Source organism: Acomys minous (genome assembly GCF_964271855.1).
Source record: "Acomys minous genome assembly, chromosome: 14".
Classification (NCBI taxonomy): domain Eukaryota; kingdom Metazoa; phylum Chordata; class Mammalia; order Rodentia; family Muridae; genus Acomys; species Acomys minous.
This window is the reverse complement of record NC_140496.1, coordinates 54,855,916-54,999,643: the sequence shown is the minus strand read 5'-3', so window position 1 is coordinate 54,999,643 and position 143,728 is coordinate 54,855,916. Positions and strand designations below refer to the sequence as shown.

Here is a 143,728-nt window from a genome sequence, read left to right as displayed (position 1 = left end):
CATAGGGGAGGGGAGTAAGGGGAAAATGGGAAGGAGGAATGGGAAGATACAAGGGAGGGGATAACCATTGAGACGTAATATGAATAAATTAATTTTAAAAAAAAAGAAAGAGAATGTGGGTCATTCAGTTAGTGACAGATATGCGTAGAATGCATACGGTGTATCAGTGATCAAGTGGGAAGCACTGAAGAAGAGCAGGGCCAGGCCATACCTGCAGCCTCCTGCAGCATGAAGAAGTAGGAGTGGAGAACAGTTATGACCCAAACTTCAGAGTATTTTGGGTACAAGAGAACATATACATCTGACGCGGCCAACGTCACCGGACAGGAAAGAGAAGCTAGGACGACTCCTTGGTCCCTAGGTCTTTGGATGTGATCCCTTGTCAGAGAAGCCATGTTGATGGATTAACATTCCTCTACACCCAGGGACAGCAGAAACAAAAGAGACGCTGCCTCACTCAGCTAGCCTCACTACACATGAGGTTGGGAGGAGGTGGTGGATGGTAGATCTGGGGGGAGTTAGGGGAGAAATGAGAGGTGAATATGATCAAACTACATCCTATGCACACACATGAAATTCTCAAAGAGTTAATAGAAATACTAAATGGGTCTTTTTTTTTAAGTTGACCTCTACATGTGTGACATGTAACGCCACACACATCAGCATCACCATCAAACACTCAAACCTGTCACAGTGATGAACCTCTAGGCCAGTGGTCCTCAACCTTGCTGATGCTGCGGCCCTGTAATATGGTTCCTTATATTGTGGTGACCCACACACACACATAACTACCACCATAAAATTATTTTTGTTGCTACTTTATAATTATAATTTTGTTCCTGTTATAAACTTAAGTGTAAATATCTGTGTTTTCCAACAGTCTTAGGCAACTCTGTGAAAGGGCCATTCGAACCCCAAAATGGTTGTGGCCCACAGGTTGAGAACTACTGCTTTAGCGGTTTGCTGAGGAAGTGCCACACACTGATCTGAGCTTCATTTGGGGCTTGTTGGGATTGTAAGGTTCTGCCATCAGACCACTTCTAGTTTACATGCAGACTTGGCCGCCTTTCAGTCACCCAGTCTCTCTAGGCCTCATTTTCATTGACTGTGACGAGGGGACAATATCCATGCCTTCTTCATAAGGTTGCTGAAGGTACAACTGAACTAAAGCACATATGACCTACATGAGAGAAGAGTGGTTCCAACGATCTGTGGCTACTTACTCCTGAGCTGGTGCGTGTGAACCAGACTGCCAGGAAGCAGCCATACTGCTGTCTCCTCATCATCACAGCTATTGCTTGAGGCTTCCTTTTATTGCTATACACAATTTCTCTCATTTGGTCATTAATGACATCTGAAGAAGTTCATTTAAAAGTCACGTTTAGGGCATCAACTGTAACTATAGCAGGTTTTTAGAAGTTGTGGCCTTTCCCTGGAGAAAAGCATGCTGGAGTAAAATTTCAAGCAACAATCCACCATTTATTAAACCTATCAGGAATCCTCGCACGTGTTAATCCATTTCCTTTCTATTAGACTTTGAAGAGATAAGCGTCACAGATGGGCATAAAGGGGCAGGCAGCACTTACCACCTGTAGCATACCTTCCTATAGGGCTAAGTAGCCAGCACAGGAGAACAAGTTCAATTATCACTTAGACCTGGGCCTTGGTGTGTAAGGAAAGTGGTCTGGTTCTGAGACATTTTAGGTTCCAAGCACTGACAACACTTTTTGATTTGGGTTTCTGTGGAAATCAGTTGAGGAAAGGGGCGAGAGGTGAGAAAAGACAGACTGGAGCTGCCTGGGCTCTGGAAGATGCTATGTGAACAAACTCTCACAGCGTTAGCACAGAACCAGAGCCCAGGAAGCAACACGGAAATACATGCAACATGGATGGATGCAGGAATAATAGCAGGAGAAAAAGAAAGTATTTATTTCCATATAAAAAAGTGATTGTGGGGAAGCTGGAGAGATGCCCAGTGGTTAAGAGTGCTGGCTGCATGTGTCTTTAGCTCAGATAAACATCTACCCTCGGGGTCCAAGAAAAACAGGAACCAAGGACTGTTCCAATGTGATTAAGTCTGAGCTTACCCCAGATCTGCCTATGCAATTTGCTGATGTTCAAATGTTTGAAACAACCAATCGTGTGTGGCCGCGCCAAAACTTCCCACTCACCCCGACCCTTGCCCATATAAACCCCTAACCCCTGGGCTTCTGGGTCGACCCCTCTGTCTCCTACGTGAGATACGTGTCGACCCGGAGCTCCGCCAAAACACTGCCTCATGTGTTTAGAGCAAAAAAAAAAAAAAAAAAAAAAAAAGAGTGCTGGCTGCTCTTCCAAAGGACCCCGGTTCAATTCCCAGCACCCACATAGTATCTCACAGCTGTCTGTAACTCCAGTTTTAGGGGATCTGACACTGACACACACACACACACACACACACACACACACACACACACACAAAACCAGGCAGAACACCAATGTACATAAAATAAAAATAAAATAAGTCATTTTTTAAGAAAGTGATTGCTGTCATAAGGCATAGCAGAAAACAGTGTAAATCTGTAGCTCACAGGCATGCAAGATGGCTCATGTGGTAAACGTACTTGGCTGTGGAAGCCTGATGGCTGGCGTTTAAGTCCCACAATCATCATGGAGGGTAGCGGGGAGATATTGCAGGAAGCACGCCAACAGCAAACGGGTTGTATAAATAGTCAGCTTTAGGATCCTCAGTGAGCACTAAAGGAACTGCGATGAGGCATTATGAAGAAGGTTGAGGCAAATGTGCACAGCACTTGTGCAAACAGGAGAGCTTAAGAGACCCAACAACACCACACCGTCAGAGCAGATGGGTTTGCTTCCACATAGGAGGAGAAGGTTCCTTGAAAGGTACCGAGCAGCTTTGAAAAGGCAAGGACACCCACTTCATACCGTGAGGCTATTTAATTTAAACAGCATCTTACCTTACAGAAGTGGGAACTTGAAGGTGAGGAGTAAGTTCCAGTGTTGCTTAAAGCATTCTTATTGTTGTTGGCTCCTCTTTTTTTTAACCTGTGCCCATACTTGCTGTGCACCTACTGTGTGCTGGCACCCTTCTAGCCTTCCACTTTAGTTGCTTTCCAATTGCTGTGACAAAACCCATGACCAAGGCAACTTACAAAGGACAGCATTTAATTTGAGACTCATGGTTGCAGAGGGTGAGGTTCCACGACCATCCCAGCCACTGGGAGCATGGCAGCAGGCAGGCACAGTGCTGGAGGAGCAATGGCTGAGCCCTTACCTCTCCATCCACAAGCATGAGGCAGAGAGCACTAAGTGGATTGGCTCGGGCTTTGGACACGCCCAGTGACACGCCTCCTCCAACAAAGCCATGCCCCCTAATCCTTCCCAAATAATTCTACAAACTGGGGGATAAATCTCTCTTGGAGGCCATTCTCATTCAAAGCACCATGGGACTTTCTGTGGCACTGCTTTGTATATGGGTGCACATCTCATGATGGTAATAGTTCCTCTCTATTTCTCAGGTAATGAATGTAGTGATAAATAAAAGAGAAGACGTCCCCTCTATGGGCCACATAAACAAGCAGTGGCGTACCCACACAGGAGCCACAAGAGCGCTAGTGAAATGGCAGCTATTGGAAGCTATTGGCTCCGCTTGCCTGAGTTTTGAAAGAGGCACGGAACTCAGTCGCGGAGATGGCCACAAAGGAGAGAAAATCCCACCATGCCAGACTATTCCCAACCTGTCACAGACAAGGTGGGAAGAGACTGCCAATGGAGTCTAACGCACGGGGTTATTCTCAGATGTTGTGAAAGATCCAACTTAACTCTGTTTTAAAGCACGGTCAGAAAAAAGACAGGCCTTGAGAAATTCCATCCTGCAGAGCTGACAGTTTTAGCTGGCACAAACAGGAACTTACCCCACTGGTCCCCACCCCAAGACAAATTACCTCCAGGCTGAGATATAGTTTTAGAACTACCCAATAGAATTAAAGGTCATGTTAGATTGTTACAAATCTGCCTTCAAAAAAAGTATAAAAACTCAGTGCTTTGGTTACTCGAGGTCGCCTCACCCTTGGGTGCAGGTGGACCCCGTCCCATTGGACCAAAAAACTTCCTCTTGCATTTGCATTGAACCAGCCTCTGCCTTTCATTTGGTCACTCCTGGAATAGACTCTCCAGATCAGAGTCTCACAGTTGCGTTTCACCAGAGCTCATGCCCTTTAACACTGCCTGACACTGTGAGAAGTAAGTGCTGCAGGTTACACTGCATCCTTGCTATGTCACCAGCCAAGCTGCCCCAAGTCCAAGCTGCTCAGGCAGAGGAAAGCAAAGTCATCCTGCTAGCTGGAGAGCTGGTTGGAGGTGTGTGCTGAAGACAGGCTCTGTGTGTGTGGGAGGGGGTGTCTTCGAAGGCTTTGGTTCCTTCTCCCATTCTCTCAGCTTTGCTTATTCTTCTCGCAAAGCCCTGGTTCGCGGTGCTAAGGCGTCCCATGCGTAAAACATAGAAGATAACATTTCTCACACTTTCAGTGAGGCTTCACATTCTAATATTTGTAGAGCTTCTTCAGCAAAGGGCGACAGGCTGTAAGCACCTTGAACTGGCACTGACAACTGGCATCTATGGAGTACTGATTTTAGATCAGACGTCCTACTGGATTTTTTGTTTTGTTTTGTTTTGTTCTTTTGAGACACGGTTTCTTTGTGCACCCTTGCCTGTCTTGGACTCGCTTTGTAGACCAGGCTGTCCTCAAACTCACGGAGATCCGCTTGCCTCTGCCACCATGTCTGGCTCCCTACTGGATTTTTTTCTGTTTGTTATGCCTCTGTGGCTTCACAAGAGTCAACTGCACTGGGATTTCTGTTTCTACCTAAAAGAAAAGGAATCTCAAGAAAGCTAAGAAGCCCTTGCCTAGATGCATGCAGGCAAACAACCTAACTGGATCTAACTTAAAAATTTCCCAGTACATAGCTTAGCTCACTCACAGTCTTACTGAAGCATCCTCAGAGTGGGAACTCATTCACCCAATGAACAAGTGGATGTTGGATATTCTGTTTATTTAGTCAGCCTGTTCTAGGCTTCTGTAACTGTATGTTGGCTTCTCCACACCTTTCTACATCTTTTGGACACACACAAACAGAGAGAGAGAGAGAGAGAGAGAGAGAGAGAGAGAGAGAGAGAGAGAGAGAGAGAGAGAGACAGAAAGACAGAGAGATACAGAGAGGGAAGAGAGACAAACACAGAGAGGCAAGGAGAGAAATAAAGACAGAAACAGAGATAGAGCGAGCATGAAGAGGAGGCACTTTGCTCTCAGAATCACTTGTAGGCCCCCCTCCATCCACAAAGGCTCCTTTCCCTTCCCTTCCTGGGCACCTCAGTGCCTCTTTATGTTAGTGGGGCTCATTCACTTAAATGAAAGTATGTGTGCTTTTGGTAATATCTGAAGAATTTATCCAATCACTACATGCTACAATCCATGATGGGGTTAAGCAGTGCTTTGCTTTGGGGCAGGTCTCCAGTTGTTGCCTCTAGCAGCCATTTCACACTGAAGTCTTCCGGATGGGTCCATCTCATCCACGGAAGCAGATATTGTTCTTATCTTTCATCTACAGCCCCTCATGCTGGACACGTGAAAAGCATTTGGTTTATTTGTTGATTTTCCATCCAGTGCCCTCCACGTGGTGGGAATTGGTCTACCCAGTTATCCCCCTGGACATATTCTGTTCCTTGCTGGATTCAAAATGAGGTCCCAGGATGTGACTCCCATGGAGACTGATGCAATGCTCTCACACTCTGAGGCTCCTTTCTGATCCAGGGAATATTTAGATAATCACCTTACATACTCTCTGTTAGTTCTGTTCCCTGTGTGGCTCAGTCAGGGGCGGCTTTCAAAACACTACAGTCATTCTACATGCAACCTTCCATACTTAAACCTCTCTTACGGTCCAAACCAATCCGGGCCTATAGGCCGGTTCTTCCCACCCATTCTACCCTTAAATTCAACAGAACTCTTAGGGCCTACCTTTGCACCAAGGGTGAGGCCTTCACTCCATCCAGCCTAGTTGTCCCTCTTGCTTTTTTACTCATTACTTTAGGATACAGAATATACTGATATAAGGCACTCCTAGCCATGGAAAAGCAGATTTGGAGAATAATAGAGTATTGACAGTCTTTTTTTTTATTGTTGTTGTTTTCTTTTCTTTTCTTTTCTTTTCTTTTCTTTTGTTTTTTGAGATAGGATTTCTCTGTGTAGCCTTGTCTGTCCTGGACTTGCTTTGTAGACCAGGTTGGTCTTGAACTCACAGACATTGGCCTGCCTGTGCCCTGCTGAGTATTAACAGTCTTTAAATGCAAACTTTTTATCAAGGGTCTACTGAGTGAGGAAAGTTGAATTGGACATGAAAAAGGGAGACAGAAAACCCAGGAATCTACGTGAAGGTTAAGAATCACTTGGGCTGGGGAGGAGGGAGGTGGAGAGATGGCTCAGAGGTTAAGAGCACTGACTGCTCTTCCAGAGGTCCTGAGTTCAATTCCCAGCAACCACATGGTGGCTCACAACCATCTATAATGTGATCTGATGCCCTCTTCTGGCCTGCAGGTGTACATGCAGGCAGAGCACTATATACATAATCATAAATAAATATTGAAAAAAAAAAGAATCACTAGCTGAAAGTCAAAGTGTGCTTGCTGACTGCTACAATGGTGGCATGGCTGTTATTGAGGTAACCAGCCACTTTCTGATTGATTTTGAGGCCTGTCCCATAGTAAGGAGTTCATGGTAATGCTATAAACCTGGGGAGGTTATAGGTCCTAGCCGGGAACTTACTACTGTTGTTTTCCTAAATGGACATGCTGTCAAACATTCTTCTAAATATTTAGGTTCATACGTATAGATTAGTGAGATCCTCAACCTCAGTCAGAGAAACTTCTTTAGTAACAGGAAGCAATTAATGCACACAACCAAGTCAATCAATGTTCGAGCATGGATAAAGAAAGCACTTCTGAGGCACTACCCTTCACAGAGGAGCCGCTGGGGGCAGAAGGCTGCCTGCTGGTAGACTATCCACACTCTGCTGAATGGCCCCAAATATGTGCCTTTAGGCTGCACTAATTGACCTCAGTGGATTACCAAGGAAAAAAAGAGGACATGAAGGTGGGAGAGGATATTTGGGGGGGTCTGGGGGATCTGAGGGAGCAGTTAGGGATGAGTATAATCAAGACACACTGTATAAAACTGTGAACACGTCTCTGGACGTGGTGGCACACACCTTTAATCTCAGCACTTGGGAGGCAGAGGCAGGTGGATTTCTGTGAGTTCGAGGCCAGCCTGGTCTACAAAGCGAGTCCAGGACAGCCAAGGCTCACACAGAGATCCTGTCTCAAAAGCCAAAAAACAAACAAAAAAACAAACAAACAAACCAAACCTAAAACACACAAAACGAACAAACAAAAACAGAGAAAGAAAAAGGTGTGAACATGTCAAAGAATGAATAACAAATAAAGAAATGAGTTACTAAGTTAAAGAGAGAGCTAGAGATTGAATCAGCCCTCCTTGGACACACTCTCTTCCTTCAATGACAGCCCATCTTGCCAAAGCAGGACAATTCAATTCTAGCCTGCTCTAAATAGCCTGGATGTTCCTTCCGATCCAGTAAAATCCTACACAGCACTCATTTGCTGTCTCATGACTCAGCTTGGAAAGCGGGCTGCTTATTCAGAACTGTTTCTGAGCTTAGAAGCCAAAACCAGGCATCATCTCTAGCAATTTCTTTTTGAAATCACTACCAGGAGTAAATCCGCCAAATCTGCCTGTGGTTCAAAATTATAACAGCCACAATCAAAACAGAAAAGCCTCGTTAGATTATTCACATAAGGGGAGAGTGTAAATGCCCTTCCCTCCACTTGCTAGACTAACACCCTTAGTGAATTCTTGAGAACTTGCCGAAATGTTCATTATCCTGATGTAACCTGTGTTGGGGTGTTAGGAGAAAGCACCGAAAATCATCTGTGCTGGACCATCCTGGTGAGACTGCATTGCAGCAAGTGCTCAGTACACTCAGGATTGTTGTCTGTGAACCTCAACTCTGGAGGCCTCCATAAGGTGCATACTAAGCTTCTTTCTTCCTTTCTTACTCCCTCTCTTCCTTCTTTCCTTCCTTCCTTCCTTCCTTCCTTGTTTAGTCATTGTGTAATTAGCATATTTAAATTCCAGAGGAAGTATTGATTGTGCAGTCGGTGGGAACACTCTTCCCTGGCTGCCACCTAGACACGGGCATCCTCCTCCTGGTCCTGTCCGTCTGTCTTGTCAGTTGACTCTTGCTCCTCTGACTCCTGGGTGCAGGAAGTCTTTCACTGTCAGCACCATCTTGGGCTCACAGCACCTTGCTTCTACAGCATTCGGAGCACTAAGCTCTCCTGGGTGTCTCTCTTTACTGTGCGCTTGAGGAGGAGACCATGCACATGATTAAGCCTGGTTTTTTTGTTTGTTTTTTAATTCAGCACGGAAGAAATGGGGCACATAAAGATGAGAAAGTTAGCAGACAAGTTTTATAAGTTTTCAAGGAACCGATCCTGGAGCCGACCTCCCCCATCCAACCCCCAAAATATCTCTGCATAATGACTAGATAAAATCATAAGCGGTGGTGCCTTGGGAGGCAGCCAGGCTCGTGGCATTAGGAAGATAGTGTGATTTTAGTACTGGAGGGGACCTCAGACCTGATTTGGTCCAACACTATCATGTCAGGATTAGGACAGGACGGCCCAGAGAGGCGTTGTAATTTGCTCAGTGTCAGACAGGGAGCTCACTTCAGACCCAGGGCCCCTTGCTCCTGTTGCCTCTGGGTAAATTCCAGGGCCTGCATGTCAACAACAGAGCCAGAGCAGAAACCTGAGGGAGACCATGCTAAAGGGAGTGAGGCTTTGGGTGCTGGGGGCAAAGAAGCCAGGGAAGATGGGGGAGGGGCCACCTCAAGCTGAGTGGTCCAGCTGAGGACATCTTGGCCATGAGAGGTGCAGATAAGCTGGAGACACGCAGTGATCAGGCACCAGCAGAGGCTCCGGCAGTCAAGGCAACCAGAAGAAGATGAGTCAAAGAGGTTGATTTCTGAACACCACGGGCTCTGCATATAGTAGCTCCAGCTGCAAAGCCAAGGCCAGCAGTGAGATTTATGAGCACGTGGATAGGATGTGTGGGTCAGCATCCGTCACTTCAGCCAGGCCTGTGAATCACAGCCAAATCTAGATGAATTGTGTTATTGACCATGATAATGGGTGGATGAATGGTGGCTGCGATTGCCTCAACTGCAATCAACCCTTAAGATGGCTGGGAATCCTCATCCTCCTACCAACTCCTCGGCCCAGGGAGAGATGTCCCAGAGAGATAGTGATTGCTGTGAACAGAAGCAGCTTCAAAGACAAAGGCCACAGGGCACAGCCCTGTGATCGAGGAGTCCACTTTGTCATGGGTCACAGCTCAGGTTAACACAGACCTTGGGTGGTGGGCAGCGAGGAAAGCAGAGAGCAGGAGGACGGAGGGAAATGGATGGACTATTTCCATGTGTGGGGCAGAGGCAGAGCATTTGCGTTGGCGACACCAAAATAGCAAAGCTCTACGAGGTTTTATTGCCAGTATACTGAGAAGATTTTGTCATGAATCCTGAGGAAGTGACTTAACTTTGCTATGTGTCAGGCTAAATCAACACAGCGCAGAAACATCTGGATGAAAGGAAATGTCTCTGTCAGTTATCTGTGTGTTCTGTCTACCTGACATCAAACAGCTGGGTTCTTGTAAACATTTGGATAACATACTGAATTTTTTTTTCTTTCTTTTCATTCAGATCACAAAATGGTCCTCTCCAGCTCAGCAGGAACACAGAGGTCAGCTAATCTCTGATATTTGGCACATCCTCAAATGACCTATTTGTATTATCATGCAAATCAAATGCTAAGACAGGCCTATGTGTTGTGTCTAATTATACACAGTGTATCTTATTTGAACACATGTTTATTTTAACATTTTATTCTCCTCAGTCGTTTAATTGAATTGTAAATGAATCATTTGTAGATAAACTAGATTATTATACGTATGAAAGTACAACAAAATACCCTGATTAGGGCAGATGGCTGCAATAGTGGAAATGCTGAGCTGGAGAGGTGGCTCAGAGGTTAAGAGCACTGACTGCTCTTCCAGAGGTCCTGAGTTCAATTCCCAGCAACCACATAGTAGCTCACAACCATCTATAATGAGATCTGATGCCCTCTTCTGGTGTGCAGGCGTACATGAAGGCAGAGCACTGTATACAAAATATATATATATATATATATATATATTTTATATATATCTATATATATTTTATATATATCTTTATATATATATATATATATATATATATATATATATATATATATATATATATATATATATATAAAGAAAAGGAATGTTCCTGAGCTGTGAGGCTGCTCGAGTCGCTTGCTTTACTGATAGCTACCAGTGGCATCAGCTTTATCTCTCGTGGCCCTCTGTACTGATCCCTGTCAATTAAAACACTCATGTCAGGTGTCTTTGCCATGACTGAGACTAAGGCAGAATGAGGGCACAGGACTGTGAAGTGCATGAGCTCCACAGATGGGTTCCTACATCTGAGTCTCCCTCCTCCACATAGCCAGGGCGTCATCCTCCCCAACCCTCTCCTCTGAATCTCCCTCCTCCAATTGGCCAGGGCTTCATCCTCCCCAACCTCTCCTCTTGCTGAGTGCTTTTAACACCATCCACCACAACACGGCTGCCCAGACAAGAGGCACCAAGGAAGTTTCTCTCCACCGAGTCAGTGCCTGGCTCCACAGAGTCAGCGCATATTCAATTACCCTGCACAGAGCTTTTCATCTTTGATAAGTCACACTTTGAACTATTGTCCCATTTATACTGGTAGGCAGCACAGGAAATGGGTACAGCTAATTTAAGCTATAGAAGCAAGGGGGAAATATTTCCTAAAACTAATGCATATCTGTGTGCTGAGTTTTAAAAAAAATGACAGTCTAGGGAGGAAAATGAAACAAAAAAAAATCCAGAAATAGGAAGCGAGGGTGAAATGAGATGGTGAGTCGATGAGGCAAGGGAGATGTGGGAAGACTGTTCTGGATGGCGGGAGAGGTGGAAAAGGAACTTCTTGTGTTCACTGCAATGAAAGCTCAGAATAGCGTGGAAGGGGGGAACCAGTCAATAAGTCAGCCAGGTGGCAGCATCTGCCTGATGCCCAGTGTATATCCTTGCTGCTGATAGCTATAAGGGCACCAGTTGGGGCTACAAAAGACCTTCCAAGATGAGCTTGAAGACTATTGGAGAGCACCGCAAACAACACCTCAGCGAGCCGACTAGGAAAGCCAAAGCACAGCTGATAATGAAGATAGCTGTCATCCACGAAGGCATCAATACAACCCTAAGCACGAAAGCTGACTCGTGCAATCCAGGTAGCATAGGTTTAATACATATGAATGTCAGCATTAACACTGGCAGAGTGCTCACCGTGCAGCAGGCATTGTATGAAGCACTTTATATGCATTACGTCTTATATATGGGCAATGTGGATGGGCCTAGGAAGTCTAAACATCAAGTAATATGGCTGTTCATTTTGGTATGGAATTTAATAAATGAAAGGAGATGGAGTGGCGGCATTAAGCACGGAATCCAGCAGTCTAGAATTTGACCTAACTTGGTTGTGACTACCAGCTCTTTAAAGGTTAGGAGGCCGTTCGTTTCCTCAGACTTGAGGTTGACTTGCGGTAGGCAATGATCCTCTCTCAATTTTAGGAGAAAGCGACTTGTTGTCTGTTGTTGATTCTCAATACACCTTTACTAGTCTTTAGTTTCATTGAGTTTGTAGCCAGTCATTTGAAATCCTGCTTCATTTCATTGCTGGCTGGATAATGAAGACATCCACTGTAGCTCAGGCTGCCCTAGAACTTACTATGTAGCCCAGGCTGGCCTTGGTCTCTGATGATATGTCTACTCCCACATGCTTAGACTGTAAATCCAAACCGCCATCCCAGGTTTTAGACGCTCTCGGGCTACAGAGATGGCTCCATTAAAGTGGTTGTTATGCAAGTATGCGGACCAAAGTTCAGGTCCCCAGAACACACAGAAATGCCAGTTGTTTGTGGCATCATTCCTGTAAGTCTATCCTGTAAGTCTAGGTGGAGGCAAAGGCTCTCCAAAGTGAGCTACCGACAAGACTAGTCATATCCTTGAGCTCTGAGTTTGACTGAGAAACCTTGCCTCAGCGTGTGGAGGAATGATAGAGGGTAATTCTCAACATAGCCTCAGGCCTCCACAGGCGTGCACACACACTACCACACATGCAAACACATATATGTGCACAGCCACATATAAAGGAGGAAGAAACTCTCCTGTTTGACAGAGAGTTTCAAGGCTTGCAAATATCTTTAGAAGTAAGCTTTACAAAGATCAAGGGTCTCCTGACTTAAGAGACAGGTTAAAAAAAAAGAAAAGAGAATAAAGGGGTTGTTGGGGTAGAGAGATGGCTCAGTGCTTAAGAGCATCAGCTGCTGTTCCAGAGGACCAGAGTTCAGTTTCCAGCACCCACATGGCAGCTCACAACTGTCTATAATCCCAGTTCCAGGAGATCTGGCACCCTCACACGGACAGACATGTAAGCAAAACACCAATGCACATTAAATAAATAAATAAATTGAGAGAGACAGCATGAGAGAGCACCCCAGTGGTCCTGGGCAGGGTTTCCAATGTCTCCCTTTAGTCTTATTCTAAGACAGAAACAGGGATGGGAGGGCCCATCCCACGGTTCCGTTGCACTCGTGCTGTGCCAGACAGCGCAACAAGCATTCTCCGAGAAAGTGGTCTCCAGGGATTAGTGCGAGTTTGCAAATAAAGATTTGTAAACTGTACTCTGGATGAGGACCCACTTTTTCCTAAAAGCTGTCTTCAAAGGCAATCTCCCAGTGGCTACTTCCTCCCATTGTCTTCTGTGCCGGAGGGCAGAAGCCCATAGCTGTTCCTTGCAGGAAAGAGGCCCTTTCTCTGTCACAAAAGCCTATTCTCCACTCTCTGGCTGCATACAGCCAGCTCCTGGCCTGGCAAGCACCTGATCTGGATTGTGGCAGGTAACCCTCGTACACCAGCCACATTCGGCACGACAGAAGCGGCTGTTGTGGCAGGCAATGAGGGCCTCTCACAAACTGCAAGTAGGGAGGCAAACAAACAACTACAACAATACCACCGGCCACATGAAAAAGATTAACATGAAGGCCAGCTCGAGAGGCTGCTGGGATGACCCAGTCAGCAAGGTGCTTGCCACACAAACACTGACTTTGGTCCCCTGGTGCCCATACACGCGTGTGCACACACAAAAGCCAGGCGTAGCTGCTGGCATCTGTGGTCTTAACACTGGAGAGATGGGAACAGGATTTCTGGGGCTTGCTGGCTAGCCAGTCTAGGCAATTGGAAGAGCTCTAGGTTCAGTAGCAGATCAAGGAAAACACCTGGTGTCAACCTCTGCCCTATATGCATACACACACAGACACACACAGACACACACAGACACACACAGACACACACACACACACACACACACGCATGCACAATTGAAAATGAATCTTTTCAGAAAAGGAAATAAGACATTGCCCCTACATCCAATTTTATGTCTAATTGGTCTAATAAGGAAAAAAATGAACTTATGTTCTGTAGCTCTGCCAGAGCCTTCCCCCTGCATTTTTGTAGTAATTTATTTTTATGTTTTATAAAATATCAGTCAGTATCTGAAAAAAACAGATATGGTAAAATATTTTAAAGCTGGTGTTTCACAGAAGCTAGATTGAGGAACACTGGTCTAGCTCCTTGCTTTCAAACAAGAACCCTTGGTTGGTAGTGGGTAGTGATCCATCAGTAAGCAGCAAAATTAGGTCAGGCAAGATGGCTCCGTGACTGAGATTGCTTGTTGAGTATGCCGACTGGAGTTCAAACCCCAGGACACATGGTAGAAGGAAAGAACCAATTCCCAAAAGTCCTCTGACCTCCACACACTAGCTGTGACACATTCATGAACACCCTCCCTACACACACACACTGTGGTAAATATTTTCTAACTTACATTAAGATATGCAGTTAATTTTAGCAGATACAAAATTAGATCAGTAAAAGCCAGGCACAGATACTATGATAAGTATTTTTTTATTTATAATAAGTTATGAAGTTAATTTTAGCAGACACAAAATTTGACCAGTAAAAGTTGGGCATGGTGGTGCACACCTTTCGTCCCAGCACCAGAGAGACAGAGGCAGGCAGAGCTCTGAGTTCAAGATCAGCCTGGTCTACAAAGTGAGTTCCAGGGCAGCTAGGACTACACAGAGAAACCTTGCCTGGAAAAGAAAACAAAAGACCAGAAACCAAAGGATAAATGAGAGAGTATCTGTGTGCATCACACGTAGCAGAGTGAGTCCCATTTTATTAAGCTTCCATTTGGAATAGTGTATGTAAACCCATGCACACGTGTACTTTGTATATCTTTGTGTGTGCCGCAGGGAAGGGGCCTGGGTGCCTCCTCTTTCATTTGCAGCACTGACCTCTGCTTTTCCAGCAGACTCAGGTAGAAGTGTGTGCATCTTTGGGAAACCGTACTCTGTCTGGGGCATGCTTTCTTCCATGTTATCTGATTGAGCTTCCGTAGGAGCTATTTTACAACTCTGTAGACGGTAGATAACTGATAATTTTGCAGAATAATCTCATCTGCAGGCATGCAAATCCTGCCGTGTGTCGTGCAGCTGCAGCCGACGGGTTTGTCCTCTTGTGTACACGCATCTCAGTACCTCTGACTATCAGCAATGAGTCTGTTCTTTGGATCCTCCTTGAATCGGTTATAACATCTGCCTGGTTCACTCATTGATCGAGTTCAATCAAACCTCTGCCCTGTGTTCATTTAAATCTGTGTGAAAGCTGGGATTTGGCTTTAGAAAAAAAAATGTTTTCTGTTTAATGCAGGTGGTGGTGGAGCACTAAGTCATTACATGGTGGTGTCTGGTGAGACTTAGGTCAAGTGTGATGACACGGGCCTCTCCACACAAAGGCACGCCTTGGTGTTAGCAGGCCTGAAGGGTTCCTCTCTGGGTCAACTTTCAACTGCTGCTTGTTAAGAAATCAAAAGAGGGGAAAGGATGTCACTGGGGGATGATTTGAATTCCTGTTCCTCGAGAGGTCCTTGCTTCCATGATAACTGCAAGTACAGCTCTCTCTTTTACTACGGTTCAGAAGAGGCTGAAGAAAGAAATATTGGCCACATAAATTAAAAGTACAAGCTCTCAGCCACGGCAAGAAAGAGTTCTGGCCTGAGGATCAGAACGCTAGGTGTGGACCCAGCTTGATCACTAATTAGCAGGACCATCTTAATGAAGTCACTTGGCCCCTCTTGGCCTCAGATTCTTCATCTTTGCGTTTTCCTTAAGTCAATCTCTCCCTCCCCACCCCCACCCCACGTCTGTGTGTGTGTGTGTGTGTGTGTGTGTGTGTGTGTGTGTAAAAGCTAACGCACAATTCATATTTGCAAAGGAAGGCAGCCACTCTGGTTTAGTATCTGCTTGGTTTCCAATCCCCCACTAAGGTGGCCTCCAATTATAGGGACCCCTTGGAACTCTGAGGATTCTGAGTGACACAGCCTGAGAGGCATAGGATCCATGACACTATAGCCTCCTCCTGAAGTTGTGATGATACAGTCAACTATTTTGTTTCTGATTAAGAGTCTTTAAAAAGAAAGAAAGAAAGAAAGAAAGAAAGAAAGAAAGAAAGAAAGAAAGAAAGAAAAAAGAAAAAGAAGAGAAATAAAAGTACTTCCCGCTAACACTGAGGCAGGAGGATTACATATTCAAGGTAAACCTAGGCTATACAGTGAGATCCTGGCTCATAAAACCAAAGCCCCCTCCCCCCAAAAAAGCAAGATATCTTTCCCCCTTCCCCAGCTGGTCCATCCTTCCCTTCCTTGTCCTTTTCCAATTAGCGGGGTCATCTCTATTCATCAGAGTCCTTGTCCTACCTAGGTTCCCTCAACCGCTGTGATTGACAGCTCCAGTGCAAACCTAGCGGCCGTGTTCTAATAGTCAGATTTCCTGCTCTCTCTAACAGGGCTGACTTCTCAGAGACAGGCACGTACATCCCATTACCACCTTCGTTCTCTGGGTCCAGTGCAGTTCCTGGTCCTCTCTGAGCTCAGTACACCCCGCGTGGCTTCTCTCCTCCATTCCTGCCTGCTCTGCCCTGCAACCCTCAGGAACTTCAGGCTCACATACACCGTCCCGTGCCCGACCACTCTATTCCTGCCCCTCACAGGCTCTTCAAAACCAACAGGTCAAAAGCGGAAGGTGGCTTCTAGTAGGTAACATCACTTCCTCCTTGCAAAGCCTTAATTTACCTGCTGCCAAGACTGAAAACCCTCTTGTTTCTCTTTCCTCTATGTCCGCCTCAACCACTCACCACGTCCTCCCAATTCCCCCTTCTGACAGTTCCTGACCCCATCTAGGTTTTTCCATTCCTGCAACTGTTGTTCAAGCTCAAACCACACGGATAACACCATTCCCATGGTGCTTCTGGTGTGCCATGTGCTACAAGAATAAAAAGGCCCTTCTGGTGTTTGTGCCTACTCTAGTTATGATGTAAAAGGTCAGAGAGAACATGCCTTGGCTGGTAAGCCTTGGAGCTGACATTCAGCCTGTATCTCTCCAATATGGTGGCTTGTAACATTACATCACACCTGAGACATTTGCCAATGCTGGGTCCTTTCTGCATATGACACTTGGGATTCTTCTTCTTCTTCTTCTTCTTCTTCTTCTTCTTCTTCTTCTTCTTCTTCTTCCTCCTCCTCCTCCTCCTCCTCCTCCTCCTCCTTTTTTTCTTATTCCTCCTCCTCCTCCTCCTCTTCTTCTTCTTCATTAGGGTCTTATTGTGTGATTTCCACTTTAAACTGTCCATTATTTTTCCTTTGTTTGATGGTACAGTGCAAGCTTATGACTAGGTCACTCAGCCTTTCATAACCTTCACCATATTAAATCTCTCTTTCCTTGTCACTGCCACCCTTAGCTTCATTACGCAGTTTGATGCCTATACCTTAGTATCGTCCATCTAGATTTTTTTTTCTTTTCCCTCTGCCTGGTGAATCCTTTGACCCACCTTTTGCACTAGCCCTGTGGTTCTCACTCTTCCTAACCCTTTAATATAGTTCTTCATGTTGTGGTAACCCCCAGCCATAAAATTATTTCCTTATAATTTGCAGCGCTTCGCCCAAAGTCTGACTGCGAGTTCCAGCATCTGTCCGGATCCCCCACTGGGTGGAGTCTCTCGGAGGACATCTATGTTGGGCTGATATCCACTTATGAGTACATACCCTGTGTGGCTTTCTGGATCTGGGTTACCTCATTCGTGATGATCTTTTCTTGTTCCATCCATTTCCCTGCAAATTTCAAGATTTCCTTGTTTTTGACAGCTGAGGTGCCTGTGATTTGATCACTACCCTTTAGTGGAGAGGCCCTGTGGGAACACAGAAGAAGGGAATGCAGGCTATCCACATGAGACCTGATAAGCTGTGGTCAGATGGCAGGGGAGAAGGTCTCCCCCTGTCAGAGATCTAGGGGAGGGGAATAGGGCAGAAGAGGGAGGGAGGGTGGAGGAAGATAAGGGGGATTACAATCAGGATATAATGTGAATAAATGGTAATAAAATAAAAAATAAATAAAATATTATTTTAAAAAGCATTTCATTGTTACTTCATAACTGTGATTTTTGCTACTGTTATGTACTGTAATTTAAATATCTGATATACAGGATATATGACTTGGGACCCCCAAAGGGGTCACTTCCCACAGGTTAAGAACTGCTGCCCTAGGCAGTCCTTAGTCACACTTGAGTTCTCACCTTGAGGGAGCACACAGTAAACCCCTCCCACTGCAGAGCACAGTATGTCTTCAGGCTGTGCCACCATTGCTGGACACCATACGTACCTGTGTGTTTGTCTGTATCTACCCCAGAAAAGCCAGCGGTGGGGGCTGCCTGTGTGATTCGGCAATGCTCTGGGTCTACTCAGTGGTGACTTATTAAAGGGACAGCCCCAGGCAGCACAGGTGGAAGGAAGGGATCTAGGACGGGGTCCAGCCTAATCCTAATCCTAATCCCAGGAAGGGCTCTCAAGCTCAAGCCATACTAGATCTGTTCCATTGGAAGTAAAAGGAATGAAGTTTGGTTTTCTGCAGTTCCAACCATCAGTCACTGGCCTCAAGGTGACCTTGACCTGACAGAGTGTTTGTGGTGAGAGCAGAAACACAAGTGTCATACCCCACTAAAGAGTTCTTATCTTCAGCAAAGGAGCATCTTAGAGTCCTTGGAAGTCAAGGTGGGTGCCACCACGGGAGGGTAACGACCTACACACTGGCAGCCAGAATGCCTCTTGCCACATGGCCGTCAACAGATAAGCCAAGGTGTAAAGGACATTCGTTGTTCATCCTCTTACTCTGCAATCTTGTTTTATGTCCAGTTTAATGATTTCTCTAGTGGACTGGATTCCCTCATTCTCCCAATCTTGACTTCCTGAGGACTTTCCTTTTTCTTCTGCCTTCCCTAACTCTAACCACTTGTGACGGTTTCCACTCTAGTTTCTTACCTCTTGTGTTTTGTTAAGACCCAAACGAAGCCAGGCCGTGATGGCTCATGCTTTTAATCCCAGCACATGGGAGACAGAGGCAGGTGGACGTCTGAGTGCAAAAGCCAGCCTTGTCTACAGAGGGAATCTCAGGACATCCAGGGCTACACAGAGAAACCTCTTCTCGAACTCCCTGAGGGGATGAATTTGACCGTGGTCGTTAGTGTTTCCACAACTTAATTAATTTTTAAAACTCTGATCCTTATTATTTTTAATTAATATATATGTGTATATGTCTTTGTGTAAACGAATGTATGGTGTGTGTGTGTGTGTGTGTGGGTGTGGGTGTGGGGGTGTGTGTGTGTGTGCGCGCCCTTGGAGGTTGTAAAGGGGCCTTAGATCCTCTGGAGTTACAAGGGGTTGTGAGCTTCCCAACAAGTGAACTCCAGTCCTTTGGAAGAGCAGTAGGTATTCTTAACTGCTGAGTCATCTCTCCAGCCTCAATTCAATTCATTTGTACAGATCTGATTAATCCCAAGTCTTCTCAAAATAAAGTGACTTTGTTATAAGCCAAATCAAGTTTTATTACTTATGTATTTGTGTGTGCATGTGCATGCCTGTGTGTCACAGCTTGAGTGAGGAGGTCTAAAGACAACTTGTGAGAATTGGTTCCCTCCTTCCACCATCTGGGTTCTGGGGATCAAACTCAGTGGTCAGACACAGTAGCAAGCCTCGCTACCCACTAAGATATCTCCCTGGTGTTTGTTTAATTTTTTAAACCATTATACTAGAACAGATTTACTCCATTGAAACAAAAAACAAAAACCCACCTCTGTATGCTTGAGGTCCACCCAAAGATATCTTTCAGTTTTCCATAGTTTTAGATGCAGACATTCATGGATTCAAGTACCCGAAATATATTCAGGAAAATGACTGCTGATGCGGAGCATGTACAGTCTTCCACCAGTATCCTTTAAGTGATGTGGCAGAGCATCCACCTGCATGGCACCCACTTTGTATCAAGTGTTAGAAATACTCCCCAGAGGCTTTAAGGACTGATATTATACACAAATACTATGCTGTCTTAAGTAAGGGCCTTCAAAGATTCGGGTGTTTGAAGAAAGTTCTAGAAGCAACCTCCCTGGGCTGGTTCAACTGGGTCACGAGTGAGATCTGAAATCATCTAGACCACAAACTTCTGGGGACCTAAGAGGACACTTCTAGGTTGAATCAATCCAAGTGGGAATCAATCCAAAGTGTGAGAAGTCATTCCCTGGGTTGGGGTGTTGGCCTGAGCTACATTGGGAAACCAAGCTGAATGTGACTGCAGCTGCAAAGCGAACCGAAGTCCTCAATCTCCTCTGGAAACTTCCTCTCCAGGACTGCCAAAAAACAAACGTTCCTTTTGTAAAGTTGCCTTTGTTGGGTATCTTGTTGCAACAGTGAGAAAAGTAACAATTACCCGCTACAGCTCTGGTCCCAGGCGAGCACTCAACACATACCTTCCAAGGTCAAATGCTTGCTTGAAAGGCAGTGGCTCTCAACCTGTGGGTCTCTGTCCCCTTAGGGGTCGCATGTCAGATATTGTCCATATTAGATATTTACATTACAGTTCATAACATCATCAGAATTACAGTTATGAAGTAGCAACAAAATAATCTTAGGGTTGGGGGGCAGCACAACATGAGGAACTGTGTTGAAGGCTGAGAACCAGTGCTGCTCGGGGGCTGGCTGCTCGGAGTCCGGCTGCTCGGAGTCCTTATGGAGTCCTTACTGGGAAGCTCCTGGAACCATATGGAGGGAAAATATGATTTCACAAGAAGGTTCTTTTCTCCAGCGAGCTTGTACCCTCAGCTTGATTGTTTTTGTTTTATTTTTGGTTTGTTTTTTGAGGCAGGGTTTTATGTACCTCAGGCTGAAGTCAACCTTCCTATGCAGCAGAGAATGACCTTGAACTCCCCATCTACCTGTCTCTAACCCCCCGAAATGCTAGGGGTACCGGGGTGCATCATCATACCCGGTGTACGCAGTGCTGGCTTTTGATCTCAGGTCTTCATGCCCGCTAGGCAAGCACTACCAATTCAGCTGCATCCTCAGCCTATTCCCCAAGCCAAGTTTCTTCCTGGGAAAAATTCAAATCAACCAGACTCAGTCAAAGCTTGAGCCTTGGGACTGCTTAGGAGCGCTTCCAGCTCCTCCAGAGGACCAGAGTTAAGATCTCAGCTTAGGCAGCTCCTACTGCCTGTAACTCGGTCTCCTGGAGAACGGATGCCTTCTTCCAGCATCCACCGACACTTCTTAGTCCCCCTCTCATTCCCCTACCCCACCCCTATCTTTTAAAAAAAATTTGTTAAATCTTTTTTTAAAGTTGAACTCTAAGGGTAGAGATTGGATCTTGTTTTTTTGTTTTTTGTTTTTTGTTTTTTTTACAGATAACTAGTAATATTTCACACTCAACTATTACAAGTGTTTTCACACAAAGTATCTCATTTGACACACATATGCACACACACACACACACACACACACACACACACTTTTTGAAGTGGAAAAAGAATTACTGTTTGTTGTACAGAGAAGGAAGTAGATATCTGGAAATCAAGGGACTCCCCTGAGGCTACAGAGCTATCAAATGACAGGGCCCAGGGTTCAAACCCAGGCTTTCTGATGCCTCCTGTGAAGGTGTTTCGGAGAGCCCTGCTGCGGAGCCTCGCATGCTCAGTACCACGCCTTCTGGTACTCGTAGCCAGTGTCCCCCTTCTTTTGGTAAGGAGAAGTGTATGATAGGCTGTCCTGTATCAGGTAGCACATGGTGTCAAGGAGGTCAGGTCATCGGTTTAGTTCCACCAAGGATAACCTACATTTGTCTCTGGCAGCAAGCTGAGTCTGTGACCCAGGCCACTGTCTTAGATAGCGAGGATCAGCATTGGGGATTGGGCCAAAGAATTTGGAAGGAACAGGGCAAATGTATCGCCAAGTCTAAGGGACAGGAAGAGGAAAATCTATTTTTGCCAAGGAAAATTAAACACAGGTGGACGTTTGTGGACCTGAACTCTGGGTCTTAACAGGATCTGCCTCAGAAAGGCTTCTTGGGGGAAGGTCTGGGAGGTCCATCCAGGGACGGTCAGGAAGCGCCACATTCCGCAGAACTCACCTGCTGCTGGAGAACTGAAAGCCCCGGAGATTAAGGAATGTGTCACGGCTCAGACAGCCAACCATCGCATTCAGGACCCCAAACCGAACGCTCTGCTGAGCTCTCATCTTCCGGTCCTACAGCTTGGCCTGGGGTCCTAATGGAGAAGTAGGTATGTGAAAAACCGAAGCGCTCTCCTTGTTGCTAATAGTTTTTTACGCCTCTCAGGGAGTGCTGAGTGACACCCCCTGCTCTATGTCCTCTCATCTAAATGGCACTGCAGGGCAGTTCATGGAGTCCTTCCTCAGGTGTAAAGAGTGAAATGACTGTAGTATACCTTTTGAAGACGAAGAAACAGTCCTAGCTTCAAGTTATAACGCTGTTCCTGACCCCTGTGTCCTGAAACAAGGCATCTGTAATGGACCCTTCGACCTGGCCTGTGGATGAAGTGTTTACGAAACATACAGATCCTCACATATAAGGCCCCCTCCCTGGCCTCTTCAGGCAACATGAAATCGATGGTGGAAGCTCTGCTACGGCTGAAGGCTGAGCTGATGATGAAGTATTTGGGGCTGAAACTAGGACCAGTATTAAGACTGTCAACTACACTGAAAAACTTGAAGAAGTAAAATATAACTGAAAGTATGCAAATTTAGTTTAGAAATAATTCTCAGGCATACTGAAAACATTTTACTTTAAAAGCAGTATCCAATTCCATACTGAATTGTTCACGAGCCACCGGCCAGAGGTACCAAGCTGGTGTCTACGTTTGGAGACCCATCTGGAGTTGTAGGATCTTACCTTTTACTATGCCTGACTGGCTGATATAAATGCAACATTCCTCCCTGAGGAAGAGAGACAAAGACCGCCTCTTCCTGCCTTTAGCCAATCTACTCCTCGCCGATTTTGTAGCACTACAGCGGCCAGTCAGTCTATTTGGTTCTGGAGGGTGAGGATGATCCGAGCCACACTGTGGAGACCCTGACCGAGCTGAGAGGAAACCCCACGGGGAGTAGATAGAGAAATAGCCGGCCCTGCTCTTCTAGCGGCAGGTACACCCAGGATGGCAAGAACGGCAGGATCCGAACTGCTTGCTTGTTAAGTCTTGCTGCTCTACGCCCTGTGATGGGAATTGGCAAGGGTTCTTCACTAGGTAACCACCCCTAGCTGTGGGGAAAGGAGCAGCAGGGCACAAGCCCCAGACCACTCAGGGTGCCTCGGAGACTAAGGAGTTGTGAATGCTGGGGCATAGGGACTGGGTACTGGGGTTAAGGGTTAAGGTGTTATTCCAGTTCATGGGATCTAGGGTGCCCACAAAGTGTGCCCCAGGAGGAGTTAAAGCAGCCTGCAATGGCAAAGAGGGAAGTGTGGGAGAAATGTGGGGTGATGGGAACCCTACTGGACCACTTCCTGTACTGTATTGAGAGAGGAGGGTGTGTACCCTTTGTAGTTTGATGGTGCCTGACAGGTGGGCGGCTGTAAAGTTTACCAATGACTCCTGTCTCCCACCTAGGGTGCCATAGGGCCTCATCTAAGGTATGAAATTTTCCTATTCTGCATAAAAAAAAAAAAAAGATGCTTTGCTGAGTATGCATCATGTCTCCTACAGGACCTATAAGGACAGCCTCCATAAGTCTCTGGCCAACAGTAATCCCTAGTTTGATAATAGAGAAAACGGGCACATGGGACATGTGCTGTGGAAATTGACTCAGGCTCTCCTTCTGGCAATGTGCAGGTAAAGCACTCTCCCCAGACCCTGTCACATGAATGGTCTGGTTGAACCACTGAGATTAACCAGTGGCTACGTTCTCCCAGGAGCTGAGGCAGCCACTCCTGGATTTGCCCCTCCACTTCCTGGACCCTCCAATAAGTCTCTTTTATGAGATGTGCTGCCTGGTGTTACTCTCTCATCGGAAGAAGCCAAGAAGCAATGAAGAGCAGAAGGGAAGAAGCCAGGAAGTGGAGAGGGGCTGAGGGTCCTCAGCTCCTCAGCTCCGCTGGGGATACCGTCCCTGGGGAGCTACATTACCTCTGCTGAGGAAGCCCGGTCTGCTTCCTGGGCCTCCATGTCTCAGGAGGCCCTTCCACTGGGACACTGTCCCACCTCAGAGCTGTGTGGTTCCTGTCCTCCCCTTTCCCCTCCCCCTTCCCCTCCCCCACCCCCAGTGTCTCAGGAGGCCCTTCCACTGGGACACTGTCCCACCTCAGAGCTGTGTGGTTCCTGGCCTCCCAAGTCCAATCCAATGAGGAAGGCCAACAAACAGTCCCTTGGGGAAGGTTCGTGCGAACAGACCGGTCCGAGCTTTGAACCATCACAGGCTCTGTATCTGAGAGCAGAGGGAGAGGAGGGGAGGGTCATCTCCCTCCAGGCTCCCTACTTCTGCTGGATTCCCCTGGAGCCACCACCCCGCCTGGCATCTGCAAGTGAGAACAGTGGTACAGAAGCTGGGTGCCCAGAGCCTTCACTTCCTGTGCACTGGGGTTCTATCTCTGCTGCCAGTTGGGAATCTGCTCAGCTATTCTGCTACACGTGAAAGCCTGGAGGAGTGCGAAAATTAACACCCGAAGACCACAGTGGATCAACAGGGAGCAGAGCACCGCAGAGTCACGTTTCCTCCCTCCATGCTATGGGCTGTTGGGTCAAAGACACATCCTGCAGGGGTTCCTCAGCTCCTCCAAAGAAAGGCTGCACTCTGGCTGGCCTCAGGGATGATCAAGACACATAAAGTAATCGCAGCCTGACCTGCCCTGTTCCTGGTTTGTCTTTACAGGTGCAAACCCCTACCCCCCACTCCTCTTCAGGCATCACTTCCCAAATCGACCACTTGCATGCGTGCCTTTGCTTGCAAGAAAGATGGATGGAGACTAAGAATTAACCTGTGGCCTTTTCTCCTATATCCACGAAAAGTAGTGTTCCAGAGGCAAGAGAACGTCAAGTGATAGTCACAGGAGAGGGTACAGGATCTACCATCGGAGAGATGCCAGGGACCTTCTGGGAGTGATGGGTTAGCTCACAACTGTATGGTATGGGGACACTGGATTGAGGGCAAAGCTGCCAATCTCCTCAGACATCCATCATGTCCTAGGCATGGGACTGGAGAAGGCAGGATGGAGAGGGAGGAAGACAGGGGAAGAGAGAGAGAGAGAGAGAGAGAGAGAGAGAGAGAGAGAGAGAGAGAGAGAGGTTGACAGGCAGAGATGGGGGCACATCTTCAGCCCACCTTCCACACTGTGTGGGCCTCTTGTCCACAGCTGCCTTTTTAGGTCCCAATCCTAGCACTGGGTGGGGAATCCACTGCTGACAGCCAAGCTAGACAAACCACTCCGCTGCTTCTTGTATTCCCTAAGCGTTCCCGCTCAGAAAGCACAGGCAACCGCTTGGCTTGATCCTGCCAGTGGGACTGACTGTTGAAGAACATGGATCTGGTTGCGTTTAATGCCACACAAGTCAGATGTGATCCCTAGAACCTTGGGGGTTTCTACGGCAACCACAGGGCTAAATCAGTCTGAGAAAAGCTGTGGGCTGAATGCTTAGAAAAGCCAGACCACTGAACTTCGTGAAAAAGGGGGGGGGGGTAAACCTCCCCCACCCCCATCCTACAGAAGGGAACAGCAAATGAGAGATGAAAGCAAGACAGAGTTTTCTCCCTGTGAAGAAAATGAAGCCTTGAAATCTGGTAAGAAAGTGGGCGTGGATGGGAGACTGAAGAGAGGAGGGTAACCAAGCAGTTTGGGGTGTACTAAAAAGTACTCAGCCATTCAAAGACGTGTTAAACAATCCCCAGGGTGAGACTTGTTCCCCTCAGTGATTTCTCTGGTCCAGAATACCCTTATCAAAGCTAAACTCTACCTTGTGCAGCACAAGGCCTGGGAAAAGGGGAAAGGCGAGGGGACGGTGGGAAAGATGAGGTAAAAGAATGGCGGTAGTAATTGCTAGTACCATGTCAGTGCAATCCCCAATTCCCACCGCCAGCGTCCTCACATCTCCTTAGGAGCCTGAAATTTAACCTGTCTTCACCGACAGTAGAGTTTGGGGTTCAGAACTCAGGGGGCCAGAGCCACTGTTTACAGGCTGGCCAGTCCTTGTTGGACAAGTATTTATCTTCTCTCCAGCCTCAGTTTCCTTAACTACAACCGAATACCATAAGTGCAAGGGCTTCATCTGCCCTACTTGCTGGAGTATATACTCTAGGGACTCCCGATGTCTCTTCAATATCTTTGGATAAATCAGTAAATGTATAAACCCAGAATAACACTGACACTACTCCAAAGCGAGGAGGTGCAGTGCTAAAGAACACGGAACCTGGAGCTGAACCCGCTACTCCGAAGTGGGATTCAGGGGTTGTGGGGATGGCTCAGCAGGTAAAAGCATTTGCTGTGTATAATAAGCATAAGGCCATGAGTTCGATCCCTGTCACCTGCAGTAGAAGAAGAGAATCAGATCCCCCAAACTTCCCTTGTACCTTCACACATACCACAGCAGGACTGAGCCCTATTCACACACACACACACACACACACACACACACACACACACACACACACAATTATAAGTCAGACTATTTAAATGCTAGGATTCGGCCACTTCCTGTCTCTTTTACAGGGTAGAAAATCTTTCTTCTTCCTCACTGGTAAAATAAGAACCATAGCAGCACATTTACCCTAAGAGGCTGTATTGAGGCTTAAAACACTTTACTAGAAATCAAGTACAGAAAACCAGAGCAGACTGGCTGTGGCATCATATATCTTTTTTTAAAAAAAATTTATTTATTATTTATACAGTATTCTACCCACACATGTGCCTGCCCATCACAAGAAGGCACCAGATCTCATTACAGGTGGTTGTGAGCCACCATGTGGTTGCTGGGAATTGAACTCGGGACCTTCGGAAGAGCAACCGGTGCTCTGAACCTCTGAGCCATCTCTCCAGCCCATGAGTCACATATCTTTAATCCCAAGAGGCAGAAGCAGGCAGATCTCTGTGAGTTCATGGCCAGCCCGGTCTACACAGAGAGTTCCAGGCCAGTCAGGGCTACACAGTGAGAGTGTGTCTTAAAGCAACAGCAACAACAAAGAATCAAAACAAAAAGAAAAGACAAGCATAGCTGGGGCTGGAGAGATGACACAGAAGCTAAGGGCACTTGCTGCTTTTGCAGAGGACCCATGCGGTGGGTCACAACCACGGCTAACTCCAGTCCCAGGGGATCCGATGCCTTCTTCTGACCTCCGTGGGAACAAGACACAGACAGCACACAGGAATACATACAGGCAAAACTCTTACGTACATAAAAAGATAAACCTGGCTATGTATTTTAGACATGGTTTCTATTATAAGAACGGACAAAATCCAGAGAAACGGCATAGCATCTCACGTTTAATCCTAATCCTCTCAACTATTACACTTTATCCTACCCTGGCAAACTGACTATTATTTGTCCTAAATATAGAGAACGCTTTTTAGCAGCCACCAGGTGACCAGCTACATGCCAGCTCATACTAAGACACAGCCCTGCAGGAGGATGACAAAGCCAGAGGTTTTTTTGGGTTTTTTTGTTTTTTGTTTTTTGTTTTTTCCTTTCCAGATCGGCTCAGCGCGGGAGCAGGCAATGGGGGCGGAGGGAAGGAGGGATCCCCAGGAAAACTGCTGTTGGCAGGAACTGAATGAGCCGAGTGGGAGCCGAGCTGACTGGCGGGTTCAGCTTAGCCGCAGGCTATAGAAACAGACTTGAGTAAGAGCAAACAGGAGAAAAGCGTCGGTGTGAAGCAGCACGCAGGCCGGCTAGAACTGGCTGATGATACACCAGACCAATTTCTTCTGTATTGTTACTTCCACGCCTGGTCAGAGGGACAGGTGCAATTCTTCAAGAAGTATTTATGAGTCTCTTTCGCTGCTCAGCACTGGCACGAGGAAGGCGAGAGACGGGGGAGCCAGAGGCTGCTCAGGTTCTTGGGCTGACGATCTCTTGCTGAGAGAATCCATTAGACACCAGGGCAGGATTGTTTACGATTACACCCTCAGCTAACTGCAAGGGTCAGTGAAAGCAAGGGAGACATCACTTCATTTGCTCACCCTTATATAGACACATTCCTTTACAGACTTGTGCATGCCTGTATGGGTTACTACAGAGCAAGCTCAGGGTCATGCACTACTGTGCTATGTTCCCACCTCTTGCCTTTCTGGGGTAATGTTTCATTTTAGTGAAGGCTGGCTTTGAACTTGCTGTGTAGCCCAGAGTGGCTTTGAATCCACATTCCTCCTGTCTCTGCCTCCCAAAAGCTGAGATCACTGTCCTGTGCCATCAAACCTGAACACACAAACTCCTCATTTAATTACAGCAGCTAAGTTGTGGGCCGAGCATAAGCCTGCCTGTTCAAAGAGTCAATGTGTATGAGGGCAGCTGCAGCACAGGGCAGAACGGGATGGTGCCCAGTAAGGCTGGAGGCCTATCGGTGTTCACAGTCTGAGAGTGGGCCTGTTTGGTGAGAGTCTGGAACTCTCCCTGTAGACCAGGCTACACTGTGCTCCCAGACATCCTCCTGCCTCCATCCCTGAGTGCTGGGCATAAAGGCATACACCACCATGCCCAGCTTGCATTTTCTTGATTAATGACTGAAGTGACAGGGCTCAGCCCACTGGGCTGGTGGTCCTGAGGGACATAACACAGGGCAGGGACGCCATGGGGAACAAGCCAGCAAGCAGAGCTCTTCCGTGGCTCCTCTGTGGCCTGTGCTTCAGTTCCTGCCTCCAAGCTCCTGCTCGAGTTCCTGCCCTGACTTCCCTTCAGGATGGACTACATGTTTTAAGATTTAAATAAAATTTTAAAAATAAAAACTTTGGTTTTGCTTTTGTTTTTTTAATGAGACAAATTTTCTCCCCAAGTTGCTTTCCCTCATTGTGCTTCTCTGAGCTGTAGAAAGCAAGGTAGGACAGAATGCCGCTCAGAGGGCGAAAGAACCCCGAGGAGGTGAGTAGAGGTGGGGGGTTAGGAACTAATGCCCCCAAAAACACCACCCTGCCACTAATGAAGATTGTGTTTGGGGAGGGCTACTTAACAGCATCTAATAAGGTTTGGGTGACATGCAAAGAGGACAGTGGAGCAGGGACACCAATCCAGATACTGCTGTAGTGGCAGTGTGGTACACACTTTGGTAGAATTTACAATGCTTTGGCCCTCACCGGACTGTGTGGCATGGTTCTGTCATGACTGTTTTACAGGTTTGGCATCACAAAGAAGTGAGCAGATGTAAGACATCAGGTCGAAAACCTGAGTCTTCTCACCGGAAGTTTCTAAGTGAGAAAAGAAAAGCCTCTTGCAAGTGTCCCCATGCCGTCCCGCATCCCACAGAGGATGCTGTTCGGGAAATCAGGTGTTAGCCGTATCAGCCCACAGGTGTGAGCGAAGGCGCTGTCTTTAGAGGCGCTCCCACAGGAAAACAGAGCAGTTCCGCCACCTGACAGCACTCCTCTGGGCTTTGGAAGGGACTTCCCACAGGGAGCTGCTTCTGGGCACGCCACACTGAGCCTTCTTTCCACTGGGTTCCCGTGTAACTTCACATAAAGCTTGCTTCCAAGAAAAAATTTTTTTAAAATCCTCTGATTCGTGCTGAATGAATTCCTGGCATACACTGTGAGAATGTAAAAGGCAGGTGTAGCTCCCCCGGTGCTTTGAGAAGGTACTTGTTCAAACCGTGTACCCTCTCTAGGAACGGTTTCTCAACGGAGTGGTGTATAATTTCTCCTCTGTAGCGGGTGGTGAGGGGGTGGATTCTGAGGAGGAAATATGAATGGAGGAGGCAGGGAAAGAGATGCCATCCTGGCTCAGAGCTGAAGAGATCAAAGGAGAGGGGTGAGCTTCACCTGAGGAGATGTGGGCTGGGGGTGGAGGGGGTTGGGGTGCGGTGCGGGAACCTGTGAGGGGAGAGGAGAGAAAGGAATTAGAAGTGTGTGGGGAGGAGGAGAAGCAGTTTTAGAATCCCCGGAGGATAGCTGAAAGTTCAGACTTCCTGCTCCCCCCCACCCTCTCCATAGAGCTCCCCGTCTGTAGGGCTGCTCCTCTGAAACCCGCCCCCTGTCCCCCCTCTCCACTGTAGCACCCCTTCCTCTACCCTTCCAGCCTCTTTGTACTGGTTTACTCTCTGAGTCATCTTCTCGCCTTGGTTCTACCTCACCGGTCACAATCAAATGCAAGGGCCAAATGCCCCAGCAGTCTGACCTCCAGCGCACAGCCATCTTGACTGCTTCCAAACGGTGGAAAACTCTAGCACATGCCAGAATCACTGGCAGAGAACAGTACTTGTCGTTTCAAGACAGTCTTGTGTAGCTCAGGCTAGCCTCAAACTCATCTTTTAACCAATGGTGGGGTTACCTGGCCTGCTGGTAGCCCCACGTGCAGCTTGTGCAGTGCTGGGGATAAGCCCAAGGCTCCTTGCGCACTAGGCAAGCACTCTACCGACTGAGCTCTGCCCACAGCCCGGTGGAGGGCTCTTCAAGTGTGCTGAGAAGTCCTCTGCGAGTTTCCTGCTGCTAGGTATCCAAGGGGCAAGGAAGGTTCTCTTGGTCTGAGGCCCCTAACCTTTACGGGTCTGGTCCGCTCAGCCTTTGTCACTCACTGGCTCCTGTTGATACGGTAACTGAGTGTTTATGTGAAGCTGTGAGCAGCTTGAAGACAGATACATAGTAGGTGCTAGACTTGTCCTCCATAGTATTTACCCAGAACAGGAACCAAAACCCTGCTACGTGGCAGGCAAGGTTCACATTGATTTTCAGGTTCAGTGTTTCTGGGGGGAGTTTTGTTTTGTTTTTTGTTTTTCTTTCTTCCAGACCTCAGCCAACCTCTGAGCTGTCCAGTCTTTCCCTTCCAATAAACATATGTCTTCCTTATATACTGAGATTTCTCCCATCTGTCTATCAAAGTCTTTAAGTAATTCTTCTAAGAAGTTTGGCAGAGGAGAGAAGTGAGGTAATCACTCTCTGCAGAGGGTGTTGGGCCCCAGAAGGCCTGGTATTGTCCCGAATTAAGAAGAGAAAGATCGGAGCTCATTTAAATACCCATGGAGGGAAGCCAGGAAGGATGCTAATGTGGGAGAGGCAGAGGCTTCGAGGAGAGGCAAAGTGGGATTCAGAGAATGGGGAGGAAAAGAAAGGAACAGGCCAGGGGCCCATGTCTCACTGCAGGTGGGAAGGAAAAAGATGGACTTCGATGCAGGAATAATGAGCCTGTAGACTTTAGGTGACTCCCAGCTCTAAGTCCACGGAATTAAATTGCCGTGGTGTCACTGGCTTCATATGTCAGCTCTCCTTGGCAGAGCTCTAAGCCTCAAGAAATGAATCTTCAGGTTGGAAGGTGCCTGCCAGGGGACCAGCAAGGACTTTCCCGGTGGCACAAAGTGGAAATGGGAAAGCAGGGATAAATACAGCCAGCTGTGACAAGGGAAAGGCTGGAGCAGGGTCACGGAGCTAATAAGTGCTAGGGCCAGATTTAGAGTCCGGCTCAGCTTCACCCCCAAACTCATCTGTCTGGCCCATCGATCCACATTCTTTTTAACCACCTGAAATTACAAGGGACAGGTGGGAGGCAGGATTAGGAATAGCTTTTTCCTAACCCTTCAGAATGAGAACTTGGGGTGTCATGGTCTTGCCCCTGACCCACACACAGTCCAGCCCACCTCTGGGGCACCTGGAGGTGAGAGGAAACAATAAAATCACTAGTGATTTGCCAGATGCCTTCTTACCTGAACTGGCATACACATATAGACTCCAGGTGACTCCTAGCTCTCAGTCCACAGAACGGGCTTACCACGGAGTCAAGTCTGTGGAAAGGTTCGTGAGCACCTGGACCACAGATGTACGTCATCCTCTCCCTCAACTTCCTCCTCCTCCCCATCATTGTCTTTAGTGGGTGCCCCGGACCATTCTGGCTAATAGAAATACTTAATTTTTAATCTTTATATGGTTTTCCTGACTCTAAAAGGAGCAGATGGACAGTATTTTAGAAAGAAGAAACTCACTGAGCAGTGGTGGCTCATGCCTTTAATCCCAGTATTTGGGAGGTAGAGGCAGGTGGATCTCTGTGAGTTCAAGGCCAGCCTGGTCTATAAAGAGAGTCCAGGACAGCCAAGGCTACACACAGAAACCCTGTCTAGAATCCCCTCCCCTCCCCTCCCCCCCAAAAAAAAGAAAGGAAGAGGAAAAACTCTAATAAGAAATTTATTCCTAACCTAAGACACTGTGGAAGGAAAAAAAACACTAGATACAGAATTCAAGGCTCTTCTGATCATAATTGTGTGATCTCAGACACACAAGATTTTTATTTCCCTTTCCCTTATTCTTAAATGACAGCAATAGTGCATCCCCCCCCCCAACACACAGGGTTTCTCTACATAATCCTGCCTGACTTGTAGCTCACTATGTAGACCAAGCTGGCCTTGAACCTGGAGATCCATTTGCCTCTGCCTCCCAAGTGCTAGGATTTAAGATGTGTACCACCACTGCCTGGCAGCTTTTGGTTTTGTCTTATTTTGTTTTGTTTAAATTTTATTTTTATTTTAAATTATGTGCATGAGTGTGTGTACGGTGTGTGTGTGTGTGTGTGTGTGTGTGTGTGTGTCTGGACATAGGGCCTATGTGCCCTTGAGTACAGGTTCCTGAGTACACTAGAAAACAGAGTCAGATCTGGAGTGGGGTCATCCCTGGGCAGGTAGATGGCCCTGGGCTCTATAGGAAAGCAGGCCGAGGAAGCCATGGGGAGCAAGCCAGTAAGCAGCACCCCTCCATGGCCTCTGCATCAGCTCCTGCCTCCAGGTTCCTGCCCTGCTTGAGTTCCTGGCCTGACTTCCTTCGATGATGAACTGTGATCCAGAAGTGTAAGCAATGAATAAACCCTCTCCTCCCCCTTGTGGCTTGGGTCATGGTGTTTCATCACAGCAATAGTGACCCTAAGACAGATTGGTCAATTGTATTACACACATACAATTCCACACGAGCCAAGTATTATGGCTCAATCTCAAAATGATGGGGCTGAGGATCTAGCTCTGTGGTACAGAGCTTGCCTAGAACGCGCAAGAACCTAAACTCCATCCACAAGTATGGACAGTTAAATAATGCTGAAAACACGGACGTGCCATGTTGTCTTTGCCATACCCGGGAGGCCTGCATCTTCACATCACAGAAGTTCGAAGAAGACGGATAAAGGCTGCTAAAGTGTAGAGCATGGATCAGCAGCTGTTTCTCTGAAAAACACCAGTCAGGAGTGGTCTCGGTTCTGCAGACCATAGTGGTCTCTGCTGCAACTACTCACCTGTGAGGCTGACACTGAAAAACAACTAGAGGCGACGCTCGGATGAAAGAAAGCAGAGGGATCTCAACAAAACCTTATTTTTAGAGATTGATATTTGGATTTCACAAACTTTTGCATCATGAAACATTATTCCTTTGGGCTTTTTTTTCTTTTACAACCACTATTTAACAATGTTAAAAACTATCCTTATCCAAAAGGATGGATTTGGCTTGAGAGTCACAGGGAACAAAGGGACCTGCCATTCTGGACTCTAGTTGAAGATTAAAGGAGCAAGGGAGGGGGCTGGAGAGATGGCTTGGTGGTTAAGAGCGCTGCCTGCTCTTCTAAAGGTCTTGAGTTCAATTCCCAGCAACCACATAGGAGCAAGGGAGTGTAAAAACAATCTCTCTCTCTCATTCTCTCCCCATGCCCCCTCCCTCTCCTTATTGTTGTTGTTTTGTTTTTGTTTTTTCGAGACAGGGTTTCAATGTATAACAACCCTGCTGTCCTGGAAGTCACTATGTAGACCAGGCTGGCCTCAAACTCAAGAGATTTGCTTGCCTCTGCTGGGGTTAAAGGTGTGCCGTGCCCTGCTGGAAGCAATGTCCTAACTTGACCTTTATGCCTTCTCAGTGGGAAGGGCAGGGTCTTGTGGAAACCCCCTGACTTGTCAATGTTTATATCAAACACCTGCAAGCTCAGTGAAGCATTTCCCCAAACTTCTCTGAAGAATGAAAATTTGATTTCTCCTCATTTCTCTGAATCTCTTTTCTGGTGCTAGAAACAAATTCCCTAAATTCTTGCCAGGCCACAGACTCTTTGTATGTTGTGGTTCTCAGTCAGGCATCGTCTGGGGGTCACACAGAGCCTGGCAGTCGCTGGGTGCAAGACTCAAGACTCAAGTGGGGAGGAAGGAAGAGCACAAAGGAACCTCTCCCTCTCATTCTCCCCCCCTTCCCATCGTCTTCCCTCTCTCTTCCTTTCCTCCTCCTGCCTCCCCATCTTCCCCTCCCTATCCTCCCTTCTCTCCAGGACACTACCTTACTCAATGTGCTCCTGGCAGAACGATTTTGAACAGGAGGAGAAGGCAAGCATTCACTGAACAAATTCAAAACAACGCCTTCGGTGCAACTTCTAATGTATCTTTCATCTTTATGAACGATACACATTTCATTGCTGAGCAAAAGATGTGATATGAAAGATAAATTTCCTTTTCCTGGCCTCAGTCCCTTTTCTATTGCTATTAAACTGTCTTTCACAGAGATAATTGCATCCTTTCCATTTTGGATGTCCCAAGGTCAAGCAACCTCAGGCCCCGAGGAACTAGGAACTCGGCTGGAATATTTTGGGAGCTTTTATCTCCTTGCTTTTCTATAGCCCAGAATAACATGAACCCTTGAGCCAGGCTGGTAGGAAATCCCCCTATAAGTCCCCATCTCAGTGATGTTAAGTTGAACTCAGGACTTTGGCAGACCACTTAGCTGTAGCAAGTGACCTGACCAGCTGTTTCTGAACAGCCCTGAGAGGCACAAGGGACTCAGGTCATACCTCAGTCCTGGTGCCCATTCAGAGCTGCTGAAAGCTCATGTTCATGACCAAGGTCAGCCAAGACAGCTAGTCTCCTTTCTGGCTGTCCCCAGACCTGCTGGACTCCTCTGATCAGCTCTCTTTGGGACACGGCTTTGTTTACCAAAACCAGTTGCTCCCTCTGGTAGCTCTGCCACGCCTTTCTGCTCCGATGAGCTGTGAGCCACACAGAAGCAGGTCTCAGAGAAGGGAGATTGTAAACCCAGGTCATGCCGAACGTGGTATGTTCTAGAGTGCACCACCCTTGCCTCTGTTAACACTATAAACCTTTCTCAGGGTTTTCCACATTTCCTTTCATAGGAGAGAGAAAATAACAAAATGGCATTTCTGATCCACTAAAAAGCCTATTGTATTATTTACTGTACGTACACCTTGGGCATATTAACATGTAAAGAGCTTCATGCTTGGGCTTCATGTTGTGTCATTGAGGCTGGGCTTCCTAGGCAGAGGACTGTGTGTATGAAAGCACACCTATCTTAGATTGAAATTTGCAAACTCCAAATTACCGTTAGTTACCTGTTAGCCTGCATGAATCAACCAAACATGACTTGGACAGATCTCTCTGTCTGTTAAGGTTGAATCTGTTGGCTGGCAGGTGTACCAGTCTACCCCGGGTGAGGTTGTTCTGAGTTGTCATAGTTGAGGAAGAATGGAGAAGCTGTGTTCATTTACCCAGACGGAGATTTTTTTCCCACTGGAGCTGGTGTGCACATCTCCTTAATACACATTTTCTTTCAGGTTTTTTTGGTGTGTGTGTACGCGCATCTGTCTGTCTGTCTATGGTGTGTTTTCAAGACAGGTTTCTCTCTCTGTAGCCCTGGCTGTCCTGAAACTTGCTCTGTAGACCATGCCAGCTTTTGAACTTAGAGATCCACCTGCCTGCCAAGTGCTGGGATCAAAAGTATGTGCCACCAACACCCAGTGAGCAATTTATTTATCCATATAAACCATGGTTCTCTATCTCCTAACTGTCTAGAAAAGGCACACTGTAACTTCGTTACCCAAACACCTGGTTCTTCCTTCCACACCACCACTTTTAGCCTCTTGTAATGCTCTTTATTGATGCATAGTTTAACTAAGAAGAGAAGACGAGACAATAATTTGTAAGGCCTAAAAGGAGTTTGTGCTGGGTGGTGGTGCATATGTTTAATCCCAGCACTCGGGAGGCAGAAGCAGGTGGATCTCTGAATTCAAGGCCAGCCTGGTCCATGGAGCAAATTCCAGGACAACCACATGGCTAAGGCTACACAGAGAAACCCTATAGTGGTATTTTAATCCAACAACATGGTTACTCTGGCAAGGGATCACCTCCAAAGACCTACGTGTGTGTGATCCAGCTGTAATACAGACATACCCTTAGTATACACCATTAATCCCAAACAATGACATCGTCTAGTTGAGGGACAGGCAAAGTGATGAACCAGAGAAAGATTAGACAGAATGAGTCAGAGATAGGTTGCACAACTCTCAGAAAACAGACAGGAAGGAGAGGCTCCTTAAGGGCAGCGCATAGAGAGAGTTCAGTGCAGTTCACTTGACTTTGTGCAGTTCCGTTCAGTTTGTGCAGCCAGTGCAGTTCAGAGGCAATTTTTCCAAGCAGAGCAATTCAGTGAGAAGGCAAAAGAAGCCAGATTGAATCAATCATCTTGGAGAGGAGTTTGAGCCAGGACAGCTGAGTTGAACCAGCCAGATAAAGTTCAGAAAAAGCTACAAAGGGTGAGCTTATTCAGCTAAAAATATTCTAGGCCTAAGTCACCAGACAGAAGCTAAAAGCTGAAGCTTTTGAAGTCTGGGCTTACAGAAGATTAGATTGTGCAGAGGCTAAAAGTTTCTAGGCCTAGGCCTAGGGATAGACAGAACAGAGATAGAAACACTCGGGGCTCAGCCCAAGCCAAGTATTCTTAAAGCTTGGGTATGGCTCTCATCTCTATCCCCTCATGTGAGAAAATAAGTTCAACACTTACTAAAATCTGTCTCAAAAACCAGCAACAAACAACAAACAACACACACACACACACACACACACACACACACACACACACACACACACTCACTGGGGGTGGTGGGGCATGCCTTTAATCTCAACAATTGGGAGGCAGAGGCAGGCATTTTACTGTGAGTTTGAGGCCAGCCGGGTCTACAAGTGAGTCCAGGACAGCCAGGGCTAACACAGAGAGACCCTGTCACAAAAAACAAAACAAAATAAAACACACACACACACACACACACCAAAAAACAAAACAAAGCAAACCCCACAATTTTCTTCTCATGTATTTCTCAGGCAATTGAATTCTGAGGGTTAATTTTCAGGGCCTTTTCATGGAATATTTTTGAATTACTGGCATCATTCCTCTAAGACACAGCATAGAAAATATTTTCCTTGAATATTTACATTTTTAGACTAGAATTCAAGAGAGGAGCTAAGGTCTCTTCAACTGCCTCTAGTCACCGAAATCAATAGCAATTTAGACAAGATAAAATAGCAGTAAAGATCGGGGGTGGGGGTTGAACAGAGCCCAGTATGAGTCCCTAGTATTTATGAACTGTGTGGCCGTGCGGGCTGAACACTAATAACATCGAACATTTGCTGGTTGCTTCATTTGTGCCACGCACTGAGCTAAACCTTTCAGATACATTCATTATCTCATTTCATCCCTAAAATAATCCCATAAGGAAAGTGCTATTAATATCTTCATTTCACAAATGGAAAAAAAAATCAAAGCTTAGAAAGGTTGGGTAGTTAAAATCCAAAATCATAGACACCAAGTTTCAGACACAAAGCATTAGAGTGTGTCCTTGTTGGTAGTTCTCTAATTTACAAGGAAGAATTGTAGGGATTAAGTGAGATGGTCTGTGCAAAGAGTGTGTCTACTGGCAGCTCGGCTTAGCCCTCTTAGGCAGTATTAGGCTGTGGTCATTTTAAAACCTACTTTATTTGACGTTCTTTAATACCTCTGCCTCCCTTCCACCCCACCTACCCTAGATAGGAGAGAACAGAGGTTAATGGGAACAGGAGGGGTCGACTTTTTTAGACTCTGTTCCTTGGAGCAATTCCACTCTTTGTAGTCAGGATTTCAGCAGACACGTTAAACAGCCAACCAACGATTCAGCAAAAGCGGCCACAATTTCAGCCACCAGGGGCTAAAAACATTCTCTGGAGCTTTTCTCTCTGGGAGCATCTCAAAGGGTAGCAACAAACAGCCAAGCGAGGCAAAGCGATGCAAAAGCGATTGATCTTTGCTATTTGGACTGCTTATACTCTTTCCATAGTCCGTACAGTATGTTTTGCAACTGGCAAAGATGATGCCCCCGCATGAGGCAGTTCCATTTCTAGGTGGACAAACATCATGCACCAACCCTCACAAGTCTGTTCCACATCTCACACTTGGAATCAAAACAAAAACATGCTTACATTCACTATAGTTGTGTTCTCGTTTGTTTGTTTGCTTGAGACAGAGTCTCACTAATGTAACCCTGGCTGCCCTGGTACTTACTATGTAGAACAGGCTGGCCTCACATTCACAGCAATCCACCTGTCTCTGCCTCCCAGTGCTGGGATTAAAGGCATATGCCACCATGCCAGGCCTTAGGTGCATTCTTATTTCATATACTGTTTCTATATAATACATCCCACTTAATGTCAGGACATATGACTATTATGTGGCTTCTAGTCCTGTCTGCTTCTAACTTGCTTCTTTAGCTTGGTAAAACTGGGATTTTTTTTTTAATTTTCTGCTTGATTTTCTTCTTTTTGTCAGAAAATTCTCCTTCCAGTGATGTGGAGGAGAGAGAAGCCTCATTTGTGTGACACCCACATTCTTTTTAGGTAGGTAGGTGTTAAATTATGAATGGGCTTTTTCTTTTTTTCTTTTCTTTTCTTTCTTTCTTTTTTTTTTTTTTTTTGATTTATAAACTTGGATGTTTAGAAATCCAAGGATTTCCCCATGTTTTGAGTGAGACTCAAGTCTCACAGTGATCCCAGGGGAACCCTTTTTCTGTACCAGATACAAAACCAGAAAGGAAATGGAGAAAGATAAAGCTCCTGTTCTTCCTCCTCAGGTCAACCAAGGCCACTAGGGCTTAGTGATGCTAACTGAGCCACCAGCACTTGGCAGGTGGACCTGGGGTGGCCACAAGTTCAAGGTTAGGGTACCCAGAGCAAGTTCCAAGGGATTTCTCTGGCACTCCCACCCTTCAACTTTTCAAGCTACATTTGTTTCAAATAAAAGCTTGTCTGCTTGGAAGCTTTTCAAAGGTTATTCCATCCCATAGTGTTCTTTGTCTTTCTATAATTTTTCTTATTAATTTATTCTTGTTACATCTCAATGGCTATCCCATCCCTTGTATCCTCCCATTCTTCCCTCCCTCCCATTTTCCCCTTATTCCCCTCCCCTATGACTGTTCCTGAGGGGGATTACCTCCCCCTGTATATGCTCATAGGGTATCAAGTCTCTTCTCGATAACCTGCTGTCCTTCCTCTGAGTGCCACCAGGTCTCCCCCTCCAGGGGACATGGTCAAATGTGAGAAATGTAAAGAAACTGTGGTACATATACACTATGGAATACTACTCAGCTATTAAAAACAAGGAATTCCCGAAATTTGTGGACAAATGGATTAAGCTAGAAATGATCATAATGAGTGAGTTAAGCCAGAAGCAGAAAGACTCAAATGGTATATACTCACTTATATCTGCATACTAGCCCAAGGGGCATGTCCCATGAAAGCCTTCACTTACCAGGAAACTGGGACAGAGGGGAGAACATCCCATTGAGACTCTGGATGAGAGAAGCATGGGAGAATAGCAAAGTAGAAGGATCCAGAGGGTTCTAGAAACCTACAAGTAGAACATTATGATAGGCAGATTTGAGCCCAGGGATTCTGCTCAAACTAAGGCACCAGCCAAGGACAATACAAGCGGTAAACTTAAACCCCTACCCAGATCTAGCCAATGGTCAGAACATTCTCCACACTTGAGTGGAGAGTGGGATATGTCTTTCTGTAATTTTGAATGCCCTCCACATTAGAGCTGTCTTACCCCAGAGGCTATGTTCCCAGGCCTTTGCTTGCTTCCCTGTTTTGTTCCTATAGTCTGAATGGCTATTTGATATGAACTAGCTATTCGTAGGAAGGTAGAGTAATGTGATAATTCACACTAAAGTATGAACGGCTAATTTGCTTTACTTTCTTCACAGGTATTTACATTTTTAAAAAGACTGTTTTCTGTGCAAATACATTTGTGATTGGTGATAATTCTCTCTGGTGAAATGAAATAAAGTAACCAATGCCCATTGGGCAGAAGGCAGGTGGAACAGCTGACCAGCCATCTGGGCACTAGTACCCTGTTCTGGCCAAGAATTCAGGCCCTTTGCCTTTGCACAACACTCAGTATTCGGAGATGTTGTAAAACACACTTGGGAACACTCACGCGTTGAGCTGTCCATGCACCCCCTTGGGTTTCCTTTTTCTCTTTGGAGTTGTCAGGGGAAGTACCGGAACTGGAGGCTCTGATATTTGACCTGGAGCTTCCATGAATCAGTTCAGGCTCAGTACACTCCGTCCCTGCAAGGAGGGACTGTGGAAGGAATGGGCAGTTAGGGTTTCCCAAGGGCCCTAAAACATGCTGCTCTCTTTCTTCACTGCTTAGTAGAGATATCACAAGATAAAAAGGACCCAGATAGTAGAGTCACGGTGGTTCCCCTCTTCTCTTCATCAGAATTTTGATTTTTCCTCTTATAACTGAAGTCCAATGGGAAGACAGTGGTACTTAAAAGATGGCCAGGGTCGCATCTGAGCACCACTTCCTCACTCAGTCACCTTAACAAATTATGCAGACTCAAAGCCTCAACATCATGGTCCAGAAAACCAGCAGTGGGAGTTCAACCCTTCTGGAGTTGTTTCATATGTGTACATATGTGTCTGTGTGCATGTACACCGCAGTGTGTTTATATATGAATATGGATATATGTGTGTGCTTCTATGTATTTTGTGTATACTTGTATGTGCATGTATGTTTGTACATGTGTGTATGTATGCATACATGTGTATATGTGTCCGTGTGTATGTATTATGTATGTATACATTTGTATTTTGTGTTTGTGAATGTGTTTATATTGTCTGCACATATGTGTGTGCATGTGTTTATATTGCATGTGCATGGGCATGTGTCAACTTTTGTCATCACCATCATCCACACTTTCGCAGATGTTTTTCCTTTTTTTTTTTTTTACATTTTTGAAAAATTTTTTTTTTTTTGTTTAAAACTGGACAGCTTTCCTGGTCTCAGGTGCTTTTCTCCATTGCAGGGCCATCTTCGAATGGTCTCTGAAGGTCATGGTGACCCTTTATGCAATTATTATCTGGGAGGCCTCATTGTGTACAGTGAGTCATCCCCACTTAGAAGTGCAGAAGAGATCCTAAGTTCCCCGGGGTTGAAATTAGAGAATCCAGACCTATGGCCCAGGAGGAAGCAGCGCCCCTGCGTGGACAGCCAGTGGGGCTCGGTGTACCTGGGCCCAGGAGGAAGCAGCGCCCCTGCGTGGACAGCCAGTGGGGCTCGGTGTGCCTGGGCCCAGGAGGAAGCAGCGCCCCTGCGTGGACAGCCAGTGGGGCTCGGTGTGCCTAGGCCCAGGAGGAAGCAGCGCCCCTGCGTGGACAGCCAGTGGGGCTCGGTGTGCCTGGGCCCAGGAGGAAGCAGCGCCCCTGCGTGGACAGCCAGTGGGGCTCGGTGTGCCTAGGCCCAGGAGGAAGCAGCGCCCCTGCGTGGACAGCCAGTGGGGCTCGGTGTGCCTGGGTGTGAGGTGCCGTGGAGCATGTGGGCTCCTCTAGCGAGAGGGCACAATGTGGCAGGGTATGCCGGGGCCCTAGAAGCACACGGGGCTCGGTTTAGTTCCACTCCTGCTCTACTCTGTGGCCTTAGACACACTCACCTTCTCTAAGCTGCTTGCTAAAAGGCATTTATTTTTATTATTTTAAAATAATGTATAGAAGGGGAGTGGTATATGCATATGTACGCATGTACCCAATGAGACCACTAGGGGCATCAGATACCCTAGACCTAGAGTTACAGACCATTGTCAGCTACGTGGGTGCTGGGAATAGAACCCCAATATTCTGGAAGAGCAGCCAGAGCCCTTAACAGTAAGCCATCTCTCTAGTTCCATCTGTGCCGTGTGTGTGTAAATGAACATGTATGTGTATATATGTGTACACACACACATATGTTGCTGCCTGTCATGGTAACACCAGCACACAGGAGGCAAGGTAGGTGGGTCTCTGTGAGTTTGAGGCCAGCCTGATCTACATAGTGAGTTCCAGGCTAGCCAGAGCTGTAGTGAGACCCTGTCTCAAACACAACAAAGAGATACAATCTTTAAGTGAAAATGATCTTAACAAAAATGACTTCGTACCATAAATGCTTGGAAAGATGTTGGGAATCAAATCACTATTCCATAAAAGTCATTAGTATTACTATCACCGCCATGGTTGTAAATTGGAATCCAAATGCACAGTTCCCAGGGTCAGTAATAATGGGGAGCAAGCGAAGCGGGGGGGGGGGGGGGGGAGATGGGGGGGGAGGGCACGGACATAAGAGGACAGGGAAGCCTTGTCATTGTCTCAGCCAGTGACAAGCCATTTAGCTAAGTTGAAGTGTGTGAAAAGTCATTGTTTATTTCTTACTTTGTGCCTGTCGGTGTGTGTGTGTGTGTGTGTGTGTGTGTGTGTGTGTGTGTGTGTGATTTGTGTCCACACAACTTCCATTTTGGAGAAGAAGAATCTGGTAAGGGGTAGAAGCGACCTTCATGCAGAACAGAGCTCGGGCTGAACACTTGTGGGGAGCGAGCCATGGTTCACCAGGACAGCCGTGTGGGCCTCACCCTGGGACCATAACTTGCAGGCGATATGAGTCAAGTAACAGTGCCCTGTCCTGTTCGCACTGTCCACCAGCCATCCTGAGTTCCTGCAAAACCCTCACGTCCTTTGTTAGTCCTTTTCTCACAGTTTGCGCCTTTCTTTGCCATCTCATTTGCTCCTCGTGTTTCAGTCTCTGGACTTCCAGATTTTCTTCTTTTTATTTTTTATTTTTTTAGTCTCCCCCCCCCCATGCCATTTCCCACCTCCTCCCTCCACACCAATCACGATCCTGCTTGCTTCCAGCCTGCCTCATTATCCTACCTCACTCCCCTTCATTCCTAGAAAACAGCTCACCCAGACGCCCCTCCCCCCCAGCTCTTACCCACCTTCCGTAAATTCCAGCAGCCTAGCAATCAGTAACTTCAGCACCATACTTCACAGCCCTCGGAGTTTACACTACTTACTATGCTCCTTGCTGTTGCTCTCCAGGGTTTGGGTGGGGGGTGTGCTTCACTTAAAAAAAAGCTGGGTCCAAGTTGAACCTACAATGAAGTTGACTGCTACATTTCCACATTTCATGATTTTATTTTAATCACTGGCTTGGGTCTATGCCCTGTTAGATGATAAGAGGACTAAATCCTTCAGGGAACGACAGGGAAGAAGTATAAAGAAAGAAAGAAAGAAAGAAAGAAAGAAAGAAAGAAAGAAAGAAAGAAAGAAAGAAAGAAACAACAAAAACACCTATCCTGGTCCACGTTAAGATCAGTCCTGGGTCCCCCACCCCATTTCCCCACTCCCCCAACTCCAAGCTCATGGTCCTTGGCTTTTTCCCTTCTGGGTCGTTCCCCCCACCCCACCCCCACTCTTCTTGAGCTCAGATTGCGTCTGAGTCTGTATGTGTGCGCACGTGTGTGGCCACTGCTGGCTTTCCAAGGGCTCACCTCTCTACTGCCATTTTGCTAGGGCTCAGCTTCCTCTGATCTTACTCTCCCTCTCTCTCTCTCTCCCTGCCCCCCACTCAGCCAGGGCCCCTTCCTGTCTCTTAACTCCACCAGTGTAGGAGCAACTAGCCGAGCTGCTGGCGTGTGACTGTGCGAGTGTGTGTGTGTGTGTGTGTGTGTGTGTGTGTGTGTGTGTGTGTGTGTGTCTGCGTGAGCAGCTAGGCCAAGCCTGCAAGCCTGCCTGTCACTGGAGAGTTTTAGTTTGCATTCAGAAGGAAGGAGGAGGGGAGACAAGAGGGAAGGAGGAAAAGGTGGGGGGGGGGTGAGTGGGGGGGGTGCGTAGAAGGGAGGGAGAATGTCTTGTTTGTGGCTTGTCAGCAATTGCTTGAGACAAGCTTCCATGTGTGAAAGCTACTTGGCATGAATGCCTGGGCCGTACCAAGTGTCACCGCAGCAAGAGGGGGAGGCAGAAGAAAAACAGATCAGACCAGAGCAGACAATAGGCCCCTAAAGTGTTCCCCCTAAGTTGCTTTGATGTTGTCCTGGTGTCTTGATACCAGGAGGCCAGGGATTGCTGGAAAAGGGTCTTTTTTGTCTTCTTTCACTTCCCTCCGGTTTCTGCAGTGATTCTCCAGAATCTGTGCTCATGAAAAAGGTAAGCGCTCTAACAATTCGTTCTGTGGCGAGCGTGCTCGCCTGTGCCTTGAAGTGGGGGGTCTCATTCCTGCGCTGCTAAGGAGAAGCGCTCGGATTCTGCGATCGGAGCTGCTGCGGTGGCCCTGAAGTCTTTTGCCAGACGCTTAGGGCTGGGGATGGCCCCTCTTTCCAGGGAACCCCAGTAACACGATCTGCGCCTCTGGGTTGGTGGGGGGGAGAAGGGATGGAAGGAGAGGGGTGGGAGGAGGGTGGGAGGGTGGAGGGTGGGAGGGAAAAAAAGAGAGAGAGGGAGAGGAGCCTGGAAGAGAGGAAGAGAAGGGCAGAGCCCTATTTCAGAGAAGCCCTAGCTGGGAGCCCAAGGAGGCCTCGCAAGCTCCGCACTGTGCATTCGCAGGCTGGCTGGAGCTTTACTGAGGGACTGCAGAGATTGCATGGCGCTTTGTGTGTGCGAGTATGCCTGTGGGTCTGGGTGTGTGTGTGGACCTCCCACACACTGCCCTGGCGTGCCTCGTAGTGAAGGGGAGGTACCCCCAGTCTTTATCACCCAGTCCAGACTCTGAAGAAGAGCGCGGCATGGCCAGCCAGAAGGGTGAGCAAGAGGGCTGCCCCGAGACATCCACAAACTTTTCCAGTTTCGGGGAATTCTCTGCTCCGAGACACTATAAAGGAGTTGTTGGGTGCCCCCTAGCCTCAGTTTACCTAATCTGCGAAAGCAGGAGAGCTGATTGGGGATGCTGCACCCCTCCCTGGGATGAAGCCAAACATCAGCCCAGTGCGTGTAATTGTGTGTCGAAATCTTCAGGCTGGCGATGCTGTGGAATCACAAAGTAGAAGTGTGACCATTATTCCTGATTATCGGCGTCATGATGATAAAACCGTCATTAAAGACACCCGGCGACAAACAGACTCTCGAGCCCAGATCAAGTGTCTGACCGTTTCTAATGAAACAAAAACCCCCTTTCCACCTGTTGGCTTCTGTCCTTTTCTCTTGTGTCTTTTCCTTAGATTTATTGGCCGATTTGTACAGAGAATAGGGTGGGAGGGCTTGGGTTTCCCCCCTTTCCTCCTCCTCCATACATACATATATATATTTTAAAGGTCAATATAAGATTCTCAGAGGAAAAAACGTGTCTCCCGTTAAAGCCCTTTATTCAAGACCTTGTGTTTTCTGGTGCTGGCAGGGTGTGCGTGCACATTTGTAAACTACCTTGGAGGTTAAAGATTTTTATTGCGGCTTTTAGAGATTAAATGAGATTTATTTACAATTGCCATTTATCGGAGAGTAAATATCAGTGTGGAGGGTAAGAATGGGATGGCTGTTTTTTCTTCTGGCGGTTTTGTGGATAGAACCTTTTGCTTTTTAAAGTGGCGTCTTGAGAACTGGGAGGAGACTGAAACCAGCTCCTAATATCCATCTTTCGCATGTTTGTTTGAAAGGAAAAAAAATGTCTGCTTATGCTTTTGAATTGTGGGTCTCGTTTGCCTTTCCACGAAGCCTCTCGGCTAAAGCCCTCTTGAAATTCTCTGGGGGTTTTGCTTGCCTGGTTTTAGTCTTTTTGAGACTCTGTCTTACTGTTTGTTAAAAAAAAAATCTATAGAAGTCTGGGTGGCTGCGACTCCTTCTATCCTAACTCAAATGTTTCAGGTGGTCGGTGATAGCCCAGAATCTGGGCAAAGAGCCACCCCTGGCTAGGAGTGTTTATGCTCTTCCCAGAGGCCTGCCTGGAAACCTTGTTGCTGGGTGTGGGAGAAGATGAGAGAAAGGCATTGGGCCTCCACCTGGCACAAGGGCCCCAGAACTTCTTTATTCTATTTTAATGTTTTATATTTTAAGACTTAATCATCATCTGCCATGAAGGCTAGGTTTTCACCTAGCTATCATTTGTTTTTGACAAGCTTCTGGGTCCAGATAATTTTTTTTTTCTTTCTCTCTTTCTTTTTTTTTTTTTTAATGTTGGCACTTCAGAACTAGAAGGGAGAAGAAAGATTACTTGTCATGCTTTGGATGAGGGTGCTTGGTGAAGCTGACCGAACTGCAGGGCCCCAAGCCTAGCGAAGGCTGTCATGCCCAGCCACCCCAACCTCATCACCACACTTGGTCTCCCACACTTAGGAGTAAGCATCTTTCCCTGCTGTACTCAATGCACTGGGTTCAGCAAGCACCCTGTGCCAGCCACAACAGGACACAGCGCAGAGGACATCGGCCACACCACTGATTTGTGTCAGTGTACCGAGGTTTAGGGAAGAGCAAGGTGCCCATCCTCAGGCACTGTCCACTCGTGTCAATATGAGCCACACCAACCACCGCATTAGGGTGCAGCGTAAGGCTGTTTAAGTTACTGGCTTCACAAATTGTCAGGGTTTGTTTTGGTTTTTTGGGGGGGTGTCTTTGTGGTTGAGGTCCCCTGTTCCAGGCTCACAGAGCCAAGGATCCCAATAGCTGAAGGAAATGGCTGCCTCCCCCCTCCCCCAATTCCCCTCACCCTGTACACAGTACAACAGAGACGCAAATAAAGTCTGCTAACCTTTACACTCGTACTATTAACAACTTCACACTTGTTGTGAGACGGCCTATATAACATTCCTGATCCGGGTGATTCACATTTGCTTTAGCCCCTTTGCTGTTAAGCCCTCGTCGGTGTTGGAAGACTGTGGTTAGCAAGGCTTGTCTCCCGTCACTTCTTCCATGGTTCCTGGGCTGATACTAAAGACTTAGGTGCAGGAAACTCCACCACTGTCAGTGTCATTTTGGAACTCCAAAGACGGTACTGCAACAAAATGGTTTTCCCCACCCCTGTCAGCAGAGCCAGGTATCTAACTATAAGGCAACATCTTATTAAAAAAAGGAAAAAAAAGTTCAGCCAAACCCATTTGGGGTCAGGTTATTAAACTCTTACTGAGCTGGTGATATTAGAAGTTCCCCCCAACTTCCTCTTTGTAGTCTGCCTTGGAGAGAACACACCTGTGGTGCCAGTCAGTTCCAAGGAGGCGCTTGGCACGCTCCATTGTACTTTCTCCTGCACTCAGGGTAGTGTTGTCGTTGAGGCTGTCAGTCTTCTGCTACTTCTTCTTTTTAATGGCGAATGGTGTAAAAAGAAGGCAGACACGCCCACACACACATAGAGCACAGGCTTGGTGCCCACGCCTCGGGAACCCACAGACAATGTGGTTAAGTCACGTCATGGGCAAAACGGGAGTCATTTCCACGCACCCAGCGTTGTTCCGCGGTGATGTGTCACCCTAAATCAGAAGACTATCATCTCTGCGCTTGGAACCTGTGGTTTAGGCCTTCGGTTCAATGTCGTTGACCGCTTCCGGACATACTCCTCCTATAGGTGTCGCTCACTGTGACGGCACCGGTGAGAGAGGCAGCTGGAACTGGCATTGGTAGAGTCCCCCAAAGAGAGTAGGCAGTTGAAAGATCAACAAAATGAGGTCCTGGGTGGAAGACAGACTTTACAGGCGCCAGCGAGCAGGGACACGGGTCCTTCTTAAGTAAGAGAGAACAGAAGTGAAGGCTGTTAGGACACTTTAAAAGGTTCCACGTACAGATACTTGCGCAAGTGCCTGTAGGCCCACTCCAGACAAACCCAGCCCCGGGTGCAGGCCATTGCCGAAACTCATTAGCCACAAATGTTGTTTTTGCGTGGAGGTTTATAGAAGGGAATTTGTGGTTTCTCTCCCCACAAGAGACATAAATATAAGATGCGACATAGACGCTTTCTGCAGTTCTTTTAAGCTTTGGCAACTTAGTGCGCGCTAAGACCGGGGCTTAGTCCTCTGCTTTAGCAGCTCTCTGAGTTAAGTAGTATTGTTAACCTTGGGTTATACGTAAGTAAGGTTCTGGGACTCTGCCAAGGACCCACAAGGCAACCCAGGGTGAGGTGGCTAACCAATTAAATGCTCCTCTTAGGCCAGCCGTTCTCGGCCTGTGGGTCGTGACCCTCCTGGGGGTCAAACGACCCTTTCACAGGGGTCACCTAAGACCATGGCAAAACACAGATATTTACATTGCGACCCATGACAGTAGCAAAATTACAGTTATGAAGTAGCAACGAAATAATTTTGTTGTTGGGCGGCGGCGGTGGGGAGGGGGGGAGACGGACTGCTCACCACAGCATGAGGAACTGTATGAAAGGGTCGTGCAGTAGGAAGGCTGAGAGCCGCTGTGTTAGGTCATTTCTTCAGAGAGTCGAGTGCCATGTAATTCAGATGGAAGAGTCCTTGGTGACAGGCCAGAAATAACCTGAGTTTGGGTATCCCACCTCCTGCTTTTTTTTTTTTTTTAAACAACAGCAACAACAAAAAAAAATCTACAGATTTTAAAAAATAGTTTTAGTTAATTGATCTTAGAAAAGGATTCCCAGTTCTGACTTAACAATGACATGCTTTCTATAAAGCACATTATACCAGCTTTTGCCTTGATTTTGACAGAATCCCTGTCCTCTTCTGTATTCCTGTTGGAGTGAAGGATCTTGACGAAATCATCTCTGAGATCCCTTTCAGCAAGGCTAGTCAGTTGTTTTTCTGACCCTCTGAATAGGCTAACGTGACAGTCTAGTCATTTACACAAGGCCCAATTCAGGAGCTCCAGTTGCCAAATTAAAAGTGCAGTGGGCTTTGTGGACATATAGAATAACGCGATTGCATACATACAAACTATATTGACATTTTGTAGTGAAAGCATGTTAGGAAAGAGTGGGATTGTAATTTATGGATTGCAAGAGAATTTGTCAGTCAGCGTGCAGGCACATGTGCAAGAGGCTAAAGAACCGTTTTCAAAAGAATAAGCTATTTTGAATGCACATCTTCCTGTATAGTAAGTATGAATTTAAAATGGACGGGCACTGGGCGCATCCCTCAGCTTCACTGTCCTCACGCAGTTTCTTATGGCAGCCATGCTGTCCCTTTTGTGTTGCGTTCACATGTTGTTTTGAAGGTGCAAAGGACCAGTTTAAGCCACTGTAGTGCTGACTTTACACCATGCATTTCACACTCTGCTCTGGAGTTGGGGGGAATGGCAGGCCTATTGGCAGTCTTTATCATACGAAATGCACAGAGGTTCTTCTCGTGGAAGACTTGCTGCCAAGTGTGTGCCTGTGTAGACTACGTACCTAGCTTAGGGTGTGAGTAGCAAGCTGAACGGTGGCTGAGATTCAGACAGAAAAACTGGAGAATAAATGATGACTTCATTCATCTTATCACCTCTGCAAGTCATTTCAAACACTATCCACTCAGAGTCGGATAAACCTTTGAAAGATATAATTTAAAAATTTTTGCATGATAGCTCTTAATGCCATTTTTAGAACTCCAGAATAAATTTGTCTGCTTTGTTTTAGGAATACCATCTCACTTGTAGCAGGGGAGTCGTTTTAGGCCTGCGTTGACAGTTAGCAGACCAACTTCTTTAACTGGTCTTAATTTTTTTATCTGAATAAATATATAGTGCATAAGATATAATTACTTTCGAACTCAGAAAGGGGATTTTGAAGAGTGTGTCTAATTACGTTGCACTTATTCTTTTATTCTGGGTTGTTTAAAATTCCTAACATTGAATCTCTTGTTTATTTCATGATCATCCTAAAATGTACATAATAACAGAAATATGTTAGGGTCTTCAGAGGTGGCGAAGCTGGAATGGATTTATCAGCAAACGTTTTAGGCGCTACGGTTGCACTCTGTAAACAAGTGTAGACTATTTAGCTGTTGATGGATGCTAACAGGGGGATAAACAAAAGCATTCTATGTATCACTGTTGTTCAGCTCGTTTCAATGATCCCTAGTAGTTACCAAGTGCTTTTTATGTTACGCACTTGATGATTAAAAATACCTTGAAGTCTAAAGCTTTGGAGATCTTTTACAATTACACCACGCACGCACGCACGCACGCACGCACGCACTCACGCAAAAGAACAACAAAGCATAATCACTCTTTTCTCTGAAAAAGAAATACAGGACCCAAACTGCCCTCAATGACCTTTGGAAGAAGCCATGCCACCAGCAGCTACAGAAGGAAAGCTTGAGGTCCCTGAAGCAGCCATTATGTCATCTAGGCATGCTTGACTTTGTCATGGGTGTTGGCTGGCTATCTGTGGACGGAGAGCACGCTGAAGTGACAAGAGCTTGTTTGCTCTCACGATGGCTGGTTGGCGGTTTACTATATAGAAGCACAAGATGTACTCAGGTGTCTAAGCCAGCACAGACTCAAGACGCGGGAATTGAAGTCACATATCAGGGCCCAGGGTCCCTCAGCCTGGACTGCCTTCTATGTTATCTTTTCCAAACCAGCTCCTCATACGTCATCAGGAATTATCCTGGCATTTCTTCGAGGAAACTCCTTAGTCCCAAACTACCGCACCTAGGGTGGGCATGTACTTAGGCAGCCCTGTACCGCCTACCTCTCTGGGCTGTTGTATCCTCAAGGGTTGGCATGAGATTTCAGTCTTCGTATCTTAATGCCCGGGGCAGGGTGAAACAGAACAAGCAACAAATCAGTGTTGTCGAATGAGTAAACAATTTGCATTAGAAATAGCTTATTGTGGCCCTGGGGAGATGGATCTGTGGGTAAAGTGCTCGCTATGCGACCATGAGGAGCTAGGGACCCAAGTTCAGATCCCCAGCACCCAAGTAAAAAGCCAGACATGTGTTTGTGGCATGTGTTTGTAACTCCAGAGTTGGGCTGGGGCGGGTGGGGGAGGGGTGGGGTGTATGGAAACAGGCAGATCTCCTAGGCTTGCAGATCTAGCAAAATGCAGGTTCCTTTTCAGATTCTGCGAGAGACCTTGCCTCAAAAAAAAAAAAACAGCCTCTACATGCACATACGTGGGCGAACGCACCTTCATATACAGGTGTATGTGCACAAACACCATAGACACACAAAAAAGGACAAGAAAACATCTTATGAATAACTTAACCAGCTGAGTACGGTGGGGCACACACCTTTAATCCCAGCCCTGGAGAGGCAGAGTGGATGGATCTCTGTAAGTTCAAGGCCAACGGGGGCTGCATAGTGAGTTCAAGGTCAGGGAGGGCTGCAAAAAGGAAGAAGAAGAAAGAAAGAAAATGCCTCCTGCGGTAATCATTCTTTTGTAAAAGAATGTTGCAAAGTCGTTGCCCGAATCTTTCTTCGCCTTATGCTAGGCTGTTTCTCTAGTTTCTCATTCTTGAGCCTTGTAGTTCCTACTAAGAGTTTTATTTTTATGTCAAAGAATCTCCGGTGCTCAGTGCGTGGCTTACCTTTGCTGCCTAACTCTTTGTGGGATCATTTATTGATAAATAGGCAGTAGCTAAAGACAGGGTGTTCCCCTAGAAAGTCTGCACAATCACAAAGCAGTAAGGTGAACACGAGGTCTCGAGACATCTGAACCATCAGAAATAAAGAAGGAAGTGTACGCTTTAGTTTTCTAAGCATGAGTGTAAGTGCAGAACCCTCTGGACAAGGGCTTTTAGCTGCAAAGAACTGACTCACCTAAGGTTCCTCAAGCCGAGGGCCATTCGTGGTGAGGATACGCACCGACAAGTGGAAGCCAGAACTGGATGCCTTTGCAGGACAGTGCCAGCTCCAGGGACAGCTACCTGCCATTCTCCATCTCCTTTGGTTCCCGGTGGCCTTGGACTTTTAGCTGGATTATGGGAGAATATTTTAATTTCATAGCTCTCTGTTGACAGCTGACTGTTGCTTCTTAGACTCACCTTTACTCTCACATCCAGGTTCCGCATTGCCCCCTCTGTGGTTTCTTGGCTCATGGTCTTTCAGTTGTAGTTTTCTTGTTCTCTCAGTCCTTTGTTCCTGAGAATGCAGTTAGCCCCCTTTCTCTTTTCTTTGGTGGCACACTTATAACCCCTGGTGGATCTGTGATTGTGGTTGTTCAACGGTTCGAAGGTTTCCCAAAGCCTATAGAGGAGAGAGGCGTAGGCCACTTCTGTTTGATGTAAGCAGAGAGGCTTTCTGGTAGAAACTATTGGAAGGGCTCCCTTCCATCCTGTGGAGCTGCCAACAACATATTTACCATATCTAATGTACGTCCATTATGAGTCTAAGTTAAGAATAACCAGGTTATTAAAAATTAAAATCTTTCATTGATTATAATTGGTTATCACTGTGATAAGAAAGCCGTGAGAAGAAGAGCAAATTCATAACTAAGAAAGAGACTGGGAGACACAAGTGGGCTAGACCCAGCTCTTAGATGAATGATACTGTGTTGTACACTTGTTAAACAACAAGAATGTTGAGTGTGAACACATGTTGACACAGATCCCAGAGGCTAGTTTACAAAGCAAACGTAACCCTGGAAATGAAGACCAGCTCCATAGGGAGTTGGGCCTGGACTTCCTTCCCATGTGACTTTCCCTAGGCTTCCCTAGTCTGGTCTTGATCTTTTTTATCTGATGTTCTGAACAACCTGAATGGAACTGGTGATGTGGCCTCAGACTGTTTATTCACTCTCCAACTCACTTTGCTCCCCTGTCAAATATGGACAATCGAAACTATTACAATACTTTGTAATGTGAATTAAATTAGGTAGGATCATATATTTAGAGTAATACATTACCTGGCATTAATGGGTCATTGTTTGATTGTAGCAATTACTCTAATACACAGAAAGGAAGGAGATGTTGATGAGATAATACGCTGAATGAAATTTCACTTGTTACATCATTGACTCATTGGAGCAATCCTGAGAGACTTGTGTTTCTACTTTATGAATGAGAAAACACTAACAATGCTGCTGGGGATGTAGCCTAGTGACAGAACATTTGTCCAGCTATACAAACCCCTAAGTTTGACCTCCAGCACTGCCAACTCACAAAGTAAAACAGTGACAAAAGCTCCAAGAAGGAAAGAGGACATAAGCTAAGCTTTTTCATACATCACTGCTATTAACACTTCCGTCTCATAGTTGAGGATGCCAACGTCCTGCCCAAGATCTTACAAATAGTAGATGATAGCCACAGCCTCAGGATGTGTCACTTAAATCCAGGCAGTCCGACTCCAGAAGTTTCCAGAGTTAGCGATAACTGAGTCAAGGTTTAGGTCTTACCTGAAGGGGCTAGTTTAACTCACTCCCCAGAGATGTAGGCTAACTAGATGCTAGATTTTGATAGACACCCAACCCAAGTGTGTACCTGAACCTATGTGCTGTGATGCAATAGGCAAGGGTAACTTCTGGAATGGGTACAGATTATTTGAAAAAAAATTCAAATATGTCAAAATAAGATCTCTGAGATCTGAAGAAAGGATTTAACAACCATTTGAAGGATATCTATTGTATCAGGCAATAAGAAATCAAGTGACAAGGTGAAGAATTCAAGACGAGTTGGGCTTGATTCCCTACCCTTGAGGTGTGTTCATCCGGGTGGAGGGAGGGGGGAAGTAACACTACTAATTCTAAACCATATAGCAATGGATCAAGAACTGCAGCCGTCAAGGGAGGGAGAGATTAATTTGGCCATGATGAACACTGCAGCGGAACTGGGGAAGGCTTCATGCAGGAGATGACATTTGCAATTGTCCTTTGGGGACAACTTTAGGAGTAGTAGAAGCCCTCCATAATTTCCCTTCTCTCCACTCTACTGATTTTCTAAAGATGGTATTGAATAGCTAACTTTATATCACAATATAGTAAGCATGTGATATGCATGCATTGTTTTCAACAATTAGGCTCTTTGAGGGAAAATGGTGAAATATCTACCCTTAATAATCACATGGCAGCAATGGTATTTCCCCAGTCTGCACTTATGCAGATACCCACTAATGGAGTCAGAAATGGACTTACCCATTTTGTGCTTTCAAAGTTGGGACTCCAAAGCTATAAGACAGCTGCCTAGGGCCTGAATGGTGCATCTGCCAGATCTTGATGGCACTAGAGAAGTCTTAGAGAAAGCAGGCAGGCCATCTGTCCCCTCCTCCTCCTCCTCCTAGTCTCTTTAAGGTTTATTTGTGAGTGTTTGGCTTGCATGTGTGTCTGTGCGCTGTGTTGCCCTTGGAAGTCACAAGAGAGCACTGAATTCTCTGAAACGTGAGCTCTGGGTGGTTGTGAGCTGCCATGTAGGTGCTGAGAATCACGCCGAGCTCTTCATCAAGAGCAAATGCTCATCCGGGTGTGGCGGCGCACATCTTTAATCCCAGCTCTTGGGGTGGCAGAGGCAGATGGATCACTGTGAGTTTGAGGCCAACCTGGTCTACCAAGCAAGTTCAGGACAGGGCAAGGCTACACAGAGAAACCCTGTCTCAGAAACCAAACCCAAACCCAAGTGCTCTTAACCACTGAGCCATCTCTCCAGCCTGCATTTACTTATTCTTTGAGTAGACATTTTAGTCTGTAATTAGAAATTCCCAATTTTCATTAACATTTAACATCAGGTTTCCTGGATTTTTTTTTTTAAAAAGATAACACTACTTTAAGATATCCTGTGTTGTCTCTGTAAGTATGCTTGTGCTTGTTGGTCTGTGTGTTCTGGTTGTTGAGTAAATTGAGTTGCTACACCCTAATCTAATTCAACGAAGCCCCCACATAGACATTTGCTGTGTTCAGTTTCCATTCACTGGCCTGCACCCAATAGACAGCTCTTAATTTGTTTGGTGGGTCCTCTGTTCAAGTCTCCTCTCCCCAAGTTCTTGTCAGTGAACATTATGTTCTTTCCTTCTACCAAAGATCCAGCAGCCCATGGCATCTTCCACTTTCTTCCGAGTGGCCATCAGAGCTTCATGCACTGATTACCACAGATCACTCACAGACAGTACAGAAGGGAACTGGTGTGTGCCTATTAGTTTTTTTTTTCTGTCAACTTGACAAGCTCCAGAAAGAAGGATCCTCAACTGAGAAAATGCCTCCATTTGCCTGTAGGCAAATCTGTGGAATATTTTCTTGATTAACGATTGATGTGGGAAGACACTCTGAGCAGTGCCACTCCTGGGCAGGTGGTCTTAGGTTCTATAAGAAAACAAACTGCGCAAGTAATGGGGAGCGAGCCATTCAGCAGTGCTCCTCCACGGTGGCTTCTGTGTCAGTTCCTGCCCCCAGGAGCCTGCCCTGACGGCCCTCAGTGATGAACGAGGACCTGGAGTGTGGAAGCCAAATGAGCCCTTTCTTCCCCAAGTTGCTTTTGGTCCTGGAGTTTATTGCAGCAACAGAAAACACTGTAGATTTTTAGGTTCTGTGTATCCCACAGACCACAAAGAGGTTGCCCTGTCTGGCAAGTGGTATTCAAAATTGCTTACTGAGCTCAACCAAATTGAATTTTGCCATCGTAGGCTTGGCTCCAGGCACAGGAACCTACATGTCTGTGAGGGAGGGAGGATCTCAAAGCAGGCATGGTAGCTCCTGCATATAATACCAGCACTCGGAAACTGACAGGGGAGTTGCCATGACTTTGAAGCCAACCTGGGCTACAGAGTAACATTCCAGTTAGAAACAGACAAACAACAAACAACAAACAAAAAAGTGTCAATGGTTTGGGGGTGAAAGAGATTTACACGGTGCAGCCATTCATTGTAATTATCATCAGTAAGCGTCAACAAAAGCAGTGTGAAGTGATAAAAATTACTTTCTTTGCTGGTTTTAGCAGGCAGAGTGGAAAGCCTAGATAAACTAGCTGGCCCCTCCCATCTTTAATATCTGTGATTCTTTGAAATTTTATGTAGACAAGTGCAAGCTAATGTACACTGGAAGGAACAATCGAAGTAGCTCATCCTCGCTGATGGGCTGTGAATCGCTCTACTTGTAAGTGCTCAGGAAAAGGATCTCAGATTCATTGTGCACTGCTCAGTGGAGACATCTGCTCGCCGTGCAGCAGCAGTCAGAAGAGTGAATGAGATATAATAGGCTGTATTAACTTTGAGAATGGAATAAAGAAGAATGCGGAAAATAATATAGTGCACGTAATTTGGCATTGACTATTTCTGTAATTACAATACAACATTTTAATGATATACATTGATGTTATGACTTCACCTTAAAAATCAGAATGCAGCATTGGGTCCTCTCATTTCAAAGAAAACAAAGCAGAATTACAAAGGACCCAGAGAAAAACAACAGATAGTCTCAAAGACGCGCAAGGGATTCGCCTGTAATGAGAAACTGAAAAGACAAGGATATTTTAATTTGAGTAAAGTTGGGGGTGGGAGGATGACATTGTATAAATTTATTTAAAATTAATGAAAGTTTCAGAAAATTGCTAGAGCTAGCTTCTGATTATCCTTGGTAATGGAGGTCAGAGATAGGCAGGATAATTGAAATCCCCGATTATCTCCTGCCTTCATTTTAGCCATTAGCAGCAGCACCCTGTCCTAGCACAGACTTAACAAATGAGTAAATGCGAGGCCCAATAGGTCTGGGTTTGTGAAGTGGACAGCCATGAGAAAGGCAGCCTGCGGGGTGGCTGGCTACCTCGGCACTATGCCCAAAAGGAAGCCTGAATTCCAGTTCCTGGCCCTGTGCATCCTCTGCGCAGCCTGGAGTGGCATGCGTAACTCTGGTCCCTATGCCTAGGTTTGCTGCGAGAGCTAAAAGAGCTGGTTGAAAATGGCGGGCGAGCTGCACCACTGTGTGCTGAGGCTGTCCCTGCCAGCTTTCCCACTCAGTATGGCAGCCTCAGGGGCAGCTGCCTCCTGGGTCTTACCTGTTCCATGGTCCCTTCACTCAATATACTGCTTCTTATGCTCTTGGGAGGAAATTTCATGAGATGAGTGAAAGAGTGCTCTTTACCTTCAGATGTGTCTTCCACAATCCTATTCCTGGCTCCTGAGGAGCCTGAAGAGCATTTTGCACACGTTTTCATTTTATTTTGAGATCATTTCACACAATCTTCCCAACGTGCCCCCCCCCCAAGGGGAGGACCACTACTCTCCTTTCAGACGCAAACCCCAAGGCATAGAGGACTTGCTTTAGAACACATTAGCAGTTACAGAATAAAGATGAGAACACCAACACTGCTGGCCTCTTGGTTGATTTATGGTGGTGGTTAGAAAGCTGCATCATAGCAGGGCGTGGTGGTGTACGCCTTTAATCCCAGCACTCGGGAGGCAGAGGTAGGCGGAGGGCTGTGAGTTCGAGGCCAGCCTGGTCTACAAAATGAGTCCAGGACAGCCAAGGCTACACAGAGAAACCTTGTCTCGAAACCCTCCTCCCAAAAAAAGAAAAGAAAGCTGAGTCATGTGACTCTGATTCCCCTGCTGAAAAGTAACTAGTCTTGACTTAGTTTCCTCGAGGGCCCTGCTTCATTCCTCAGCACCGTGCGCAGGAGTCACCCTCCCCTCCAGCACAGGTCCCTCTCCTCCCCTAAAGACCCAGCATGTCTGCCTAGGCACCATCACATCATAGTTCTTAATATATTATGAGACTAAGTGCAGAAGCCTCTAAACCCAATTCAAATAATGGTTAGCCACTTAGGTAAACTTAGTTAGAGCAGCAGCCATACAAAACAATGGGACCATTCCTGAAGTCTTTTTTTCTTTTTTAACTGAAAGCATCCCTTGGGGTTTTGATGTGAGCCAAAGCTTTGTCTCTAGGGTTCAGGACCTCTCATGAGAACCCTGACTCTTCCTCCTCCTCTTCTTCCTCCTCTTCCTCCTTCTCTTCCTTCTCCTCTTCCTTTTCTTCTTTTTCTCCTTCTCCTCCTTCTTTTTGTTTGTTTTGCTTTTCAAGACAGGTTTTCTCTGTGTGGCCCTGGCTGTCCTGGAACTCACTCTGTAGACCAGGCTGGCCTCGAACTCACAGAGATCTGCCTGCCTCTGCCTCCGAGTGCTGAGATTAAAATCATGTGCCACCACTGCTGGCGAGAATTCTTAATTCTTGTGTGAGTCAGGAGAACTCAAGTTTTCTCAAACTTTTTTAAAAATCTTGTCTTCAAAGTGTTGTAATATCTGAAAGGCCTTTGAGAAGCAGTCAGGATTCTCCAGATGTAACGTTTTACAGCTTGCTCTCTCACACTACTGACAGCCAGCCCACCACTTAGTTTTAATTGTGTATGTGTGTTGGGAGGGGCTGGTATGTACACATGAGTTCACATGAGTACAAGAGTCCCAGGAGGCCAGACACATCAGATCCCCTGGAGCTGGAGTTTCATGGTTATGAGTCGTGTAGCTGGGGTGCTAGGAGCTGACCTCTGGTCCTCTGCTCTTGCAGCCTGATTTGCTATACCAGGGCTTCAGTAACTCACTCTAAATGCCTATTTCATACTTAGAGCCGTAGACACATTTTTTGGCTCCTATATTTCATTCTTTCAGATATATTTAATTAGATCATATAGTTATGATAACACAAAGAACCAATGCGAATAGCCTGCCGACGTAGATACCTCCTGCAGAAGACAGACAGGCATCCCAGGGCAGCCTCTTACCAGCAGAAGTGGCTCAGCATGCCACGGGCCTTCAGTGTATGCACTGAAAGAGGCAACGGGGGCCACGAGTGAGCCAGTTATGTGTCATCACTCGAGAGTGTCCCTGCTCAGTATGGCTTCTGTTTCATTTCATGCCTCAACCCTGAGAGCCGATTTCCTCGAAGGTCTCACTTTCATCTCTGTAGTAATTCCCAGAATCCAGCAGAGTGATGGGTATATATTGGCCCCTTTAGTGAGCATTGACTAACCAGCTAGCTAATAGGCTAAACCAAAACTCAATTTGACCACTATATATCCTCTGGTGGGGACAAACCAAGCCTCATGCAACTGCATAGGAAGAGCTAGCAAGTGAATTTCTGAGGTCGCTGCAAGATTAGTTCGCATATACTTTTAGATCGCTAACTAATGGGAAGCAGGTATTGAGGAGTGAATTCTGTGTGATGTGTAATTAATCTACGTAACTCAGCACGTAAAATAACAAGCGAGACAATGCTTGATAACCTTTTATAAGGGATTACGTATGTTCTTACACGGGGAAAAATGTGTACTTATGACACGGTGACTGACTACGAAAAGCCTCTCTGATGATTATGTTCAGGGCCAGCCAGGTCAAGAAAGAAAGGGGAAAAAAAACCTCCCTTCCCAATGCTTCCTTGCAGCATCCAGTTTATTATACGCTTCTGTGGTGAAGGAAGGCATCATGAATTGAGCACAGGAGAGAAAAGTCAGGCCTGAAGGAAATTAAACTTGACAAAGGCATTCTGTGGTAGGCGATTGGTCAGGAAAATGGGGGTGGGGGGGTAGAGTGTTGGTGATGGCAGGCAGATCCTGTTTCCCAAAATAAAACCAGATAATACATTTGGGCTTGTATTCAACAAATGAATTTCAATTTCGAACAAAATATACTGAGCGAGCCCAGTTGGAACATTACAGAACGTTTACATGACTATAGGAAAAATGAAATGAGAAAGCATATACATATTAGACATACCCACATATGCTCATGTGTACAGAACAGGACAGAAACGTCCATAAGACCAGGCTGGTGTGATCTTTCCTATCAGTCTTCCATATTGGGGATCTGCAGGACAGTTTCACTGATGAGCTCTGGAGGACCTGTCTTTCCTTCTAGAGGCTGTGAGGAGGTTATTCTAGAAAAAGAAAAGTGGAATTAGCATTGTACTAAGCACTCCTCAGGCACCAGTCTGTGCATTTAATAAATAGTCATATATTATCCTTTGAATACAAATTGCCATTGATTTTTTTTTTTAAGACATCATGTCACTATGTAAGGCTGGCTAGCCTGGAACCTACACACAGACCAGGCTGGCCTTGAACTCACCTGGCTCTTCATCACAAGTGCTGAGATTAGAGGTGTGCACTGCCATACCCACTGCTAGTGAGGTGTGTGTGTGTGTGTGTGTGTGTGTGTGTGTGTGTGTGTGTGTGTGTGTTTTACAAGACCTACTGTGAAAGAAGAAAAACCACTAGCAGCTAAAATGACATATATGACATATGTGTTGTAATACTGTCAATATTAGAATGTTTGAAATCTTGATTTCAGAGCTCCTAAAACATGAAAAATATGCTTGTTAAAATCAATGAAATACGCTGTTGCATTTAATACTCCCAGCAACTGTAAATTTGTAATATGTGTGGATGAGGGAAGTAAGCCTCAGAGAGGGTCAAATAGTTTGCTTAAAGTCAACTGTCGGAGCACACGTCAGAGCTGTGACCAAATCCGTCTCCAAGTCCAGTTCTTTTTCACAGCCCCAGGTCACTGACTGAACCAGAGCTCGGAGATACAGCACCACCCTGGTATTCTGCCATGAGCATTTCCTTTTGCATCTAGCTCCCAAATACCTTTCCTCCTAGGAAGGCTGAGTGACGCCTGAGTCTGCCAGGGTTGTCTAGGGCCAGAAGGAGATGCTGAGTTTCTAGTGTTCTCCTGCCTACAGCCTGAAATCTTGGTGCTAACACCCAGGGAGCCCTGCAGGATCTGTAAAAGGACCAGGAGGGACAGAGCCACACTCAGGAGGCTCAGTGCCCCTTTGTTTTCATCTGTCCCCTGGTCCTGGCTCAGTTTGCAAGATGCACAGTCAGTTTCATCCGTAGTAACAGTACGTAGCCCTTCCAATATTTGAGAATGAGTGTGAGGGGCCTCTTATGACTCCTTTTCTTTTCTTTCCTTTTTTTGTTTTTTGTTTTGTTTGTTTGCTTGTTTTTTTGGTTTTTCAAGACAGGGCTTCTCTGTGTAGCCTTGACTGTCCTGGACTCACTTTGTAGACCAGGCTGTCCTGGAACTCAGAGTGATCTGCCTGCCTCTGCCTCCCGAGTGCTGGGATTGAAGGCGTGTGCCACCATGCCAGGCTATGACTTCTTTTCTCTGGGTGGCGCTCTCTAAGTTCCTCATAGGCTGTGGTGTAAAAACTGCTTTCTTGATGGCTGTTGTATTAATGCACTGTTGTTATCCATACCTCTCGTTAAAAAATAAAGGCACCGATATTGATGGCTGTGGTCCATCAATGGAGCAGAGCACCGTCCCCTTTTTCCCATATGTACATCTTCCCTTGATGCAGTCTAGGAGTGTACTTGGTTTTCCCTGCATCTCATCTGAATGTGTAAGTGTCTCCTACTCTGCGTGAGCTTTTTCTCTGTGCATGTCTCTCTTTCACTCTGCCCACACACCACTATGTAGACAATGTGGACTTTAGTAATTTATGTTAGGTTTAAGTTGTTTCTGTTCTTTTCAATGTTGAAATTAATTGTATTAGAATTGACATTCTGTTTGTTTTTAATAGTGGGTGCCTGCATGGGCACATGGGTGTAGGTGCCCGAAGAGACCTGAGGCTTCTGGTCTTGTGTGGCTGGAGATACAGGTGCTTGGACTCTCATGTGGGTTCTGGGAATCAAACTCAGGCCTGCTGTGAAAGTCCTATCCTCTCAACCGCTGAGCCCCAGATTTGACATTTTGAGAGTCCTTTGTTTTGGTTTTGCTTTCTTGATTTTGATAGCCGATCTTTCAACTTTGTAGCGCTCTTTAAAAATATTTTTTTTTAGTTTAATTTATGTGGATGAGTGTTTTGCAGGAGTGTGTGTGTGTGTGTGTGTGTGTGTGTGTGTGTGTGTGTGTGTGTATCACATGTGAGCCTGCTCCCCATGGAAGGCACAAGAGGGTGTAAGATGCCCTGGAACTGGAGTTACAGATAGTTTGTGAGCCATCATGAAGTCCTGGGAATCGAACCAGCGTCCTCTGGAAGAGCAGCAAGTGCTCTTAACTACTGAGCCATTTCTCCAGCCCCCAATTTTATAGTGTTCTTAAGTGAGGTTTTTTTTTTTTTAATTCTGCCAGCAGTTTAAGTGTCAGCTTTGTAATGAGAAGCTTAGCAAAAGATCTTTCCTGGTTTTCATCCACTAATGACCTACTCAAAACTATAGCTTTAACCAAATCATTGCGATTCAAAGGACGCAGGGTGGGCTTGGGATGCACTAAGAACTCCTGTAGGTCCTAATTGGCGAGATCACCTGATTTGTCTGCCATTCAATGTCACTCCACACTTCTCTAGCAAATGTGAGAGAATGACAGGCACTTTACATCTCCCGTGCCAGTGAAACCCGTTTGGGACTTGTGTGCTTTCCTGATTTAGCTTGATGACATAGCTTTCTCAGGATCACCCCTATTTCCCAAATGGTAGGAGAGCGCTTCCGACCCAGTGTCACAGTAGAGCCACTCTCTTCTTGAGAATAAGAGGTAAGACCGCAGATACCTCATTAGTCTCTAAGTTCCCGTTCATCTCTCTGAAATACAAAAATAGTAAACTAATTCTTGAAAAGGATTGTTTTGGGGATTCCTGGGCCATGGAATAATAGTCGGGTCTGTAAAACCTTTACAGACCTTTAATCCTAGCACTTGTGAGGCAGAGGCAGGCAGATCTCTGTGTGAGGCCAGCCTGGTCTACATAGTGAGTTCCAGGACAGCCAGAGCTACATAGTGAGACTCTGTCTCAAAAAATAAAAACAAAGCCAACCAAAGAATGAAAAAAAACCCCCTCCAAGAATTAGGACAGAGAGACGAACCTGGTAGAAAGCTGGTTACTAAATTGTGGAGATCAACGTAGATACTTGGTGGCACCTTCTAGAAATGCATCAGGGAGGATGCCTTCCCTGAGCTATGCTCACTGAGCTACAAATATCAGAACACGTTGCTGGTGTGAAATTAGAGAAAGGAAAATGAACGTAAGAGTAAAAATACCATCTATTTAAACACGCTCGTTGGTAGGCGTGAGAGATGCAGCAGAGATGGGAGTCCAAGGTGAGCGAGCTCACACCCAGGAACTCTCAGCTGCCAGGCTTTCTCCTCACCGCAGGAGCTGCCCTGCAGTGATCTTTATCTTCTCGGATGAATACTTTACGATCTTCAAAAGGATTAATAACAAGAAACCCTTCCTTCATTGGTTCCTTGTGATTCACAGACATAATTAATAACAGGTGGTTTGCAACTAAACAATATACTAGACGTTAGTGTGATATCAATAGCAACAGGGTGTATGGAGTTACGGACTGACTCATAAACAGAATCCAGGTTTTTGCATAAAGCAAAGGATGGCAAATGAGGAAAGCCAGCCCCGTGACTTCCACTGTGGTTGCTGTACTCATCTTCTGTGTAACGAGGAATCTCCGCTCTCTGAAGTTCATCGGCACCTTTCTGCCAAAGCAAAGTCACTTAAGATAAATGAACTCAGACGCTCCATTGATTGAGGTAAACCCCAACACACTAATTCAGTCTTTCAGGAATGCTAATACGAGACTGAAGAGTCAGAGAATTCGCTGAAACTTTTATCTTTTTTTTTTTTTTCCTTTCCTGGGAAGGATTTGCTCAACTCAAAATTAATTGCTGAGGGAAATGGTTTTAACATGATTTCCACTAAATTGGGATTGAAGGGCTGTGAGTAACAGGAGCCACAGACGCCGAATCTGCATCCTAGGGCACTGTGGGCACGGTGTGTAACTCTCTGCAACTCCCGGTGACCGTGACCAGCTCAGACACCCACTCCGTGGAGAGCTATGGAGTCCTGTTTCCATGCTTATTTGTGTTTCTGCCGAGTTTTGAAAACACCACTGTGAAGATTAAAAAGTTATGCCTTCTTGTTCCCTCCTGTGATTATTCACAGCTTTCTAAAACCATCGAATTGAGCCAGTCGGCCAAAAGATTAATTTTAGGATCTTCTTTGTCTGTTGGTTCATTCGTTCCCCGTTCACCCAGCACGTGTTTATGAAGCACCTCCGCAAGCCACGCTCTGCCAGGCACCAAAAGGCAGAAAGAGTGATTGCGATTCTGTCCTCTTCCTCAAGGAGCTGATTTAGGAGGGGAGTAACAGGCACACAGACAACTATAACACAAGGAAGAATGCAATAAATACTTTAAATAGATTCTGGTAATGGGGCTGGAGAGATGGCTCAGGGGTTGAGAGCACTGACTGCTCTTCCAGAGAACCCAGGTTCACTGGACTCCAGGGAAAGCATAGCATAGGATGCCAGCAGACGTACTCGGGGCAAGTGTCTGTGCAGAGCCAGAAAACAGCACAAGTACAAATAAGCCATGCTCAGGAAGGTCAAGTCACTACAGGATGCGTGTGGGTAAGTGTATAGAGAAGTGGATGAACTGATTTGGGGATCTATTCCTTGAGGCTTCTCTGTGGAGGGTTAGAGAATTGCAGTTTGGTTTCCTCGCTGGTGGAGAGCTATTGAAAGTTCTTGACCGGGAGAGGCGACTCAAGCAACTCTTTATTCAAGGGCTGGAATAAGGATGTTGGCTGCATAGAGGGACGGCTGCATCCATAAACTCTGCTGAGGCACATGAGATCCAGCAACAGACTGCATGGGGGTGGGGAGAGAGACACAGGCAGGTAACTGTGTGGTGCTCTTAGTAGAGTCCAGGGGAGCACTCGCGCAGACTCCACGTGAGTCTGGACAGAGGGTGACTGGATTATGGATAATCTTTTTAAAAGGCAGAGTAGATCTCACTGTTCTGCTTAGCGTCCAAATGGCCCTCACTGCATTTAGAACAAAATCCAAACTCCATGGCCTAGCATGAACTGCCACCATCCCATAACCTGGCCCAGCTTTGTTCTAAGTTCATCTTTTAACCCTCTGTGTTCCAGCTTTAGCCATCCAAGCCTTTTCAGTCCCTCAGATGCACCAAGTTCATTTCTGCCTCGGGGCCTTTGCATGTCCTATACTCTCTGCCCCTGGCATTCAGCCCTCAGATCTTCCTAGGGCTGGCCCTTTCCAGGCCTCCACTGTGACTTCCTCAGAGAGGTCTTTCCTAAGGCAGCGATTGTATTCATCACTCACAGACACTCTGCTGCATAATTTCCCTTTCTATTTTACTTCTCAGATCTTATCCTATATAGTCTGTAGTAGGTTTAAGAGTGCTAACTGCTCTTCCAGAGTACTTAAGTTCAAGCCCCAGCAGCCACAGAGGTAGCTCACAACTGTCTGTAACTCCAGTCTCACACTGTCTTGGGCCTCCACAGACAAAGAGTGTGTGTGATGGGCAGACAGCCATGTAGGCAAATCACTTATACACATAAAATGAAAATAAATCTAAAAACAAAAACAAAACAAAACAACAACAACAAACTCAAGCAACCAATCAACACACAGCAACAACAAACAACAACAGAGGAAAAAAAACCCAAGTAGCATAGCACATACCAGGGACTGGATGGTTAATCGAGGACTGGATAAGAGGGCGCTGTCTGTCAGGGACTCAGGCTTTGCACGTGGGTGTTAGTAATATTTAGGTAAATTGAGCAAAAAGTACTTGGACAATGTAGGGCTAGAACTCGGGAGTGGATGGGGGAGGGGGAACAAAGTTTGACATCATTGCACACAGGGAGATGAAAAGTCAGGAGAAAGCTGCCCCACCTGCTGGGTCACTGATCCTATCAGCGACTGTTTATAACCCGCAGGGCATCCGTCTACTTTCACCTCCCCTTTCTGAGCAAAAGCACTTTGACTTGCAGGGATCTTTTCCACATTACCTGTCTCAAAGTAACTTCTGCAGCTCCTATTTCAGAATCCACGAGGATCCGCAGTGCCTAAATCGTGCACAGTATTAACACCTACCACTCATGAACACTGTGCCCCCAGGGTTCACCACGTATCTCCATGAATGTACCACAGGACCATCTACAATTGGGGGAAGACATGATGCCTTGGTTTTGCAGCAGAGGAAACTGATACATATTAAATCGTTTGAAGAGCATCGAGTCTGGTGTTCAAGTTCAGCCTGAGTGTGCTTTAAGCACTTTGCAGCGTGCTCAGTGGGGGCCGGGGTGAGGGGGGTGGGGTTGGGGGGGAGGGTGGGACTGTGACTTTCTGAACCAACCAGAAGCTTTGGGGCACAATCTGGCTCTGTGATCTTTGAGATCTGCCTTCATCTTTGTCTGGCTGGACAACCAGACAAAGGGACTCGGAATGTTACGTTTGGCTCTGTGAACAGCTGCAGGTAGTAGGGACTTAATTTTTCACTCCTTTCCTTCTCTTACAAGAGACGAAACCAGTTCTTGGTTTCTTCAGCCTAGTGCCAAACCCCTTGCCTTTCCTTATGTTTCCTGTTCTTATATTTAAGCATACTTTATAATATGTTGGCATTTTCATGATGAAGGGCTGCGGGCACTGGGGGGGTGGTGCTTGGATGTTACCTTGTCTGTGAAAGGAACTAGAGAAAAATGAAGTCTAGAGCTTGGTTCAAAACATTCCTTCCTTACTCTTTGAAGTCTGTGGCCTTAGGCGAATATCTGAGTCTAGATTTCCTCATCTGTAAAATGAGAAACTGTTGCTTGCTTCCTATAGCACAGAGCTGTGCTGAGGCTCAAGCCACACCCCATGAAAGACCTCTGCAGAACAGGAAGCTATACATAGTTGCAAAGAACCTATTATCGCCATCTTCATCACAAAAATGTGAGTGTCCCCTCTTTAGAAGACCTAAACCAATAATTGCACCCTATTTGAAATTACCTAAATCAAACCCATGCCTTCATTCACTCTTTACTTGAAACAGTTGTCAATCCTTTGATCTTTGTACCTGGTGTCTGGCTTAAATAAAGTTGATGCTTGCCCTGTCTAGTATGGTAGACTCTGGTCACATATAGTCATTTAAATATAAAAATAATTAGAATAAATTAGATATTTAAAATCAGTATCTTAGCCACACTGCCTTCATTTTAAACATTCAAACAGTCTGAGGTAGTCAGTGGCTGCCATATTGGACAGTATATTTAGGGACTATTTCCACATTTGTGAAAAGTAAGTTCTATTAGACAGGACCTTTGTAGATTCTTTTCAAATTCCATTTTTTCATGACCTTATAGCTTTAATAAAATCCAGCCTACTAGCTCCCCAGTAAACAGATGCATACCTTCCACTTACCTCTCATTGGCTACTCTTTCTCACTGCTGTCATAAACTACTGAAATAAAAGCCACTTGGAGAAGGGCTGTTTGAAGGGATAAAGTCTGTAACAGTGGCAAGGTGTGGCAGCAGGAGTGAGAGAGGCTGGCCACAGTACCTCTGCAGTGAGGAAGCAGACACACAGGCACTTGTGTTTGGCTGCTTTCTCCTTTTTTTTTTTTTTATTTCTTCTGGGACCTCAAGGGCAGAGTCACCCATATCTGGAAACACTCTTACAGGCACACCTAGAAGTCTGTCTTCAACTGAGTCTAAATCCAGTCTAACTGACAATCTTAATCAACCATCAGGACTTCTTTTTATTTTTAAAGATTTATTTATTATTATATATACAGTGCTCTGCCTGCATGTACACCTGCAGGCCAGAAGAGAGCATCAGATCACACTATAGATGGTTGTGAGCCATCATGTGATTGTTGGGGATTGAACTCATGACCTCTGGCAGAGCAGTCAGTGCTCTTAAGCGCTGAGCCATCTCTCCAGCCCCCAGCCATCAGGACTTCTTAAGACTAAACCATTGAATAACAAGAGCTGGACAGGCACTGGCTGTTGTCTTCCAATGCCCTAATCTTTTTTCTTTTAGACATGAGAAGACTTAAGTTGTATGTCTCTGGGTCCCCATTGCTCTTCTCGAGGCTTCCGTCCCTCATACTGGACTCCTAATACCATCTGCTCAGGAGGAAATGATGCCTGGGATATAATTCTCATTCAGGCTTCCTGCTTTGCCATTGAATGTCCTTTCTCCTGCCTGGCCACATGCAGCTGCCGAGCTCTCACTATGTCACCAGGAAGACATGCTAGAAGGTGAATACACAGCCTTGCATTGGCACCTCTGCAGAGTCACACGTGCCCTTCTCAACTGGCTGCTTAGGGACCTGGCGTCTCCAGTAACTCAGAACTGGCGTAAATTCCCCAGGCCCAGCTCCATCTCCTGAGACTCGCCTTGCTCCTCTTTACACACACCTTAAACAGTAAAACAGGGAATCTCAATTTAAACTGCCAAGAAGTTTGGGGTGTGCTCCTATCCTATGAGTCTGGATCACGTGCAATGTGGGTGTAAAAGACTTGTGTATGTAGATCTTGGCACATAGTAGGTGCTTGGTGGGTCTCACTTTTTTTTCTCTGAATAAACCTACCACTGTCCCTATCCTCATTAATGGCTGGCCATTTCTAGATGACCAACACAACACTTGCAATGCCTTTTAGTTGTGGAAAACCCCAAATTACTGTTCCTTAAAATTCTTATCCCTGAAAGTAATCTTCACTGAGAGTTCACGATCCAATGAGCAGTCTACTAATAGCGATAAACATACGAGAGCCAGATATGGTGGCTCTTGGGAGGCGGAAGCAGGCACATCCATGTGAATTTGAGGATACTCTGGTTGATATAGCGATTTTCAGAACTACACAGAGAGACCATGTCTCAAAAATAAACAAATAGAACTGGAGAGATGGCTCAGTAGTTAAGAGCCCTGGCTGCTGCTCTTCCAGAGGACCCAGGTTCAACTCCCAGCACCCACGTGAAGGCTCACAACTGTCTGTAACTCTTGTTCCAGGGGAACCTCACACCCTCACACAGGTATATATGCAGTCAAAACACCAATGTACATAAAATAAAAATGAATCAATTATAAAGTAAAATAAAAACAAATAGAAATAAAAGTTTATCATGAAGACATTGAGTGTCTCCTTGGCCTAAGGACATGTCAAGGGATAACCACAGCATGACAAGGAGTGGATTTGCTGGAACCATCCATCACTGCGTGGTCACTCTATCCTTCCAACAGTTATCTGGACTGAATACCTGTAGGGCCCCTTCTTCAGGAGAAATAGATGTTGGGGCCTGAGAGAGACTAACTGATTACTTGAGGATAAAATGCATGTACAGGCATGGCTTGTCCAAGAGAACTGGCTTATTCAGTTGAGGAAGAGAGCTCCAGGAAAAAAAAAAGAGTCAAATTTACTTAGGTGAGGTTCCTCAGAAGGAGCCCATGAAGGTGGTTGGCTCTGAAGGCTAAGTGCCACCGATAACTCATTTCTGTGTAAACCTAACTGTGAGTTTGGTGTTAAAGATGATGACAGTGTGTATGTGTGCTGATTGGAGGGGAAAGTGCACACAGAAGGGCTTTGGATACCCCAGGCTATTGCGTCAGATGCCTTATTACCTCATCTTCTGTGGGTGTGTTAAATCAGGCCTTGTGGGAAACAGAGGCTGTGAGGTTGGGAAGCCTCAGAAGAGGCCAAGAGCCTCATCCTGTGTGAGAAGGATTTCGCTTCTGTAAGGACTGTGCGTGCAGTTTTACTTCACTTCATAGATGGGTATCATCTTCTGGCTTTCCTTCTTCTAATTAGGAATATATTTTTAATTTGTTTGTATTTGTGTGTGTGTGTGTTTGGGTATGTGCGCATGAATGCAGGTGCCCACAGTTAAGACCTGTCTGATACAGGGGCTGGGAGCAAAACTGTATTCCTCTGCAAAAATCTAACTGCTCAGCACCACCTACCCCCAGCCCCATCTCTCTCTGATTTTTCACAAAAAACGAACTGCTCCTAGCCCTCTCTCTCTCTCTCTCTCTCTCTCTCTCTCTCTCTCTCTCTCTCTCTCTCTTTCTCTCTCCACCAACTCCAACTAGTGGATTTCCCAAACCCATTGGCTGTGGTACTGAGCTCTTACAAAGGTGAATTCACAGACAATATGAACTTTAGGAAAGCATGTTTTGCTGTTGTTTCATTTCGTTAGCCAAAACGATTACCGTGGTTGCTCCTCCTGCTACAGCAGTGACATCCACAGGTTTAGGAAGAGGCGCCTTTGCCCTGGCCTGTTTGTCAGAAGCATAGATACCTTCCAACACATCCTAATTGAGCTGACATTTCACACATATTTGGTCTATGCCTAAGGGAAATTTAGAAGGGAGAGACAAAATGGAATCCACTCAGTTATTTCTGAATCAAGTAAAAGCCATAAAAAAAAATATTTCACTTAAAAAAAAAGATATGCTCAACACTTAATGGTGCACACAGGTTTGTTGTTGTTGTTGTTTGTTTGTTTTGCATCAGGCTTGGCATATAACCAATCCTCCATGAGAATATTAATGCCTGACTCTGGGGAAGAAGGAAATAATGAGACCAGAAGTGAAAGCAGGTAGTGTTCCTGCACAATGAAGCCTACACCAGTTCTTGCCCTGGGAGCAACGCCCCCTGCCCCGCCCCCCACCCCACCCTGCAATCTCAGGAGGCAATCTCTCCCTCCTCCTCTTGCGGAGCTCCCTTATCTTCTAAAGTGGCAGGGCTAGTGACCCAGCAGGTCTGTCTGGCTCTCTGCTCAAGTGCTGGCTATCTGTTTCAAATGGGAGGCTCCACCGCAGCTCTGACAACTGCATTTTGAAAGTGTGTGCAAGTCACAGACACCCGGAACCATTAGCAGCCTTCTGTGCGCTCCTCTCTGCTCCTGAGCTTGCAGACCCTTTCCTAAGAAAGATTTTTGCATATCAGGCTTTAGATATGCTAACGAGCCCAGCTCCCTGGCCAGTGCCTTATCTTTGTAGACAGCCCAGGCTGTCTTCTTTAGACCCTGTTACTGCTAATAGACCTCTGTCATAGGGTGGCAATGCTTAGAGGCAAAGCACTGTGGTCAAATCATCTCTGGGGACAGGTAGCCTCAAGAAGCTTAAGACACAAGAGAGTAAATACCCCCTAATAACTGTGTTTTTCTGAGAGGGGAAAGAAAAGAAAGACCAAGCATGAGGATTTTTTCTTTTTTCTTTCTTTCTTTTTTTCTTTTTCTTTTTTCTTTTTTCATGAATGTGAAGATGTTGAGAACATCCAGGTGATGAAGGGCTGGTGGAGCCTGTGTCTGGAAGAACCCAGCAGAACTCAGTTCAGAAGACCTTTGCTGCTTTCTTTCTATGTCAGGTGCTATGTTCAGCGAGGTGTTTGGCTGGAGACATGGAGAGCCATCTGTTAGTGAGCAATAACCAACAGGAGCTTTGCAAAACCACCCACAGAGAGCATGCTGAATGAGAAGAGAAGTCTTAGGGTGGGATTTGGCAAATCCTTGATATTTAATTTAAAAGGCAGAAGCTGAGAAAAGGTGAAAGACGGAAGAAGGAGGAAAAATTAGTGTCCCTGAAGGCATTGGGGAGTCAGTGATGCAAACCTTGCAAAGAAGGCAGGGAAGATGCAGGCTGGAAGGCAGGCGAGACGCAGGCTGGAAGGCAGGCAAGGTGCAGGCTGGAAGGCAGGCAAGATGCAGGCTGGAAGGCAGGCAAGACACAGGCTGGAAAGCTGGAAAGCACCTCGTAGGTAGGTCGGTCCACTGAAGCCATCTGTGACTTTAGCAAAGCAGTTTCTATGGAGTAGAGTGGGCGTGGTTTTGCATGATCATCTCCCAGGTGCAGGAACTGCATTTTCCAATTCTTACCTGTAGCTTCTCTGGTTGCCTAGTGGTTAGGACTCAGGGCTCTCAATTTCTTCCACGTGCACACTTTACTCTTTGCTCCTTTTCCTCATCCCATCTCTCTACCTCATCCACATTCTCCGTGAACACAGTACACACTGGTTTCTAATCCTTTCCCTAAGGCTTCAGGCCTCTCCTGAGTTCCAGACCCCTTACAGTTATCCACAGGCACTTCAGCTTGCTCTCCCACAGGCATCTTCAGCAAACAAACAAACAAACAAACCCAAAACACAGAAAGAAGCCACATGCACTTGGTTTTAGAAAGGCAGACTCACTACCTGTGTTTCTCTTGCCAGTTATTTGTCACCACCACCTTTCACCAAGGTAAAGCCCTTGTACTAATACTACATCCAAATGCTCTTGAGAACCTGTCGAGTTTACCTGGGAGAGCGCTCCAAATCCATCAAACACTGCGTGTGTCTTGGAGAGCGAGTCTCACCTCACTTTAAACCGTCATGTCACCCTAGCACCGTGCCTAGCATCGCATCCAAAGCTCATCACATACTGGTTGAACGAGTGCTAGGACCTTTTGTTATCTCTCCCCTGCCACGCCCCCCTCCTCTCCTCCCCTCCCCGCCCTCCCCCAGCCCCACCCCACCCCTGTCCCCACTTGTCCTTATGCCAAACTGCTCTCTGAACTGCCTGCCAACCTAGTTCCTTCCTATTCTCTTAGTGAGAGACATTCCATGTTTGTAGGAAGAGGATTAAATATGTTAAACCAACTTCTGAACTTTCTCTTTCTTCGTCCTCCAGCAGAGAAAACCACTTCTCAGATAAGAAGGATGGATAACTTGCTCTTCAGGGGGTCGGGGTGGGGGACAATCTTAGGGGAGCAGCTACTCCTTGATGAGCACAGGATCTTCCCAAGCCTCCCAACCCACCCCCTATGGAGCTCAGAATAGGAACCCAGTGTCAGTTGAACAAATGAATAAATGAATAAGCAAGAGGGGCTGGCTGAGGAGAATCTGAAGAAAACCCTTATCAAAGAAGAACTGATATCGCACTATCATTGAGACACTTTAGAGACTGTTTTGCAAGAGTCAACACTGAACCTTCAGATAAAGCCCTTTCCTAGGAGAGTCCAGCTTGTGGGTCCCAAAATGTCAGTGATGGCTGTAGATCTTACTTAAATAATACTGTAGGTCATACTTAAATAATAGTGGACAGTAGTCTCTGGGATAAACAAGTCCTCTTTTGTTGTTTGCTTGGTTTTTTTGTTTGTTTGTTTGTTTTTCAAGACAGAGTTTGTCTGTGAAACAGCCCTGGGTGTCCTGGAACTCTCTTTGTAGACCAGGCTGTCCCTGAACTCATATAGATCCACTTGCCTCTGCCTCCTAAGTGCTAGGATTAAAGGCGTGCACCATCACTCCTGGTGACAGATAAATTCTTTAAATGGATCAGCCAGTCACAAAGAAACTTGTCTTTTTTAAGAGTCATCTTGGGGGGGTGGGCTGGAGAGATGGATCAGAGGTCAAGAACACTGTCTGTTCTTCAAAGGTTCCTGAGTTCAATTCCCAGCAACCGAATGGTGGTTCATAACCATCTATAATAAGATCTGATGCCCTCTTCTGGCCTGCAGGCACACATGTGGGCAGAGTTTAATACACACACACACACACACACACACACACACACACACACACACATATATATATATATATATATATATATATATATATATAGAGAGAGAGAGAGAGAGAGAGAGAGAGAGAGAGAGTCATCCTGGCCACATGGGGTAGAGAACAACCAGGACACAGTTAAGTTAACCAACTTCTCCCCTCGGTGTGCTCTGCTGTGGTTTCGTTCTGCGTGTTGCCCCAGGACAGAAGCCTTCTACTCTCCAGCATGTTTTCATGGTAGGAGAAGCAAAGGACCTTTGCTATATTAAGGAATCAAGCATAATACATTAAGCCTCTGTCTGTGCACCGGAGAAATGAGAGCAGGGAAGACGGCTTGATGATTCACCTTATAAAAGGTTCCCTAATTTGCCAAAGCAGTTATTTATTTATTTTTCATGCCCTTGAATTAATCACCTAATATATTTTAAGGCCTGTTCTTAAGACAGTTTCCGGCTCTCTTTCGAGATTCCTTAAAAGTGTGCTCTTGTAATAAGTTACACTGGGAGGCTCTATGCCCAAGTACCTCATTTGCCAAGGCTGCTCACTCTTCTGGGAAGCGTGAGGAAACAACCCTTGTACACAGCAGAAAAAGGGGGTAAAAATCCTTAGTTCCCATTGCTCTTCATTTGTGCAAATCTGTGGTGTGGGGGGAAGACCCTACAGAGGCTGGGAAGATATTTAAGAACAGTACTGTTTCCTGTGGAAACACCCACCAAAGATTACATATATGATGTGTGTGTGCATGTGAGTGCAGGCACATGTGTGTGTATCTGTGGGCTCTAGTGTGTGACTGGTGTGTCTGGGTGTTTGTACTGCAGGAGTATGCTACTCTCCATAGAATGGAGCATGTTTCAGACAAACAGTAAAGATGACAAAGACTCCAAGCCCTTCTTTTACAGGTAGGGATGAGGGCAATCCATTGTAATGGTGACTTGGAGGACATGCTTGAGAGAGTTCTGCTCTCAGACTTGGCATTTCGTTGCAGTGAAGTTTGTCTTTATTTATTTTATTTATTTATATTTTTGGTTTTTCGAGACAGGGTATCTCTGTGTAGCCTTGGCTGTCCTGGACTCGCATTGTAGACCAGGCTGGCCTCGAACTCACAGGAATCCACCTGCCTCTGCCTCCCAAGTGCTGGGATTAAAGATGTGTGCCACCACCGCCCAGAGTTTGTTTTTATTTTTTAAGTTAGTTATTTATTGAGGTCTCCCCTTTCTTATCTTGAATGGGGAGTATTGTTGTAAAGATGGAGTCAGAAAGTCCGTGTATGGGTAGAACACATGGTCAGGGATGTGACAAGAGTGACTTCCTCAAGTTGCACAGCTGGTTAGAGAACAACCTGAAAGATAGCTGGGCCTCCTAACTCTGTGTCGTGTGTCTTCTGCCCACGACCACTGCTCCAGGGGCCAGAGAAGAATGCAGAGCAGCTGAAAGCGGAACTGAGCTCAGATCTGGGTATTATGGCACCCTTGAAGGGGAAAATAAAAATCATATTGCTCACTGATAAATGCCACGTACCAGGCAAAAGATGCCAAACACCTTCCCTGAAACACCCCAAGCTACTATTACCAATCCTGGTCTCAGAGATGGAAGGTGAGGACTAGGCAGCAAATGAAATGCATACAAACCTCAGCTTGTCTGGCTCAGGCCAAGCCGGGGAGTACTCTGCCCTGTGTGGGACAGACCCGGAGTGCTGACACAGATGTGCTAGACCTGCAGGCAAACGGGACCCACAACAAGGCTGCATTGGATGGCCCTTTGCCACAGCCTGCCTCTCCGTAGCTGCTGTTTTCAAGGAGTACAGGACGCCTTGAGTGGAGAGGGCATGTTTCTCTGTGTAGGAGAATCTGGGAAGACAAGTGAAGAGCCTGTTACCATCCCATCCAGAATTCCGTGGATGAAGCGAGCATGCACCTTGATGTCAGGGAAAGGTGCCTTATTTCCAGAATGAAAAGCCAAATAGTCCAGGAATGATAAGATCACCCTAGTTTTTCTTATGAACTCCTAGAAGTCATCTTTGTTGGTATAAATGAGATCATTTAGCCTAATTAGTTCCAAGCTTAATTAGCAGTAATTATCCCAACATGGGAGTAATATCCGAGCAGGAAGTGCCGAGTCCTCGATTAGATAGATCTCTAATTGGTGTTACAATATTGTAATTAAAGCGTGTTTGTACGCCTCTGCCGCAGCACGCGATTTGTTTCATGTCTGATTAAACAGGGAGGAACTGCAGCCTTTGAAGGGGCCAGAATTTTAGATCTGACTCATGTGACATAGTAACCCTGTGACTAAAGAGATTTGGGACCTGCTTTGTGGTAAAGGTGAGCTTCGGGCATTGTCGGCGTAGTCGGGGGAGGCCATATTCTTCCACAGTCTGCTCCTCGCTGTCTCCCATGGTGCATGCGCGGAAAATGGATGAATTTGGTTGAAGGGTCACTTTGTAAGTGTTGCATTTTTTAGAGTTTTGTTTGTTTGTTTGTTTTGTTTTGTTTGTTTGTTTTTTGTTTTTTGAGACAGGGATTCTCTGTGTAGCCTTCCCTGGCTGTCCTTGAGCTCACTCTGTAGACCATGCTGGCCTGGAACTCACAGAGATCCACCTGCCTCTGCCTCCCTAGTGCTAGAGTTAAAGGCGTGAGCCCCCATCAGCAATGAGAAGGTTTTTGATGTAACTCAACAAAGGCTGTAAAAAAGAGTAATGGCATCTCTCGGTTATTGAGAATTTACTACAAGCCAGAAGCTGTGCTAACTGCTTTAATGTCAACACTCATTAAAACTTCAGAGGAAGCACCAAGATAGCTTATTATATAATATCCCCGTTTCAAAGCAGGGACCTGAAAAGGAGGAAATGCCTTTCTCAGGTTAACTCTGGCTACACCTGAATGTTACCCTTCGGGACACGTCTGATTCTCAAGCCTCCTTAGCTCCCCCATGTAGACCAGGTTAGCTCCCATACACAGAGCAAGTTAGCTCCCCTGTGCAGACCATGTTAGCTCCCGTAGACACAGCAAGTTAACTCCCCCATGCAGACCAGGTTAGCTCCTATACACAGAGCAAGTTAACTCCCCCATGTAGACCAGGTTAGCTTCCATACACAGAGCAAGTTAGCTCCCCTGTGCAGACCAGGTTAGCTCCTGCATATTGACCAGATTAACTCCCAGATACTGACCAGGTTAGCGCCCCCATGCAGACTAGGTTAGCTCACATATGCAGACATGTTTAGCTCCCCAGTACAGACTAGATTAACTCCATCCTATATACCAGATTAGCTCGAAGATACAGACCAGGTTCACTCCCCCATGTAGACCAAGTTAGCTCATCCGTGCAGACCAGGTTAGCTCCCTGACACAGACAAGGTTAGTTCCTCTAAACAAACCAGGGTAGCTTACCCATGTAGACCAGGTTAGAGACCAGGTTAGCTTTTCCATGCAGATCCTTGCTAGTCTTCACACTTGATATTTTAGCTTTTCTGTTTCCCCCCACCAAACCATGTCATTTGTGCTCCATTCCTTCCCCTGTGCCCAGCACCTAATAGAATGCTAGCAACACCATGAATGAGGAACAAATGAAAGCCAAATCAATCATCAGCCACCCCACACACACGAGTCATCTGCCTTCTTGGATTCAAACCCAGGCCCAGAGGTTCTCTGGTCTGGTTCCCATGCTTCCTTCAGTGGGCAGCAAACCTAGCGTGGCATTTCTGGGTAGTACAAGTACAGGGGATGTGCACCTGGGGGAGGGGCAGGAGGGTGGAAGCCCGATCATTTCAAAATGCTGTCTTAAAACCTTGTAGTAAAACCCTTAACTTCTCATTTGTGTTTATCTGCTTATCGTTTCAACTTCATGCCGCAATTTAAGGATATTTCTTAACCCATATCTAATAATTGGTAATAGAATCTAATAGCCCTGAGAGAATTGGAATAAACCAGATAGAATTGATGTGTCTTTGCACATCACTGGCGTCTGCAGAGTCTTTAAAAGTACCTAGAACTCTCGGAGTCTGTACTTCTAGCATGGGCAGCAACAGTTTTGGCACATTTCTAGAGGGTTCGATTATCGTGATCAGTGACACAGAATTCTCAGGAATTTTTTTCTAAGTTAATCTTGCTAGATGTTTAAGTAAATATGTTTATTACCTGATGCAATGTGGAGGAATGCGAGGCAGGCAGGATCGAGATGGAGGCAGATGGCTCTAAAGTTTAGAAATCACTGCTCTTAAAATGTTTTTCAAAATTATTTTGTGTGTGTGTGTGTGTGTGTGTGTGTGTGTGCGTGTGTGTGTGCGCGCGCAGGTGCACATATGCCATGGCATGTGTGTGGAGGCCAGAGGACAGCTTTTGGGAGTTGGTTTTGGCTTTTCACCTTGCTGAGTCAGATCTCTTGTTCCTGCTGCTGCCCTGGGTGTCCCAGGCTGGTTGGAGCACGCTGGCTGGCCACGTGCTTCCAGCCAGTCCTCCCACCCACCACCCATCTTTCCACAGAAGCACAGGGATTACAGCTGAGCAGCAGCTTCACGGCCAGCTTTCTAGGTGGATCCTGGGACCACATTCAGGCTGTCAGGCTCACCAGGGAGCATCTTCACCTGCTGGGCTGGCTCCCAACCTCCAAATCATAGCTGTTTAATTTCAGTCCGCGCTGAACTGTATTTAGGGACTAGAAAGCTCAATGATAATTTTTGTTTATTTAAAATATTTTATTTATTTTTATTGTGTGCTGCTCAGGATGCCCCCAAACTCCTGGTACCAGGCAACTTTGCCTCAGATTCTCAAGTAACTAACTGGGACTATAGTTATGTACTATGCCAGTGTGAAACCACATTTTACAGACAATGGATAATGAAACTGGTACACACACACACACACACACACACACACACACACACACACACACAAACACACACAATCCCACACCAAGGAAAAATGAAATCACAAAATTTTCAGGAAAAATTGATGGACTTAGAATGTATAAAATGAAACGAGGCCACATTATCTCAGAACGAGAAAGTGAGGAAGAAAGAAAGAACTCTCCTTATGTGGATCCTAATCTATAATATACATGTATTTAAGTAAACAAACATACAGGTAGTTATAGCACAACATTTAGGAAGGAAGACAAGAAAATTTTTTTCTTTTTTCTTTCCTTTTTATCTTATATTTTCCCATGGGGTTTCTGTGCATAGCCTTGGCTGTCCTGGACTTGCTTTGTAGACCAGGCTGGCCTCAAAATCAGAGATCCGCCGGGCTTTGCCTCCCAAGTGCTGGATTAGAGATGTGTGCCACTGTGTCCAGCTAGGAAAGGATAATTTTTAGAAAAGCAAGTGTTGGAGAGGTGGCTCAGCAGTTAAGAGCACTGGCTGCTCTTCCAGAGGACCAGGGTTCAACTTCCAGCACCCAGCTGGCAGCTGTCTGTGACTCCAGCTCTATGAGATCTGACACCCTCTGAGGACACTGCATGCTCCTGCTACACAGACATGCGTAGATACACGTTATGCCTCATGCAATCAAATCAAATCAAGAGGTAAACCGCTTAGTAATGAACTCACCTATGTAGTGTAAGTCACTTGAATGCTCTCTCAAGGTATAACACATTGTCACTGAAAAATTCCTCCTTAAATGGCTATGTCTACACTTGATTCCATGAGGGCCTGCTACCCTGATGGGAGACCTGGCTTTTAAATTATATCTCATACTGACTATTCCTACGAGATGCAGTTCTTTGGGAGCATTACCAGACTTATTGCATTTTATTCATTAAATAACAATTTAAGCTACTCAAAGTATAGCGCGTGAATTCTGCTATAAGTGTGGTTAAAATATGTTTGGAAACTCTGAGAGTACCTGAGAATGCTGATTCTTTTTTCCCCTGAATCTCAAGGAGTAGCATACCAGGAATCTGAAAACACCAAGATTTTTTTCCTGAAGGTCATAATACTGAGTTGTGTTGTTAAGGAATAAACATACGTTTTAAGTTTAGAAAAAATTTTAATTACAAAGATTGGCATCTTAGTTATATATAAAGTATAAATCTCACAAGAAAAGTTTAAAAAAATCATATTCCATTGTGTACACAGTTCCCTATACTCTGCATACGCTATCTATTTTGATCTGGGGAGGTGTAGGCTACTGAGCCCTAGGTTTCTCACAGGCAAGTCCTTTAACACCAACTCACATGTCCAGCCAAATCTAAAGATTTAAGCTCAGCTAGGGAGGGAGCCCAGGACCTCTACCTGCTAGCCAGCACTGTAGCACTGAGTTACTTCCCCCAAGTCTGGGTGAAGCAACATGCTTTACACTAGTCTCGGCCAAATTGGAGAATGAGCAGGAGACACTCACCACATGGGAACCAAAGCACAAAAGCCCCTGAAGTCACTCTTCTTGCTTAGTAACTCTGAACCCTTGTGGTGACACTTGGCATCTAGGGGTGCTTTCAGATACCGCACTAACAAGAAAGAGCTGGTGCCTCACTTGTGGCATCATCCAGGGCGGGCTCTGAATCTCCCTGGGCTTTGGTGTGGACTAACTTTAAGATGATGTTTCTCTCAATACCAGCAATAATGAGGCTAAGGTGAAAGGTTACGATGACTGCTAGTCACTTCACTTATTCCTGGCCTCCTGTCGTTGGAGGAATGAGGTGCGAAAGCAAGGATGGATCTCACGAATCTATTACCATTGAAAGAGAAGTGTCTATTTATACAGAGGGCACTCTCTTCACATTTTTAAAAAAGATTTTTATTTATTTATTTATTTATCTATTTATTTATTTATTTATTTATTTATTACATATACAATGTTCTGCCTGCACACCAGAGGAGGGCACCAGATCTCATTACAGATGGTTGTGAGCCACCAAGTGGTTCCTGGGAATTGAACTCAGGACCTCTGGAAGAGCAGCTTAGTGCTCTTAACCTTTGAGCTATCTCTCCTCATCACACTCTTTTATGGGGCCAGAGCTTGGTGGGGTCATAGGAAGCCTGTCCTAATGCAAAAATAAGCACAGAGCTTTCCACAGTAATTATATGAAAATTTGGGATTTTGGGGGGGGCTCTTGAATAGCCACGATAGTAAAATAATTAGATTTGCATTTTGATAAGTAAGAAAGTGGGTTAAATTCATGGCAATTTGAGCATCTTATGGCACCCATGCTAGCCATGGTCATTGTCAGCTTATTATAGTTATGTTTAGGATTTATTGAGGCCTGCAGAAGCCAGCCCTATAGAACACTGGGGTGGTCTCGTGGTCCCAAGTTATCTCATTTTATTTATCCAGTATCCGCTTGCTGCTCCTGTGGCTTTCAGTTTTACCCGTGCCTCTCCAATGATGGGATTTGACCCTAGAGTCTGATCTTCCTTTGTAACTTGAGAAGGCTGTGGTGACTGAACAAAGCATGATCCCCTTATGGGACAAAAAGGGGGTGAATGCAGCAGAATGTTCTGGAAGCATTGTCCCAAATCACTGTAACTTTTTATCTTTATTTTAAATATTCTGTTCCAGTGTGTGCACAAGCATGTGTTATGTCTTAATTTTTGGCTTGGAAGATATAACTGACTGCTGTAATAGAGTGGTGTCGGTTTTAGGCTAAACCCTTCCTGTCTTAAAAAAAAATCTTCAAAAGATGAAGTTCTTGCTTTGTTTGGTAGACCTCGGTTTCTGGTTTTGTTTTACTGAAGCAAGGTTTTTCCTGTGTAGCCCTGGCTGTCCTGGAACTTGCTTTGTAGACTAGGCTGGTCTTGAGCTCAGAAATCTGCCGCCTGCTGAGTGCTGGAATTAAAGGTGTGTGCCACCACACCTGGCTCTAGACTGAGTTCTTAATTTGTATTGATATGCTAGGAAAACTGCTGTCTAATGCCACTTTTGGAATTTTCTGAGCCTACCACCTGCACTTTTTAAAGATGCATGTATATGTGTTATGTGCATTGGTGTTTTGCCTGCATACATGTCTGTGTGAGGGAGTCAGATATATTGGAGTTACGGACAGTTGTGAGCTGACATGTAGATACTGGGAAGTGAACCCTCTGGAAGAATAGTCAGTGCTCTTAACCACTGAACCATCTCTCCAGATCTGTGTACGTGGGGTTTGTTTATTTATTTTTTGTTTTGTTTTGTTTAGTTTTTTGACACAGGGTTTCTCTGTGTTATCTTGGCTGCCCTGGACCACTCTCTGGCCTCAAACTCACAGCAATCCATTTGCCTCTGCCCCCCAAGTGCTGGGATTAAAAGTGTGCACCATCACACCTTGCCACACATTTGTTTTTTAAATGTCCTTATTCCTGAATATGACTACAACCAATATGATGGGTCAAATCATAATATCTGTAGGGACTGTATTGGGGTTCTGTAAAAGAACAGAACTGAGAGAGTGTATATAAAGAGAGGGTTTATTATATCGGCTCATAGGATGTAGTTCTAGGTAGTCCAACAATGACTACCTCACACAGGAGAGGTGAAGAATCCACTAGTTGCTCAGTCCACAAGGTTGGAAGTCTCATCAATTCAGATCTGGTGCTAAAGGCTTGGAAGCTTCTATTGGTTTCTGTCTACACTGGAATCGTGAAGAAGTTCTAATATTGGTAACAGACTGTTGTAGCAGCGGTGTAGATGAACTTGCCAGCAAGAGTGAAAGCAAGTAGGCAAAGTACAGTTTCCTTCTTTCATGGCTTTTTATCTAAGCCACCAGCAGAGGCATCTGCCCACATTTAGGATGGGGCATCATGTTTCAAGCAACCTGATCAAGAAAACCCCTCATGGGAGCGAATGCCCAGCCACTTGTGTTTTAGCTGATTCCAGATACACTCAAGTTGACCATCAATTTATAGCCCCACAGCCAAGTATTTTAAATATTCTAAAAATGTAAATTGGTTCCCGACACCACACTCTCCCACTTTCACTCAATTTAAACTTAAAAACCTTCCCATCTGGACATTCCAAGGCAGTTGTGGTGCGGTTTGTTGTTGTTGCTACAGGTCTCTATGTAACCCTGGTTGGCATGGAAATCACAAGTCTACCTGCCTTGGCCTCCTGAGTGCTGAGATTATTATAGCCATGCACTCTGTCTGGCCTTCAACTTGGCTCTGGCAATGGCTCCAGATGGGTTTTCTCTCCTGTCACAATATGTCTAAGGATCAGCTTTTCCCTCTTGCTGACCTATAGCTGATAAGTTTGGCACAGCCGTATTTTAGATCAGATCCTAGTGATGAGGTTTCCTGACCCTTCTCCCTCTGTGTCATATGCTTTGCATAGATCAGACATTCCAAAGATGGCTGCTGAACTGAAGAGAATTTCTGACAGTCCGTGTGTATCACTTTTTTTGGGCCTTCAGCCCAAGAAACCTTTCTGGACTAACTCGCTTCAGACTTCACACTCCACCTGCGTCCATGGTTTGTGTCACACTGACTTGCGTACTTATTTGTTCTTCTTGTTCCTTTTGAAGTATAAGGAAAGGGCACCACGCCTCGGAGTTGGGAAACTTGGTTCCATCTCTAAGTTACTGGGAATGGGGATAAGCATTCAACTCCTTTAGGTCTGAATTTTTAAGGTTTTAATCTGAAAGATGGAAGGCGGGCAGATGCCTAAGGTCCTCTCTAGACTTAGAATTCTGAGTTTCTTTGGTTCAATCCCTAGTACCTCGGGAGGGAAAAGTCAGATTTAGGGTAAGTTTTTTCCTTGAACCTCTGGGAAGCCAGCTTCTTTTTCTGCCAAGTGAAAGACAAAATGCTCTTGACATAAATGGTGTTTAACAGCTTCTTCAGATCTGACTACTACTACACTCCTCTAGTAAGGAAGTTGCACGAGAGGAGGGGGCTCTTACAGCCCCTGCTGTCCCGGAGGGCCTCTCAGCTCCAGCCTGGGAAATGCTGGGCCACTGAGGCCACCTCCCAGCGTGACTCATGCGCAGGGGCACACCGCAGAGGGCTTTGCTTTTCTAAGTCGTTGTGTTTATGGCTTGTGCTGCTTTCCTCCATAAGATCATTACCTCGCAAGTACTGAGAGCTGTGTGTGATATGGTTGAAATCTTGTCCTTTGCCTGAGATGGAGAACTCACGTGATGCTGAAAGGGGGCCTGTTATCCCAACAGTGCTCACAGGAATGCCAAGCCTGGCAGATACTCAGTGGAGGACCGCAGTAGCCGTCAGGAAAGGAAGCTGCTCCCTTGTCACTTTGGGGTGTTATTCTGACTGTCCTTTCCTTGGCTTGAGCATTGCATTTATTTCTCTTTTCACTCATCCTTCTTCCTCTTATGAAGCAAACACAGCCCATCCCATTTCCTCCCTCCGTCTCTACCTAGAAATCCCGATGTTCTCCTTCAATTCAGAGCAGAAGACTGTGTTTCCTCTTTTTACTAAATGATGCGCAATCCGCTTATTCATCCTCTTGCCTCTGTGCCCCCAGCCTGGGTATTGAAATCACGGAGAAGAAGATGCTCCTGCAAGCAGCTGTGGAGAAAATAGATGAGCTGTGAGAATTGCTCAAAACCTCTGCTATATACTGGGAAATTTTTCCTTGGAGGAAGAGGAGGTGCTGAGGACGAGCCTTCATATGGTGGGGAGGCAAGGGATGTTAGAGCGAAGTAAGCCCAACTCACAGCTCAGTGTACATAAAGCAAACATTCAGACGGAGTTATGGTTTAGGAATAAACCGCAAAGGAAATGAAGGACATTGCCACTTTCCAGACAGTCCCTTAGCCCTCTCAGGGGCTCTGTGAGATTTAGGCAGCCTGTAGGAAAAGCTGTTCACTCACCCCTCTCCAGCTTCAGAAGCACCACGCACAGCAGAATTTACATTTGCTTTTTAAAGGATAAATATGTTAGTACATCCATCTCCACACCTGTTGTCCTAAAAGAGAAAAGGAAAGAATTGGAAGGCTCTGGGAAGGAAGTCCTCTTCCCCTGTGACCTCACAGTTACCCTCCTTCACAGCAACTCTCCTTTGTTTTCTTAATAGAGACCTTGTGACTGTTTTGACTGGGCAAAAGTTATTAGTGGTTTCTGGTCCTTTTATTGAGGGTCTATTTTGTGCTGGGGTTTTTTTCTCCTTGTATTATTTCTGAGTAGTAGGTGTTATTACTGCTCCTATTTTTTACAGGTGAGAAATTGAAGAGAAAAAAAAAGGCCAATAAGTCATCCTTTGATCTTGAACTTTGTGCTCAAGTGTACTTGGTGCTCTGCCTTGCCACTTTCAAATCCAGTTTTTAGAAGTATTTCAGGCATCAGTGTCACACCCTTGAAATTCAGGTTTCCATTGTGGATAATTACAAGGATGACGGGGGAGAATTATTGAACACATTTAACCTGCATGTGAGATGTTACGACTGCCTGTGACACCAACACTTAGTCCTCTTTACTGGAGACTCCTTAGAACCAAATGGCCTGGCAGATGCACGAGCATCATCCTGCCTGATGTACAGTGACCTCTCCCAAATGATACCCAACCCATCCTTGTGTGTTCACATTCTGAGCAAGCCTATGGAATCCTAAATTGCTTAGGAGAACCCTCCGTTCCGTAAACTGCCCTCCTCACTCACTCTTGAGAAAAAAATACATCAAGGTATAAAGGACAGTTAACCCCTGGAAGAAAGGTCATGAGTCTCAACCACAAAAAAGAGTTGGCTGTTGAATTCCATTCCTCTGAAGTCTAAAAGGGGTGTTGTTTGGGTTCTATTGTTTGTGTATTGGAGGAGTAAGAAAAGTCCCCAGCCTCCCTGTGCACTGGACTCTGGACCCACAGTGCAGCCTTGCCTCAGGTTGCTTCTGGAGACCCACTTGCAGATCCCAGGCCTCAGCTGCTTTTGATCATACCCCCACCCCCACCCCCACCCCACCCCCACCCCACCCCCATCCCCCCCCCACCCTCACGCTCTCTCCCTCCACACTTCTGTGGTGATTTTGCACGAATTTTAGACCCTGGTGACTCTCAGTTGCCTGGGTCTGGTTTTCATTGCAGTTTTATCAGGATTGTACATCTAGGTTGAATTTGAAAAGCTTTTCTTTATTTCTTCCCTGAGTAGTCCATCCCAACTTCCAAATCTGGATGCTTTTTTCCAGATTTGTTTAAAAGATATATTTGTATATTTTCCTGATCACAAAAGTAAAACACCATTCACAGTATAGAATTAGAACAGTAAATAAATAAGTAAATTGAACTTAAGAACTTTTTAAAAGAACTCCTAAAAAGACTAAGGATACAAATAACCTGAGTTGAAAAGGAAATGGAAGAAAACAGCTGTATGTATGTTTGCATGCAAACATGTTTGCAAAACTGGCGTAGGAAGATAAGCCTATTTTTTTAATCCTGATTTTTTTCTAGGTAGTTTTTTTGTCCTGGGCATTTTCTTGCATATCATAAAGATTTATAGCTATATAATATTTCACCTTATGAATGAAGTGAGATTTAATGATTTTAGATGCCTTTGCATAAAATCCAGACTGCATTTCCTATATCCTTTTGCCTTATAAATTATCTCCACAAAAAGAATATTTACAGAGATTGGGAAAAGGAAGATGAACTCCAGCTTGTTGTTTTAGATGGTGTTTGTACCTGATTACTTTATTGTTGAAAGCCTGTGAATGGCCTTTTCAAAATCTCTCTGTACATAGCGTCAACTGTAAGATGCTTTGGCTTGGGGCTTGGCAAAAGAAGGCCTGAAGGACAGATCGGCTTGTGTACACCCTTTTTTTTTTCTTTTTCCTTTTCATTTGTTTACATGCTTAGCAAACTACAAAAGGAAAATTCCAGAACACATAAACGATGTGTGAGAGTCATGTTAGCATGTTCATAAATGCCGAGTATTTGAAGCTCAGACAAGTTTCTTTATTTACATACCATCTTTGCTTGTTCTCATGCTGAAGACCACATGACTTGCAAGCTCCAAAACAATTACTCCCAGCCCTTTACAGAAAGCAGTTTACCACTTCGTACTCAAGCGTGCACTCTTCCACGCAGTGTAGGAAAATGCCCATTTGGTAGCACACACCTTAGGTAGGGTGCTGGCCTGGAGTGAGTGGCCCTGGGCTGAACCCCTCAGCACTACTCCAGTTTTAATGCTCTGGGGTTGGGATTGGGAGTAAAGTAGAAATTGAGCACCCAGTGTCGTCTTCACACACACACTGAGTTTGAGGCCAGCCTGCACTACAAGTTTAAGTGATTTTTTTTCTTGTCAATATTCTGTATGAAATGTTGAAATTGGACTCAGGCTATTTGCATTTTATTTGTATTTTACATCTTTTTAGGAATTCTTAAGATTTAAAAAATTACATATGTCTATGCATTTGTGTGTATGTGTGCATTCTCATATGTAGTTGGGTGCATGCATGTTATGGTGCACATGTGGAGGTCAGAGGGCAACTTTGGGAAACTTTAAAAGGTGAGTTTCAGGGGCCAGATGTGGTGGCGCACGCCATTAATCCCAGCACTCAGGAGGCAGAGGCAGGCAGATTTCTGTGAGTTCAAGGTCAGCCTGGTCTACAAAATAAGTCGAGGACAGCTAAGGCTACACAGAGAAATCCCGACTACAAAAACAAAAACACCCCCAAAAGGTAAATTTCAGAGCTGAAACTCAGGTGGTCTGTCTTGGCAGTAAGTGTTTTTATTCAGCGAGCTATCGCTCCAACTCAGGAGTTTTTAATATATAAAATATTAATTAATTTTCAGTTACTTTTTTTTTATTTTCTGTTTTTTGAGACAGGGTCTCTGTGTAGCCTTGACTGTTCTGGGTTTGCTTTGTAGACCAGGCTGGCCTTGAACTCACTGCAATCCACCTGCCTCTGCCTCCCAAGTGCTGGGATTAAAGGCGTGTGCCACCACCGCCCGGCCAGTCACATTTTTTTAAATGCTTTGTTCCCACCAAGTTGTCTGCCTTTTAATTTTGTGATATTTTCACATATAGAATTTTGCATTCATATGAAATAAAATTCCATTAGTTTTTCTTTGAGTTTCTCCTAAGAATATCCATCTTTCTAAGTTTACACAAATATTTTAATGGATTCATTTTTTTTTATACATACTTATGTCCTCAGCTCTGGAGCTTTGTGTTGTATGAGATGAGATCTTAAATTTACTCCTGAACAGGAAAACAATTGTCTCAATATTATTTGTTGGGTAATAATTTGTCTTCCATCTGTATGCTATCTCTGCTAAATTCCTCTGTGTCCTGTGAAGTGTTTCTGCTCCAGTTATTGCCAATATTTTGTGTGTGTGTGTGTGTGTGTGTGTATAGGTGTGTGTACAGGTGTGTGAAACAGTGTGTGTGTGTGTGTGTGTGTGTGTGCACATACGCATTGCTAATTCCTTGGGATAGCCACTCTCTTTCTCTTTGTAAGGGTTATGAAGACACAGGCCCCAGCTGTGATTTTGGATATATGTTTTGTTTTGGGGTTCCTCCCTATGGGGGAAGGTGGTAGTGGTGGGAGCTGCCTGTTGTGTGGACACAGATTCTAATTCTCTCACGGTGGTGGTGATTGTGAGTTTTAGTGGCATCACCCCTTCTCGTGGTCGGGAAGTCAGGAACGCAGTATAAACTTGTTTATGAAAAGCACACACACTACCAGGAGCAGTTCTACCAACAACCCAGAGATTAGAGCAAGGGCCAGGCCCTCACATGCTTGAACCAGGAGCCACAGGGCTCGTTCATAACCGCTGCAGGTGAGGAAGGCTTCAGCCTCATGCCCTCACAGGTTAGAGGTTTCCTGGCCAAACAGCATCCACCAGCATAAAAAGAGCAAATCTCAGGAAGGGGCTCCCAGAAGAGCTGTTACAGGATGCGGAGCCCCTAACCTTCTGTTAGCGGCTCACCCCAACCTGCCCTTAGTCCACAGTGGAGTTATTTCATTTACCAGGTGTGAAAATTGGATTTTACCACAGAGAAGGGGAGTTATTACCTACCAGGCCTGCTCTTCGGGGGAGTCCAGCCTATGATGGGATTTAGTAGAAGAGCTTTGCTGTGGGTGGAACACATAATTAGAGATGTGTTCCTTCCTTTAAAACTGGATTTGACGTCTTTGTCATTTTAGCAGCGGATCTTCTGCTGCAGGCCCCCCTCCATCCCGTGTTTCTGTCTGACAGCCGTCTCCCCCTGTGTCCTGCACACATTCTACCTAGGGTCTGAATATTTTATATGGCACCATTCTGCCAGGAGACGGACCTCAGGGGTGTGACAAGGAATGCAGCTGGAGGGGGGGGTAGATTGCTGTGGTGCGTCCGTTGCTATTAGCAGCGTGGCGGGATGCTGAGGAAGGGAAGGGATGATAAAGTGATGTCCATGTTAGTTAATTGCTATATAGTCTGGGCCTCAGTTTGACGAAGGTATTAGGGTCACTCTGAGACCCTCTAACAAGAGAACTCAAATCAGGAGCTTAGGTTTAATTACCTGTTGTTAGGAGCTCTATAACTCAAAGTTGGTGCCTCCTTAACTACATTTGCTCTTTGAAAAGACACCTTGTTTACTATCTTGGTGACGGGGTGGCTGAATTTATTATTGTTCAGCGTTTCTAGCACACTTCGTTCTTGCTGAGAGCTCTGAGCTTATTTATGTATGTATATCGGTTGCTCTTTACAGCACTCCCAAGAGAGGAGTGGGTGATTATATTTTATTATTGCCTGGTTTTTTCAACAAGAAAACGGACTGGGCGCTCCAGAGAAGAAAAGAGGGAGCACGCCTGAGTGTACAGCCCCACAGGTCCTGACTTCCCTCATGTTAGGGGACCCTTAACAAGAGAGTGACAAGTTCAGCCTGTGTCCCTGGATACCACCTGTATCCAACCCCACATCCCACTAATTACAGTTATGACTTAACTGGTCTTTTTGTGCCGAACACTTCCTCTAACGCATCTCAACCTCCTGCTTTCCTGCTTTCCTCAGGGTTGCTCGCAGGTATTCCCAACACCTACCTCAACTCTCTGTCCTTTTCCCACCCACTTCATTGACCCTGTGAGGCATGGAAAGTTTGCTACCCCAGTATCAGTTACGTTGGTCCTCTCCATCCTGTTACTCTGCCATTTCCACAATCCAGCCCTCATTACTCTTTGACTGGTGGAGTATGTGAGCAGAGTCTCCACACACTGCATCTTATACCATACTGCCCCTCAAGTCCTGTCATGGCCATGGTCCTTCTGATTCCGCCCACCACAGCCGCAGCCGCCACAACCACCCCAACCACCACCATCACTGCAACCACCACCACTGCAACTACCACCACTGCAACCACCACTACCACCACTGCAACTACCACCACCATCACCACTGCAAGCACCACCACTGCAACCACTACCATCACCGCCGCCACCACTACCACCACCACAACTAGCACCACTGCAACCACCATCACCACTGCAACTACCACCACCAATATCACCACCACCACTGCAACCACCATCACTGTAACCACCACCACTGCAACCACTGCTACTACCACCATTGCAACCACCACTACCATCACCACAACCAGCACCACTGCAACCACCACCACCACTGCAACTACCACCAATATCACCACCACAACCACCACAGCAACCATCATCACCACCACAGCAACCATCCTCACCACCACTGCAACCACCACCATCACCACCACCACCCATGCCCTGCACCCACCTTTCATTTCAGCCTCCTTCCAGGCCCAGAGCAGCAGAGATGCTCTTGGAGCCAGGCAAGCCCACTTTGCCCACAGAGGGTCAGATGCAACCCATCTACACTGAGGCTCCCAAACTTTCAGGTGAACCCACCTACTCCACACTTTAGGGACCCCACAGTACTCTAGTTGAGTCTGTACCTATTGTGTCAAGCCAGGAAATGCTTTTCTCCCGACCCTGTCCCCTCTTGTTGAGATTTTTCTCCTGCTAAATTTAAAGCCAAATCAAATATACCCTGCTCCTGTAAGAGCCTTCCGGTTGTCCCGAAAGAGTTATACGTGGAGCTCTTGACGTTGGTGTTATGGCCCTCCACAGTACAGTGCGGTCGCATGTCCGGCTGCCCCACTAACCCCCAAACTTCCAGCATTCTCCTAGCATCCCCTTAATCTGCCTTCAGGAACTGTACTACTGGATTCAGCTCACTTCTTGGATACATTCATCGCCTTCTAGATTCTTCACCGGGGTTCCCGGAAGCTCTGCTTTCAGCCCTGGGCAGTGAGTGTGGAAGGCTCATGTTCTTAGGACCTACCACAGGCCCAACTGAGTCCAGACTCAGCCCTTCAAAACACACACCAAAATGCTTGCCTTTCAGCCTTCTCAGCCTTCTCTCCCACAGAGCTGACTTTGCTCTTTACAAGTCCGGGAGAGCGGGTTCTTCTGCCCTGTCTCTTTTGAATCTCTTTTATTTTTCCCTGCTAGACTGCAAACATCCTTGAGGGGAGGAACAGAGGAGGATCCACGGACTCCCTACCGCCGAGCCTGGATCCTTCCCCATGGCCGCAGGTCAATAAAGGCTTGTTTAATTGAATTGTAGGATGCTGCGCTCAGCTAGCTGCTAAACAACCCCATTTAAGGGGTTAACTAATAAGGCTCAGAGAAGTTCTTCTCCTTCGGGGGCATTTGCATTTTAATGGGAATCTTAAAAACCCAAAGGGACTGCTCTGTAATGGTGGCATCTCTGGCATTGGAAAAGGCGCTTTTTTTGGTAGTGGTTTAGATGGGGACCGGGAAAGGGTCCTGTACCCAGAATCATGGAGGCCTTTTGTGCAATGGGACTCCAGTCTTTATGAGCAGAATGATTTTAAGAACATAAAATTAAACACGTACGATTAAAAACTAGTTATAATGAAATACAATGGTCTAAATAGACAAACAAAACTTGCAATATAATAATATTTATGCTTCTTATTAAGGCATTAGTAAAGCCTATGTGCAGGTCCAATAACTATTGCAATATTGTCATAGTAATGGTATTTGGATTATCTGTGATTTTATTGGGGAAAAAAATCCTAGACTGTTCATACTACCTTGGTCTGTTAATCATCTGGGGTGGGGTCGGGGAGCAGGAATCCACCCCGCAGCCTCCTGCCACTGAGCCATAGCTCCATTACATATCCATGACTGAAGGAAATGAGGCGCACAATTTGCCTCAAAGTCTCTGAATTACTTCTGGCTTCAGACTCCAGTACTGGGACCAAACAGTAGGATGGGCATCTTGCTGGCTGGAGATGGAGAAGGCTTATCTTTCCATTGCTGGGGGCAGGGGACACTCCCTAAGGCTGGCGTGGTGACTAGTTTGGGTGTAAGTGTTTTTTGTAATTCTCTTTTTAACATTAAAACAGAGAAAAGTTTTCAACCTATTCCGAGTTACCTGGTATATTTAGTCACTTAGAAGTTACTTTCCACAGGAAGATTTAGCCTAGGATTTGGGGGTGTTGGGGTCCACATACCTCTGCTCTCAGTGAGTGAGGGCTTATGGCTTCTTAAACCTTTTCTCTCTGAGACCTCTTTTCATCCGGATTATTTGTTTTGTTGTCGTTGCTGTTTCTATTTTTAAAAAGTATTTATTTATTTTTTGTACATGAGTGTTCTATCTTCATGTACAACTACGTACCAGAAGAGGGCATCAGATCACATTATGGATGGTTGTGAACCACCACGTGGTTGCTGGGAATTGAACTCAGGACCTCTGGAAGAGCTCTTAACCATTAAGCTGTCTCTCCAGCCCCATCTGAAACATTTGTATGCCACCTTGGATACATAGGCTTATAAACTAGTCATACAGCTCAAACATTTACTGATAATTTATAAAAAAAAAAATACATTTAAAAACAGTTCCTTGATATGCTTACAATTTTACCATTTATTAAAGATTAAAGCAAATTTGCATATTCTGAGCTAGACTTAACTTTTCTTCTTCTCTCTTTTGTTGTTGTTCTTTGTTTGGTTGTTTGCTGTTTTTCGAGACAGAGTTCTCTGTGTAACAGCCCTGGGTGTCTGGGAACTCACTTTGTAGACCAGGGTGGCCTCTGCCTCCTGAGTGCTGGGATTAAAGGTGTGTGCCACCACCCTAGGCTTGCCTGTTTATTTGTATATAAAGAATTAAATCCTGAATAGATGCTATTGCAGGATATTGCAGGATGTAGAACCTCTCCAGTATTTTTCACTGTTGATCAATATTTTTGATTTTATGCTTGTCAGTGTTGAGAATGCTGTGTCACTTAAATATTCAATGTATAACGGCGGAAGCATGTTTAAGGCCATTTTGGAAATTCTGTCCGAATCCCAAACCAAAATTCATTTAATTGCTTTTTATGATGCTCAAGCGTCTCAGACAGGGGCTTCTTAGAGAGCGATATACGTTTGTTTGCACTCGATGCACAAGACAGACAAACACAGCAATGGATCTCTTCCAGCTTCTTCAGGCGCCTTTACAAGACCCAGGAGTTACTCAGCTGTCTAGGAAGAAGCCACACTGGTTACTAAACTGTTGCAGATACCTTGTGAAAGAAAGTAACCAACCAGGGTCACTTTTTTCCCCCAAAGTATTTTCCCAAGAAAACAGCAACGGCCAGTTTTTAAAGTCTGACATCAAGCTGTTAGCTGGGCAGTGTGGTCCAGGCCTCTCATCCCCTCCCGGCACTCCCCAGGAAGCAGAGGCAGGGCAGATCTCTGAGTCTGAAGCCAAGCCTGGTCTACAGAGTGAGTTCTAGGAAAGCCAGGACTACGCAGTGAAACACTGTCTGGAAAAACAACAACAATAACAAAGGTGATTCAAATTAAAAGCTTGAGGGTATAATTTTAACAGACCCCAAAACAGAATGGGAAGAGGCGTGAACGTTTACATGTCTTTCTGTTAGACAGAAATGACTTTTTCTAAATGTTCCCAATTAAAAGCAACAGATAATCTTTATAGTTCTATGTCTCACGCAAGCAAAAACAGAAAATATGATTTTACTAAATACTTGTGAAATTTATGAGTTTTTAAAAATCAAACACACTAATATAGTACTGTTCAAAGTTAGAGTACCTTGACGTTTCAAGCTGAAGAATAACAGTAGGAAAAGTTTTTGTTTTCCATAAACCAAAGACCAGAAATTATTTTTTAAAAGAAAAAAAGAAAGAAATCTTTGTGTGTACAGGAAAAACAAAAAACAAAAATCCCCACTGCAATTCATAACATACAATAGTCTCAGAACTGAGTGAGGTATTTCAAACACCTTTTGTTGGTGTCATGTGATGTGGGCGGGACAGGTCGAGCATGTTTGGGCTCATTATGCATTTAATCTTTGAACTGGTTGTGGTTGTTGTGAACTTAGAAACCCCTCATGATTGCCAATGCTTTAGGGATACCCCACCCCTTTCCAGCTGTGCCACATCAGGCCACAGCCCACACTTTAAGCAGCCAGAGCTTAAAGGATATAAGTAAAGTTTAATAGGAGCTGGGCACCTTAAAATTCTTGTTAACCATGTATTTATTTATTTACTTATTGACGTGTGTGTGTGTGTGTGTGTGTGTGTGTGTGCGCGCGCGCATATGCTGCTGTGTGTCTTTGTTTGATATATGTGTGCACACCTGTACAGTTACATGTGCCTGTCTATGCATGCAGAAACTGGAAGAAGGCATTGAACATCATCTTCTGCATCTCTCCCTTTGAGGCAGGCGGTTCTCACTGTACCCGGAGCTTGTGTTTTCTCAATTAGGCTGGAAGACAGCATGCCCCAGCTATCCTTCTGCCTCCACCCACTTCAGAACTGGGGTTATAGGCAACCCTGGACAACCAGGACCCTGGTGTGTTAGGTGGAGGCTGGGATCTGAACTCGGTCTACAGTGCCTGTGTAGCAAGTGCTCCTTGCTACTGAGGCACTTCCCCTGGCCTTAGATCATCCTCTCAAAGGTAGCGGCACTAAGGGCTCACCTGTGGTGCCTTCTTTTTCTCCTGCATGCCTTTTCTTCTGGGGAGCTCATCCAGCTGTCCCCTCTGAGTCTGTAGCTTCCTCTATCACCGGGGGGGGGTGGGGGGGGGTGGGGGGGTGGGGGGGGGGTGGGGGGGTGGGGGGGGTGGGATTCCTCTTCTTCCATGTCCAGTGCTCACTCATAATTCTAAAATTTAACTCTGGTTCTTCCTTCCTAAATCCTAAATCAGCTTCACTTTCCTAAAGTGGCCAGTTCCTTGTGCTATCGCGTACCGCAAACTTTACATACGTGTTGTACATTAGCCACCACTGGCATCATGTGGCTCTAGAACATTTATTTCGTGTGATCTCTGCTTGTTTGTAGGTAGGAGACATAGCTCTGTAGATGATTACATGTCCAGTACCCAAGGCCCAGGGTTTTACCCCCATGCTACCAAAAATAAAATAAATTAAATTGAAACATTCTCATCGTGGTCAGTCTTCATCCCACCAATACCAATCTCCAGATGAATTTTCTTTTTCCAGGCATTTCACGTAGTGAAATAAAAAAACATACAGGATTTTGGTGGGTTTTGTTGTTTGTTTGTTTGTTTTATCTCTCATCTTTCATTTAGCATAGTAATTTTGAGATACATTTACACTCTAGTCTGTCAATGTTTTTGTTGTTGCTGTTGTTTTGCTGACAAATAATATTCCGTTGAACAGATAGACCACAGTTGGCTTATACATACATCAACTGAGCATTTAGGTTGATTCTGCTTTTTGACTGAGAATAACGCTGCTGTGAGGCTCACAGGCAAGTCTTGGTGTAGTATGTTTTTACTTCTCCTAGGTAGAAAACTAGGCGTACAATTGCTGGCTGGGTCACATGGAAAACTCAGGTTTGGCTTTTGGTTTTGTTTTGTTTGTTTGTTTGTTTTTGAAACATGATTTCTCTATGTAGCCCTGGCTATCCTGGAACTCAGTCTGTAGACCAGGCTGGCCTCAAACTCAGAGAGTCACCTGCCTCTGCCTCTTGAATGCTGAGATTAAAGGCCTGTGCCACCACTGCTAGGCCAGGTTTAAGTTTTTAAGAAACAAATGAACTATATTCAAAGGTGGCTGCATCATTTTGATTGCGTTCCTATACAGCACAGAAAGAGAGAGAGAGAGAGACAGAGACAGAGACAGAGACAGAGACAGAGACAGAGACAGACAGAGACAGACAGAGACAGACAGAGACAGACAGAGAGAGACAGAGAAACAGAGGGACAGAGAGAGAGACAGAGACAAACACACAGACAGAGAATGATGTTATGGTGCCCATCTTCACCAACACTTGGTGGTCTGCTTCTTTTCATTGTAGCCATCCCTCCTTGGTTTGCGGTGGCATCTCACTGCAGATCAGGGTATTTTTCAACCCTTCCCTTTCTGACCACAGTGCTCCCTTTGTACCAGTTTCTAAACTAGCAGTACCGTGTATGCTAGTCTCCCCTCCCCGCTCCGTGGATGTGCTGCAGAAGAGAGCTACTTCAGCTTTGTGCTCACTCAGCCAGCTCCAAAATAGTCCTCTTTTCCCTTGCAGGGTCAGCATCATCTCATACCCAGGGATCTGACCCTAGATATATTTTGTTAGCTGCTTTCCTTGCCATTTGTTCTCTCTGCAGCTCACCATGCCCCCCAGGCCCGAAGCCACAGGTTAATAGAGTATCAACATGCAAAGAAAGGGCAGGCATGGGTGTGACACCAGCAAACTCTGCGCATCCTCAGCAGCAACCTTTCATCGCCACATGGTGGTGAGCTAGTCCTGTAACTTCTCAAAGCCCAGTTTCTTCATTAACCTCCCTGAGCCCCCGTTTTCTCATGAGCAAAGTGAGCTAATAATAGAAGCTGAGTTATAGAGTTGTTCTTTAATAGAATTAGGGTAGAAAGCCCTTAGCAGGATGCCAGCCAGGTATTAGGAGAGCACTCAAACCAGTGTTGGCTTAGAATATTAATGACTGTATTACTATTGCTTCTTATGAGCTAGCTATGTCTTGGTCCAGCCACATGGTTTGCATAAGGATAACACGTGGCTGTGAGAGCGGAAATGCTTTGAAGAATACTATGCAAATAAAGCATTTCCCTTGCTTAAGGGTAGGTGATGTAGAAAAGCAGCAAACACACAGAATTAGCCACTAGCCTCACATTTAAGGGTGGACCTTTGCGCTATTTAAGAGCTGTGAGACCTGAGCAAGTTATTTACTTTCAAGATTGGTTTGTTCCTCTGTAAAATGGGTACATAATTATAAGTCACTAGCAGAAGGATGCTGCAAGAAAGGGGCTCTTTCACAAGCAGTGTCAAGTCAACTGTAGCTTTTTTGTTTCTTTTTTCAAATTAACAATGTATATTTTTTGTATGCTTTCCCTTGATTATTTCTTTCAATTAATTCTCATTGCATTCTAAAAAGATTTTTAACTGGCCTGTGGTGACTCAGTCCTTTAATCGCAGCACTCTGGAAGCAGAGGCAGGCAGATCTCTGAGTATGAGGCCAGCCTGGTCAACAAAGCGAATTCCAGGGCAGCCAGGGCTACTCAAATAAACTCTGCCTCAACAAAAAAACAAACATAATATTAATTGTTTTCATTTCTGTGGGTGAGTGTGTGAGGACGTATGCCCTTATGTGCAGCTGCCCTTAGATACCAGAAGAATGCATAAGATGTCCTGAGGCTTAGCATTGCCAATGGTTGTGATCACCTGAGGTGGATGCTGAGAAGCAAACTTAGGTTAAGCGCTCATAGCTTCTGGGCCACCTCTGCAGCTCTAATTCCCATTATATTTACCCAACTGACTTCCCACTGACCCTACCATGTGTACAAACAGAGGCTGCTGTGTGCACAGAGCCAGCTCCACCTCGAGCTGACTGGCTTTAACCTCAGCTGCACACTTTTAGCTGCAGGTGTTAGGACAGTCACTTCTCTCAGAAAGCAGCCTTATCCCATGGGGTTTTCCCATGTATTAAATAAGATAATATAAATTGTTTAGGTGAGTAGTTGGCCCGTGCTAACTGTTCTGTAAATGACAGCTGTCACTCTGATGTCCTTTGCCATCCCTATTTTATGACTCACAGCTACGCATCTACTGTGTTCTTTTCCAGTGTCTGACATGGCACCTTGTCTGTCCCTCCTGGTCATCTTTTCCTCCTGCTTCTACTAGGTCATATTCTTACAAGGCCATTTTAACCTCTGACCCTTCATAAAACTGTCACTCCTTTCCCCACACTCTCTCCACTCATGGCTTGTTTTTCTTCTCTCTGGAAGCCTGTGGTTTTCAGCATGCCTGTAATTCAATTAAGATCTTAACTGTTATTAAACATCTTTTATTGTTGCTTCCCCAATTGAACTATAAGATTTCTTCAGCTTCTATGGCAGCCTCCCCGACTCCTGTTTAATTTAACACAAATGATCAATGATAAAAGATCAAACAAGTAAAGCAATAAAAAAAATTGAACACAGGGTTTCTTCATTCACCGGCATACTGCCCTTCATTCCTGTGAGTCAAAACTGATCCTGACCAAAATCATTCATTCTCAAACACAGCACAGCGTGGTGAAAGGGGTGGCTGATGAAGATTCCTCAAGTCAAGGTCAGAGCTGCATGAGTTGGCAAAGCCTGCCTTTCTGGCCACTAAAGACCTTGTTTTTATTTTTCTCTGATTTCTCGGCATCTCTCTGCAGTTTCAGCACCTTCCTCTAATCTCAGAAGGGCTGCCCCCAGAAAGCCCTCTGAGCATCTCTCTGCCTGGCTTCAATTTCTGAGGAAGGACCTCCAGGTTTCAGAATTACCTTTTTCTTTCTTCCCATAATATTCCTTTGGTGCAGTCTGAGGCTACGGAGGAGGATATGACTATGGCCAGATAACTGCTTAGAATAAAGCAGAGTTAACCCTTTATTGTGTTTCCCCCAAGGCCTGGGGGGGCGGACAGCTGGGGGGGGGGTTGGAAGTGATATCTTAAATCCAAAGTTGTGATTTTCTAATGGCAGAATGTAAAGGAAAGGGCCAGGGACGTTAAGGAGGCGGAGTATAAGAATGAAGGGAGCATCTCGGTGCCCCTAAAGTCTCTCCCTCCAGTCCATCCCACTTGAGACAGTCAGGAGACAACCAAAAAGAACAGTAACTGGCATCTACTGGGCAGTTATTCTATCCTGGGACCTATTTGTATGTAGCCACTCATAGCCATTTATTCCCATGATGCTGGGGGGTGGGGGGTGGGGAACTGGCATCATTGCTCCATGCCACGGGGTCTGGCATAGACAAGTTCTTTTTCTAAGGTCACAGCTTGCTGGCAGCAGAGCTAGACTTCCAACTCAGGCAGTCTGACTACGAACCCCTCCACCCAGAAGCAGCTCTCCCCAGATACATGTTTTGGGAAAGCAGAGGAAAACCTAGATGTCATCACAGCAAACAAGGTGCCGTCCCTCTGCTGTGCTGGACACTGCCTGCAGTGAGGTGCTGCCTCAGCTGCCTGTCTGAACCAACCTGACCTTCAATTGGCCTCAAAGGCCTCCACCTCAACGAAGCAGGTTTACTTAGCCCTTCCCCCTCAAACAACGGATTTCCTATGATTGCCACTTTGCCTTTTTGCCTCCGCGCTGCCATTTATCTATCACCTCTTTTCTTGCTTTGTGGCTATTTATATACATTGTCACACAGCTGAGCCATTGCCCATTGCTGAGTCCTCTGCTTAGCTGACTCCTACGCATTCCTTAAGATTCTGCTTGGATCTTTCTACATTAAGTCTGCTGTCTACCTAGATATAGCTCTGTCTCATGCATCCAACACCTGGTATTTATCCATATCAATTATTATAATTGATTATAAGTGTTTACTTATTAGTATTCCTAACTAGGTAGACCCCAGATCCCAACATGATGGGAAAAAATGCCTTATGTTTCTTTTTCTATTTTGAATCTTTCGTATTTTGCACGAGGCACACAGTGGATACTTACTCAACATTTTAATTTTTAAATGAATGAATTCTTCAAGTCTGGTGCACCTCAAGCACAGGATTGCACATCTAAGATATTTTTGATACCTTAATATGCCCTGCATTTAGTAGATCCTTGATAAATATAGCAATGATGAATGATTCAAAACAGAGCAGGCATAAGCATCTCCTTTCAGGTTTGGGCGTGGGGAACTGGGATGCACAGTAAGAGGTGGGTGGTTTTTAAGCCTGCATGTTTAGGTGTTTTTAAGTTGGTGATGTAAAGAACTGAAATGAGTAAGAAGGAAAAAAAGAGGGGTGCTATCTGAACTTCCTTTCTTTCTTTCCTTCTTTGATTTTTTGAGACAGGGTTCTTCATGTAGCCCTGACTATGCTGGAACTAGCTCTGTTGACCAGGCTGGCCTTGAACTCACAGAGATCCGCCTGCCTCTGCCTCTCAACTGCTGGGGTTAAAGGAGTATGCCACCATTGCTTGTAGGTTCTTGCCTAAAAAGTGTAGTCCAGTATTCAAACTCAGGTTCAAATAACTCTAAAGCCAGTATTTTTGCTATCATACCATACTGTTGGGCTCTCAGAGTAGATGGCGTCAAAGAACCAAGGAGACCTCAGCAATGAGGCTTGGCTAGAGGAATGGGCACTGCGTAAGCTGGAGTGTGTGTGGACAACTTTAGGAAGTTCTGTTAGGAAAGAGTACGTAACTAAGGAAAGGAGAGACTGGAACCGGCATTGCCTGTCTAACAGTCCCAACTTGGAAAACAGAAAAACAATAAACAGATTACAGGAGGAATTTTTGGACACTGGTGACTAGAAATACACAAGAGGTAAAGTCATGGTTACCCCCAGTTTGAGGCCTCATTGAAAATATAGGGAATTGAGAATGGTGGGGGGGTAAGTTCAGGTTTGACCTCTTCACGGAGCTGAGCTGAGTAGTTGGAAACACAGCATCAAATTCAAGTGAGGCCTGGACTATACCCGCTGGGTGCGGTGCAAAGAAGGCTAGCCAAACTTGGGAGAGTCAAAGACCCAGACAGAATCACTTAAGTCAATAAAGAAGACAAAGCCATAATAACATCCCTTGTGGGAACTGAAAACTGAAGGAAAACGCCAAGGCAGGAAGATCGTTATTGGTGGATTTGGCAGCTGGGTTAGGCTGTATTGGGACGGTGTTTTGGTAACCTGGCTGAAGTATTTACAAACAAGGAAACCACTGTGCAGGGTGTCTTTGGGATGGATGTGGATGAAAAGAACGGGGACGAGCATATCACTGGAGATTTTACTAAAGAAAGAGATAAAAGACAAACAAAAGGGGGAAACTTCACATGGCTCTCTCCCAAGGTGGAAGGAAACAAGACCAACCTAACAATGTAGGTAGGAGCGGTAGGGACTGAAATTGGAATCATTTCTGCGGTCAACGGCACAGCGATGAGAACACATAACAGGATCACTAGGTGATACGTGATGAAGTTCCGCTCATGTTTCATTGTCTGAGTTCTGCTTGGGATCCACTTTCTGGCTTAAGGTTGTTCTAGTGCTATCTGGCAGCCCAAATGTAGACACCAAGTACAGTTACACACAGGCAGGAGGGACTTCCACTGCCCGGTGGGATGTCAAGAGGTCAAGGGAGGCTGCCTGGATAAAGAGAGTGACCCGCACACAAGCCATGAAAACAAAGCTGAAATGATTTGGCAACAATTCCAGAGACACTGAAAAGAGGTTGTTTGTGTGAAATGGGAAGGGCCCAAGAGCAGAACACTAACCCTGAATAGATAAAGGAGAAGAGTCCTAAGAAAAATGTCTGGATGGTAATCAGGTATGCATTGTGAAAACATCTAGAATCATTGCTTGAGGAAGCTGTTAGAAACAAAATGTGAAACAAGAAATTAGTGGGAATTGACAAGGGAGAGGGAAGTGGGACCCTAAGGATAGATACGAGGAACTAGTATGAACACTGAGGTTACAGCTCAGTGGGAGAGCACCTTCCTGGCATGCGCTAGTCCCTGGGTTTAATGCTCAGCGCTGGAGTGATGACTCAGCAGTTGAGGGCACTGCTGCTCTTCCAGAAGACCTGGGTTCGATTCCCAGCACCCACATGGTGGCTTAAGGCTCTGTTTGACTCCAGTCCCAGGGGATGCAACATCCTCTTCTGGCCTCTGAGCGCACCAGGCACACAGGGTACTAAGATGTACATGCAGGCTAAATACACACACACACACACACACACACACACACACACACACACACACACACTTTTTCTTGTCGACGTCATTGCCCATTTGTTTGTTTTTATGTATAAAGATGAGGAGCTGTGTGGGGGGGGACATGGCTGAAGCACACGGAGCTCTTAGGTTGCCTCTTGTTAAGCTCTGTGGACTATGGTCAGATTAGGAAAGGGGCAGAAGAGCACCACCATGGAGTTCTAACTCAGCAGGTTGAATGTCACACAGCTGGAATTTTAGGGAGTGGGATGGTGAGGTAAGAGACACAGCCAGGTAGGAACGAGCATGAATGCTGCCTTCTGTAGCTGTGACACTGGCTGGTTGGCTGGCTGGCTGGCTGGCTGGCTCAAGCTTGCTCAGTTAGGAACTATAAAATTAAGACTAAGCAAGCTTGAATCAGCCAGCCAGCTAGTGTCAGGATTACAGTAGTTCCCACCAAACTCTTGACAGGATCACTGCCCTCCGCAGCCCATAGGGTCTTATTGCTGTTCTCTCCATTGTCCCTAATACAGACTAGTGGGAAGGAGCAGTTTCAAGTTAGGACAATCCTAGGCACTCACTGGGAAAGCCGTCTTGGCAAATCATTAAAAATTTCCACATCAAAACTGTCATCTAAGCTGGGCATGCTGGAGCATGCCTTTAATCCCAGCACTTGGGAGGCAGAGGCTGGTGGATCGATGTGAGTTCGAGGCCAGCCTGGTCTACAAAGTGAGTCCAGGACAGCCAAGGCAACACAGAGAGACCCTGTCTCAAACCCCCCCCCCAAAAAAAACAAAAAAACAAAAAAAAAACCTGTCATCTAAGAGCCTGGAGAGATGGCTCAGTGGTTAAGGCCTTTGTTCTTCCAGAGGACCCAGGTTCCATTCCCAGCACTCACATGGCGGCTCACAGCCTTTTATAACTCTCATCCAAAGGGGATCTGACAGACACCCTCTTCTGGCCTCTGTAGGTACTGCACACATGTGCAGGCATGTAAAACATCCATACACATAAACATTTTTCTAAAATATTTTTTTAAAAAGCCAGATGGATTCCTCTCTGTTGTAGTCTTTAGGCATGCTTAGGAAGAACTGAGGAAGCAAGTGCTCTTGTCCCTTTAACTTGGCTAGGTGTCCATGGCCAGGCAGTGATGGTGCACGCCTTGTAATCCCAGCACTTGGGGAGGCAGAGGCAGGCAGATCTCTTCAGTTCTAGGACAGCCAGGGTGACACACAGAACTACATAGAGAAATGCCATCTCAAAAAGCCAAAAGAAGGAAAACAGATGTCCAGATAGAAAAGCCTGGAGGCAAACTTAATTAATGCCACAGATGAGATGAGCTGTTGAGAAAACAAAGTCAGACTCATATCAGGCTGGTTTGGAGGCCACTTTGTGCTAACTGTCCTTCTGAAAAGCAAGGGTTGGTGAGAAAACTCAAATCTAGGCTGTGGAAAGCCTTTATTTATTTATTTATTTATTTATTTATTTATTGTTTTTCCATTTGTTTTTGTTTGTTTGTTTTGTTTTGTTTTTGTTTTTTGAGACAAGGTTTCTCTGTGTAGCCTTGACTGTCCTGGACTCACTTTGTAGACCAGGCTGGCCTCTAACTCACAGCGATCCACCTGCCTCTGCCTCCCGAGTGCTGGGATTCGAGGCGTGCGCCTCCACACCCGGCTGCAGTTTTGTCATTTGGAGGAAGGGGGATTTCACAGAGCTGCTGGAATAGCACAAACATCCCTAGACTTCTATTTGCAAGATGCTTCTAGAAGGATCTCTCCATTATCCAACGATGTTTATACACACACAGTGTGTCAGGTCCTGCTACACCAAAGACAAGTCTTTGCCCAGTGACACCAGACATGTGGTGGTCAAAAAATTCAGATAGCAAACATCTAGTGAAAGAAACTATTGAGCAGAATAAATGATATTTTAAAACGCATTTCTGTACTGTGTGTAATATAACTAAACTAACATTGCTGTGAGCCATTAACCTTTATATTTCCTGATTTTTAGCCTGCTTAAGGTCTTTGTTTGTTTGTTTGTTTTTTCATGACAGGGTTTCTCTGTGTAGCCTTGGCTGCCTCGATCCCAGGCTGGCCTCGAACTCACAGAGCTCCGCCTGCCTCTGCCTCCTGAGTGCCGGCATTACAGGTGTGTGCCACCATGCAGGCTTGTGCTTAAAGTCTTGATGCTATTGCTCTTACCCTAGTGTTGTACACATGACCCTCATCTTCATCTTCCTTCCATTTCAGTAAATAATTTTTGATCTTTAACGCATGGCTGCATGAGAGCTTAATGCCTAGCAAAAAACAGTTAAGGTTTTGTTTTGTTTTGTTTCAAGTACGTTAGTGTCATAGTTTGCTGTTTAGCTTGCTGACTTGCAATGACCTGAGCTGGAATACTCAAGTTCTGCTGGCTAGTTTTATGTCAACTTGGCATAAGCTAGAGTTATCTTAAGGGAAGAAACCTCAATTGAGAAAATGCATCCATAAAATAAGGAAGCTGAAAATTCATAATTAGTGATGGGAAAGAGGCCAGCTCATGGTGGGTGGTGCCATCCCTGGGCTAGTGGTCCTGGGTTCTAGAAGAAAGCAGCCTGAGCAAGCAATGGGAGCCAAGGCAGTAAGCATCACTCCGTTGTGGCCTTTGTGTCAGCTCCTGTCTGCATCCTTCCTGTCCGACTTGAGTTCCTGTTCTGGTTTCCTTCAGTGATGGACTTATAACGCAGAAGTGTAAGCCGAATAAACCCTTTCCTCCCCAACTTGCTTTTGGTCCTGGTGTTCCAAGAGAAGAATGTGCTTTGGTAGTGGTTTTCTTTAAGGGATACACTCTATATGAGCCTACATTTGCAATCCCAAATGTCTCTTACATATTTCTAGTTTGGTTGTCTTTTCTCATATTCCTATCTGACCTTCCCTCATGCCTCTTTTACCAGTGGTTCTTGGCTGTGTTGAATCTAGTTTCTAAAGCCAAAGGTTGATAGCCCCTCCCCAAACCCCAATTTTATTTCCTATTTGGACTCCTTTTGCTCTCGGGTTTGTATCATTTAGACTTACCTGACTCTCTCTCTCTCTCTCATTCTTTTAAAGACTTACTTATTTATTATGTACACAGTGCACATTAGATCACATTATAGATACTTGTGAGCCAACATGTGGTTGCTGAGAATTGAACTCAGGATCTCTGGAAAAGCAGTCAGTGCTCTTAACCACTGAGCCATCTCTCCAGCCCCGCTGACTCTCTTGTAAATGTATAAACTCAGTCTCAATAGAACACAAAGAGAAACTATTTTGCCATAGTTACTCAGTTCTGAATTGTATCGAAACCCACAAGGCCGGTCATTAGTTCTGAGTAGTTTGGGAAGCAGAGACGGACCTTTATTATTGAGGGTTCTATTATATCATCCTGTACAACATGTTCCTTAAAAGGGCACCACAAGGAAGAGTCCCTGGTTCATAGACAGAAAGGCTGAGGCAGCAGTGCTGTCCTGGCTAAATCCATGGATACTCTAAGACCAGATGTATGTAGGTATGTAGGTAGGGAAACAGGATTCACTTAACTGTGAGAAAAGCTTTGGACCAGTGCAAGGAGTTGCAGAACCATCTATTAAGGTAGACTCTGCCAAGTACAAACTTGAAGATTGGTAGGGGTTTTGTGGGAAGGGCAGACAGTAACGAGGGCTAGTCAAGGTAGTAACAGCGGCCGAACAAAATAACCGGAATTGGAGCAAACATGCGTTAACCGAGATGTGAAAAAGTGCAGTCTAATAAGCCAACATCTCACTTCACTGGGGTGGTGCTGAACACACTGGCTTAGAATAGAATTCTCTACAACAAAGCTCTTCCGAAAAATTAAGGGAGTGAGTGATAATGCCGTTGGGAGAAGGCCTGGGGGCCCTGGGCAGAAGGTGCTCTCTGGGGATCCTAGGTAGAGACGGCCAGGCAGGGCGGGGCGGGGCAGGGCCCGAGGTAAGGTCTTGCGGTGGCTACCGCGCCCCTGTAGGACCCTACAGAGTCCGCTCTAGGGAGCGGGAGAAGAGTGCAAGCCCAGGGGCCCTGCTCTCCAGAGGGAAGAAAGCTCGCACTGGCAAAGGTACAGCAGACACCGAGAGGCGGCTGGGAGGGCTGGTAGAGGCAGGGCGGAATCGCAGCGTAGAGGTGTGAGGCAGGAGCATGAAGATTGGGGACTAGGCCCGGACCTGGGCGGCCGGGTAGAGTGAAGGAAGACCACCTCCTTCAGCAAGCTCCCAATTAGTTTCTGTCAAAGATGGCCAAATTCCACTCTGCCCTTCCCCCTTCCGCGCCTTTTCTAGTCCCCTTCCGTGGCACCCCAGTACTGCTGGAAGCCGTGGGGAGGAGGGAGAGGGAAGGAAGAGAACCTTCCCGCCGCACCACCCGCCTCGCGGGTCCTGCGGGGGAATCTTTTACTTGAAAACCAGGGTTCTGCGGCTTTAAACCGGGGGAGTGGGCGTCACCGCGGGGGGACCCGGTGACTAGTCGGGGCGGGGTTGGGTGGGCGGAGCCATGCAAAGCAGGAGGCGGTGCCGGCAGGGCGGGCCCTCGTGGAGCGCGGGGGCGGGGCCTCCGGGTGGGCGGGGCGCGGGCGGCTTCTCTCGGGCCAGGCGCGGGAGGGGGTGGAGGCGGCGGCGGGCTGGTACCATCGAGCGTGTTCGGGGAGGGGGACGGGTGCCATTCCCCCGGAGGGGGCGGGCCCTGGCGGCGGCGGGTCCAGGGCCCCATTCCCCGCCGGGCGGGCCGGGGGAGGGGCGCGCCTTCGCTCGCGTCCGAGGCGGGGCCCGCGGTACCTTTCGTGGCACAGGGCGGCGGGGGGGAGGGCCAAGGGGAGGGGGAAGGGGCGGGTCCGGGAGGGGGAGCCGGAAAGGGGGAGGCGCCGGCGGACAATGGAGCCTATGTGTGCCTGCGGGAGTGGGACGGCGCCGCTGCCGCTGCCGCCGCCGCCGGGGGGAGACGCTGCGCTGCTGCTGCCGCTGCTGCTGGCCCCGGCCCCGGCCCCCCGGGGCTGAGAGCAGCCTGGGACTGCTGCCCCCGCCCGCGCTCGCCCCTCCCCCGCTCCGGCCCGGGGTAAGTGGCCCCGGGGAGGGGGAGGGGCGGACCGGCGCGGCGGGGGCCGGGTCCGCGTGCGCGTGTGGCCCGGGGGCCTCCGGGGGTCGGGGCGCTGGCTCGGCGAGTTGAGTCTGGAGGAACCTGTTGGGGGAGGCGGGGGAGCCCCAGGAGCTGAGGGAGAGACCCGGGGCATCTCTCGGGATTTTAGAGGTTGCGTCCCAAAGCTGAGCTTGGAGAGGTTACCTGAGGGGAGAAGACCATCTCAGGGTCCTGGGATGGAGAGCGCGAAATTGGGGATTTCTCGTTGAGTTTGGTGGGGTCTGAAAGACCCCGGAGATAAGTAGAGGAGGAAAAGGGACTCCGCAGGCCAGTGACTTGTTGAAGGGGTTGGGGGAGGTGAAAGCCTAGAGGAATGTCTGAGTTGTAAAGGGTTCCAGCAGGTGAGTTGGCGATGTTAGGTCACTGAGTCATTGTGGGGGGTCGTAGAACACACCAGTGGTTTTCAAATTGGAGCCCTAGACACTGGCTGGCCTTTGAAAGTTGCAAAGACTATTAAGATGTCATTGGTTTAAGTGTTTGGGTGAGCTTGGTCAAATGGAGATATCGTAAGGAAAACAAGCGCTGAGTTAGTTGTTAGTCCAGAGGGAAGGACCTAGGCCTGTAATAACAGTATTGCTGGGGACCTTATGCGAAGCCTGCCAAGGATGAAAAAGAAGGCTTGAAATCTGTCCTCAAAGAGCCTTGGCCCGCTGGAGGTAAGGGAGAGTGTTTTTTTTAAGTGTTAAGAGTGGATTTTGAGACTAAGATTGGTATCGGATGGGGACTTTATAAAGTCACTCGACAGGGTAGAGAAATGGACGTACCTACGGCTCTGTAGAGATAGTCTCCGAGGCGGGATGCAGTTGATGCAAAGTTAGACTTTAGTTAAGGCAAACACAAGTCAACCCCTGGCAGTGACTTCAGTGGGAAAATGATTGAGTGGCGTTGTAAAAAGTCAGTTTGATGGAGTATTTGATATATTATGGAATTAAATGCTTGTTTGGGCCACAGAGATTTGGGCTCTTGTGTAGGAGACACAGTGATGAATGAGTTATAGCAGGTAACAAAAGTAGGTAGTAAGATTGAGAAGTGGTACCAAAGGATGTGGGAGAGTAAGACAATGTTTAGGCCCGGCATGGTGGCGCACGCCTTTAATCCCAGCACTCGGGAGGCAGAGGCAGGCGGATCTCTGTGAGTTAGAGGTGGGCCTGGTCTACAAAGTGAGTCCAGGACAGTCAAGGCTAACACAGAGGAAACTCTATCTCAAAAAAACCAAAAAACCAAAAAACCAAAAAACCAAAAAAAAAAAAAAAAAAAAAAAGAATGTTTAGGACCTAGAAATGGAGCTTGTTCAGTATGGTTGTCTGATTGGTTTGGAAGTTTTTGACTGGACACTAGTCTTTGGGAAGTTTAGTACAAAGAAATGTTTGTGTGCAAATCTGGTAGTCCTGGGGACCAGGAGCAAAGTCTGCTAAGAAGAGGGTCTGCTAGATAGGTGTTGCAAGCATGTTTTGAGGAACAAGGGCTCTGTCAACTGTCTGGTGCTTTGGACTAGTTGAAGAAATGTGGGGGTGTATGGTAGGGTATTTGATATTTTTATCATCTGGAAGCTGGATATTGAGCCTTGAAAGTCTTTGTAATCAATGTGTTGGATATAATAGTTTCAAAATATATGATACACAGAAAGCAACGTCATTGGCCTATAGATGAAAGCACAATTTCTGTATAGTTTTCTGTTTAGAGGGTGGGTCCTATGGACCTGGCTCTTGAGCAAAGAGAATGTTTTCTTCCTGATTGTTGTTAACCAGCACAAGCAGAAAACAAACAAACTTACACACACTGGAGTTTCTTCTATGGGTCATTTCCCTGTGGCCTTCAGAAAGATCTGCTGCTGTGAACCAAACGAAAATGCTAGTGGGAAGAGCCAGGGCTTTCACAAGCATTGTAACCAGCTGAATATTGGATCGTGATGGCCCGGTACAGTGGTGAAAAGCCTTGAACTTGGAATCAAGATGTTAACTCTCTGGTTGACTTACTTCGAACAAGTCTCTGGTGTTTTCTGGCTTCCCTGCCTGTGAAGTGGTAATGAATGCTGCCTGCTGTAACACTCGGAGCTGCCTTTCAGCCTAGCCAGTTAACGCCTGTCCGGAAGGTTCTTTGAACACCTCTGAGAATGAGATTATGCAGTACAACTTTTTTTTAGTCCTACTTTGACTGGCTCATTAACAGGCCAGCTCTACCTTTTGTACAATCATAGTAGTGTGTTTAACCAAAGAACAAGAAGGGATGTTTCGTACACTTGTTTTGGACTGTTGTCCAAATTTAGGTTTTATATTAATTTTGAAGGAGTAATGTTTAGTGGCAAGGCAATATGATTTTGATGGTAATTGTAAATACTGAGCAGAAGTGAGCACAGGGAGTGAGATGTGATTCCAACCTAGGCTGCAGAAGTCCTGTGTTGTGGACTAAGGCATAGTCCTTGGTTTCCTGCCTAGTCCTCTTCAGCCATGGGGTTATGTGGGTAAAATGACCTCTCTCTCTCCCTCCCTCTCTCCCCCCCATCCCCCTTCGTGAGTGTGATGGGAGAGCCTGTGGGAGAGCTCTTCTCTTTCTAACTCTGCTTCCTAGTGTGTTTTCTATCCCAGTACTCTGGCAATCAAGTGATACAGGGTCCCACCTAAGAATGTTTCTTAAATGCATGAAATGAAGCAAATGGAAGTACAAATGGGTTGTCAAAATGTTCGTGGTGATATGGTAATGTGTGTGCTTCTTTCTAACACACTGAATAACGTCTAATGAGACTGTGATTTTGAAGTGGTGATGAGGGAAGAACGCGTGTCACTATGTCAGCGTATCTTCAACAGCTAATGTGACGTGAAGATGTGTGGCAGTGCTGTTGGTGGCACAGTCACAGTATTGCTAATGCTACGCCCACTGTTGAAGGGCGATGCTGACTTCATCACTTAGAGATTAGTCAAAATGATGATCTATGTTACTCCCTGAAGGCTCCACGCCACCTCTGCTCTCCTTTATACAGACTCCTTGGGAGCTATGAATTGTGGAGTTAAGAACTACCTTAGACCAAATCTTTCTTTCTTTCTCTCTTTTTTTAAGAGTGATTTTTGAAAGTTGTTTTAAGGCCAGTTACATTTGGGGCTTTGTGCTTTTTTTTTTTTTTAATAAGTATCTCCATTATTGCTAAGAACAGGGGCATAGAGACACTGTGAAAATCCAAAGACCATTTTGCAGCCTGTGATGGCTGTTTGAGGTTGTAGAAAAGGTTAAAAACAAGAATTCAGAGGACACTTTGTTTCTTTCTTTCCAAGTTCCCTAGTTCCATTAGCATATGTGTGCCCCGCCCCCCCAGGATAGATGGTAGCCCCTTTCTCTGACTTGTATTTAAAGTTTTCATGCCTTTGCCTTCCCCATTCTTTTTTAAAAAAGATTTATTATTTATTATTATGTATCCAGAGTTCTGCCTGCATGTACACCTGCAGGCCAGAGGAGGGTATCAGATCACATTATAGATGGTTGTGAGCCACCATGTGTTTGCTGGGAATCGAACTCATGACCACCGGAAGAACAGTCAGTGCTCCTAACCGCTGAGCCATCTCTCCAGCCCATCCTTCCTTATTCTTGACTAATTGCTTTCTTACTGTTCCTTCTTCCAGGTGTCGTTCGGCCACAGTGCTGTGGGGAATGGGTGGTGTCCCTTGGAGTCAGTGTGAATTTGGGTATGAACTTTTCCTTTCTTCTTGTCATCCTAGGACTGAATGTGGGACTAACTGGTGTCACTTCGTGTTGACCTAAAAATTCCTGTGTGGTGAGGTGACAGTTCACCTTCTCTGTAAAGTTCCTCCCTGCCCCAATGTAGAAGACAAAGCAAAGCAGACATCTTGACAGGTAAAAAAAAAAAACCTCACTTTACATTGTACCTTCTGGGACTTAAGCTCAGGATGTTGGCTTTTGTCTCTGTGGGATTTCTTGTAAGGTTAAACTGGGCTGCTCTTTATTCTGGAGTTCCCAAAGTGAAGGTCACCAAAACAGAGGCAAGTCACGGAACTTTTGTGTGACTGGGCAGAAGGCTGAGGAGAAAGGCAGACAGTGAGAAATGAAGCTAGAGTTCTCGTGTCCCCTTGGTTTGGTGCGAATGTGAGCTCAAAGTTGCAAGCTCAGGGTAGTTTTGTTGGGTTTTTCCTGAGTACCAGGTGCTGAGGCGATGATTGACACTGTCCTGGGGGAGATACCGCTTTTGAAGTGTTAAATAGAGTGAGTATAGTTCCAGGGAGCCCTGGATGACATACAGGGGCTAGCAGGCAATCCAGTAAAAATTCACAGAGAAGGGATATATGTGTAAAACAATTACTTGGGTAGCCGTTATTCTTTAGGATGGTAGTTAGAATTTACTTTGAACACTCGAGTTTTGTCAGAATTATTTAGCTTAATGTGAAATTTTGTTTCCTTAAAGTTTAGTGGCCATTGAAGGACAATGACAATTAGATGCCTTTTTGCCCTGTTAACACATGAAATAATCATGTGAACTGAGATTTTCTGTATGTGCCCACGGAATCGTAGTTTTTCTCTACATTCTGGGGAGCGGTCGGCTCTTCCTTCTGTGTACTTGAAGAAGCCGTTTCGTTGTTGGCAAGCCAGAAGTTAAGAATGAGCTAGGAATGGAATCTTAAGACCTTTTAGTTCCACATTCTAAGTATGATGCTGTGCCTTTTATGGAATAGCGGTCATGGTGCAGAGATGAAATTTGTTAAACATGACATAGTTCTAATAAACTTGACTTTGTAGCGCTGGGCAGTGGGAAAGCATCCCTGAAAGAGTGGACGCCGGAGTTCTGATTCTGAGCGCAGCCAAATTAGTTTGTGACTTTACTTAAAACTTTGCTAATCCTATAGAGTGCCTTTTAAAGACCCTTAACTTACCTGGCTCTCAAACCTTCCAGAACTTTGTTTTCCCTTGCAATCACAAAACTGTAGCTTCTGCAGTGAGGAGGTTCAGCCCACAGAGGCGCCTGTGCCAAGTCTCACAATTTGGAAAGAGAGAACCAACTTTCACAGATCTTCCTTGGGTCTCCACACATGCACCATGACACACATGTGCATGCACCGTGGACCTCTAAATGTGCACCGTGGACCTCAACACAGGCACCATGGACCTCCACACGTGTACCATGGACCTCCACACGTGCACCATGGACCTCCACACATGCACCATGGACCTCCACACACGCACCATGGACCTCCACACACGCACCATGGACCTCCACACGTGCACCATGGGGCACCATAGATCTCCACACATGCACCATGGACCTCCACATGTGCACCATGGGGCACCATAGATCTCCACACATGCACCATGGACCTCCACACACGCACCATGGACCTCCACACGTGCACCATGGGGCGCCATAGATCTCCACACATGCACCATGGACCTCCACATGTGCACCATAGACCTCCACACATGCACCATGGACCTCCACATATGCACCATGGGCCTTCACACACGTACCATGGACCTCCACACGTGCACCATAGACCTCCACACATGCACCATGGGGCACCATAGATCTCCACACATGCACCATGGACCTCCACATGTGCACCATAGACCTCCACACGTGCACCATGGACCTCCACATATGCACCATGGGCCTTCACACACGTACCATGGACCTCCACACATGCACCATAGACCTCCACACATGCATCATGGACCTCCACACACGCACTATGGACCTCCACACATGTACCATGGACCTCCACACGTGCACCATGGACCTCCACACATGCACTATGGACCTCCATACACGCACCATGGACCTCCACACATGCACCATGGACCTCCATACACGCACCATGGGCCTTCACACACGCACCATGGCATACATGCACATGCATGCACAAATGAGATAAATCAGTGTAATGTTTTGAACTGTAGAGTTTTGGCAAAGTGTTACAGTTGTAGTGTACAGGGACTGACGTTGGAAATTGCCCAGGCTCCCAGCTTCCCTCAGCCTAGCACATCACTCTGCACGCAGTGGCACGGAATAAAAGCAGGTTTGTTCAGTCCGAAGCGCCTACCAAAAGTGTGGAAATACGTTTTCTTGCCACATAGAATTGTAGTGGTGCAGAGGGAGCAGCTGTGCGTGACCCTAAGGCTGTAACTTGAGAAGCACACTTTTTGTCTCGACGTACCTTCACAGAGTTCGGTCTCTGTACTAGGTGGAAGCAAACATGTGAGCTTTCTTTTTTAATCCATTAAATGCATGGAGATTTCAAAAGTAGAAAAGTTGATTGTATTTGCACTTAATATCTCGCTCGACAGCCTCTGAAAACAAAACATGTAGTTGGGAAGAAAAGGAAACCCCAAGAGCCTTGAAGTATCTGCGAGTCCTGTATACACCCTTCAACAGTTGGGAGGTGATTCTGTTCATGAGTGAGATGGCCACTTCCTCTTTAAAACCCTAGAGCAAATAGGAAACCTGTGTTTCTCTACGTCACTCCATGACAGTCATATTGATACTGCTGGTATCTTCAGACCTGCTTTGGAATGCCCATCCACTGTATTCTCTTCTAGGTGAGGGTCACCTTTGAGGAAGGGGCTCCCGACTCCCCCCCACCGCCAGGATGAAGTCTGCAGTGTCGTGACCCTTGGGGTTTGGGTGAGTAGACTTGGGGGACAGCGCAGGAACATGTGCCTGGCTTAGGGGTGAGATCTTTACAGAAAGCTTTAGCTTTTTCTCAACAGTTGATATTTTTTCTTTCAGTCATCCAACCCTGCCTCCCCACCCTAGCCTCCGGCAACTGCCATTCTCCTGCCTTCTTCTGAGTTTAACTTGTTAAATGTGTGTCAGAGCCTATGGTATTTGCCTTTCTGTGCCTGGCTTACTTTATTTAATGTCCTCTAGATTCATCTGTGCTGTTATAAATGACAGGGTTACAATGTTTTCTTAAGGCCGTATAGTCCCCCTGGGGGAGGAGGACTTGCTCTAGCTTTTAAATCTACTCAGCTGGCGATAGATGCTCAGGTGTATTCTGTATCTTAGCAGTAGCCAGGCGGTGGTGGCATATTTGGGAGGCAGAGGTAGGAGGATCTCTGAGTTCCAGCACAGCCAGGGCTACACAGAGAAACCCTATCTGGAAAAGAAAAAGAGAAAGAAAGAATGAATGGATGGATGGATGAATGAATGAATGAATTGTGCAGTGGAATTAGATGTAGTGGCTCAGGCATTTAATCCCAGCAGTGGGGAGGCAGAGGTAAAGGCAGGTGGCTCTCGGAGTTCAAGGATAGACTGGTCTACATGGAGAATTTCAGAACAGGTAGGCCTATATAGTAATACCCCACCTCAAATAAATAAATAAATAAATAAAAAGAAGCTGCTGTGACGGTACCTCCTAGGCATACTCATCAAATGTTCTGGGCTCCTTAGTAGATTCCAGGGATGGAAAGATGAATAATAAGTTAGTCTTGGTCCCTACCTCATGGAGCTTAGCATCTAGTGGGGAAGAGGAATGTTGCACAGTTGATCATGTAATGGTCCACACAGTTAAACATGAAAACTACAGGGAAGCCCAAGCTGCTCTGGAGACTGTGATGGAGATTTCATGCAGGTGGGTGGTTTTAAGGGACCCTTCTCTGAAGATGAAATATGTGACCTGTGACTTCATGCTAGGTGGATGGAAGAGGCGTTTAACTGAACGGGAGTTTTGGAAGGTAGACTATACCAAGGTGAATAATTCATGTTGAGTCCTGCCAGTTTTGAGCTATCCAGGGAGGAGTCAAGTAGCAAGTGTTTATAGGGTTGCAGGGCGCAAGCCAAGCTATGTGTGTAAATGTTGGAGCTGTTGGCATAGCGGGAACGGATGGACGGACGGAAAAGAGAGTGCAGGGTGTAGGCTTGTGGAAATCAGAGTTAAGTTAGAGTTAGTGGGGAAGGGACTCGGGGTACACACACATGAGGAGCAGCTGGAGAGGGAAGTGCAGATAGTGGTGGCAGAGACTGCTTGCAGGACTGTCCTCAGTGTCCAACCTTTTGCTGTCAAGTGACAGCATTGCCATCTATAGGCGTCATGCTGGAGAAGGACATAATTGAAGGTTTTGTAATTGAACAAAAAAAGTCATGTAATGGTATAAGTAGGTTTTTATTTTATTTATTTATTTATTTATTTATTTATTTATTTATTGTTTTGAGACAGAGTTTCTCTGTGTAGCCTTGGCTGTCCTGGACTCACTTTGCAGAGCAGGCTGGCCTCGAATTCACAGCGATCCTCCTGCCTCTGTCTCCCTAGTGCTGGGCTTAAAGGTGTGCGCCACCATGCCTGGCCCTTAGCGTTTTTGTTTTTTGGTTTTTTTTGCATTGGGGTATCAATACATTTGTAGCTACTGTGTATACACCTGATAGATAGTGGAGTGAGATGTATATGGAGTGACCCCCACAGAAACTGTGGTCCTATGATCTGAAGATAAAAGTCAACTCCATATAGTGAAAGGTGAATGGCAAGAGAACATTATGCCTCTTATCACACACATAGAGAAACTTGGCTCTGAGGGGAGTAGAAGGCTAGATTGGGTTATGCTTTGTTTGTTTATTTTTTTTCTTTACGTTTATCAATTTACAATTTGTGTGGCTCTCTGGGTGCATGTGTGCCGGGGCATATTTGTGGAAGCCAGAGGACAACCCCTGGCAGCTAGTTCTCTCCTTCCAGTGTGCAGGTCCCAGCGGTCAGACGGGCTTGGTGGCAGGTACCTGCTGAGCCCTGCCTAGTTTGTTTACTTATTTAGTCTTAGCGCTGGAAGGATTACTACCATGGGCCTGAATCCTAAATGAAAGATCTGGTGGGTGTGGGAGATAGAAGGGATGGCCAGGCAACAGAATAAGAGCTTTCAGCATGCATGGGTAGGCCCTCTCTTAGTAGACTGAGCTGTAGGCGGAAATGACTGGTTTTTCTTATTATTTGTGCTGAATATAATGAAGCAAAAAGGGATGGGTACTTCCGGGAAAGGGGTTTGCAGGTTTAGTGTGGGGATGCCCCACTTGGTGAGCCGTCTCCTTCCTATTAAGTAATAGCCAAGGCCACAGACAGGAATCACAGTTCTCACCGCACAGAAGTGGGAATCAGTGCAAGTTCCAGGTTCATGTGGTGTACATTGCAAGTTCCAAGCCAACCAGAGCTATAGAAGGAGACATGACAAACAAACCAAAACACCAACAGCCTGCAACTAGAGCAAGGGAAGGAAGACACGAGGTAGACAGGAGCAGATGGAGAAGATACGAAGTGGTGCCTGGCTCACAGGAGGAGCCAGTGAGCTTGCCCAGGGTGCTGCTCGTCATAGTGAGTGGCTGAAGGGCTAGCTCCCCGCACCTGCGAGTGGCCCTGCACTGTGAAGAGTACCTACTTTGGCCCCAGAGGCCTGGGCCCCACACCAGCTCTACCACCAGCAGAGTGAACAGCGACCTCATCATTGCTAAGATGGGGGCAGTGATAACAGTCTCGTGGGCTTGCTGTGAGTGAGCTGGCGTGTGGACACCGTGCTAAGAACAGTGCCTGGGGCTCAGTAATAATGCCAGGTGTTCTGAAGAAGAGATGGGAGAAGCCTGGAAGGACAGCTGAGGGATAAGGGAGGAGTCCTTAGAAGGAAGTCCCTCTCATGCTGGGATCTTTCTGTGGAAGACCTTTTTCCAGTCTTCCTGGCTGTCAAGGCATTTGGTAGCTTTGGCTCGCTTGTTCTTACTCTCAGAGACGCAGGCTAATGGTAGGCATTATTTCTTTGAACACCTCTCTTAGGTTAGGAATTAGAAGCCTGGATTTTATTGTCAGGCCTTTCCTGAGGCCCTGGGCTCCTTTCAGCCTCGGTTCTGTCTGTCCATTCAGAAAGTGAGCTTGGGGAAGGTAGAGAATTGGGGGGGGGGGGGTGCGTGCGCGCATGCGCACACCTACGTGCTCTGGTTCATTCACGAGGAAAACACCTGTCGATCAAGGTCGGGCAAATTGTGAGAATGAGACATTGTATGTAGAAGTACTTTGAAAATAAAAATTTTTTATGTTCATGGTATCATTATTAGAAGTAATCTTTGCAACCAGCTCATCATAAGTGCCTGGCAGATTAATGAGGCAATTTGATATTTGTGATGCATTCTGCATTGCTTGGAAGGAAGAGTGCAGCACAAACGCGAGGTGCTTCTGTTCTCTGGGAAGCTGATCAGTCACAGAGGACCCACCTGTATCCTCAGTGCATCATGCTGAGTAGTGTAGAGAAACCAGAGAATTTACAATAAGGCTCTTGTCTTCAAGGAACACAGTCTTCACGGCGAGGAAAAAAGACATAAAGGTGTGCTCGGTGCTGGTGGCCGAGTGCTAGCGCGTGTGATGCAGACAAAGCACCAGGAGCTAGCGCAGCGTGTATAGCTGCTTTCCTTCGGCGCAGGGAAACCTTGCCTGTGTCCACTCAGACTTCTTCGTCTGCTGCTTCTGTTTTTCCAGTGATTCCTGCTTTTCAGTAAGAATGTAAAAAATGGTTTATGATCTTAATTTGCCACATTTGACAACTGTCATCCAGTCTGTGATTTAAACTGCAAAAGAAAAAAGAGGAAAGGAGTGATGGGATAGAAATATGAGCTTAGATGTCATTGAGCTCACCGTGTTCTTTAATAAGGCTGCCTCTTGGGGCCGACATAAAACCACTTCAGAATATCTTTTTCTAGCTCTCCACCCTGCCTCCTTTACTAAAAAGGAAAAGATGTAACTCTGTCTACTCAAAACTTCCATAAATCCCCTTCGCTGGCTCAGGTGAGGTAGCAGGACCATTAGCTTGATGGACAGTCCTAACTGCAGGGCTGCCATGCTCGACAGTTCTCACACTGCCACAACTCAAGTGTGGCTAAGGCTCGGCCCAGGCCTTGAGCACTCAGCCACTCATCCTACACCTCCTCAGCCCCACACCTGGTCAGCAAGAGCGCAGCGGGGAGAGGAGGAGGAGGGACAGCTCATGGTGGTTACCAAAAGATGGTCATGGACCTCCTGGGAGGGCCTGGAGTATGCCATGTGACATCCCCCACCACCCCCACCCCCACCCTGCTATCTAGGCTTTCCTAAATAAAGGGCTTTTTCATTTGTTCCATAGCCAGGTTTGGGAATATTTTGTTGACCTTTATGCTTCAAATTAGCCTTGCAAATTGGCTCAAAAATATCTTAGCCTTCAAAGGTATTATTTTACCTTCAAAATTGTGGCTCGTTGCCATACTTGCCAGTGTCCCTGTCACTAAGGTAGAGCACAGGCCTGAAATCTGCAGAGTTTAATAGAACAGTCATGGAAGTGGGGGGCGGGGGCGCAGAACTGATTGTATCGGTATTAGCTTAATGTTTGTTTTCCTAAGTGTCTCCTTCAGTGCCCTGAAGCCCAAAGAGTAATTTGCTACATGGCTTGAAGATGGGTTTGTTATGTATCTGCCATTGTTTACCACCACAGCCCCAAACAGCAGAGGTCAGTCAGTCCCCAGTGGTTTCAGAGCAGCACTTGGAGGAGGGGGCAGACAACCAAAACCCATTGAGACTTTGCTATTCAGAAATAAACACAAGGGAGAATAAATGGATAAAAACGAAATCCTTTTTTCTCTCCTGCGTGGATGGAAGGCCTGTGTGCTGATCAGAAGCTCTTAGCTCCCTCCGTGGCTTGAGCCCCAGAACCAGTGGCCACAGTGTGGCTATCGCCCTTCTCCTTTAGCTAGCGGGAGCTAAGGTGTGTCCAGCTGCCTCTTGTCTAGTGCATCCTGTGGAAAGGTGTTTTCTGTCTCTCTGTTTTCACTCTTCCCTTTTTCCTTGTGTGTCCTTTTTCCTGTAGTGTGCCCTGGAGATGCGAGATTTTCCCTCAGAAGCAGGAGGCGCACACTCAGAGAATGCTGGAACTTCGAGGGGGAAGGACCCGCTTCCACAGCAGAGAAAAACAAAGAGGAAAAAGTTGAACAGGCTGCCAGCTCTAAGGGACACACCAAGCAAGCAGTGGGCAGCTGCCTCTGCCCCTAGCGGCTACTTCCGCTGCAGCCCGAGAGGAACTCGGTGAGCCCGTGCCAGTTAGTGACCGGAAGCTCAGGATTTCAATCAATGCATTCCAGTAACCCTAAAGTGAGGAGCTCTCCATCAGGAAACACACAGAGGTGAGGGCCTGGGCCCGCTGCTACCCTCAGGGTCGGCACACGTACACCACACAGACTCACTGCCAGATCACTGTAGAGTTAAAAGTAGAGTAGACCCAGGGGGAAAGGAAGAGCAAACTTAGTGGAATAGTAATAAGCTGATAGCCAACCCCAACACTACAGTTCTCCAGGTCACTCTCAGCCTCCCACTCCTTGGAAAGCACAAACAGAAGGGCCTTAGAGACCAGCCAGTCCCGTATAAGGAAACTGAGGCAGAGAGTGATGAGGTCTCCGACGGCCACCCTGAGCCTTTGCTGTGTTTCTCAGTACTCTATGACGGTTGTCTAAAAGAATGTCTCCTGTCTTCCCTGGGGGCGGTGCTTGGCCTGCCCCGCTCTGGTGCCAAGCTGCTGTGGGGAGGCATCTGGATGCTGGCGGGGTTTCCTAACCTGACAGCTCCAGTGGGTTTTCCTTCTGCCCTCCTGGGCCTGCTTGCTTGTTCCAGCAGAGCAGCTAGGCTTTGGTTACAGCTGTTCGTTGTCACCAGCCTGGGGGTGGTAGTATTTTGATCTTAACGATGTCTGTTTGTTTACTCTGAGCTAGTCTTAGTGTGAGAGTCACTTTTCTATGTACATAGAAACGGTTGTCCTTTATTGACAGAAGCCCTAGAGATAGGTCCCCATGTGACTCTAGTGTTCCGGAGACCTGGAGGCCGTTCTGGTGAGCCTCCTCTCTGTTTGAAAGCTCCAACATGGGAGCCAGGGTGGCAGGGACAAGCAAGTGGGCAAGGTGCAGCACGGGGTGGTTAGTTAGGACGCAGGAGGGCTCCTTAACCCATTATAGAAACACTGATTTGTGCTGACCATGTCTGGTATCTGATCTCTGTTATTTGTTTCTTTCAGTAGCCCTAAGTCAAAGCAGGAGGTGATGGTCCGTCCCCCTACAGTGATGTCCCCTTCTGGAAACCCCCAGCTGGATTCCAAATTCTCCAATCAGGGTAAACCGGGGGGCTCAGCCAGCCAATCCCAGCCATCCCCCTGTGACTCCAAGAGTGGGGGCCATACCCCTAAAGCACTCCCTGGCCCAGGTGGGAGCATGGGGCTGAAGAATGGGGCTGGAAATGGTGCCAAGGGCAAGGGGAAAAGGGAGCGAAGTGTTTCCGCCGACTCCTTTGATCAGAGAGATCCTGGGACTCCAAACGATGACTCTGACATTAAAGGTATGTCTATAAGATCTTTGAGACTCAGGGGGAAGTAGGTGTTCCCTGGGGAAGGCCAGAGGCTGCTGTCAATCAAGTGGGAGAGTAGGAGGCAGATTCTGGATTCTCACAGCTTAAGAGAGACCATTGCTTCTCATTTTTCTCCTCATTGAGGAAGAGTCTAGAACACTTTGTTGAGCAGTTCTTGCTCGTGAAGGTGTATGTGGTTTGATCAGACATTACTCAGGCCTAGGCTGTGCTCCAGAGCATATTTCTGGCCTGTGTTCTGTGAGCCTTCAGTCAAGCCAGTAGCCGCACTTGAGCTGTGTCTGTGGCCTACACTGGAGCACTTTCTCTGGCACACCCTCTTGGGAGAAATCCTCCAAGACTTGGGTTTGCACTTTCTGGTTGCCACTGTGCCAGATTCATAGACACAAGAGGAAGCCTTTATGGCCCTGGCACTAGTCCAGAGCTGTCACAGCTGATTTCAGTGTGGCAGGACTGAGTGGCTACCAGATGTGGTAGAAATTTGGCAGGCGCCACAATGAAATGAGCCAGAAAAGGGTACTGGGGCTTTAGGCCTTTTTCTTCCTACAGTAAAACTAAAAGAAAAAAGAAAAAAAAAAAAAGAATCAAATCATCAGAGTGTGTGGGGGCTGGGGATTGGGCCAGAATGTGCAGTCCCTATTTAAGAAGTGAAAGTGAGGTCCCTCAGCACAACATGAAAGTGAAAACCTGAGTACTTGTTCCCTGGCCCCCTCTCCTCCTCCTTTCCCTTCCTTCCTGAAGTGTTCTTGGGAATCCTGTTACGAATCCCAGCACTCTCGTGGGTACCAGGCACCGACAGCACAACAGATAGCTATCATCCCTAAGAATTTTGAGTGCACCTAGGAAGCCAGTCATCAAACCATCAATATGAAATATGATAAATGCTGAAACATTAAAAGGGGGCTCTGAGTTTGAGTAACAGGGGCACCCTGGCATGTCTAAAAGGTTTCAAAAAGGTAGACAGAAAGGAAGGACACTTCTGCTCACGTGTGTGATAGAGACGGGAGAGGACGGGAGGATCGATCCCTAACGGGTCATTTAGGGAAAAGAGTGTTTGAAATTCGTGAGTAAAAGAGGTGTTTTCTCTTAGCAAGGAACTTGCTCTTGAGGTTTTCAAGGTGGATTTATATTGTGATGCTATAAATACTGGCAGAAAGGCTGGGGCAGCGGGGAGGGCAGCTCATTCTTTCTATGACAGCGAATCTTTCCTTCTTTCAGAATGTAATTCTGCAGACCACATCAAGTCCCAGGACTCCCAGCACACAGCGCACTCCATGGCCCCATCAACTGCTCCAGCACCCAGGTCTTCCACTCCCTCTCATGGCCAAACTACTGCTCCAGAGCCCATACCTGCTCAGAAGACTCCAGCCAAAGTGGTCTATGTGTTTTCTACTGAGATGGCAAATAAGTAAGTTGGCTGTGTTCGTGTTGAGCATGCCTGTGTGCTTTCAGAGCAGGGTTCATACTGTACCACACTGTGTAGGGGCCACTGCGCACAGTGTTCCCTTGGCTGTGTTGGGAGAGAGTGAGGTTATGTGAAACATACGTTGAGTGCACAGTATGCAGTTTCCTGCAGTGTGTGTGTGTGTGTGTGTGTGTGTGTGTGTGTGTGTGTGTGTGTGTGTGTGTGTGTGTGTGTTTAGCACCACAAACAGGAAATGTCTAAACTAGAATAATGAGAAAATAAAAGGAAAATCTTTGGAATTTACCCAAAGTAGCTACTATGACAGTTTTGCTGTGTATCTTCCAAGCTGTTAGATGAATCAGTGAGGTTTTGTTTCCTTATCCAGAATGCTCCTCCTCTTCTCACTCGGTGAAGTGTGCACCCTCACAGTCGTAGTCTAGCTCTAGGTGTTGCTGGGATTCCACAGCCACCTTTCCTGGTTGGTGTCTGAATGAGGATTTTCTGTCACTCACCTAACTGTATTGGATTGAATCAAATCAAAGCTCTTGGGCTTTTCAGCGGGTTTTGTTTTGTGTGTTTCGTTGCTGTTGCTTTGATGCCTGTGGGATTTCCCTCTTGGCCGTCTCCTAACATCACACATTTGATAGTAAATGACAAGCAGAAATAATGAAGTTTGTTTCTTTAGATTTCTTCTCGTTCAGCATTCCCAGTGGCCCCTTCTACCCCATGGGGTTAGCATGCTAGAATTGCAGCTCGCGGGACAGAAGCAAGTGCTAGTGTGTTGTCTGGTCTGTCCCCGCAGGGCTGCAGAAGCTGTACTGAAGGGCCAGGTCGAGACTATCGTCTCTTTCCACATCCAGAACATCTCCAACAGCAAGACCGAGAGAAGCACAGCCCCCCTGGTACGTCGGGCAGGGTCGGAGTAATGGCATCAAGGTTCTGCTGTGCCTGAAGAGAAGTGGTAAATTAAATTGACAATGAGCCAGTCTTGGTGGCACTAGCAGCAGTCTGGGTATCTCACTCAGTTCTGGCGTTGTGAGGTATATCCGGCTAGCTTCGTCTACTGCAAGAGGCTGGAGAACATGGAAAAAAAGTGAGAAATTTCCTGATAGCACCAGAACTAGAGTCTGGTGACTCTCCAGTTGAGTCTTAGTTGTTTCAGATCCAGCCCCCCTTGAGAGCTTTTTCATCGCTTGATATTCTCAGAAGTGCAGGAAGTTAGCCTGTTTCCTACCCCATCTTAAGCACCCAGCATAAACTACATCAGAGAAAAAGTGTTTCTTGTAATCATATAGATGTTCACATGGAATCAAAACCCGTTTGTTAGGAAGAGGCACAGTACCAGCACTGGGGCGAGTGGACACAGTGCCTGCTTTCGGAGAGCATAAAGTCCAGTCCTGGGAGGAGTCTTAAACATGAGAAGAGTTGGATGACCATAAACAATGGGTTGTAATTCAAGATAAAATAGATGGCTTCTTGGCTAGCTTGTATATCAAAGAGGGCTCCATCTTCAGGGCACAGCAGAACTTGGCCTTTTGTAGACGCTGCAGCGGTCGTTCATGCTCCCTCGGCCCTCTGCTGCTTGGTGAAAACCCCTCATCCTGAAGTGCACAGAGTGCGCTGCACTGCAGTCTGCCACTTCGCTTTATTGACTAATGACAGTTCCTGTTACTGATGTCACCTCCACCTTACCTGGCACTAAAATGACACTGGAATAGGAGTTCAGGACAGGAAGGGTGGTCAAGAGTGAGTGGTCTCCTCTGCTGTAGTCGCTTTACAGACTTAGTACCTGCAGCAAACTCAGCCAAACCAAACTTGAGTTAGCAGCTAAGCAAATGTGACCTGCAACCTCCACTAAGTAGTCACAGACACGGACTATGCATTTGATCGTTCAGAAGCATGCATATTCAAAACATAAGCACACTGTTAGACACTTATGTATGAAACACAAACTTTCCATATGTGTAGGTACACATGAAGAGTCATGTCCAGACTTATACACAGGTAAAACTTCCAGGTCAGTTGAGAGCGAGAACATGGACATCTAAACTGTCCGAGTTGTCGGTGAGCATGCTTTTATCTGGGGCGTGGTGTGGCAGTGGTCCTTAGTAAGCGGTAGGCAGCCATCCGGCCTATTAAAGGAGCAGCCCTGTTGATTGGAAAAGCAAATCCAGAGACACCGTGAGCTCCATAGTCTCAGATTTCTCCACAGACACTTCCTGCCTTCAGCTTTATCTTACTTTAGCCAGTATACAAACCCTTATCAGATATGGAATCAGAGATCACAGACCGAAAAGAGAAACCAGAGATGTCAGGCCCATGGAAACGCAAGGAGGAAGTAAGTTGGTAGCCAGTGTGCCAGAGGAGGTGTTCCACGGAGCAGCCATCGCTGCCGCTCTGGCTGGTGAGCACAGAACCACTTTCACTGCCTTTCAGTTGGAAACATCAGGCCTTTAGGTTGATAATAAGAAGTCTGTGTAACCATGGAAAAGAAGAAAGGTGTTGGATATAAGCCTCCGCACACCAAGAAACCAATCCTTCCCTAGCAGGTGGTAGACAATGACCGCAAACCTATTCCTCGAAACAGATTCCAAGAAGTATTTGGTAGGGTAGCTCTTGCCTGGCACAAATATAAGGCTAATTTTCAAAAAGGGAAAGAAGGTGCTATTTAACATATGATTTAAAAAACCAAAAAGCCAAAAAGTTGCCATGTCCAAAAATGGGTTATCCACAAACAGTGTGAAAGGCAGTATCAATGTGGATTTATGTTACTGCTCAGATCACCATTATGTGATTTAAAGCATCTTCTTTGTCTTCAGAACACACAGATGCCCACCCTTCGGAATGATCCAAAACCTCTCCCACAGCAGCCTCCAGCTCCTGCCAGCCAGGACCAGAACTCTTCCCAGAATGCCAGACTGCAGCCAACTCCACCCATTCAGGCACCAGCACCCAAGCCTGCTGCAGCCCCGAGACCCTTGGACCGGGACAGTCCTGGGGTAGAAAACAAACTGATTCCTCCTGTGGGCAGTCCTGCCAGCTCCACTCCACTGCCCCCAGATGGTCCTGGGCCAAACTCGACACCTAACAATCGAGCAGTGACCCCTGTCTCCCAGGGGAGCAATAGCTCCTCAGCAGATCCCAAAGCGCCCCCACCTCCACCCGTGTCCAGTGGTGAGCCCCCCACGCTGGGAGAGAACCCCGACGGCCTATCTCAGGAGCAGCTGGAGCACCGGGAACGCTCCTTACAAACGCTGAGAGATATCCAGCGTATGCTTTTCCCCGATGAGAAAGAGTTCACAGCAGGACAAACAGGGGGTCCCCAGCAGAACACTGGGGTTTTAGACGGACCTCAGAAAAAACCAGAAGGGCCGATACAGGCCATGATGTCTCAATCCCAAAGCCTCGGTAAGGGCCCTGGGCCCCGGACAGATGTGGGAGCTCCATTTGGCCCTCAAGGACATAGAGAGGTACCGTTTTCTCCAGATGAAATGGTTCCACCTTCTATGAACTCTCAGTCTGGACCCATAGGGCCTGACCACTTGGACCATATGACTCCTGAGCAGATAGCATGGCTGAAGCTGCAGCAGGAGTTTTATGAAGAGAAGAGGAGGAAACAGGAACAGGTAGTTGTCCAGCAGTGCTCTCTCCAGGATATGATGGTCCATCAGCACGGCCCCCGGGGTGTGGTCCGAGGGCCGCCCCCTCCTTACCAGATGGGCCCTAGTGAGGGCTGGGCACCCGGGGCGGAGCCATTTCCCGACGGTATCAACATTTCACATTCTCTGCCCCCAAGGGGCATGGCTCCCCACCCCAACATGCCTGGGAACCAGATGCGCCTTCCTGGGTTTGCAGGAATGATAAACTCTGAAATGGAGGGGCCAAGTGTGCCCAACCCAGCATCCAGACCAGGTCTTTCTGGAGTCAGTTGGCCAGACGATGTGCCAAAAATCCCAGATGGTCGAAATTTTCCTCCTGGCCAGGGTGTCTTCAGTGGTCCTGGCCGAGGAGGACGGTTTCCAAACCCCCAAGGCCTGTCTGAAGAGATGTTTCAACAGCAGCTGGCAGAGAAGCAGCTGGCTCTGCCTCCGGGCATGAGCATGGAGGGCATCCGGCCCGGCGTGGAAATGAATAGGATGATTCCAGGCTCCCAGCGCCACATGGAGCCAGGAAGTAACCCCATTTTCCCTCGGATACCAGTCGAGGGTCCTCTGAGCCCTTCCAGGGGTGACTTTCCGAAAGGAATGCCTCCACAGTTAGGCCCCGGTCGGGAACTTGAGTTTGGCATGGTTCCAGGTGGGATGAAGGGAGATGTCAGTCTAAATGTTAACATGGGATCCAGCTCTCAGCTGATACCTCAGAAGATGAGAGAGGCTGGAGCCGGCCCTGAGGATATGATGAAGTTACGCCCCGGTAGCTCAGACATGCTGCCTGCCCAGCAGAAAATGGTGCCCCTACCATTTGGTGAGCACCCTCAGCCAGAGTATGGTGTGGGCCCCAGGCCGTTCCTTCCCATGTCTCAGGGTCCAGGCAGCAACAGTGGCTTGCGGAATCTCAGAGAACCTATCGGGCCCGACCAAAGGACTAACAGCCGGCTCAGTCATATGCCACCACTACCTCTCAACCCTTCCAGTAACCCCACTAGCCTCAACACAGCTCCGGCAGTACAGCGTGGCCTGGGGCGGAAGCCTTTGGATATATCTGTGGCAGGCAGCCAGGTGCACTCCCCAGGCATCAACCCTCTGAAGTCTCCTACCATGCACCAAGTCCAGTCTCCGATGCTGGGCTCGCCCTCGGGGAACCTCAAGTCCCCTCAGACTCCATCACAGCTGGCTGGCATGCTGGCTGGCCCAGCTGCTGCTGCATCCATTAAGTCCCCTCCTGTCTTGGGGTCTGCTGCTGCTTCGCCTGTTCACCTCAAATCTCCATCACTTCCTGCCCCATCACCTGGATGGACCTCCTCTCCCAAACCTCCCCTCCAGAGTCCTGGGATCCCTCCGAACCACAAAGCGCCCCTCACCATGGCCTCCCCGGCCATGCTGGCAAGTGTGGAGTCAGGTGAGTAGGCTTACACCCCACACCTCGTAGCCGGAGTTTGCGGTTTTAAGAAAATGTAATGTCTGTGCATGGTGGCGCATGCCTTTAAACCCAGCACTCAGGAGGCAGAGGCAGGCAGATCGCTGTGAGTTCTAGGCCAGCTTGGTCTACAAATCGAGTCCAAGACAGCAAAGACTAATACAGAGAGACCCTGTCTCAAAACAAAACAAAACAAAAACAAAATAAAAAGAAAACTTAATGTCTTGATCATGTAAGGCTGTGGCCTTTGTCAAGTTGTGTTGTAAAGCGCATGATTGTCAGGGCTTGCACACAGCTCTTCACTAGCATCCCTTTGGCAGGGTGAGGATGAGGGACGGTTGAGAGACATAAAAACAATGAGCTTGTCACTCCCCTGAATAAGTTACATTTGCACATGAATACATGCTGGTGAAATAGGAAGTCAGCAGCAGTTAAGTGTGGCTTCCTAAAGTACTGGGGCCACCCACTCCAGGGAGCTACTGTCCAGTAAGACCTCTGTAAAACAATAAGAGAGCTCCTTGGTGAGCTGCTGTAGTCACACGGCAGCAGGCCGGCCACAGCTGTCTCAGTATTTTCTTCCTAGAAGAGGCCCTGGCTGCTGATGTCCCGGGTGGGACCAGAGGTAGTCAGTGAAGCAGCCTGGGGCAGTAACTACTGGGTTGCTGCCAGCTCCACTTGAGAAGCACTAGAGTCAGAATAAGGCAGGTGGTTTACCCTAGCAAGCTAAAACATCTTCTCTGTGGGATAGCAGTTCACGAGCGCGGTGGAGAGGAACAGCCAGCCACCTCAGACTATTTGTCATGGGAAGTAATCAGGAGTTTGTGCAGAGCGATGGGTTAGAGATTAGAGCGTGATTCTACCTTCTCTGACATGCAAATACCTGAGTGGAATTCCAAATTACGATTGGCCAGAGAGAGGGGACCACTTGTTTCACACTCATCAGTTGTCTATAGGTCATGTTTTCCCCAAGCTTGAGTGGATATTTCTAGCATGTTTTCTTCGTATCTGCTGAGCCATCACCACTCCGCACACAGAGCCTGGCTGGAAGACTGGTCCCTGCCCTGGCTCTGGTAGCACTGCCCTGCTCATCTCTCTCATCCTCGGCCTTGCAAGGTCATAGCCTAGTGTCCAGCACCCTTCAGGAAACATCTGATTCTGTCCCTGCTTCTATCGTATTTTGCTCTGTCCTTGTAGGTGGCCCCCCGCCTCCTACAGCAAGCCAGCCTGCCTCTGTCAACATCCCAGGAAGTCTTCCCTCTAGCACACCTTACACCATGCCTCCAGAGCCAACCCTTTCCCAGAACCCGCTCTCAATTATGATGTCTCGAATGTCCAAGTTTGCGATGCCCAGTTCCACCCCATTGTACCACGACGCCATCAAGACGGTGGCCAGCTCTGATGACGACTCCCCGCCAGCTCGGTCGCCCAACTTGCCATCAATGAATAACATGCCAGGTAAGGCCCAGAGCTGGAGCTGGTACTAGGTAAAACCGGCACAGATGGACATTTAGCAAGCTGAGAAATGCTCCCTCTGCATGGTGTGCCTTAACTAGAGGAGTGACGCTTGGTTAGTGTGGTTCTGAGTTTGTAAGGATGGGTGGGTGTGGCCTATTCTATAGTGGCTGTCTTGTGTGGGGGCTACATTTTGGTTTTGGCTCTCCACAGTACCGCAGAGCCCCTTTTTAATGGGAGGAGTGCAGTGTTTCATTTCTAAGTCTCTGGGCTGCTTTTCTGGGAAGCCTCAGAACCCAGGTTCATGCCTGCTCTTCTATCTACTTTTCCTCTGGTGTTCACGCCTGCCAGCCTGGCTAACAGGAAGTGCCTGGAATGGTGACGTCAAAGAAGCCATGGCTTTTCAGCCATGGGTATCTGGCTCCACCTTCATTCTGATTGTTAGGCATACTGTTTGCTTATCGGCAACCCTAGCTAACCAGGCTAGGGCATGCTCTGTGACTGCCACACTTGATTTTAATTCATAGAGAACAAATCTTACATGTCCTAGTCTGCAGCAGGACTGCGCATGTTCCTTGTCCATTGTAAATTATTGCTTCTTTAACAGTCTGTAACCTGGGTATTTAATACCCTTTTTATGGCTGTATAGAATAATACAAAATTCCAAATGAAAACAAAAAAGACATGTTTGGTTTCCTCCTTGATATTTGTGCTACCTGAACTCAGAGACCCAATCAGTCCTTTCTCCAAAATTGGGCCAGCAGGCTAACTCCTTTCTGTATGAACTGTGTCCAGTGAAGACCAGCTCATTTGAAAGAGAGCTAAGCCCTTTTTAGAGAGTGTCTTGTGTGCTATCTTTAATCGTAGAGCTAAAGGCTTGGTGACATGTCTTTTGGTGTACAGGCCTGTGGCCTCCAAGTTTTACCAGCTTTTCCTGACAGGGATCGTACAGTTTCCTGGCACAGTGCACATTAATACATAACAATTTTCTGTGAATGTGATTTGTTACCATTTTTCTGAGTTGCTTTTTAGTTGAGTTGATTCCTTCGATATCTTTATTTTTCTAGGAATGGGCATTAATACACAGAATCCTCGAATTTCAGGTCCAAACCCCGTGGTTCCGATGCCAACCCTCAGCCCGATGGGAATGACCCAGCCGCTTTCTCACTCCAATCAGATGCCCTCTCCCAATGCCATGGGACCCAGCATACCTCCTCATGCGGTCCCAATGGGGCCTGGCTTGATGTCACACAATCCTATCATGGGGCACGGGTCCCAGGAGCCTCCGATGGTACCTCAAGGACGCATGGGCTTTCCCCAGGGCTTCCCTCCAGTACAGTCTCCTCCTCAGCAGGTTCCCTTCCCTCACAATGGCCCCACTGGGGCACAAGGCAACTTCCCAGGTGGAATAGGCTTCCCAGGAGAAGGCGCACTTGGTCGTCCCAGCAACCTGCCCCAAAGTTCAGCAGACCCAGCACTTTGCAAGCCTGGAGGCCCCGGAGCTCCTGACTCCTTCACTGTCCTGGGGAACAGCATGCCTTCGGTGTTTACAGACCCAGATCTGCAGGAGGTAATCCGACCTGGAGCCACCGGAATACCTGAGTTTGATCTCTCCCGCATCATCCCGTCCGAGAAGCCCAGCCAGACACTGCAGTATTTCCCTCGAGGGGAAGTCCCAGGCCGCAAACAGCCACAGGGTCCTGGACCTGGCTTTTCACACATGCAGGGGATGATGAGCGATCAAGCCCCAAGAATGGGGTTAGCATTACCTGGTATGGGAGGCCCCGGGCCAGTAGGAACTCCAGACATTCCTCTTGGTACATCTCCATCGATGCCAGGCCACAACCCAATGAGACCACCAGCCTTTCTCCAGCAAGGCATGATGGGACCTCACCACCGGATGATGTCACCAGCACAATCTACAATGCCCGGCCAGGCCACCCTGATGACCAATCCAGCTGCTGCTGTGGGCATGATTCCTGGCAAGGATCGGGGACCTGCTGGGCTCTACACCCACCCGGGGCCTGTGGGTTCTCCGGGCATGATGATGTCCATGCAGGGCATGATGGCACCCCAACAGAACATCATGATTCCCCCACAGATGAGGCCCCGGGGCATGGCTGCTGATGTGGGCATGGGTGGATTTAGCCAAGGCCCTGGCAACCCAGGAAACATGATGTTTTAAGCTGCTATGATCGGATGTGCCGATCCTTGTCAAGATGAGATTCCAGGTCCTGCGAGCTGCTTTGACGGAGTTCCAGGAGTCCTTGCTGGTGGTCACGCAATAGGAGAAGAGAGACCGGGGCTGCTTTGAGGGAGGAGGGGACCGAGAATGTATGGATTTACCGAAAAACCACAAATTATTCATTTAATCAACAGGTGTGTGTGTTTTTTTTTAAGATTTATTTTTCAAAAATTATTTTTGTGGACTTGGGGGATCCCGTGATGGCACCTACCTTTGGGAATCTGTAGCCGTGCTTTGAGAATTGCCGTCGGTCATGTGTTGCACCGTTCTCTGTGTGTTTACGTCCTTTGGACTGGCTTCTCCCGGACTTTCTGTTTCTGACTTTTGATTTGGGCTTTATTTTGTGTGTGTGTGTACTGTACTATATTGTAAAAGGGATTTTAGCCAAGACTTTAAATTAGTCTTTGGGGCAAGAGGAGAACAGGAATGCTGAGCTGTTTACTCTAGATGGAGAATCCATCTCCAGACCTTGGACTATTTTCTTTCAACTCCAGTGTATAGAAAAACCAAACTACGACCTCAGAGCAGAGTATTAATGAAAAGCACAAAAAAAGGAACTAAGTTCAGCGGGGGGCGGGGGGAGGGGGGAGATTTTTCTTTTTAAAAATACTGAAGCTTGGGGCATTCGTTCTTCAGTTCGCGTGCTCCTTCGCACGGTCTGTCTCTCCCAGTATACAACCCACCCTCACGGTTTTCTCTCCTCCTCTGGTTCCTTGGTTAAGTGTGTTTCCGTCCCCGTGACCCTGCTGGTGACCCTCTGCTTCCCCTGTCCTCTGCCCCTCGGCAGCTGCAATACCCGGTTCTCCGGGGCAACACTGGGGAAGCCTCGCCCTGCCTTGGACGCCCTCGGCCTCTCTTCCCTCCCAGCCCCCTGCCCTGGTGTACTATTCCTTGCCCACCCTGTTTCTTGTTCTCCTTTTCTTAGGAATTCCCAAGTGAATTTTATTAATGTGGGAATGGAACCGATGCTAAAAGCTATCCAGGATTTTTGGGTTTTGTTTTAAAATTTGTGTTCCTTCCCTCTCCTCCCTCTTCCCACGCGTGAAATGTTCTGTGTAATCTTCATTAAATTTGGTACAAAACCACTCGCCAGAGCTGTGGTGTCAGAAAAATAAATATATTGTTTCTTACAAAACTGAACTCCTCCTTTGTGCATTGGATTCCTGCTTCTAGAGTATTGGGCATGCTGGTGCCAAATGACCGCAGTGTGGGTACTGGAGTCGCGTGTGCTGATGCCGTATGGCCGCAGTGCAGGTACTGCAGTCGGGCGTATTGGTGCCGTATGACCACAGTGCGGGTACTGCAGTCGGGCGTATTGGTGCCAAATGACCGCAGTGCGGGTACTGCAGTCGGGCGTATTGGTGCCAAATGACCGCAGTGCGGGTACTGCAGTCGGGCGTGCTGGTGCCATATGGCCGCAGTGCGGTACTGGAGTCAGGTGTGTTGGTTGCCATGTGACCACAGTGCGGGTACCAGGAAGTGGCCTTCTCAGGAGTCTCCTTGCTGTCAGTGACTATTTCTTATCGAGGTGCTCTGCTCTCAGGACATCCAGGCATAGCAAAAGAGCAGCCCCTCAAAAATCCTGGGATCTTTCCTAGAGTGGTGGTTCTCAGTCTTCCTAATGCTGCGACCCTTTAATATAGTTCCTCATGCTGTAGTGACCCCCAACCATAAAATTATTCTTGTTGCTATTTCATAACTAATTTTGCTGCTGTTCTGAATCATAATGTAAATCTTTTACAACAATCTTACATGACCCCTGTTGAAAGGGTCATTCGACCCCTAATGGGGCCGTGCCCCACAGGTTGAGAGTAACTGCTTTAGAGCAAGAATTGGCCTTTACTAGGTGAGAGCCCCCAAAATAGCATAAATCAATTAGGAAGGCCAAGGTGTGCATCTCTAGGTATTTAAGTAAGCTCTGAGCCCTCCCTGATCTTCCTGGCGTAAGATATTACCACACCCACATAGCCTCTGTTCCAACTACCCACGGGATTTTGCGGTCGATTCTATCCACCGCTCTCCCGAGCCTGCCCCTGGGGACCTCTTTTGACCATACCCAGTCTGTGCACAAGCCACTTCCCACCACACAGGCCTGGCACATAGGAGGCGCGTATCCTCCGAGGTACGCATTGAGGAACTCTGCTGTGTTTGTGCACTGTTGATTTTGTTCGGTGTGTGTATGCTTTTTGAGGCGTGAGCGCCTGGAGCTCGGCGGTGAGTGGGCATCTGTGTGCGTGTTTGTTCTTAGGTGAGAGAGGCTGAGCGAGGAGCAGCAGGTGCAGTGCAGACTTAGCTGCAGTCAGGCCTTTACAAATTGGACTTCGCTGGTGTTTCACACTCTGTTACCTGCGAATGCCGCTCCCCCAACAAGTGCTTTTGAGAGCTGCTTTTGTCGTCAGCTGTACGTCTGTCTGCTCCGTAACACAGGAACCCCAAACAGGAACCCACGCTGCCAATCTCCTCAGTGTGTGCTTTAGTTTTTAAGGGGACCTATGAAATACATGATAATCATATTTACAGATGGGATAGTTGAGCCCACAAGCTTAAGAAGTGACTTAATCGTTCTACTCTGTTGATATTGGACAATACATTTTATGTCATGGAGACGTCAGGCTAGGAAAATGATTGTGATTCATAGATTTTAGCTGCCCTAGTTTCTGATATTTCTGGCCCTGAATTATGTAGCAGAGAACAGGGTAACAAGTGACACGGGTCAGCTGGTCTGGCTGGGGCCGCTGCACTCCTAACTGCGTATTGCAGTATTGCAGTCACTAGTGGATTTGGTCCCGTGGCTACCAACCCAGGGTTTTTTAGTTAATCTAAAAGCAGGTACTCACTTGGAGGAGCAGCAAGACATGGGTAGCTAGGTGTGGAGACAGCCACAGCCTGCTAGGGGGCCGTGGGTGTGGCACTCCTCTCCTGCAGCCCCCTGCTGGAGAACTTGGAGTGATGCAGGTCAGCCTTCCGATTTCATGTGTTGAGTTCTGTAAAGACTCGTAAATCTTTCTTGTTCCTCATCAGCATCGCCCAGGCACAGTTCATCACAAAGATCTCTGTTAAGCCAAGTTAATGTGGGGTTTAGATATAATTTGTAACTTAACAGGATTAGTATAAAACCAGATTTTGGGGAGGTTGAATATGGGTTTATGGAAAACTTATAATGCAAGGTTTTTTTGTTTTTGTTTTTAAAGAGTGGCAAAGATGTAATAGTGACATAGTGGAGGCTCAGCTGGTTTCTCCACCCAAACAGCTTGGGTTTGACTGGAGAAAATGGAATCATAGCTTTCCATAGCTTGTTACTTCGGGACTAAGTGGTGTGGGGTGGGTCATAGCAGCTTTTAAGAGTTGGTACGGACTAGGCAACATTTTCTCTATAAACTACTATGATCTAAAAGAAGTCTACAGCTAGCAGTGGAAATATACAAATATATAATTGTAGCCATATAATGTAGGGTGTGGCATGAGAAAATTAAATATTTTGTGCAGTGCAAAGGACTGAACCGGAGGCCTCACAGGTACCACACAGGCCATCCACCCCTGAGCTGTGTACCCCTAGGGTAAAGCTGCTTTTTCAACAATTTCGATGTTTAATGCTGCTTTTAAAACAGTTGATCAGTTTCTCCCAGCCTTCCTCATTGCCACTTGTAAAAGTTGTAAATGCAGTTTAATGACATTTGCCAAGGTGGCTTCTGGATATATCATCTGTGCGGGAAGATGGGACCCAGTATAGTTCAATAATGGGAGGGGTCTATCAGTTTAGTATTCTTAATATAGAGGTCCCACGTTTCAATTGTTCCCTGGGCTTCACAGATTATTTAGGTGACTGTGACTGATGTGGCTAAGCGAAGTCACAGCGCTCCACAGTGACACTGGGACCAACTCCCTTGATTCCTAGTCAGCAGCCACAGCACCCTGGGACAATGGCTGCTGTGTTCCATTTGAACCCTATGTTAATTTTTTGTTTGTTTGTTTTTTGTTATTGTTTTTCCTTTTCTGAGTGCTTTGAAAGTGCTGAAAAGAGGAGGGAGTTAGCCTTAACCCTCAAGACTTATTTACTCAGCCAGCAGAGACAGAGCAGTACAACATGGTGACAGCTACAGAGGAAAAGGAACAAGCAGCCAAGGAAGTTTCTTCAAAGGAAAAGTGATCTTCGAAGGGACACTTAGGGAAGGGAGGGAGACACTGGAAGACAGTGGTGGAAGAGAGTGAACAGCAAGGGCTTTCTGAAGGAAGGCAGGCATCGGAGAGAGGGGCTGGATCCTGCAGACCCTGTCGTGCTCCTCTGCGCCTTGGAACTTAAAGTTTTAGGCAAGGAGGCCTAAGGGCTATTGCTCTAAAGTTAACTGACCTCTCAAGGCTTGGGTTCGATACCCAGCACCATAGGTAACGCAAGGACGTCAGGGGATGGGATTGGCTTCTGAAGAATAGAAAGCTGGGTGGGGGAAGGGCGCCTTGGGAAGCCGAAGGCGGTAAACACCGCTTATTCTATAAACTCCTTAAGCCAGTCTCTTCTGCTTAACAACAACAACAAAAAAAATCCTATTTCCCAAGTCCTCATCTGTACTGTCCCTCTTCTTGTTTCTAGATTTTCTGTAATTTTTTTCAAACTCATGTACTCTTATTTTTAAGAAAAAAATAGAATCTTAACTTGCTCAAAGCACAACTCCAGTTTGCCAACAGCATTCGTTATTGGTGGGAGCTAAGTGGGAAAATAGTGTTACTAGGGAGAGAGGCTATAACAATCATAGTAAGAACTTCCTCTGCCGAAGGCGCCTGTCAGGGCTCCTGTTAGTGTTTTCTGCCCCCCCCCCCCCATGTGAGTGACCACGCTGCTGCGGCCCTCAGCTTTCTGCCTCAGTGCCTAACTGTGCCAGAGAAGGTGAGCAAGTGTGAGCCTGGAAGACTGGGACCTCACACATATTTAAAAGCATGGAAAAGCTCAGTTATTCCACCAAGCACAAAAGAAAAGGTGTCTCTTGCAAAAACAAAAAACAAAAAAACTCCTTCAGGGCCTCCAGCAATTATGAGCTGTCTCCTGGTGTCAAAGCAGAGATTAGAGTCCTGCAGCTCTTTGCTTGGTTGGGGAACAGGTGGGCCATGCCATTGTGGGTTTCTATGGGGCTCTGAGAGGTTTTAACAACACTTTCTTGGGAAGCAGCCCCCTGCCTTAGCTTGCTCCAGCGGCTGGTTGGAGTGCAGGCAAGGCCACACAACTTACAAATCTCTATGTTATCCAGTGTTCAATTAATTAGTGTGAATTTACGTTTTTCAAGATTCCGTTTATTTGTTTACCACAGCAGACCGCTCTTTCTATTAAAGTCTCTGGGGGAGCCTGTGTGTGTTTGTCTTCTTTACCATGCTTGCAGGACTTTTCAGCTTTCTCACTTCCCACACAGGCGGTTCCTAGGCTACCTGGGGAGTGACTTCCCCTGGAGACTCCCACAAATCGATCTGTGATCTAAGCGCTTGCTTCCCCGCCTGCACTGAGGGCTGTGGAGTCCTCGCTGTTAGATGTGTCTGAGTCACCCCTGTTGTGTTCAGGCAAAACGTATTTGGTTACAAAGAGACTGTACATTGCTGTGATTTGTTTTGTTTTCCAACCACAGGAGGTCTCCTAGGTCTGGGTGAAGTTGTTTATACTAGCTATCAGTAGTTGAGCTACTAAAAAGGTTTATACTTTTGGGCTGGAGAGATGACTCAGCAGTTAATAGCATCTAAGACCGGAGTTCCGTTCCCAGCCCCCGGGGTCAAGTGGCTCACACCACCCATTTACTGCTCACACCTGCATATTGCCCCCAGCAGATCCACATAATTAAAAATATTTTTAAGCTTTATACAAGCACACAGGTTTATTTATGTATCTGTGCAAATAACTATGTTTATTAATCCTTTGAGACATCATGCAATGTGTTTTGCACATATTTGCAACCCCACAGCTGCCCTTTGACCTTCACATGCACACCGTGGTGTGTGTGCACCCTCTGCTCGTATCCCATATGGAAAACATTGCCTGGACGAGACAGTAAGGGCACAGTGAACATAGTAACATGAGCAGACCCTGTCTCTGGCGTTCATCTTTCCCTTGCTGTAGACATCCCATCAGCAAGCATGGCAAGACTCTCTACTTAACCTTCTAGTGTGTCCAGTCACAACTGCTAAGTGCCTTCTGTATGCTGACAACAGGAAAGCTTTTCAGCACTCCCCATAGCATAAGTTCTGGACACACAAGTCATCTGAACACCCCAAACTTAACTGTTCAAGTTTCCCATGATGCCCCTAGCCCTATCCCAGTAAACAGCATGTCTTCCCACCAAGTTCTCATGTAGGAGACATTCTTTTTTTTAAAACATTGTTTATTAATTATGTGAGACTATCATACAATGTATTTGGAACACATTCACCTCTCCCATCTCCTCACAAACCACTTTCATCCTTCACCTCCCGACTTTGTTTCTTTTCGTTTTTTTCTTCCCTTTTAAAGCCAAGTTTGTGTTGCCCAGTAGTTTGGGAGTGGGGCTTGCCTTGGTGTGTGATTGACATAGCAGGTGTTAGGCATTTCTCTTGCTCTATGTCTGTGTCTGTCTGTCGTCTGTCTCTCTCTCTCTCTCTCTCTCTCTCTCTCTCTCTCTCTCTCTCTCTCTCTCTCATAGAAGCATCGGGGAACAGTAGCTCCACAGTTGGTAGTGATACTCTAAAAATGTATCTGAAATTTTCCCACTTCTCCCTCATCACTTCGGATCACCAATTATCACATGGTACTGGTTTCTATTGCTTTTAATTTTAAAGAAAGTTATTGTTTTATATGTGTGCATAATGGGGGGAATCGGGGAGCATGTGTGTCATGGCATATGTGTAAGAGGACATCTTTGCAAAGTTGGTTCTCTCCTGCCTTTTTGTAGGTTCTGGGGCTCAAATTCAGGCCACCAGGCTTATACAGCAAATACCTTGACCTGCTGAGCCATCTCACTCACCATCCCTCTGCTGACAATCTCCTCTTTCTCCTGCCTTTCTAGTCAGGCTACTTTCCACATTGTAGAGAGTAAACTTACACACACACACACACACACACACACACACACACACAAATACAGACACACATAGGACACAGACATATCTTACGACACACAACACAGTCTCTGTCTGTCTGTCTGTCTGTCTGTCTGTCTGTCTCTCTCTCTCTCTCTCTCTCTCTCTCTCTCACACACACACACACACACACACACACACACACATGCACCATAGTGTTTGTTTACATCCCTCTTAGCAATAAGTTATCTGAGTCTCTGTATGAAGTCAGGGGCCTGTTTTCTCTTGCTCACTTGTTCACTAGCATCTAGCATCTGGTGCCTGCACTTGACAAGAGATCAGTAAATATTTGTTAAATGGACCGGAGAACAGAAGGAACAGTGTGAGCATGGGTAGCTGGGAAAGATTTCGTGGTGGTTGTGACACATCGAGTGGAGCCCGAAATACCATGAGTAGGGGACACGCAAAGACACAACACAGCTAAGGGGAGAGAAGTGGGAGTGAACAGGAAGGTAAAGGCAGCAAAGCCAGCTGACAGACGGCCTAAGTAAGAGAGGATGGGACTGAAAAGATGGAAGGAAGAAGAGCTTCAGAAGCCAAGAGAAGGGATCTCATCTTGATGCAGGACCCAGCTGGGATGCACTCTGTTGTCTTTATCAAGGCTGATAGTTGGTGCACAACTTATAAAATGAGTCAGGCAGGTCCATGCGAAATGAACAGGATAAAGGCAAAACCAAAGACTGAAAGAGCTTACAGCAGCATACTCAGGATTCGATGCTGGGAGACAAGGCTGCTGGCAAGGGGGGTGAGTGTGAGGATGGGTGTAGGTGGGGGGACCATGTTTTGAGGGAAGAATGCCAAGACTTCACTAGATACAAGGAGGGAGTTAGACTCAGAGGCAATACTAAGGCTTTGAGACTGAGCAACTGAAAGATGAAAGAGGTGATTTAACCGCGGCTCCTCCACTAAAGCGGCAACCCTGGCTACGCCACAGACACCCCAGTTCCAACAGATGTTTAGAAGCTTGTGCCACATTAGTTAGGCTTCTGTGGTGATGTGAATGGAAATGCCCCCCCCCATAGGCTCCTAGGGATGGCACTATTAGGAGGTGTGGCCTTGTTAAAGGTGGTTTCAAATGTTCAAGGCAGGCCCAGTGTCACTCTTCCTGTCTCCTGTTGGTCCAGATACAGAACATCCATCATCCTTCTCTGGCACCATGTCTCTCTCTGGGTGCTGCCATGAGGATAGTGACCTAACCCTCTGAACCTGTAAGCCATCCCTGAAGTCAATGTTTTTTTTTATAAGAGTTGTCTTCGTCATGGTGTCTTTTCACAGCAATAGAAACCCTTACTAAAACAGCCTAAAGCAATGGGTCCCAATTCTGCTCTTAGGAGTAGACGTAGAACAAGGCCTGTCTTGTTTCCTGTGCCAGCCTCCTAAATGGTTAAAATGGCCCTGAGGCTCCTCCCATTTCTGTCCCATGAACGTGTCTTGTTCATCAGTTGAGACGAGTGAGACCTGCCTTTATCTCCCAGCTCCCTCACACTTTCTCCTCATCAGTTTGCACACACCCTGGAGGAAGTGTTCAGAGCTAGTCTGATCCCCATGCTCATGTGCAGTTACCTGAACTCGTCTCAAGCTTCATTTTTCTGTACTGTCTCCTAGTCTTAATGACACTGGAAGCTTATCCGAACATTCCACCTGTTGATTCCTTGCAATTCCACATTGAAAAGAAAGCTGTTCTAATTTTCTCGCAAGTTATGGAAAGATCCAGAATGATCCTGAAACTTTGAGGCTTTTTATTTTTTATTTTTTACTCATATTTAGTTTTATAGTAAAAATTTAAAAATGCACAGCATATACTTTATCATTTTAACCATTTTGGTATACATGAAGATGCTACACATTTAGTGCACTCGAGTCACTGCATCTGCACTGGCTGTTTGGGGTCAGTTTGACACAAGCTAGAGTCATCAGAGAGGAGGGAGCCTCAGTTGAGGAAATGCCACCATGAGATCCAGCTGTAAGGCACTTTCTCCATCAGTGATCAGTGGGGGAGGACCCAGCCCATGGTGGGCATGGGCATCCTGGGCTGGGGTCCTGGGCTCTATAAGAAAGCAGGCTGAGCAAGCCAGTAAGCAGCACCCCTCTTTGGTCTCTGCATCAGCTCCTGCCTCCAGGTTCCTGCCCAGTTTGACTTCCTGTCCTGACTTCCTTTGGTGATGACCAGCAATGTGGAAGTATAAGATGAATAAACCTTTTCCTCCCCAACTTGCTTTTTGGTCCTGGTGTTTCATTGCAGCAGTAGAAACCCTGACTAAGACAGCATCTATGACTACCATCTATTTCCAGAGATTGCCCATGATAAAAAAGTGAAGCTGTGCATCAAACAACTGCCCATGTCTTTCCTTTGGACTCTGGCAACTGCCTTTCAACATTGATTTTAGGAATCCCCCATGAGTGGAATCATATAATATTTGGGATTTTGTGACTGGCCTGTTCCACTTAGCATATCTTTAAGGTTATCTATGCTGTAAATATGACAGAATTATGTATCTTTTTTTAAGAATAATTGATACTGCATTATATAATGTACCATATTTTGTCTAACTACTCATTGTATTTTTTAAGATTACTTTTTATAAGTAATGAAATGACCCAGAATGATCCCAATGCCCATACTTTTTCCTGAAACTGTTAACTTAGAGCTAATCTTTACATTGATGTCAATTCAGCAATTTATCCAAATTGTAAACGTACTTGTATAATCCTAAGTTTACCTATTATCTAGTTTGCCTTATGCATTTACCCATCAAACAACCCAATCTCTCTGTAGCTCTTAGCCTCTATTTCTGTGTCTCTCTTTGTCTCTCTGCCTCAGACAAGGTCTTGGTATGTAACCCAGGTTGGCCTGGAGCTTTCAGTCCTCCTGTGTCACTGCCCCCAAGTGCTAGAATCACAGATTTACATTACTATACTTAGCTCGCTCTTCCTTCCTTCTTTCCTAATTTATATGTTTGTGTGTGTGCTGTGTGTGTGTGTGTGTGTGTGCGCGCGCACGCGCGCGCGCGTGCGCACCTGCAGAGGCCAGAAAAACGCATTGTATCTCTTGGAGTTATAGCGATTGTAAACTGACCTATATTGGGTCCTCTGGAAGTGCTTTAACCTTTGACTCACCTCTCCAGCCCCAGGACTCTCTCAGTATCTAGAAGGCTAAACACTCATCCAGCAGTGAACTAATCCGAGGTGGCCCTGCACTGCTCCCACCAGACTCAGATTCTAGTGAAGAAGTCAGGCTGTTTACAAGCCCAGGCATAATGGGAAAGATGAGAGAGAAACTGCTGTCATCCTAAGCTGGGTGACCTAATGGGAACAATTTTAGCAAATTTCCTGGGCATCTTCCATCTGTTGGCCTATTAGTCCAAAGGAGCAAGGAAGTCATTTAAGTACCATTTCCAAAGGATGGTTGCTGCTTTCACTCCTGACCGCTCACAGCCTCTGTTTCTGGGAACAAGGCATCACCAGTCTTAGATGCTGTGGTCCATGGTGGATTTTAAAAACGGAGGCTACCTTTGCCTTTGTATTTTCATTCTCTGAAACTAGACATATGGGTCTCTTGGTTGTTCATACACTGCTGTGTGACAGAACTTATGTGAGTTCTTTGTCTGCCTTGGGGTGTTGGTCATCGGCTCTGGAGATCTGGACACATTCAAAGCCTCACTTCGCCAACATCACCAGCCCTCTTAACACTGCTCATTTGGCCATTTCAGCCTGAAGACAGAGTTCTTATTTTGGAGAGATTTATTAGGAAAGAAGAGAATTTGGAATTGTGCTGGTTCTTGTTTTGTCAACTTGACACAATATAAGGTCATCTGGAAAGTGGCAGTAGCCTCAACTGATTGGCCTGTAGGCAAGTCGGTGGGAATTTCCCTTGATAAATGATTGATAATGGGAGGGCCAAGCCTGAAGTGGGTGGTATGGACAGGTGACTCTGAGTGGAATAAGAAAGGCAGTGTAGCTGAAGGTGACCCTGCAGAGCAAGCCAGTCAGCAGCACCCTCCATGGCCTCTGCATCAACTCCTGCCTCCAGGTTCCTGCCCTGTTTGAGTTCCTGTCCTGACTTTGCTTTCTGGTAGACATTAAGGTATGAAAGGAAATAAGCCCTTTCTTTCACAAATTGTTTTGGTCATGATATTTATCACAACAGTAAAAAGCAAACTAGTACTGGAATTAACTGGCTTTACTGGGAACTGAACCCTGGGCTACCACATGCTAAGGCAAGTACTCTATCAACTGAAAACACACCCTGGCACCAGCCTTTGGCTTTTGAGGTAAAGTCCTGTGATACAGCTGAGCTTGTCTAAAAGTTACAATCCTTCTGCCTCAGCTTCCCAAGTGCTGGGGTTATAGTATGCACACCACAGGTTATGGTTTCTCGATTATACTTTCCCTCTATTGTGGGCCTGCTTTTACTTCTATCACCCCCAGAAGAAACCCTTGGTTTTTCTCCCCACCTGACTTTACCCAAGTTTATGGCATCCTCATTAAAAGTGAAGGAAGCTGAGGAGAGGGACTCATTAGGGCTTCAGTGGGGTCAGGTGATGTGTTGTCAACATGTGACAAGTGAATGTAAGTGGCAGCATGGGCTGCAGCTCTGGACTGCCTGTGGAGATGTGGATGCTCTTCCTGGATATGAGAGAACAGAAAGCCAAGCAGAGCTAAGGAATAAGACTGCAAGCTCCATGGTGGGACTGGGCGAAGGAACTCAAGCCCGCAGGCAAATAGGAAAATGGTTCCCACCCACCTCCACCTCCAGACAAGTGAGGAAAGGGCCATCCAGGTGGAAAAGAATCGGTCACTGTAGTAGCTAAGAAAGCAGGAAGTTGAAAAAAGCCCAAATGGTGGGGACGATGGCTTCAAGAGTTAAAAGAGACAACACAGGATCAATGCCTTCAGGAGACAAAGAGTCACTAACTAAAGGTGGTTCTTGCAAAGCAGAAATGGAGGTGAGTGTGTGTATGTGTGTGTGTGTGTGTGGGTGGGTGGGTGTGTGCACATTATGTGAACTAGTAGGTTTGGCAGTCACCAGGCAAGTGCTGCAAAGTAGATGGGAAAAATGGAAAACAGAAGTAAGCAAAATGTGAGGCAATGAAAACACTGTTTTAAGACAGAAAAGAAAAACCTCACTGAGTGAGAAAGATTGGATAATAGAATTCCTGCCATCCTTGGCAGAGAAATCACGAGACACAGAGAAGGAATCTGGGCACATGGTGGAAGATACCATACAGCAGATGAGGTAAATGCCACCTGAGGTGAAGGGGACAAAGCCAGGGGAAGCCCATCCCAGAGGACAGAGCAAGGAGGCGCGGAGAAAACCAAGTCCACACTGAGGCCAGTTTTTGCCTCTAGCCCAAAGGCAATCTCAAGTCTGTTTTTGCCTCTCTCTGGGTGCCTGATGTCAAAGATACTTCTGTGAAACTGATGTCAGATAACACAGGTGCATGCACTCAGGGAGGGTTTATCTGAGCGTTTTTTAGTCACCTCAGAGTTTGCAGTGCAAAGACAAGATCTGAAGTGGTTGCAGCCGTGAGTTCAAAGGCTCATGCCCTTGTCTCTTACACACACACACACACACACACACACACACCACCACCACCACCACCACCACCACCACTTTTCTTTCTCAGAACTGCTCTCTGGGACAGCAATGCATCTATGATTTGCAGTTCCTTGTCTCCTGGTGGCCATCTACTTCATGACAGGACCCAAGGGTGACAAAGCGCAGCAGCCCTGACAACACCAGCCTGGAGGGGAGGCTGGAACACTTGGAAAATCAGGTCAGATTGCTCAACCTCTGCCCAGACAGAGTTCTCAAGAGCCTGGATCACTCAAGGACAATTGAAGGTCAGCAGAGCAGCCTGCACCCAAGGCTCCAAGGTCTTCAGAGAGAGAGAAAAAAAAAATAGAAAGAAAAAGAAAACAACTGTCACTATCTCAATAACCTGAGCAAGAGCAGGAGGCCTGGTAATGGTATTTCCCATGATGCTTTGACCTTAGACGCCTGCTGGAGAAGGGAACAATTGCTCATGTAAACTGTGGAAGTGCTGCTAGAGAAAAAAAAAACATATTCGTTAAGCAAAGGATATAACCGTATCAGTTGTCTGGTCGGGGAACGATGACTGTGCACAGAACAAAAGTTAGTTTTCCCAAGCACTTTATTGCATCTGTCTTTAAGGTTTTTAAAATAAAGGCAGGGTGAGAGAGAAACAGCAACAACACATCCCACTGAGTGTCACCTCCCTACACTCCTCATATCACCCTTAGTGTCACCTGGCTCTGTAGCCCACATGCAGCTCCAGTTCTAAGGTTCTGGCTGGAGCCAAATTATGACTCTTCTATTTGAGGCCTCTTGCTGCTCCCAGTGCCGAGATAGCACTTCAAAGCCTTGAAGAAAGAACGATGTATCAGAGTAGACATCCCAGCGTAGGAGGGTGAGGCAGGGACGGGATGGGGCATCCCCAGCCTACTTCCTACTCCCTGCAGTCCCAAAGTCCTCGGGGTGAGGCCAGGGTCACCAGATTCTCAAGCACCTCTCTGCTCCCTCTTCAAGGTTCAGATCCATCAGATTAGAGGACCAAACCTCGTTCCCGACCACATGAAAAGCAAAATGCGGCTTTCTGACTCAGACTGTCCAGGAGGATGAAGGATGCCATGAAATCTCAGAACCGCAGACTCTCAGAGTAAGCAGACACTAGCCAGGGTGTGGCTCTGGCTAGATGCCAGTGCAAGCTCACAATCCTCTGGGGACACCACCCTCTGAGGTGGCCCAATTCATCCATGCATGGCTCTGATTCTTTCAAAGATCTCCCTTCTACTGATCTTGAGTCTTTATACACTGTGACTTGTAGGTGCCTGTCTGAGTATGTCCTCTAGGCGCATTTGATATGTTTGGTACACCTCGGTCCCTTTGATTCTTTCTTCTTGGCGATGGTTCTCTCTGCTCTCCACCTGGCTCTCAGATCTAAACACAGTTCTCTCTGACTGTGCTCATGCTGTGTGGCATAGGGCAAGGCCATCAT

The 143,728-nt window shown here is 46.5% G+C and overlaps 2 protein-coding genes across 8 annotated transcripts; both read left to right on the top strand.

Annotated features, from left to right (window-relative positions):
- Window positions 1-43,786: 43,786 nt before the first annotated feature.
- LOC311583507 (uncharacterized protein) lies at window positions 43,787-118,126 on the top strand (the record flags this gene model as incomplete). Of its 3 annotated transcripts, none has more annotated exons than XM_084757173.1 (4): window positions 43,787-44,085; window positions 109,819-109,954; window positions 112,646-112,730; window positions 117,908-118,126. In XM_084757173.1, exon 4 carries the CDS (start codon window positions 117,920-117,922, stop codon window positions 118,124-118,126), a length of 207 nt encoding a protein of 68 aa, XP_084613299.1. In that variant the 5' UTR covers window positions 43,787-44,085; window positions 109,819-109,954; window positions 112,646-112,730; window positions 117,908-117,919. The 3 variants fall into 3 exon arrangements, with proteins under 3 accessions (XP_084613299.1, XP_084613300.1, XP_084613301.1); XM_084757174.1 differs by lacking the exon at window positions 43,787-44,085 and adding an exon at window positions 105,811-106,030; XM_084757175.1 differs by lacking the exons at window positions 43,787-44,085; window positions 109,819-109,954; window positions 112,646-112,730 and adding an exon at window positions 116,543-116,566.
- On the top strand, window positions 118,080-130,742 carry BCL9 (BCL9 transcription coactivator). 5 transcript variants are annotated; one of them, XM_084757171.1, is made up of 7 exons: window positions 118,080-118,220; window positions 119,102-119,196; window positions 120,664-120,853; window positions 121,653-121,752; window positions 123,670-125,908; window positions 127,121-127,381; window positions 128,446-130,742. In XM_084757171.1, the coding sequence occupies exons 1-7, from the start codon at window positions 118,168-118,170 to the stop codon at window positions 129,561-129,563; spliced, it is 4,056 nt and encodes a 1,351-aa protein (XP_084613297.1). In that variant the 5' UTR covers window positions 118,080-118,167; the 3' UTR covers window positions 129,564-130,742. The 5 variants fall into 5 exon arrangements, with proteins under 5 accessions (XP_084613297.1, XP_084613296.1, XP_084613294.1 ...); XM_084757170.1 differs by having other exon boundaries at window positions 119,102-119,418; window positions 128,482-130,742; XM_084757168.1 differs by having other exon boundaries at window positions 119,102-119,418.
- The last annotated feature ends 12,986 nt before the right edge of the window (window positions 130,743-143,728 follow it).

Coding starts and splice junctions, on each gene's coding strand:
- BCL9 (XM_084757168.1), top strand. CDS start 118,168: ATGCATTCCAGTAACCCTAAAGTGAGGAGCTCTCCATCAGGAAACACA. Junction 120,854..121,652: donor TCTACTGAGATGGCAAATAA/GTAAGTTGGCTG, acceptor CTGTCCCCGCAG/GGCTGCAGAAGCTGTACTGA. Junction 127,382..128,445: donor ATCAATGAATAACATGCCAG/GTAAGGCCCAGA, acceptor TTATTTTTCTAG/GAATGGGCATTAATACACAG.